This window comes from Callorhinus ursinus, unplaced genomic scaffold (assembly GCF_003265705.2).
Source record: "Callorhinus ursinus isolate GAN/ISIS: 27379988/994484 unplaced genomic scaffold, GSC_fseal_2.0 scaffold77, whole genome shotgun sequence".
Lineage (NCBI taxonomy): Eukaryota > Metazoa > Chordata > Mammalia > Carnivora > Otariidae > Callorhinus > Callorhinus ursinus.
This window is the reverse complement of record NW_027397139.1, coordinates 3,021,018-3,165,196: the sequence shown is the minus strand read 5'-3', so window position 1 is coordinate 3,165,196 and position 144,179 is coordinate 3,021,018. Positions and strand designations below refer to the sequence as shown.

Genomic DNA, 144,179 nt, shown 5'->3' with positions numbered 1-144,179 from the left:
GGGAAAAGAAAGTTCTCATAACCAGAAAAAAATTGTAACTATGTGGGATGGTGAACGTGTTAACTAGTATTACTGTGGTGATCATTTGTGTATCCATAAACATGCATATATGTGTGTGTGTGTGTATCACTATATGTAATATACATATACCACTATACATATTATATATATATTTAGTGATATGTATTATATAATACATGTATGGTGATATATACATATCACTAGTATAAAATTACTACGTTGTACACCTTGTTTTTTAAAAAATTTTATTAGAGAGCATGAGCAGGGGGGACGGGGCACAGGGAAAAGCAGAAGCAGACACCTGCTGAGCAGGGAGCCCAATCTGGGGCTCGATCCGAGGACCCTGAGACCATGACCTGAGCTGAAATTGGACGCTTAACCGACTAAGCCACCCAGGCGCCCCTGTTGTACACCTTAAATTTACACAATGTTATATATCAATTGTATTTCAGTAAGGCTGGGAAGAAGAACACATACTAATAATTTATTAGATGTTAGGGAACTGTTCATTTTTAAAGGTGATCACGATATCAATATTAAAATGGTACTGCCATTTAATGATATCATTTTCAGAGTTACATGCTGAAGCATTAAAGGGTGAGATATTATTAGGTCTATAATTTTTTTAAGAGAGCGTGTGTGTGGTGGGGGGAGGGGCAGAGGGAGAGGAAGAGAGAATCTTGAGCAGGCTCTACACCCAGCGCAGAGCCCAACACAGGGTTTGATCTCATGACCCTGAGATCATGACCGGAGCCAAAATCAAGAGTCGGATGCTTAATTGATGGAGCCACCCAGGCGCCCCTGGTCTATAATCTACTTTAAAATATGCCAAAATACAGGGGTGCCTGTGTGGCTCAGTCATTAAGCATCTGCCTTTGGCTGAGGTCATGATCTCAGGGTCCTGGGATAGAGTCCCTCATCAGGCTCCTTGCTCGGTGGGGAGCCTGCTTCTCCCGCTGCCCTTCACCCTGCTTGTGTTCGCTCCCTCGCTCTCAAATAAAATCTTAAAAAATAAAAAGGATGAGGTTTTTGGTAAATAGGTACAAGAATTTGAAAGAGCAATTTGGTAAGGTGTGTCAAGGGTCCTTAAGATGCAAGTATATGCATATGCAGGTGGGTCAGTATCCATTTCCAGGCATCTGTCCTGCAGAAATACTAGCCCAAGGGTGCAAAAGTACATACACAAGGATATTCATGGTGTCCCTCCCCTTTGCTTGCAGTGGATTTCTAGGTGGTATCCCACCTTCAGTTCTGATACCCTCCTAAGGAGCACCACTAATGAAGTGACTGCTTAAGCATGCAAATCTGATCACGAGACTGTTTAAAACTGATCACATGTGCTCCGGATAAAGTCCAAACTCTTTAGCCTAGCAGGAAATGCACTTCTACCGACTTGAAATTCCACAAATGCTCCAAACTCTCAGCTCCCTGTGCACTTGAGCATATTCTTCCCTACCCTGAGTATCCCTCGCTGGTGGTAAGGGTGTTATGGAAAGTGGATGGTACCCTCAGGCAATGATTACGTATTTTCATGCTACCCACATATCCTGTGCTTTGGAAATGTGATTTTCATTGTCATTTGGCCCATATGGCTTCCACCCAGCTGTGGATATGGTTTGGCATACATTTTTTGCCCATAAGTATGGACCCATTTTCACTTACCAGTTATTTCCCTGATCATAGGTATTGTGACCATCGGGTCTGCAACACAATCATTTTTGTCTGTGTAAAAACACTATCATTATCTTTGTGAGCTATTGACACATCATCTGTTGCTAATTAGACACATGTTTATTGGTAGAACTTCTCATCTTCAGACTGCCCGCTCTGTGCGCAGCCAGGGCTGTGGTCCTGCCTGGGTTTATGAAAAACCCTCAGGAGGGGATGCCTGCCTACTGCCATGATTGCACCCCTTGTCCACACAGGGAGACTTCCAATGAGACAGGTGAGCACCTATAGAAAGTCCAGTGGACCTGCAGTGTCGTGGGCCTTCATCTTATACCGTAATTAGATCACACAATAAGACACCCATCAGATTGGAAGCATTTTAAAAAGTGTGATAAAATCAAGATTGGGATAAAGTATGAGCTAATAAAAGTCTTAATGGAGAGCAATTTGATATTATCTATCAAAGTTTAAGATGTAAATACACACCACCCCAAAATTCCATATCTAGGGATCCGATAGAAGTACGTGCACATTTGGTTAAGTTGTATGTGAAACGTTCATTGTAGCATTATTTATAATAATGGAAAATTTAAGACAACTCAAATGCCCACCAATAAAGAAATCGTTAAATTAGAACAAAATATGTAACTTAAATGTAGGGGGATGTTCATTTAACATGGTCTAGCCCTGTGTATCTGCACATTCATACAGTTTAGTTTAAGAATGCAGTCTATTTAACTAATCTATAGGAAATCATAAAGTTCCCTGCAGGATACTATCTTAATAAAAATTAGAGAAAAATGTATCTGTATGTTTGAGTGTGGTATTTCTGTAGCCGCTGGACAATGAGTAAGGAAGAAGTCTATAATTACATAAATTGAAAGTTTTTTTTCATAAATATGGACCTTGAAATGAGACACAGGAGTCGGCTCGCTGTGATGAGAATGCTCTCCTCAAATGTGTGCATGAAGTATAAATCCCCAGGAGTCCAACCTCGGGAAGCCTCACAGCCCGCTCAGTCACGTCTCCCTGGACAGTCGAGCCTTGACCATGCGGTGCCAGGGATCAAACTGCCTCGTTTCATCTCAAGTCCCAGTCCCAGTGGAAAGATTCCATGGTTAAGAATATCATATCATGGGGCGCCTGGGTGGCTCAGTTGGTGAAGCGTCTGCCTTCGGCTCAGGTCGTGATCCTGGGGTTCTGGGATCGAGTCCCAGCGTCGGGCTCCCTGCTCAGCGGAAGTCTGCTTCTCCCTCTCCCTCTGCTGCTCCCCCTGCTTGTGCTCTCTCTCTCTCTCAAATAAATAAAGAAAATCTTAAAAAAGAATATTGTATCGTTCCACATATTTTCTTTTCTGGTCCAAAGAAACCTGGTCACCAGTGCTGTTGTTAAAGTGGATGTTCTTCCGACGGGGATGAAGCTGAAAGAGAAACATTCAGCAATGGAATATGAGCTTCCCTGGGAAATATCTTAGAACTACCTCGGCCGCTAGACGCAGGGGAGGAAATCCTGTACCTCCTTCAACCTCAAAGTTCATCACAAATTCTGTGTGTGTTGTGTGTTTGGGTATCAACTGAGATAATGTATGAAAACAATACACAGAAAATCACGCACACATGTACATTTTTGTTAACATGTGTAATGCTAGTTGAAAATGCCAGTCATCCCCTGATGCTTGAGGACAGGGATCGAAGACATTCTCTAGGCATTAAATAGATTCAGAAAATCCAGACTACTCCAGGACCTGGGGTCCGGTGTGCTAAGCAGGCCTTTTATTTGTGATGCTTTCACATCTGAGACCTCCCCTGACCCTGGAGGGACGGCCCCTCCCAGGGCTAACTAATTCCTGAGGCTAAGTCTCCTGCAGTGCACCTTTCATATGCAAACCAATCAATTCAGAGTCCCCGTCCCATCCCCTCCTATTTGGGGCTCTCACACTCTGGGTCACTATGCCCCTGCCCTAATCATTCCAGGGCTAGTTGCCGGACAACTAGGGATGCCCCTACCCTCCAGACTCCACTGAGATTATTCATGTCAGCCAATCCTAAACCTACTGTTTCTAATTGCCACACCTGTTTCTTCCCAGGGAAACCACAATAAAGACTCCCACCCATGTTCCCCACACCCCTGCCTCCTGATGGATCCTGGTGCTTCCCAGAGTGCTCCCCACCAGTGGCGTGCCCCCTCTACTAGGGAAGTGTCAGCAATAAACTGTCTTTTCAATGGCCGCTGTCTCCTGATCTGTTGGCCCCTCCGTACCTGAATAACAATAAAACCTACATTTAAAAACTCCTGGATAGGGCGCCTGGGTGGCTCAGTTGTTAAGCGTCTGCCTTCGGCTCAGGTCATGATCCCAGGGTCCTGGGATCGAGTCCCGCATCAGGCTCCTTGCTCAGCAGGAGACCTGCTTCTCCCTCTCCCACTCCCCCTGCTTGTGTTCCTGCTCTCGCTGTGTCTCTCTCTGTCAAATAAATAAATAAAATCTTAAAAAAAATAAAAATAAGAACTCCTGGATAGGTGAGCCTTTAAGAGCCAATGTCTTGGGGCACCTAGGTGGTTCAGTTGGTTGGGCGTCTGTCTTCGGCTCAGGTCACGATACCAGGGTCCTGGGATGGAGCCCCACATCGGGCTCCCTGCTCCGCAGGGAGTCTGCTTCTCCCTCTGCCTGCCACTGCCCCTGCTTGTGCTCTCTCTGTCAAATAAATAAAATCTTAAAAAAAAAAAAGAACCAATGTCTTGGGGTACCTGGCTGGCTAGATCGGTGGAGCATGAATGAGACTCTTGTTTTCGGGGTGGTGAGTTTGAGCCCCATGTTGGGGGTAGAGATTACTTAAAAAAAAAAAAAAGAACCAATGTCTTAATTTGTTAAAAGGAAAGAGCAATAACTAACCCTGTACGTGCTCACAGGGTTAAATAAGAAAGTATATAAACTCTTCTTTAGAGTAGTTGCACAAAGGGGGACTTGGATCATTTCAGACCATCAGTAAAAGACATCATGGCTGGGAAATGCATTCTACTGGCCAAAGTAAATTTGGCTGGTTATAAAGACTCACGTGAAATAAAATCACCAGTTTACTAAGGACAACATCTTCTGGGTATCTACAACAGTTAATTGTCTGTATAAAACGTGAGAAACCAGGGACTTCGTTGCTCTGGGTGTGAAAAGGCGAGTCCCTTGGAAAGCGTCAAACATGGAGTCTTTCCCACTGGTGGTGAAATCCCACTGGGTGACCCACACCTTCTGTGTGGTGATAGTATTCAACCCAGCTACGCGGAGGTTTGTCGGAGAACTGTGTCCCCATAAACAATAGTCATGACTGTCAAATCGATGACTCTGGAAAGTCCATTCTGAGGAAGGATGGAATTGCTCTGTGGTCGGCGTCCTCTTTGTACAGCCTACACAGATAGCTTTCCTGACCATTTCCTCTTTCAGATCCCAGAGGAACCACTTCCCTTTCATATCATCTGAGACAAACAGCCCCACCCAGGTCTGGCCAAAATGCAGCAACAACACCACCATGCCTGGGGCCAGAGCAGCATCCCTGGAGGCCATCTGATACAGAGATGGAAACTGACCTTTGTCACTCAAGGGCAGATCATAAGGCCCATACGTGATCTGAAGGGGAAGAGAAAAGTGGGGTCCATTTTTCACTCAATGGAAGCAACATGAGGGAGAACACTGTGCAGTATACATCATTAACCAATCACACATGTTTTGTATGACTTGAATCCTTTTGGATGTAACAAAAAAAATTTTGGGGGGCTGGGTGGCTCAGTTGGTTAAGCTTCTGACTCTTGATTTCAGCTCAGGTCTTGATCTCAGGGTTGTGAGATCGAGACCCGAGTTGGGATTCTCTCTCTCCCCTTCTCCCTCTGCCCTTCCCCCAACTCTCCCTTTCTTAAAAAAAAAAAAAGTTTATGGCTCAGAATATAATCTATCTTAGCATTTGTTCTGTGTACATTTAGGAAGAATGTGTGTTTGGCTGGTGTTGGGCAGAGTGTCTCATAAATAGCAGTCCAGTCAAGTTTGTTGATAGGGTTGTTTAAATCTACACCTCTGCTAATGCTCTGCCTAATTGTTCTACCAATTATTGAGAGAGAGGTGTGATGATTAATTTTACCTGTCCTCTTGGCTAGGTTATGGTACCCATTGTTTGGTCAAACGTCAGTCTAGATGTTGCTGTGGAGGTAATTTTTATTTAATTTTTATTTATTTTAAAGATTATTTGAGAGAGAGAAAGAGAGAACGAATGAGCAGGGGGAGGGGCAGAGGGAGAGGGTATCTCAAGCAGACTCCCCGCTGAGCGCAGAGCCCCACACGGCACTCGAACACACGACCCTGAGATCATGACCTGAGCCACAATCAAGAGTCGGACACTTAACTGACTGAGTCACCCAGGTGCCCCGCAGTGGAGGTAATTTTAAATTAATATTTAAATCAGTCCACTTTGACTGAATCAGATTATCCTCCATAATGTGGGGGGCCTCATTCAATCTGTTGAAAGCCTTAAGGAAGAAAGACGGAGCTCTAAGGAAGAAGGAATCCTCCCTCTAGACGGCCTTTGGTCTTGAGCTGCAACATTCACTCTTCCTTGGGTCTCCAGCCTTCCCTGAAGATTTTGGACTTGTCAGCCCCCATAATCACATAACACAGTTCCTAAAAATTAATCACCCTCTGTATCTCTGGAAACCCTGACTGCTACAAGGAATACTAAAATCATCTCCAACTATATCTATTTCTCCTTGCAGTTCTACCTGCAAAATCCAAAAAAAGATTTTTGTTTTGTGTATTTTGAAGCTCTGTTAATAGTTGCATAAATATTTTGGATTGTTATGTCCTTTTGACTTATTTGACACGTTTATGATTACAAAATGACCTTTTTTTAATCCATGGTAGTATTCTTTGCTCTGACATCAGCTTTGACAGAAGTACAGCTACTTTTACCTTCTGTTGACTAGTATTAGCATGCTGTGTCTCTCAATTTCCTGTTCTTTCTAACCTATTTGGTCTTTATATTTAAAGTGTATTTCGGGGCACCTGGGTGGCTCAGACGGTTAAGCATCTGCCTTCAGTTCAGGTCATGATCCCAGGGTCCTAGGATCGAGCCCCGCATTGGGCTCCCTGCTCAGCGGGAAGCCTGCTTCTCCCTCTCCCACTCACCCTGCTTGTGTTCCCTCTCTCGCTGTGTCAAATAAATAAATAAATAAATCTTAAAAAAGAAATAAAGTGTATTTCTTGTAGCCAGCATATTTTTGGGCCTTACTTTCTTATCTGACAATCTCTGACTTTTTAATTCAGGTATTAAACCAGTAACAATTAATGTGATTTTTAGTATGGTTAACTTTGAGTCTGTTGCCTTGCTGTTTATATGCTAGTCACTTCAATTTACCCTTACCCTCTTCTTCTGCCTTCCTTTGGCGTAACTGAGTATTTTTTATGATTCTATCCTATTTTCTTGTTGATTTATTAGCTATCACTCTGTTTTGATATTTAGTTTGTTAGCTATGTTAGGGTTTCTTGTATACACCTAACCTGTTACAATTTGCCTTCATGTGATAGGACTTCAGGTGTAAGAACCTTGCAATAGTATACTTCCATTTCTCCTTTTCCAGCCTTTCTACTATTGCCATTCCATTTACTTTTATATTTAATATAAATCACTCAACACGCTGCTGTTATTTTTTTAGTAAGCAAGACTGAAAACTTAGGATGGTCAGCAGCAGCTCAGAGGACTATGAGGAGGAATAGGTCCTCCAGTCCTAAAGGCAGTCTGGGCGGCACATCTTCCATGCCACAAGCTAAGACTGGAAAAACCAGACTGGAAAAGTGGTTTGAAAATTATTTAACACATCGTCTTAGTCTGTAAAGATGGCTTTAACAAATGGCCCTAGACTGGGTGGCTTTCATAACCATTTGCTTCTCACAGTTCTGGAGGCTGGATGTTCAAGATCAGGGTGCCCGCACGAGCAGGTGAGAACCCCCTTCCAGGTTGCAGATAGCTGACTTCTTCCTTCCACGTCCTCACATAGTGGGAGGGATGAGGGAGCTCTTTTGGGTCTCTTTTATAAGGGCACTAACCCCATCCGTGATGGCTCCGCCTAATAATCACCTCTCAAAGGCCCCACCTCCTAATATCATCACATTGGGGATTAGGTATTAACTTGCGAATTTGGGGGGGGACACAAACATTCAATCATAACACACATTATGTTTATTATTGAGTTGGCTTGGGCCACATGTGACACAAGTTTATCCAACCACTGGGACCTTCTTCCTGATGTTTATTCTACTTAAACCAAAGCCACTCGAAGACTAGATTCCCAGTTCAGGCTTGAAACAAATAAGATGCAACTCTGGAGAAAAGATCCTAATCCATTTTGCCGGAGTGCCTGTTGATCAGGAAGTATTGCCAACTTCTCTCCATTTCAGGGGACTCTATTTCTTCTACAAAGAAAAAACACGCAGCACAGGGCTTGGCCATTGCATAGAGAGAAAAAGAGTGAGAAAGAGAAATAAATAGGGGCCCTCTTGTACTGTTGGTGGGAATGCAAACTGGTGAAGCTGCTCTGGAAAACAGTATGGGGGTTCCTCAGAAAGTTAAAAATAGGACTACCCTACCAACCAGCAATTGCACTACTAGGTATGTACCCAAAAAATACAAAAAGACTAATTCAAAGGGGTACCCCAATGTTTATAGCAGCATTATCAACAATAGCCACACTATGGAAAGAAACCAAATGTCCATCAACAGACGAATGGATAAAGATGATGTGAGATATATATACGTGAGAGAGATATATGTGAGATATATATACACACACATGTATATCTCATATATATATATATATATACATCATGGAATATTACTCAGCTATCAAAAAGAATGAAATCTTGCCATTTGCAATGGTGTGGATGGAGCTAAAGTGTATTATGCTAAGCAAAATAAGTCAGTCAGAGAAAGACATATACCGTATGATTTCACTCATATGTGGAATTTAGGAAATTAAACAGATAAACATATGGGAAGGAAAAAAAGAGAGAAGGGGAAAAAACCATAAGAGACTCTTAACCATAGAGAACAAACTGAGCGTTGATGGAGGGAGGTGGGTGGGGGATGGGCTAAGTGGGGGATGGGTATTAAGGAGGGCACTTGTGATGAGCACTGGGTGTTGTATGTAAGTGATGAATCACTGAATTCTACTCCAGAAATGAATATTGCACGATACATCAACTAACCAGAATTTAAATAAACATTTGAAAAAGAAAAACAATAGTATACTGAAAGACATATAATACATATCATGGTTTGGGCCAATAATCATCATCATAATTTTTAAAATGTATAATTGATCACATATTTGTATAACTTATTGATATTATTTTATCATTAGATGGTTACATTTTACTGTATTATACAGAATATCATAGTTGATTATAACAATATATATTATGAACCTATGATACATTACTATATTAATTATGGTAGTTTTATTATTTCAACATATTATTAATAACACAAGTCCATCTATCAGTATTACTGATAAATATCCTTATAACAGTTTTACCAAGTAAAAATTGGATTACATATTTACATAACTTGTTAATAAATAGGCAAATCTTTAGGTCTCAGGCATCGTGCCAAATACATCACTCGCATTTTCTCCCTCATTCAGGGACAGGCCAAGCGCTCGGCGCATCTGCCGCTGGGCAGGAAGCTTCTCCGTCCTGCGGAGACACCTCCCGCCCGCTGATGGCGCTGTGACTAGACTCGTTGCCCCAGAGGCACGGGGGAAACCCAGCGCCAGACCCGCAGCTCCTGGGACTTGTAGTTCGCGGCCACGCGGTGCGCAGGCGCACTGCCGCGTCCGTCCTGGGAGCGCGTGCGGGGGCGGCGGCGGCGGCGGCGCGGCGTGAGTGAACGGGGCGGGGGCGCGGGCCGGAGGGAGGAGGGGTCCGGGGCTGGCGCGGGAGCCGGTGGCGCCCGAGCGGTGCGCTCCCGGTGACACCTGCGCCCGTTTGGGGGCGGCGTGGCCGCAGGCGGTGCTTCGCGCCTTCCTGGCCGGCCGCGCCCGAAGCCCGGTGTGCGGGGTCTGCGCGGGGGTCCGGGCGGGAGCGGGGCCTCGGCGTTCCCGTGGACAGGCGGCACGGGGCGGTCGGAAAGGCCGCCCAGCTCCCAGAACGGCAGAGTCCAAGCCTTCCTTGCGGGGAGCCCCCGTGTGGGACCCCCGGGGGCGCGCGCTGCCAGGAGCGGACGACAGCTCGTCCAGCCCAGACTTGGAAGGGAAACGGAATGAACCTGTTTGCTCTTGAAGGCGGAGAGGGCTTGGAACCCCCGGGCTTCCCTGGGCTAGCCAGAGGTCTCCCCGGGGCGATTCTGCCTGTCCCCGTCCCCCGTGGGCAGGGTCTGGGGACATTGGTGGTTGTCATGCGGGGGGGGGAGTGCCTGGCATCGGGGGGGTGGGGCCAGGAATGCCGCTCAGACCCCACAGCGCCCGGACGGCCCCGCCCCAGAGAACGGTCCAGCCCCAGTGCCCACAGCGCCCCGGGGGAGGGGGGAGGGGGGAGACCCTACATTAATTATCCGGAAAAACACCTGAGTCAGATCCCTGCTCACTAGATAGCAGAATAAATTCCCAAAGGGTCAGACGGTACGAACCAGAGAGACCCAGCCCCAGCAGCTGTGTCTCGTGCTCCCCACTCCCCTCAGGGTGTGTATTTAGTTGTGTGCAGCATCCTAGGGCCTCGGGAGGGCAGATCATCAAGGCACAGGGAGTCTTTTCGGGCGGATGGAATCCCCGAAACCAGCGAGCTCTCGTTTGGGAGTGACTGTCCCTAGGGGACCGTGGGTGATATCTGGGGGTAGACCCTGACTTACCCTGTGGCCCTGTGGTTCTAGTGGTATCGAGGGTCCACTCCGTTTATGCCCAGCGCACCGGCCAGGGGAGGAGGAAGCAGCTGACCATTCTGCCAGTGCCCTAGCACCAAGCCCTCCAGTCTCTCCCCTTCCCTGGGGTGCGTTTCATTGTTCTTGTGAGGAAGCCCCCATCGGGCCTCATCTGGCCTTCCTGTGGAGAAAGGATGAGTTTCTGTGGTTCAGACATTGAGAGGGAAAGTCCTGAGCCACGTGCCACAGGCCTGGGTGAAGGAGGGGGCGTAGGGGGCCACTGACATGCACCGCGATTAGGAGGGTCTTCAAACCTTGAGAGGGTGGCAGAGAATTGGTCTGGAAAAGCTAGGAAGGGGCCGGGGGACCTGCACCCACTGCCGTGAGCTGCAGTGTCGCCAGAGCAAGGACGGAACCGCATGCAGTGTGGGGGCCAGGGTGGTAGACGTGTTCCGTCCCCTGCATGAAGCTCCCGGGCAACAAGGCTAAAGCGAGGACCAGAGCCCTCCCTCTCTGTTTGCCTCTGGTGTTTGTGAGTGTCCTGGGGCCGCCAGAGCAGAGCACCACAGCCTGCGTGGCCAATACAACAGAAACCTCCACTCTCGCATTCTGGAGGCCGGAAGTCCGAAGTCAAGGGTCAGCAGGGCCCTGCTCCCTCCGAAGGCCCGAGGAGAGGATGCTCCCTGCCTCTTACAGCTTCTGAGGGTCCCTCTCAACCCTTGGCATCCCTTGGCTCGAAGCTGTGTCACTCGTCTCTGCGTCCACTGCCACATGGCCTTCTCCCTGTGTGTCCGTGTCCCTTTTAAGGACACCGTCCGTCATTGTGCATCAGGACCCACTCGACTCTAGGATGACTTAGTCATATCTGCAGATTTCCTGTTTGCAAAGAAGGTCACTTTCACGGGTACTGGAAGGTCAGGCCTTGAGCGTATCTTGTAGAGCACCTGACTCAGCACCGGGCAGTGTTTTCACCAGCAGGTGCCTGCTCAGGGTGGAGCACGTGTGTCCTAGAGAGACACCTGATGCCCCGGGGGGCTGGCCAGCGGGCCCTCTGCCCTGCATAGCTGAGACCACGTGCTCCCAGTGAGTCGGAGCCAGCTCTCTGGTGAATTCTGCAGCACGTCCTCTCTGGCTTCCCGCTCAGGTTGTCAAGCTTTTGTTCTAGTTTATCTCAGTTTCACTTCATAAATGGTTTGCAAAAGAAGTTGGCATCACGGATCATGTCTTCCTTGATAAATTTTTTTAGTTAATTTGTTTATTTGACAGACAGAGCGAGAGAGGGAACACGAGCAGGAGGAGCGGCAGAGGGAGAAGCAGGCTTCCCGCGGAGCAGGGAGCAGATGCGGGGCCCGATCCCAGGACCCTGGGATCATGACCTGAGCCGAAGGCAGACGCTTAACGACTGAGCCACCCAGGCGCCCCTTCCTTGATAATTTAAGCAATTACTGGTCCCTCCTGGAGTTAGCCATGATACCATTTGGTGTATATCCTTGCCAGCTTTTGCCGTCTTGCCTTATATTACATGTGTGTGTTATATATACAGTTACGTATATTTAACTGTTGACAAGTTTTTTTTTCAGGTTTGTTAGTTTTATTTTTTCGGTAGTAGTTTTATTTAGATGTACTCCACACACCATACAGTTAGTTCATTTAGGGTATGCAGTTCAGTGCCTTACAGTATATGCACAGAGTTGAGCAGTCACCATGTCTGTCTAATTCTGGATCCTTTGATCATTCTCCCAAGAAACTCTGTCCCCATGAGCCGTTACCTCCCAGCCCTATTCTCTAGGCCGTGGCAAAAACAGATCTACTTCCTGTTCATGGATGAGCCTGTTCTGGAGACGTGTCACCCACGTGGACTCACACCCGTGGGGCCTTCTGTGTCTGGTTCCCTCCCCGAGTGTCGTGGCCTCAGGGTCGGTCCACGTAGTGTGTGTCAGGGCTACACTTCTTTTTAAGGCTGAATAACAATCTGCTGTGTAGACGGAGCACATGTGTTTACCCATTCATCCGTTGACAGACCTTTGGGTTGCTTCCACCTTTGGGTGACTGTGAGTCACACTGCCGTGAACATTTGTGAACACATGTTTGTGTGGACGTATGTTTTTGTTTCTCTTGGGCAGGGAGCGTGGGTCCCATGGTAACTGTGTTTAACCATTCGAGGAACCACCAGACTGTCTTCCATGGCGGAAGCCCCGTTGTCCATGCCCACCAGTGGTGCCCAAGGGGTCCATTTCTCCCCATCTTCCCCAACCCCTGTTCTTGCCTTTCTGACGCTAGTCATCCTGCTGGGGGCGAGATGCTACCTCACTGTGGGTTTGATCTGTGTTTCCCCAATGACTCATGATGTTGAGCATCTTTCCGTGTGCCCCTCGGTCATCTGAGTATCACCTTGGGAGAAGCGTCTTTACTTGAGCGAGCTTTTCATTTTGAAGGGATTTGGGGAAGAGGTGTGCAGATGGCACACGGAGCCCCCCATAGCTCCCCCCTCGTGCACACTCTCAGCCTGGCTTCTTCATTTGCCCTCGCCCCAAGGAACCTTGTGGGGATTCTTGTGTCCCAATTGCCCTTCCCTGTGAAATTCTTTCTGGCAGGAGGCTATTTTTTTAAATGTCTAGTTGCAAATTAATTATAGACTCACAGATGTTGCAGAAGTGGGGCAGAGCCCCCTGTACCCATCACCCAGCTTCCCCCATTGGCATCTCTCACAACAGTGATCAAAGCCAGCACATTGATACTGATCAGCCCCCCCACGAAGATTTAATACCACAGAGGCATCAGTGTGTGGGGGCTGCCACAGAGCCCTGCGGACGGGGAGGCTCACACCACAGAGCTCGGTTCTCTCCCAGACCTGGAACCGGTGGCCTGAGATCGAGGTGTCGACAGGGTTGATTTCGTTCTGAAGCCTCTCTCCTTGGCGGTAGACAGCTGTCTCCTCTCTGCGCCCTCACATGGTCTTCTCTGTGTGTGTCTGTATCCCAATGCTCTCTTCTTTTCTTATTTTTTATTTATTTATTTGAGAGACACAGAGAGAGTGAGAAAGAGCACCAGCAGGAAGGAGGGGGACAAGCAGGCTTCCCGCTGAGCAGGGAGCCCCATGTGGGGCTCAATCCCAGGACCCCGGGATCATGACCTGAGCCGAAGGCAGATGCTTAACTACTGAGCCACCCAGGCCCCCCCCAACCCAGTCCTCTCTTCTTATAAGGACACGGGTTTTATGGGACCAGGGCCCATTCCTAATGACCTCATTTTGACTTAATTACCTCTTTAAGAGCCCTATCTTGAAATACAGTCACCTTCTGAGGTCCTGTGGTTGGGACTTGAAGGTATGAATTTGGAGGGGACACCGTTTAGCCCGTAACAAAAGTTACATGTACACAGACTTACATTGGAGATACTGCAGGTTCGGTTCCAGATCACCGACAGTAAAGCGAGTTGTGTGCATTTCGGGTTTCCCAGGGTTCATAAAAGTTATGTTTACACCGTCCTGGAGTCCATTAGGTGTGCGGTAGCGTGATGTCTAAAAATATCATGTACGTGCCTTAATTTAAAAATACCTTCTTGCTAATAAATGCAAACCGTCATCTGAGCTTTCTGCAAGGCATCATCACTGACCACTGATCTCCATAACAACCACAGTAATAAGCTCGTGAGATTTGCTGTGGCACAGAAACACGAAGTGAGCAAACGCCGTGGGAGGAATGGCCCCGCAGACTTGCTGGATGCGGCATTGTCACAGATCTTCGATACCAAACAGTGCATTATGTATAGGTGTGCGTGTATCCACCTTTGTACTGAACACGCATCTGTGCCTTATACATAAAAAGAGCACTTCTTCTGACCTCCCCTCCCCACCCCAAGAACCGATTTGCAGTACCCCAGGGTTAACACCGCCTTACCCCTTACTGGGAATGCTTCTCCTCATGTCATCGACACCTACTGTGGGGCGTTGATCGCAACGAAGATGCGACCCGGAGCATGGACGGGAGGGGGTGGGCGGTATCAGGTCTCGGTTCAGCAGGATGAGTCAGCGATAGGGCATCATGCACCTAAAATGGGTCATGAGGATAAATCTCATGTTGGGTGTTCTTACCACACACTAAAAAAGAAAAAAAAAAAAGCATCAACCAACCAAGAGATTAACGCTGGTTCTGTTCTATTAAACTACATGGCAGGCTTTTTCAGATTTCCCCAGATTTCCCACTCCATCTCCCTTCTGGCCCAGGAAACCCATCCAGGGTCCTGCGGGACATTTTGTCACCTTGCCTTTCTTCTTGGGCCCCTCCAGTCTGTGACTGTTTCTCACACTTTCCTTGTCTTTCATGACCTTGGTGCTTTTGAAGAGCACTGGCCAGGTGTTTGTAGAAGGTCCCATGGGTTGAGTTTGTCTGATGTTTCCTCACGATTACACTGGGGTTATGGTTTTGGGGGAGGGTACCCCAGTGGTGTCATGTCACATCAGGGGATATCTGCCGTCCAGTCCTCGGCGCCGGTGACTCCAGCCTTGATCACCTGGCTCGGGTGGGGTCTGACAGGTTTCTCCGGGAATAAGGTTGCCGTGTCTCCCTTGATCTGCTGTGTTTATTGGAAGCAAGTCACTGAGTCAACCCACATGGAAAGCAGGGGTCTGGGGAGGCGAAGCTCCACCTCCTGGAGGAGAAACATGGAAGGGTTTACAGATGTGTTAAAACCAGGGTGCTAATTAGCATATTTTGGAGGCATGACCAATGTCCCGCCTCTCCTTGGAGTCTCCCCAGTAACGAATTGTGTGCATCGGTGGGTCTTGTCTGCAAGTATGATTACTGGGGTGTTCCTGTGGTGATTTTCTGTTAATGTGGGGGGGGGCAGTGATTTTTTTGAAGTTTTCATCCAGGAATCCAGATCAAGCCCATCACAAGTGTCCATTCATTCCTCGTGAGTCTGCGTGAGAGTTTAGAGTTTACACATGGATGACAGCACCCAGAGTGGGCAGGTCACTCACCTGTGGTGAGTGGGGACAGAGTGGGGACTGCTTCAGGGTGCCGTCACTGAGGGCCAGAGCCAGATACTCGTTAGCGTGCCACAGTAGCCCTGTGGCAGTGGGGAGAGACCTCCCAGTGGACCGGGGCTCCATCCCTGATGCAGCGTGGACAAGCCGGGGTATGTGGCAATGGAGCAGGAGGGGGTCAGTGGACGGGCACTTGCCAAGAGGGCACATCAGGGGGACTCTGGCTAAACAGAGCTGATGGGGCTGCTGCTGCAGGCAGGCTGGGTGATCCCCACGCCACCTGGCCGGGGGATGGGGGGACCGGCCAGCTCTCTGGGGGATCAGACACAGGGCAGGGGCTCTTGCTAAAACTGGGTAATGCAGAACTAAACTCAGAAGCTCAGAGGTCAAGGCCTGGCTGAAAGGAGGGTTCAGAGTGGCCCAACTAAAGTTGGGTCAGGGAATGAGTCCAGGAAGCCAGCTGGGCTGTGGGAAGGCAGACATGAATCTGAGACATGCCCAGGGTGGGGACGCCTGTGGGCTCTGAACTGAGCCTTCCAGAGTTTGAGCCTGGGTGGTCCCACTAGGTTGAATGGTGTTCCCCACAAAATTCATGTCCACCCGGAACCTTAGAATGTGAGCTTATTTGGAAATAGGATCTTTGCAGATGGTGTTAGTGAAGGCGAGGTCATATTGGAGTAGGCGGGCCTAATCCAATGACTTGGTGTCCTCATAAGAAGAGAGACACAGATTCGGGAGACAGCCATGTGACCATGGAGGCAGAGACTGGAGGGACGTGGCCACGCGCCCAGGGCCAGCTGGAGTGCCCAGAACCTGGAAGAGGCAGGAAGGACCCTCTTCTGAAGCCGCTGGAGGGGGGTGCGGACCTGAGACCTTGATCTGACTTGTGGCCTCCAGAATGTGAGAGAGTAAGTCTCTGTGGTCTTAAGCCTCCCAGCTTGTGGTCGTCTGTTTCAGTGGCCCCAGGACATTCACACAGACTGCTTTGCAACGGAGTGGGTGCGTTCCATAAGCTTCTGAGACCTTCAGTCTCTCCGTCTGAGCCTGGGTTAAGTAGCCGTTAAGGCCCATGGCCTCTGTCCTGGCTTCTGTTGACCACACTGTTGGGGGGACACCTGGATTGGTTGCAGAGGTCTCCGGGTCCAGGATTTGGGGACTGGGGACAGGTCTGGGCCTGGGCTTCACGGTCCCTTCTCCCACAGCTCTGCCTGCCTTGGAAACTGCTCCCAAGAGAAGAGAATGGCTGCTGGCTACCTGCCCCCATGGCCCCAGGTGAGTGGGGACTTCCTCCGGCCCTGAAGATGCCCAGTGTGTCAGGGGAAGTGCTCCTACCAGACTTGCATTCCTTGCTACCTGGGAACCGAGGGAGCACTGCCCATGAGCATCTGGGTCCGAGTACCCCTGCTTCTTGGGTGTCTAAGGAAAGGCGTACAGTGGATTTAGCACACCTTTCCCCACAGGAGAGCTGTGCTTCCTTCCTGGGCTGGGAGCGTGTCCTTGTGGCCTGAAGACCGCACGTTTCCCCCATGGCGGGAAGAGCTATGCCATCCTTATTTAAAAATAATTTTCAAAATTGTGGTCAGATACACACAACATGAAATTCACCATCGTAACCACTTTCAGTACATAGCTCGCAGCATGAAGCACACTCATATGGTCCTGCGACCACCCCCACCCTCCGTCTCCAGAACTTTCCATCTCCCCACACGGAGACTCTGTCCCCATGAAGCACGGACTCCCCACCCCCTGCCCCAGCCCCGGCTCCCACCCTCTCCTCTCTGTCTGTGTGGACGGGACACTCCTCTGGGGACCTCCTGGGAGTGGGGTCCTGCGGGATGTGTCTGTTCTTCTGTATCTGGCTCCTCTCACTGAGCCCGGTGTCCTCGGGGTCCCTCCACATCGTGGCAGGTGTCAGGGTCCCTTCCTTCCGAAGCCTGGGGACAGCTGCATTTGGTGGGAAGCCGCCTTCTGGGGCATGAGCATCAGGAGAGAGGGGGAGCAGAAGCCACCATCAGCTGGGACAGCAGATCTGTGGAGAGTGGTAGGCGGGGTCCCTGTCCCGTAACTCATAGCTTTGGGAACGTGATCAGTGTCTGCATCAGAAATACAGAGGTGACCAACAGCTCGAGTTCAGGTGGTCCCTCAGAGAACAAGCCCTTTCCTGGGGTCATTTCTGAGTGACCAAGATGTCCAGGCAGTATCTATGATGTTGTCCTATTTGGGGCCCCCTGGAGAGAGGTCTTCAATCCGCTCTGGCCCCTGCATCAAAGTCCTGGTCATCGCAGGCACACCTGCTTCAGGCCTGACACAGCCCTTGGGGACACTGTGAGGTTTCAGCTGGGCCCAGGACCTGTGAGGTCAGGGTTCCAAACAAAGCCAGCGGCTTGTCCCTCAGCAGCGGCAAAGCTGAGATGCCACAGGGCTGGGCAGTGGCCCTTCCTTTCTTGTCTGCCTTCATGTGCACATAAATGGAGCCACTCAAATCGAGGCAGTCAGGCTGGAGGGTCCTCATCTCTCCAGGCCACGCGGGATCACGAGCCCCTTAGCGGCTCAGACCTGAGTCTTTAAAACCCCAACATCATTTCTCCATCTGGGGATCGCCTCTCTCTTCATGCTGTTTTCCAATAGGTATAAGTCATACAAATCATGAGTCACGGAGACTTGGTTTTGGTATTTAAAGAGCGTACATTTTAACCTGCTCACCAGGCAGCAAAAAACAAAAAACTTGTGTCCCACTGAGACTTTTTCTCCAGTCTTCCCTGACTGAGATGATCCATTATGGAATTATAAGAATATATTTATATATATATTTACTTATTATAATTTTAAACAATATTTATTTATTATAAATATTAAATATAAATATGTTTTTATATTTAATAAATATGAAGTGAAATTTCACACTCATTTTTAATTGTACATCCATATGTAATAGTCACGAAGTTCAAAGCCATTAAAATTGTTTTCCTTTTTATTTAATTGCATATTTACTCAAAGCCTTGCAGTGAGTTCAGCAGTTGCAGGGTTAACCCTAGAGCTCCCTGGGAAGAAGGCAGCAGGAATGTGAGGGGGCCTGGGGAAGGCTGCAGCAGCGGCTGCTGGCCTGGAAAAAAGCCTGTTTTTTCCTACTTTATCTAAAATTTTTTTAAAAAATATTTTATTTATTTGAGAGAGGGCGAGAGTGTGAGCAGGGGAGGAGCAGAGGGAAAGGGAGACAATCTCCAGCAGACTCCGCACAGAGCAGGGAGCCCAGCACCCTGGGATCATGACCTGAGCCGAAATCGAGAGCCGGACACTTGACCGACTGAGCCACCCAGGCGTTCCCACTTTAAAATTTTGTGGCAGCCCTGGGTGCTAACTTTTTTCTTCTGGGTGGGAGAAACACAGAAACTTTTAATTTTGTGGCGCCTGGGTGGCTCAGTCAATGAAGCATCTGCCTTCGGCTCAGGTCATGATCCCAGGGTCGTGGGATCGAGTCCCGCATCAGGCTCCCTGCTCGTCGGGAAGCCTGCTTCTCCCTCTCCCTCTGTCTGCCGCTCCCCCTGCTTGTGCGCGTTCTCTCTCTGACAGTCAAGCAATCAATCAGTCTTTACAACAACAACAGCAAATGGGCCGCATGTGCCCCTCCGGCCGTCCTGCACTGGCAGTCTGACCTCTGGGCTGCGCACCCGCTCCGCGTGGACCACCTCCCTCTGTGCTCCTCCTGTGACCGCGGATGGGGGGCGGGGGCGTGCCTGAGCAGAACCGATGTGATGTTTCAGGAGTTAGTGACCTTGGAGGATGTGGCCGTGGACTTCTCCCGGGAGGAGTGGGCGATGCTGGATTCTGCGCAGAGGAGGCTCTACAGAGAGGTGATGCTGGACACCTGCGCAAACCTGGCCGCCCTGGGTAAGACCAGCCGCGCGCATCCACCCACTCCTCCGTTCACGCTCACTCAGCGTCCACACTGCGTCCAGAGCTGGGTTAGGAAGTGGGCGTTGTGGGGTGAATACGGCGGCCGTGGTTCCTGCCCCTGTGGGGCGCATGGTTCACTGGGCTCTTCAATGCAGAGAATGGCCTGATTTCTTCGTTGTATGATTGCCCAAGCTGCTGTTGAGACGCACCTCGCACCTTAGTCTGAGATAACGTCCCTGAGTCCTCTTGGCTACAGAGTCACCATTAAAAATTTTTTTTGTTGTAGAATACATGTAACGTAAAATTTGCCTTCTTAATTCATTTTTTAGGCATACAATTCAGAGGCAGTAATTACATTCAAAATGTTGTAGGACCATCAGCGCTGTTTCCAAAACCTTTTCATCACCTCAGAGAGAAACCCTATACTCACTAAGCACGGACTCCTCACCCCCACCCTCCGTCTCCAGAACGTTCCATCTCCCCCCACGGAGACTCTGTCCCCACCCCCTGCCCCAGCCCTGGCTCCCACCCTCTCCTGTCTGTCTCTGTGGATGGGACTCCTCTGGGGACCTCCTGGGAGTAGGGTCCTGTGGGATGTGTCCTTCTGGGTCCGGCTCCTCTCACTGAGCCCGGTGTCCTCGGGGTCCCTCCACATCGTGGCAGGGGTTGGGGAGAGCCTTTACGCACAGCTCAACCCTCGCACGTGCAGTGACTGTGGGAAAGCCTTCAGCAGAATTTCATTACTTTTTATGGCTAAATAATATTCCACTGTTTGGATGGGCCACATTTTATTTATCCACTTGTCCATAGATGGACACTTGGGTTGTTTCGACTTTTCAGTCGCTGTGAATGTGGGTGTGCAAAGAGTACTTCACTTCCCTGCTTTCAGCAACCTTGGGTCCATACCCAGAAGTGGAATTGCTAGGTCCAACAGTAATTCTATGTTTACCTTTTTGAGGAACCACCAAGCTGGTTTTCACAGCACCATCTTAACAGCCATGCACAAGGATTCTGATTTTTCCACATCCTCTCTAAGACTTATTTTCTGCTTTTGCTTTTTAAAAAAAAATCAAACCCATCCTACTAGGTATGAAGTGATGTCTCACTGTGGTTTTGATTTGCATTTCCCTAATGGTTAATGACGTTGAACATCTTTTCGTGTGCTTGGTGGCCATTTGTAGATCTTTCTTGGGGAAATGTAAGATCCACAGGTTTTTAATCAGGAAAATTGGTCAGCTTGGTCAACATGCCACCTCTCCAGTGTACTCTTGTCTCTTTCAGGAGCCTTGAAGAACCAAAGTTCTGATACAGGCATTGACGATGGCACACTTTCCCCAACACAAGCCTCTCCGGCCACCAGTCCTTCCCCATGGGCGGGGTGTCCACTCTTTTTACCAGTGGTGCCTTCCCACTTGGAGCCAGGAGAAGCCATGTGGATGGGGCCACAAGGAACTCCCCAAACCTCCTGTTCAGGTGAGAGCCAGGCAGATACAAGCCATTGAGTGGGGGTGGCATCTTGGGGACTGCAGATCAGAGATCTCTCCACAGAGGCCCGAGCTCTGTAAGGAGAAGGTTGAGGTCTTTGGTTGCTCTTTCTCAGATACCTTCGGTTCATCTCCGGCAACCTTACCCTATGCACTGGCTTCTACCACCCGCTGTGGGTGCAGAGAAAAGATATCCCATTTCTTTCTTGAAGCTGTTCTACCTGTATTTCTTGTTGCTTCTCTTCCCTGTCTGCTTTCTTGATGATTCTTTCTCTCTGCCATTCTCCTTCTCCCTCCTTTGTAGAGCCATTCCTTCTATATTTACATTTTTTTCTCCCATTTTTCATCATTGTCCAGCTTCTTACACTGCTTCCTGTCCTTAGGATCTTTTCCTGTTTTCCCCCGTGTTGAGTGCTGATATTTGAACATGAATTCACATGTGCCTTGTGTATGTTGGAAGTACTTTTGTCCCACTATTATTAAGTTAAATGTTTCTCCCCCCCCCACCCCCTTAATTTATTTCAGATTTGGAGACTAGTCTGAAAAGCCAAGAGTCAATTTATAAGAAGGTGGTTTTGGAGGAAGAACCAGCCAGTGGTATGAATATCATAAAGCTCCCCAGAGAACACTGGGCATGTGGTCAGCTGGAGGAGAACCATGAAGACTCCCACAGGCTTTTGAGGCAAATGGCATATACCCAAGCAGAGGCATTTGCTCCAAAGGAGACCACTGCCTGGCGTGAGTTTGGGGAAACCTGTAGTATGAACTTAGACCTTGCTTTATCACAAGGAGGTTTTGTAGGAAAACATTTCCATGACTGTGATCTTGATATTGAGAGTTTGGTAGCTGATCTGTTCTTAAAACATCATCAGATGGGATACTCAGACCAGAGGCCCTGTGAAGGGAATGAAGGTGGAAAAGACATCAGCCCAAACAGTCCCCTTGTTCAACACAAAAGAACTGGAATCTGTATGTATGCAGAAAGTGGGGAGTCATGTAGTCATGGTACGGCTCTTACAACACACACCACGATTAATACGGTGGGGAAACCCTATGAATGTTACCACTGCGGGAAAATGTTTAATCGGAGGCATTCCCTGAGTGAACATCAGAGAATACATACAGGAGAGAGACCATATGAATGTCAGGAATGTGGGAGAGCCTTTACGCACAGCTCAACCCTCACACGACACTTGAGAACTCATACTGGAGAGAAGCCCTACACGTGCAGTGACTGTGGGAAAGCCTTCAACAGGATTTCATCTCTTACCCAGCACCGGAGGATTCACACAGGGGAAAAGCCCTATAAATGCAAAGACTGTGGAAAATCCTTCTGCCAGAGTTCTTACCTGATCTTGCACAGGAGAACACATACTGGTGAGAAGCCCTACGAATGTAATGAATGTGGAAAGGCCTTCAGTGATCGCTCCTCACTTAACCAACACGAGCGAACTCACACTGGTGAGAACCCCTATGAATGTAATCAGTGTGGAAGAGCCTTCAGCCAGAGGTCTTCCCTCGTTAGGCATGAGAGAACTCACACTGGAGAGAAACCGTATAGCTGTAATGAATGTGGGAAAGCATTCAGCCAGAGCTCATCCCTCATCACCCATCAGAAAACTCACACTAGTCAGAAAACCTATAAAATAATTGATTGTGGGAAAGCTTTCTATCAGAGCAGCTACCTTATTGGATTTTAGATATTATTGCTGCTCTGCAAAGTGACTTTTAGCACTCTACTACTTAAGTGTGGATAGGTTTTGCCCTTCTGATGTACTATTTGAAAAGAAGTAGGTGTATGCCACATTCTTGAAGAAAAACACTGAGGTCCAGATCTGAGAAGGGACCTTTTTAATGGGGAGAATTGCCATTGAGCTATGCCCAATGCCTGTCCTTTTGGAAGAGATTAATAAATGTGAACACTAACATGCAGTGGGATTTTGCTAAGAATTGTCACATTAATTTAGTTGTTGAAACAAAAGGTATTCTGTTTCAACCTTTTGTTTGAAAATTCAGTATTATTGTTTCAATAATCGGTTTCAATATTTTACATAGTCATTCTGCCCCTGTTGGTCACTTAGCTAGGTCCTAACTTGTTTCTTGCCCTGCTATGGCAATGCAGAATGTATGCTAACACAGAAGGAGCTTTGGATGCAAAGTGGAAAATAAAGAGTGCAAAATAGTATGTGTGATTCTATCCAGTGAAGCCAAAATATGTACATAAGTGGACAAAGGCCGGACAGAGAGGTGGAGGAATGAACGGAGTTTATTTGTCAGAGTTTTCTGATTATGTGTGATTGTCTGCCTTTTGCCATTTTGTTTGGTATTGCCAAACAATTTGCTATTTTCTTTGGTATTTGCCATTTTGTATTGGTAATCAGTAGAAATCGGACAATGCCAAGGGATATATCCAGTTTCTTTGGACAGTCAGGGTGGACTGTGGACGCCATGATGGGAAGGATACAATGCAGTAGGTCAGCGAAGCAGCCTTTGATGGCCTGGGAGAAGTCCCATCTGTGAGGTGGACTTGGCAGAGCAGAGACCACGAGCTCTGATGTGCATCATCACCATCAACGTCAACATTTACTGGTTGCTTGCTCTATTTCCAGCATCACTCTGGCTCTTATATGCAGTTCCTCGTTTAATCGGAACAACCCCATGAGATGGTAGCTGTTCGCATCTCTGTATGACAGAAGGGGAAACAGAAATAAGGTAACTTGTCCAAAGTCAGACGACTAGAAAGTGGCAGAGCCAGGATTTGAACTTGAACAACCTGTTCAAGGGGAGCTGTGTTTTCTAAATTCTCCTTGGAAGCCATCTGACTTTCATCTGAATCTTTCCCTCTCTCTGGAGCTGATGAGGATGGTTGCCTGTCAGATCTTTCAACTAAGTGGCACCTGATCACATCGGTGTTGTTGCCTTTCTCCAAAGTAGAGATACCTCATCTGGAGTCCGTGTAGACCTTAGCTGGGCTGATGGATGTTCCTTGAAGGGCTCTGTGAACAATCTTGAGTTGGATGCAGAATATGTGCTGGGGCATGATGTGTTATCTGGGGCAGTGTCTGTAGCTTTCATCCCATTCTGAGGACTAGCTGACATAGGGGTGTCACGGATGCACTGTTTTTCATTTCGCAGGGAGCCTGGTTCATTGTGTAGCCAGACCCATGATGGAGTGAGGGGCTGGGATAGACATTAAACAGCTAACTACATACTTTAATTAAATAATTACAGATTTTGGTAGTGCTCTTGGGGACTTAAACTAAGGATGCTGCTGTGATAGATAATATGAGAGGGACCAACCTCAGGGCCTTTCTGAGAACCTGATATTTGATTTGAGATGTGAGTCACTGGAGCCTCCAAGGTAGGGATTTAACCAGAGGAGACCTTCAGTTTAGCTTTGTTTTCACATATTTAAAAAAATATATATATATTTACAAGGGTGTCTGGCTGGCTTGTCGGTAGAGCGTGTGACTCCTGATCTCAGGGTCGTGAGTTCAAGCCCCACGTTGGGCATGGAGCCTACTTAAAAAAATAACTACAATGTTTGTTTTGATTTCTCTGACTCAAAAGTATTTTGAGAGAGAGTATATATATTTTTTAAACTTTCGGGTGTTTAAATACCCTTCTCCCTCTCTTTAAAAACAAATTATTTTTCTTGTCTGATTGCACTGGCTCAATCCTTCAGTACAGTGCTGAACAGGAGTGTTGAGAACAGACCTCCTTGCTTTGTTCCAGATTGTAGGTCTGTTGAGAACAGACCTCCTTGCTTTGTTCCAGATTGCATTCAGTCTTTCACCATAGAGTATGATGTTTTCTGCAGGCTTTCTGTAGATTCCATCATCTTTAATCAGTTTCTGCTTTCATTTTGCTGTGTTCTGAGAATGTGTCTACTGTCTTGAATCATTGAGACATGTTGAGTTTCCCTGTGTGATGTGTGATCGAGTTTTAGAGGTGTTCTCTAGATATCGAGGAGAAGCTGTATTCTCTGTTTTTATGCTTTGGAATCTGGCTTGTCTGTTAAATCAATCTTACTAATCATTGGCTCTCAAATTTCGTGTCAGGAGATTGAGATTTGACAAGTGAGAGTTGGTGCTCAGTAATGTGCATTTTTAATAAGCACGCCGGGCGATTTCACGGATGCTCCTTCTCTTTCAGTTACACTTTGGGAACCATAGCTGGTCCTTAACTGTACTTAGATCGTTGATTCAAAGATAATTAGCTCAAAAGGATTAAGTTACAGTTTCCTACTGCTCTTTTGCTTACTTCCCCTCTGTATTTTCTGTTGTTTTCACTTCTTTTTCTGTTGTTTTGGTTTTTTATTTTTTTATTTGGTGTAAATAATTCGTGACAGGTCTTCATTGTGAATTATGCCCTTTATCATTTTGAAGTGACTCTCTTTGTCTGCTTTAATTAAGAGTACCACCTCTGCTTTTTCAACAAAACAAATTTGTTTATTTTTGGTATAATTTTTCACCTCCTTTGAAGTTCAGCTTTTTAAGTTCCCTGTGTCTCTCATTTTTAGTACATAGTTGGTTTTTGTTTTAGGATTCAAAGCAGAAAATCTATTTGTTTTTAAAGGACACATTTATGCCAATTATTGCTGTGATAAATGTTGTTGGCTTTAATTCTAATGTACTTTATGTCACTTACTTTTGAAGCTTCTTTTATTTTCTGACTTCTCTATTGATGGTATTGGTGGAATGTGTTTCTTTTCTGGTAATTTGGAAGGTGTATTTCCTGCTTCGGTGTCTTTTAGTATTTTATTTTATTACATTAAACATTACAGTGAAACCTGTATTGTGACTTACCAGTATTAAGCAGCCTTTGTAGGATAAAAAGGTCAAGTTGCAGAGTGTGTATAATATATAATGCACTTTAAAAATTTTTTGAAAGTAGAGAAAATAATGTTATATATAGTGTTTGGATTCAAATGTATGTCATGGCAATAATAAACACCAAATTTGTGACTGTGGTTTCCTCTGGGAGGAGGTGGAAGGGATTTGGGGATCCTGGAGGTGATACACAGGGTATTTCAATTCTATCTGTAATGTTTTCTTTCTTTCAAGAAATCTGATGGAGTATGGTAAACTGATAGGATTTAATACAGCTTAGCAGTAGATACATGAGTGTTCAGAAAGTTACTGCATGTTCTGTACGGTTGAAATGCTGCATAACAGTTTTAAAGTGTGTTGTGATTCTCGTTAATCCATGCTCTTAGGAGGAGTGCAAAAAACCAGCCCTCCTAACGTGGCACAAATGGATGCCTATGGGTAAAATTTCTCATCAGAATATCATCTAAAAAGTGCTACATTTCAGGGACGCCTGGGTGGCTCAGTTCATTAAGCGGCTGCCTTCAGCTCAGATCACGATCCTAGAGTCCTGGGATCGAGCCTCACGTCGGGCTCCCTGCTCACTGGGGAGCCTCCTTCTCCCTCTGCCACTCCCCCTGCTTGTGCGTGCTCTGTCTCTCTGACAAATAAATAAAATCTTGGAAAAAAAAAAAGTGCTACATTTCAAACACAAAGTCGCTGTTCTCTGAAAAACTGTCAGATCACTCCAAGAGGGACGGTTGTAGGAGCAGGATTAGGTTGAAGGAGCACCTGGAAAGTTGAGAATTGTCTCAGGAAAAATGAGATTGGGAAGAGGCCTTCTATGTGCCGCGACCGGAGCCGCTTTCCTCTGCTTCAGACCCACTATGTGAGCTTCCTGTCACTGCTGTAACAAATCAGCGCACATTTAGTGACTTAAAACAACCAATTTCTCACAACAGTTCTGGAGGTCGGAAGTCTAAAACCAAAGGGTTGGCGAAGCTGTGTTCTTTTTGGAGAGCCTAAGAGAGAATCTGTTCCCTTACCTTTTCTGGTTTCTAGAGGCCACCCAAATTCCTTGGCCCCACCCCCCCCTCCATCCTCACCGCCAGCAGCGCAGGGTCTGCCCATCTCTGGGACTCCCACCCTCTGCCTCCCCCTCCTGAGGGCCTCGTGAGGATGCCGGGCCCCCGGGAACCCAGGGTCACCCCCACCTCGGGACCTTAATCACCTCCGCAAAGTCCCTTTTGCCACATGAGATGACATATTCCGGTTCCGGTGATTAGGGCGTGTGCACCGTTAGCATGCTGTTGTGCTGCTGGCCACACCTTTCCTACTTTGCTTTATGACCTGGGGTTGAAGTGGGGTGGAAATGCTGCAAACCACGTCTGCTGTGTAGACTCCCCCAGTGCTAGAAACTGCTACCTGAAGAGGTTGCTGCGAGGATGGAGGCTGCAGGAGGGAGATCCCTGTCACTGCTTGCACGTTTGAGACTGTCTTTGTTACCTCCATATGTGAATCACATCCTAAATACCTTGACTCACACTTCTTTTCCCTCAGGTTACTACAGTTTTACCTTTCTCTGGTTGCCGTGAATGTTTTGCGGAGACTTTACAGACCAGTCTCATTTTTCACCTTGATAAATGAGATGACATGTCCTCTATTATTTTTTTTAAGATTTTATTTATTTATTTGACAGCACAAGCAGGGGGAGTGGCAGGCAAAGGCAGAGGGTCCCGCGGAGCAGGGAGCCCGATGCGGGGCTCTGTCCAAGGACCCTGGGATCATGACCTGAGCTGAAGGCAGATGCTTAACCAACTGAGCCACCCAGGCGCCCCTGACATGTCCTTTACTAGTGATGCTTATAGGATATTTATCTGAACACATGGCAAGCAGACTAAGCCAGGACCCAGTCCTAAGGCAGACTTCTACATCTCACGGTTTATTGAAACTTGGTATTCGCTATTAATCCATATTAGGCAAAAAAAGTATATAATCATACTTTATTTTTAATAGTTTAGGACTCCAGGGGCGCCTGGGTGCCTCAGTTGGTTAAGTGCCTGACCCTTGGTTTTGGCTCAGGTCATGATCTCAGGGTCCTGAGATGGAGCACCGGGGCCAGCTGTGCCCTCAGTGGCAGTCGGCTTGAATATTCTCTCCCTCTGCCCCTCCCCCCTCAAAATAAATAAATTTATTTTATTTTATTTTTTAAGATTTTATTTGACAGAGAGAGAGCACAAGCAGGTGGAGCAGCAGTTAGAGGGAGAGGGAGAAGCAGGCTCCCCGCAGAGCAAGAAGCCGAATGCTGACTCTGGGATCAGGACCCCAGCCGCGTTAAGACGCCCCAGTAAATAAATCTTTTTTTAAAAATTCTGTTTGTAAATCAAACAAGTGATACCGGACTTTGGACGTCCAGTTAGTCTCAACCTAGGGTGCTGTCTGAGGTGAGCAGGCGTATGAGATGCCTTGGCTGTTTAGCCCCATCTATTAAAGGTTTTCAAGTCCATCCCAAGGCGTTACACAAACAATTTTGTTTTCAGTTAACATAGGAATTCCGTTACCTTAGGGACATCACAGCATTTTATATTGAAAAATTCACTGGGGACGCATCAAAACCCTGACTGGAAATAAATTTACTAGCAGCGTAGAACTTGCACCTGCAGATTTTAAGGGCTGCCCGGGACCCAGGGACCCGGTTTGCCGACCTCCAGCGGGGGGGGTGGGGTGGCAAGGGCGGGGCTCCCGGTGTCAAAGGTCACCCGTGAAACCCGAGCTCCCTGGGCCTCCCACGCGGTGACGTCACTGTGGAGTGTCTTTGTTCTTAAACAAAGAGCACAGGTCCACGGTGACCTCGACCCCAGACCTTCCGGCCCAGTCGGCTCCTGTCCCGGCTCCAACAAGGGGCGCTCCGCGGGGGCACTGAGTCAGCCTTCCCGGCCCAGCAGAAGAACGCGGGCGGAACGCCGAGCTGCCGGGCAGCCGCCAGAGCCGCCGCCGCGCCGGGAGGAGGTTCCGCTCGGCGCGCGCGTCCGGAGCGGACGGGTCAGCCACGTGTGTCCGGACGGCCTGTCACTCAGGCGCAGAGGCGTGGCCATGGAGAACCGTCCAATCGGAACGACAGGGGCGATTCTCGGAGAACAATCAGGGACTCCTGGGTGGGGCCCGGAGAGCTAGCCAATCAAGGAGGTGGGTCCCGAGCCCTGCCCAGTCAGGGGCACCAGAGGTGGGTCTCGGAAAAGTATCCAATCGGAGGCCCTGGGAGAGGGAGGTCCCCGAGCGCCGTCCAATCAGGCGCGGGGGCGGGCGCGCTCGCGGCCGCGTGGACGTGGCTCTGGGCCGGCCCGGGCGCTCCAGCACACCTCCCCCGCGCGGCCCCAGGTGTGCGGTGCGCGCTGCTCTCACCTGCCCGGCCCCCGGGCCCGCGGGGAGGACGCCCGGAAGCTCGGAGCCGGGCCGCGAGATGGTGAGTGCGCGCGGCCCGGGTCGAGACCGGGAGGCGCTGGTTCCAACCGGCCGGAACCGGCTTCCTGCGGCCGCGGGCCCGGGGTGGGGGGGTCCCCGCCCCCGGGGGGTCCCGACCCGAGTCTCCGCCCTCGGCCGAGGGCTCCGGGACTCTCAGTCCTGGGTCGGCTCCTCCCCGAGGACAGCCTCGGGGTGGATTGGGTGGGCGGCGGGCGAGGAGTGTGGGGAGACCTGCAGGGGTCCTGGGCTCGGGGGACCCCCTGGCAGGCCCTCGGCCCCAGGCCACCCCGACTCCGGTTATCAGTCCTGGAGCCGGGGTCCGGCTGGACGCTGGTGTTGCGGGAGAGGAGAAGCGGGTCCTGCCGCTAGGCTCTCCACCCAGGGGGCTGGTGGTGTCTCCTGCACGCACCGCGCGGGGGCCCCGGGGCCGGCGCCCTTTGTTCGGGGGACACTTCGGGGGCGCTGGGGGCGGGGGGCCCGCGCTGTCTGCCGACCGCCCGAGACCCTGGAGACACACGCCCGAGGGCGTCCCCTTGAAAAGCTGTATTCACTTAGCGGAGCCTCAGTGTTGGAGCAAATGTCCAATCCATTTAATAGATGGAGCGTGAAGGCGAAGAACTATTTTCAACGGAGTGAATTTCAGAAAAATAAGGAAATGTCTTGCGTTCCGTGTGTAAATCCCTCCCAGCGTGGAGTAAGTTTCTCAGGTCAGCTCCTTTGAGTGGGGACAAACGGAATCCCAGGGCCTACCCGTGAAAGCCCTTCTGGGGAAAAGCATGTCCCCGAAATAGAGAAAAAGTCCCTTCCGATGCGGCTTCGGAGAAACGAATCCCTTTCCCCAAAGTGTGGGAGGTCAGCTGGGAATTACAGAGATTCCTCAGTCTGTTCTTTTCCTTGGCAGCGTGGAGAATTTGTGACGCTGGGCAGTACTGTTTCCTATTATCTGTAATGCACTTTGTTTTAAGCTACAGTACATTGGCTAAAGTTCACTTATAAATAAGCACCTTTCTCATTTAGAAATCAGGTTGTCACTGTCGCGCCCTTCGGGGGCTGTGCGCTGTGATTCAAGTCTCCCCATAGACTTGGACCCATCCATTTCGGCGGTGCCTCTGTGAATCTCACCAGGGCAGGAGTGTCTTTGCTTTCAAATCCTTGCTGTGTGTGGGCAGGCTCCGCCTTGTTCTTTAGAACGTTGTGCCTGGTTTTGGACATTCATTCTTCCTATTAGGTTTGCAAAATTGGTATTTGTCTGGACCCCCCCTCCCCCGCCCCCCAAACCACACTTGGTTTATGGATTTAATGGAATTTTTTGAAGACGCTAGGTCTGTCTTGGGGGGGTGGATATCTTAGTAACAGTGAGTCCCCCCCCCCCCAAGAATGTGTGCCTTCTTTCCATTTGTTTCGTTTTGGGTATTACCCTTAATGTTTTCAAATTTTTCCTTTTGGGTTCTTTCATAGCCTTCATTTTACTTATTTAATACTAATGAAATTTGGTTTTTACCATAGTATGCATTACCTTTTTAAAAATATATCTTCCAACTTGCTGTTGCTATTAATTAGGTAATGAAAGGGCGCCTGGGTGGCTCAGTCGGTTAAGCGTTTGCCTTCCACTCAGGTCATGATCCCCGGGTCCTGGGATCGAGTCCTGCATCGGGCTCCTTGCTCAACGGGGGGTTCGCTTCTCCCTCTCCCTCTGCCGCTCCCCCTGCTTGTGCTCTGTCAAATAAATAAATAAATAAATAATCTTTTTAAAAAATTAGGTAATGAAGTTGGGTTTATACTGAAGTTTTATCCTGGATTCTTATTAAAAATCTTACTCTGTGACTGTCATTTCTGTTCCATAGGTGTCCTGTATATATAGTTTTTAGATTTAGACACAAAGGCAAGTGTTTCTTTTCTAGTATTCTACCTTTGTTTATCTCCTGGTGGTACTGATGGGCTCTCCAGTATAATGTTGACTAACAGTGAGGTGCTGGGCGTACCTGATTTCTACCTAATTGTTTTGGAGAAAACAGTGGGCTTCATACCATTTATATATTCCTTGTTCTGATTTGAACATTTTTTATTGGTTTTCCCTTATCAGGTTAAGCATGTTAGTTACCATTATTTCCCAATGGTAAGATTTTTTTATGTATGACTGTTGAATATTATAAAACGGTTTTTGGCAACTCTTAGGATGATTACAGGTAAATCATATGAATAGATTTCAGAGTTTTCTGTTGTGTAATATAGCATCAGCTCAGGAAAATGCAGATGACCGAGGTACAGCTGACAGATACCTTAAAAAATAATCCTCTGTGAAATGAAATTCAACCCTAAATGTAGAACTTTCACACTGGACACCCCACTTGGAGTGATCCCCAGGGTCAGGTCCCCTCACTCTCAAGACGTAACTAGTATGTGGAAGTATATAAAGATTTATATGTATATTTATGGTTCTGCATATTGTTATATGTGTGTACTTATATGTATTTTTGAGCAATTAGGTATCCATTTGCAGTACAATCTCAAATGGTTACTTTTCTGCTCTCCTTTACTCTGCCCTACAACCAGTCATTCCCATGTGTCAATGTCAATAACTCCGATATAGATAAATGTACATACAAACACACACATAAATATACATGTATCGCTCCTCATCCCCTTGCTGTGGCACATTTTCCATAGTACTTATATTTGGTTTGCTTATTTATTATTTTCCTCCAAGAGAATTTAAATCCACAAGGTTCGGAATTTTTCTTTTGTTCAGTGCCGGTACAAGGACCTGTGTAACTGCAACCTGAATGCATTTTACTCCACAGAAGAGCTAGAAGTCGGACCCTCAAACAGAGCAGTCCTGCATGAGACACAGGGCTTTGCTGGGAGCAGGAGCACAAGGGTGTAAGAGTGGAATGAGCTTCTCCACAGTGCCCTGCAGGCATCAGTGTATCTCCTTACCACCTCGGGAGACACCAGTCACAATAGTGGAACCACTGTGAGCTGTGTGTACAAGTGCGGGTGTTCGAGGAGTCTGTTCTGCATTCCCTCTGCTCTGAACCAGTGTGCCTGTCTACTTTGCAGAGTTCCTAGGAACACATGAGCTAATGTGCACAAAGCTTTTTGCAAAGTCTTTTGCATATTTTGGGTTCTCAATGCACATTTTTTATATAGATTTTATTTATTTATTTATTTGACAGAGAGCACAAGCAGGGGGAGTGGCAGGTAGAGGGGCAGAGGGAGAAGCAGACTCCCTGCTGAGCAGGGAGCCTGACATGGGGCTGGATCCCAGGACCCTGGGATCATGACCTGAGCTGAAGGCAGATGCTTAACCGACTGAGCCACCCAGGCGCCCCCTCAATGCACATTTAAAAAATTAATGCTGTGTTAAAGTATTTGATGGTTTCCAGCTGGGTGTGTTGGGAGTCCCTATCTCCGTCTCTTGGGGCTGCTATAACAAAAATGCCATAGACTGGGTGCTTATAAACAATACACGTTTGTCTCTCTCAGTTCTGGAGGCTGTGAAGTCAAAAGTCAAGGCCCTGGCAGATTTGGTGTCTGGTGAGGCCCTTCTTCCTGGTTCATGGACAGTGGTCTCCTCACTGTGTCCTGTGCAGGGTGGGGCCAGGGCGCTCTCTGGCATCTCTCATAAGAGCACTCGTCCCATTCACGAGGGCTGCACCCTCATGACCTAATCCCCTCCCAGAGCCCCCACCTCCCAGTACCATCACACTGAAGTTAGGGTTTAACATGAATTTTGGGGGCACACAAAAACTTTCAGTCTATAGCGGTCCTCAAGACTACCATTCAGTTCAGAGAGTCATAAGGAGGACTCCCAGGACCCAGCATGTAGTTGTGTTCACAGCTCTGATTTATTATAGCGCAAGAATACAGAGCACAGTCGGCAGAGGGGAAATGTCCTGAGGAGACCAGGTGCAGAGTTCCAAGGGTCCCCTCCACTGACATCACACAGGCTATGCTGAGTTCCCCTGGCAGCCGGGCATGACGGCACATGTGGAATGTTCTACTAGGGAAGCTAATGAGAGACTCAGCAGGTTTTTTAATGGGGGCTGGTCATGGAGACACCGTTTGCCTAGCATGGACCAGGATTCCAGACTCCCAGGAGGAAAGCTGGTCTTCAGCACAAGAAATGGTTGGCAGAAAAAGACAAGGAGCCTCTCCTAGCAGTGTGGTGGGAAGCCTCCCCAAATCCACATTCCCATGAACCAGCCAAGGGCCAACCTTAGAAGCAGGACTTTCTAAGGATAAGGACGCTGAGGCCTGTTCAGTTGGTCAACAGCACATTCCTTTGGCCCTTGGACAAGACCTCCTTAGAGCAACATTATCATCAGTAGTTCCAGCTGGGTGAGACAGGTCTGTAGTATGCCCTGTAGGGGGTCCTGGATTTGCCCAGTTCAAGTAAATCCCATTAACCAGAAAGGTAAAGGTCTTAGAATGTTAGGGGGCTTCATCGTCAAAATTTCCATATTTTTTTTCTGTATTCTTTCCCACCTGGCCTCAGGTGTCCGTTCCTGTAGGTTGCTGCTGACCTGAGTGTCTCCCGGTGATAAGATGGTGTCCTGATGGGACGTGCATGAGGCAGCCCAGTCAGCAGGCCCCCAGCAGGCTGATTTTAAGTAATTCGGTCTGGTCCTTGTTCGGAGGGACTGCCTGCCCACATCACTAGCTTGTCCACCTCGCCAGTGTGGATGGTGTCTGGGGGTGATCTGCGTGGAAAGAAACAGACGTGAAGGGCTTGATTTCAGATGGTCTTATCGGAGAACGAGGCCTTCCTCACTGGCAACTGTAAGTGACCCAGACGGACCACCCCAAGGTTTTCATAGCTTAGGACCTTGGGGAAGTGTCCTAAACCTTCAGTATTCCCAGAGTCAGAGCTTTGTGGAGCTGATACCTGCTTCTGGATCAGTATGGTGTGTGCTAAGGCTGAAGCCTCCTGTTGTGGACACAGTGGAATGTGAGCTTGTGGTCAAGTTCAGGCAGTTCAGAATTCAGCATTCCCCAAATCACTAGGGGCCTTTCTTAGCAGCAGCAAAGCCGAGAAACTGCAGGGTCAGAAAGTTGTGTTCCAAGGTGCAGGGATGACCTTCCCCAGCCCCCGCTGTCTTGCGTCTGAATCCACAAGAGCCACTGCTGGGCAGTCGTCAGTCTGACGGTCATCAGAAATAGGGTTTCGTAAGAGCCCTCCGACGAGCTGACGACTTGCACTTAAAATTCCCAAAGTGTATCTCCGGGTAGAGATTGCCTGTCTCTTCACTGTTTCCCTCTTGTTTTGAACCTCCAGTAGGTAAAAACTCAGTAAAAAATCATGTGTTACAGAGACCTAAACTCGTTTCTAGGACTTAGAGTGTAACTTCCACTCCCTGCACCAGTGGCAACAAACAAGGGGGTCGTGTCCTGTCAGCACTTTTTTCTCTGCACTGATGGGGACGGCCCCTCTGGTGTTGAATGAGATGACACGCGCATCCGCCTGCGTCAGCTTTTATCTTAGGTGCAGGTGCAGTAACGAAGCAGAACCATTTTAAGTAAAAGATCCCCTTCCCCTTTTTTCCTCATCACAATTTTTAAGAAGATTTCATTTGTTTATTTAAGAGAGAGTGAGACAGCACAAGCAGGGGGGAGGGGCAGAGGGAGAGGGAGAAGCAGGCTTCCCGCTGAGCAGGGAGCCCGACGCGGGGCTCGATCCCAGGACCCTGGATCATGACCTGAGCCAAAGGCAGATGCCTAACCAACTGAGCCACCCAGGCGCCCCTCATCACAAATTCATTCAAAGCCTGTGTTACTTTGGTAGGGTTCCCATAACAAATTGCCGTAAGCTGGGCAGCTTAAAAACGTATTCTGTTAGCGTTCAGGAGGCGAGAAGTCCAGAAGCAAGGTGGCGGGAGGTTTGTGCGTCTGCGCCTTGTGTCTCGCAGCTTCTGGTGGCCCCCGGCGTTCTGCTTATGATGGTGGAATTCCATCTCTGCATCCCATCTTTATGTGGCCACCTTCCCCACGTGTCTCCGGCTTCACATGGCATTTTCCTCTTAGAAGGCCACCAGTCGGCTTGGATTGGGGCCTTTCCTAAAGGCCTCGTCTTAACTTGGTTACACTTGCAAAGATCCTGTTTCCAAGTAAGGTCACATTCGTAGGTCTGGAGGGTTAGGATTTCCACATACCTTTTTGGGAGACACAGTTTGAGCCACAGGGAGCCCTAGTAGTAAATCAGCGTTTACAGGGGTAACATTACAGCTGCCAGGGAAGGTGCTGGGTCGAAGGCGCGTGTGGGTCAGGAGGCTGTGGCAGCCCAGTAGCAACGAGGTAAGAAGAAAGGATAGAGGGGCGCCTGGGTGGCTCAGTTGGTTAAGCGACTGCCTTCGGCTCAGGTCATGATCCTGGAGTCCCGGGATCCAGTCCCGCATCGGGCTCCCTGCTCGGTGGGGAGCCTGCTTCTCCCTCTGACCCTCCTCCCTCTCGTGCTCTCTCTCTCTCTCTCTCATTCTCTCTCCCTTAAATAAATAAATAAAATCTTAAAAAAAAAAAAAGGGTAGAGGATCCCTGCCCACTAGGCCCTTGGTTTATTGAAAGTTTTGCTCCAGCTCTAGACGCTGATTTAACTATTTTTTTCTCCCAGTGCAATGCAAACTTTTCAAATTTTTCTTGCCCATCCATAGTTTACCTTGGTAACTTGGGGGCTCTTTCTCCTCGTGCCTGGAGGAGTGAACAAAAATCAAAGACCTCACCGAAGCTGTGCTTTGTTTTTCTTTTCTCCCTCAGAGAGCGTGGCCAGAAGCAGCCAGTCTGTCTGGCACACCAGGCCTCCTGGAGCTGGACCCGCCATTTTTACCTCTTTTTTTTAAGATTTTTTTAAATTTATTCTTTTGAGACACAGAGGGAGGGGGAGAAGCAGGCCCCCCGCGGAGCAGGGAGTCCAATGCGGGGCTTGATCCCAGGACCCCGGGATCATGACCTGAGCTGAAGGCAGATGCTTAACCATCTGAGCCACCCAGGTGCCCCCCCCCCCATTTTCACCTCTTGTCAGCTCTTGCTTCACAGCTCAGCTGCTCGTCCACATCACAGACACACGACTGAGCCCCCTGGACTCCAGAGCTTTGCCGTCTCCCCGGTCCCCCTCCTCTTCCCAAACAGTGCTTTTGCTATATTTCAGTGAGTCAGGGGTGTTCTAGCAAATTCCACCTCTGATGCCAACTGTGACTGGTATCTCCCAAGACCACTCTTGTGTCCTGCTAGTCAGACCCCCACAACTTAGCTTATAGTTTTACTCATGACTGTGATCTGTCACAACAAAAGGACACCTAGCAAAATTAGCAGAGGGAACAGGCATATGGGGAGAAGTCTGAGGGAAACCAAGTGCAGGTTTTTAAGAGTTCTTTCCTGGCAGAGCCACCCAGCGTGCATCCAGCAACAAGTCATGGCAACACATGGAATATTGTCTACCAGGGAGACTCAGCAGAGACTCAGTGCCCGGGGTTTCTGCTCCAGACTCCCAGAAAGAAGGCGGGTTCAGTATTAACAATGTCATGGGCACAGTGGTTTAGCCACAGTGGGTAATATCAGTCAGGGTGGTGGGAAGCCTGAAACCCAGTCTCCCAGACACCAGCCTTGCTGGGAGGTGTGTCTAAGGATAAGGCTGAAAGTGACGCTTTCTGCACACTAGGTGTGGGGGTTCACTGGAAGAAGCACTACAGATAACGAAGAACACTTCAGCTGACTTGGGAACCTCCCGTTGGTCCCCATTCCAGTAATAGGGGTTTTCCTGTTACTCTGCTACCCTGTTGAATAGGTAAATTCTGGCATCAGAATCGTTGAATGAGTATTTTCTCGTGCTCATGGATGTCTGGGTTGAGGAACTTTTAAAAAAAATCCAGGTTTAAGGGAAGCATGCAGCTCAGTGGTTCCTGTGCTCTGGGGGAGGGGGGCTGACATGCTCATGTGCCCAACAGGGACACGTAGGGCCATGGAAAGAGAAATTGAGAGTACGACCTGAAGGATGATGTTGGGGAACCGCTTCTACCTGGAACTTGATATGAGGGAGGGTTTCCTTTGTAGGAGGGCACTGCCTAATCCTTTATGTATTTTATAATCTTGGGCAAACTCACTGTCAGATATTTTTGACTTCAGTTAACTCCTTTGCAGGGTGGGACTTTTAACCTTATCCTCAAGGTCAGCAAGAATACTCTACCGTGGTTCTGGTGGAAAGAGCTGTTTTGTCGTCATATTACATTTGCCCCGTGTGTGTGTGTGTGTGTGTATGGGTTTGTGTAGGGCAGGTGCACTGAGACTCAGGAGTGCAAGGAACGCACCGAGTTCTCACGTCGGTGTCCTCTTTCCTGAGCTCTGACTTCTCGATAACTTTCTGTCACATTCCTGTATTACACAAACATATTAACAAGACTTCTCCAAAGGACTTTTATCATTTAGCCAGCAGAAACAGTCTACTTATGGCCTGGAGTTCTTTAAGATGATATGGTTAGCTGGCCCCTGCTGCAGGTGGATTCCAGTAAGCCTCTTGGGTCTGGTGAGGGGAATGGAAGGAAAAGTTCCCAGTCCTTCAGTATGTGCTTATTTCATAAAACCTCACCCGGGTTTGACCAGATTCTTGATGTGGTGTTTAGTGATGTGGCGCATAATAGGGAAGGAGCCAAAGTAGTTTGTGTCACAAGGGATCGGTGGGTCTTAAAATGCAAATATTTGTTTTGTTTGTAGAGCATTTCTGTGAATTCTCCAATGCGGTCTGAACCCTTTGGTAAAAGAAAATTGAGACTTGATTTGGTTGCAGTAAACGTGTAAAGATCGGTTCAGTGTGTGGTGGAGCTATTAAATTTGTGAGGATGTAAGTGTGGACAGAGTAAGAGTCATAGAGTAGAGGTTAGGTGACCACAGAGTCTTGTCTGAATTTCCTGTGAATCGAATCCAGTTACTCAGTGAGTCTCAACTTTCCTTCTGCACATCCGTTGGGTGTTGTAGGACTCAGTGGTCTTTGAGGATGTGGCCGTGGACTTCACCTTGGAGGAGTGGGCTTTGCTGGATTCTGCTCAGAGGGAACTGTACAGAGAAGTGATGCTGGAAAACTTGAAAAACCTGGCCTCAGTGGGTAAGAATGACCTCATTCCTTCACTTAGTCTTTTAGAGAACAAGCATTTCTTGCACATCAAGACTGTTCCCAGATTTGGATTGTGGAAAGGGAATACATTATTAGTAAGACCGACAGGGTCACAACCACCATAGAGCTAGAATCGAATAGTTTCTGCATGAGAAGGAGAATCTCTGCATTAAACTTATTGTTACTTTTTTAATCTCTACTGCTCCCTGTGTGTCATCAGTGAATATAGATTTCATGGGTCATTAAGGAGCCCAGTGACGTTTATGTAATCTTGTGAGAATTCTGTGTTTACTAAATTGCTTACCACCTTGACCCCTTGTACTTGTTATTGGTGAAGTCTTGACCCAGCTAAACTCCTCAGTGTCATTTTGACCAACACGTACCTTCTTTCTTTAAAACTTGTTCCCTTTTTGCTTTCAGATGATGAGACTCAATTTAAGGCCAGTGGGTCAATTTCTCAGCAGGATGTTTATGGGAATAAAATATCCAAGGAACATAAAATAGCAAAGTTCACCAGAAATGATTCCTGGGCCTCTGTTTTAGGGGAAATTTGGGAAGAATTTAGCACTGAAGATCAGCACACAAAGCAGGGGAGACATCTGAGGTGAGTTGTACTCACAAGAGAAAGCAGTGTTCCAGGGGAGAATCTTAGTATGTCATGAAATTGAAAAAGCAAAGCAAAGCAAACACCCATAGGAGCCTAGATCACTTTTGTTTATTCCCTGAGAATTTTTACAGAAAGATTTCCTTAAATATGTTGAGTGTTAAAAACATAATTCAGTTGAAAACAATTAGGAGGAAAAGCCACATTTAAGAAACACCATTTTCATTATTCCTGTGGTTGAATTCCCTTCCATGATACTCAGTTTATTCTGCTTTGTCAGATAGGGTAGAAAGCCTACACAGTCACTGAAATTGACGAAAATGTAATCCTAATACTTACTAGTAAAATAGTGAGAAATCATCAATCAAACCATTGATGATAACATGCTTCTCATTCTTCACAGAAATCATGTGGTGGAGAAACTCTCTGAAAGTAATGATCAGTGTGGGGAAGGCTCCAGTCAGATTTCAAATCGTAGTCTGTACCAGAAAACTCATACTGGAGTAAAAGAGTATGGATGTAGTGCATATGGAAAGGTCTTTGTGCCTCATTCCTCGCTCAAGAGTCACCTTGCCGCACACACTGGGTACAAACCGTATCAGTGTCAGGAGTGTGGGCGGGCCTATAGTTGTCGGTCACAACTGCGAATGCATGTGAGGACCCACAACGGAGAGAGAACCTATGCGTGTAAACTATGTGGAAAAACCTTTCCTCGTACTTCATCCCTCAACCGGCATATAAGGATCCATACTGCCGAGAAGACTTACGAATGTCAGCAGTGTGGGAAAGCCTTCATTGATTTTTCAAGTCTTACTAGTCATGTGAGAACTCACACTGGAGAGAAGCCCTATAAATGTAAAGAATGTGGGAAAGCCTTCAGTTATTCCTCAACTTTTCGAAGACACATGATAACACACACTGGAGAGAAGCCCTATAAGTGTCAGGAATGTGGGGAAGCCTTCAGCTATTCCTCAACGTTTCGAAGACACATGATCTCACACACTGGGGAGACACCACATAAATGTAAGGAATGTGGAGAAGCCTTTAGTTATTCCTCAGCTTTTCGAAGGCACATGATAACACACACTGGAGAGAAGCCCTATGAATGTAAACAGTGTGGGAAAACCTTCATTTACTTGCAGTCCTTCCGGAGACATGAAAGGATTCACACTGGAGAGAAACCCTATGAATGCAAACAATGTGGGAAAACCTTCATTTACCCACAGTCCTTCCGAAGACATGAGAGGACTCATGGTGGAGAGAAACCCTACGAATGTAGCCAGTGTGGGAAAACATTCAGCCATCCCTCATCCTTTCGAGGACACATGAGAGTGCACACTGGAGAGAAACCTTACGAATGCAATCAGTGTGGAAAAACTTTCAACTGGCCCATATCCTTGAGAAGACATATGAGGACACACATGAGAGAGAAACCATATGAATGCAAACAGTGTGGGAAAGCCTTCAATTTGTCTGCTTGCTTTCGGGAACACGTGAGAATGCATCCTGGAGAGAAATCGTATCAATGCAAGCTATGTGGGAAAGCGTTCTATTGCCACATATCCTTACAAAAACATATGAGAAGGCACACCGCAGAGAAACTCTACGAATGCAAGCAATGCGGCAAGGCTTTCAGTTGGCCTGAACTTTTACAACAGCATGTGAGGACACACACTGCAGAGAAACCCTATGAGTGTAAGGAATGTGGGAAAGTCTTCAAGTGGCCATCGTCTTTGCCGATACATATGCGAGTGCACACTGGAGAGAAACCTTATGACTGTAAGGAGTGTGGGAGGGCCTTCAGTTGTTCCTCGTCCTTAAGAAGACATGTACGAATACACACCACAGACAGACACTGCCTAGGGGATGCGGGAAATTCTCCTGCAAAGGAATTCATGCCTCATGTGTCAGGAAATCCACACCAGGAGAGAAATCTTATCAAAGCTGTAAATATGGTACTGCCTTTGTGAGTACCTCATCAAAGTGGACCTTTGGGGTGTGTATCTCCAGTTCTGTTACAGATAGCTCTCCAAGTACTCTTTCAGCTGTCATTCAAGTTTTGCAGGTGGTGTTTTTTCCCTACATTTCCATAAATAAACCTGCTGTCTTTATGGTTTGTTGGACTCATGGTGATTTGAAGTGTATTTTTAATATGTAGGTAAGTTTTAATTTCTTTGAATTCTTGAAGGGGTTTTTGGAACAATAGCATTTTGGTATTTGTTGGGATTTTCTTACTAGCTTCGTGTGGCAGATACTGGATATTACCCATTATATGTTTTCTGCCTTACTGAGAATCTATTTATTTTGGCCAGAGGAACCTTACTGCATTTTCTTTACAAATAGTTTGCAGACATTTGTAATTGTGCAGAGTTCTTGAAAAGCATAGTCTCGTGTGAATTGTCATTTTCAACCCTTTCCCTTTGCTCTTTGTCCTTGCTTGTGACTGGAAATTGGACAGTAGGCTTTTACTGAAAAGCTACTTTGTGACCATGAGCTATAGGATACGGAGTTTGAGGTGGTTCCTCTACATTGTGTTGTCAATGTGGGTAATGTTGGGAACTACATTTCCCTTCCCTTTATGATTATGTGGTCAAATTTACCAGTAGCCTAACTTGGCATGAGATTTGGAAGGCAGAAATGAAGAAGCCATTTCTGTGTTTGGAGCCATGTTAAAGTATGAGAGATGCAAAGGGGCTTTTGGACATCAGCCCGTTTTCCTGATCTTGGCCCTGCCAATCAAGGGTATCATGAAAAAAAATGCCACGTGCTTGATTCCCATTTTCCTCAGAGTTTTGTAGGCTTCCATGAATATCTCCATGAGCTATGTATCAAGGATCCACTTGTGTGGTCTTGCACTCACAATTTGGATATTCCTACCAATTCTGATGTGTTCTCTAGACCACTCATGCAGACTCACATTCAGTGATCTTCTCTGATGCTGTGATTCCCCTCTTCTCTAGATTTTCACATATGTGTATAAGGTCTAATTTGTCTAGTGAACACCTTATTTTCAATACTTCTAGTGACTCTGTGATCCGGATTCTGCCACAAAAGCTACAGTGCTACTTACTACAAAGCAAAACAACACATGGGACTTTGTTGACCTATTGCATTTTAAAGTGTGCTCAATTCAGTCCTGTGTAACAGAAAGCACCTTCATGTATTAGATTTTGGGAGAGCTCAGTGTTGTTACTTGATATGGGCTTCACTGTTATGTTTATGTGTCATTAAAAACAGTATGTATTTTATCTTCAAGGACAGTCTTTTATAGATATTTCTTAGAAATACACTATTCACTGTGTTTTCACATCACTTGTATATTTACTGTATTTCCTAAGGATTGCTGTAACAAAGGACCACAACTGAGTGGCTTAAGGCAACAGAAATTTTGGCCTGACAATTCTGAAGGTAGAAGTCCAAAATCAAAGTATTGGCCAGCCCCTGCTTCCTCTGAAGATGCGAGGGAAGGATCTGTTCCAGCCCTCTCCTAGCTTCTGGTAGTTCATTGGCTTGAGGCAATGTAACTAATCTTCCCACTGCATTCTGCATGCATGCGTGTTTATCTCTTTGTGTGGCATTCTTTTTATAAGGACCACACATAACAAGTTAGGGCTCACCCTATCCCAGTATCTCCGCCTCTAATTATATCTGTGACAACACTATTTCTAAATAAGGTCACGTTCTAAGGTACTGGGGCTAGGACTTCAACATTCAAATTTTGGTGGACAATACAACCCATAACACTACCAAATGTTACTCTCTTTGTCATGTACTGAGAGAATAGATTAAAATATTTCGTTGCAATTATGGATTCCAAATCAACTGTGATTTTGTTAAGCATTATACATTCCGAGTCAGTATTTTCAGGTGTATACAACTTAAGGTATTTTGTCATGTAAATTTCATTTTTTATTGTTACATACACATTTGTTATTTTTTTTAAAGATTTTATTGAGAGAGAGAATGAGAGAGAGCATGAGATGGGGGAGGGTCAAAGGGAGAAGCAGACTCCCCACCACGCAGGGAGCCCGATGCGGGACTCAATCCCGGGACTCCAGCATCATGACCCAAGCCGAAGGCAGTCACCCAACCAACTGAGCCACCCAAGTGCTGTACATACACATTTGTTATTAAACTGATTTCTTAATCCTTGTTAATAAAATCGCAAATAATTGTTTTGCCAAATCTCTCTAACCCACACCACTGGGAACGCACTTGTCAATGAAAATTGGGTGCCATGAATTCAAGCAATTTGAGGGAACACATGAAGGACAGTGGGATATAGCAGGCAGAGGGTGTTTGGAAGGATATATTTTTAGATTTGGGTTTGTGTTTGGTGATTGTAGAAGGCAGAAATAATTGAATTTAGCTAACTAAAACAAATGGGTAAAGCAGCAGTCATTGAGAAGACGGGGTTTTTAAAAAGATTTTATTTATTTGAGAGAGAGTACAAGTTGGCATAGGGGGAGAGGGACAAGCAGACTCCATGCTGAGTGCAGAGCCCAGTGCAGGGCTTGATCCCACAACCCCCAAGATGATGACCTGCGCCAAAACCAAGAGTTGGACATTCAACTGACTGAGCCACCCAGGCAGCCTGGGAAGAGGGGCATTTAAAAAAAATTTTTTAAATTTAAATTCAATTTAGTTAACATATAGTGTATTATTAGTTTCAGGGGTAGAATTTAGTGATTCATCAGTTGGATATAACACCCGGTACTCATTACATCAAGCGCCCTCCTTAATGCCCATCACCCAATACCCCATCCCTCCTGAGGAGGGGAATTATTTGGAAAGTTTTTATTTTAATTCTGGTAGTTTACATACAGTGTTATGTTAGTTTCAGGTGTACAGTGTGGTGATTCAGCACTTCATACATTACCCTGTGCTCATCACAAGTGCACTTCTTTATCCCCATCACCTATTTAACTCATTCCCCCCCATCCCTTCCCCTCTGGTAACCAGCAGTTTTCCATAATTAAGAGTGTGTTTCTTGATTTCTCTCTCTTTTTCCCCTTTTGCTGGTTTTGTTTCCTAAATTCCACCTATGAGTGAAACCCTATGGTATTTATCTTTCTCTAACTTATTTCACTTAGCATAATACTCTCTAGCTCCAATCTTGTTGCAAATGGCAAGATTTCATTCTTTTTTTATGGCTGAATAACCCATTGTGTGTGTGTGTGTATGTGTGTGTACACACCATATCTTCTTTTTTCCATTCATCAATCAGTAGATACTTAGGCTGCTTCCATATCTTGGCTATTGTAAATAATGCTGCTATAAACATAGGGGTACATGTATCCATTTGAATTAGTATTTTTGTATTCTTCGGGTAAATATCCAGTAATGTGATTGCTGGTCCATAAGGTAATTCTGTTTTTAACTTTTTGAGGAATCTCCATACTCTTTTCCACAGTGGCTGCACCAGTTTGCATTCCCACCACCAGTGCAGGAGTGTTCCTTTTTCTTCACATCCTCACCAACACTTGTTCTTTGTGTTTTTGATTTTAGCCATTCTGACAGGTGTGAGGTGGTATCTCATTGTAGTTTTTGATTTGCATTCCCCTAGTGATAAGTGATGAACATATTTTCATATCTGTTGCCCATCTGTCTTCTTTGGAGAAATGTCTGTTCATGTTTTCTGCCCATTTTTAAATTGGATTATTTTTGACTGTTGAGTTTTATATGTTCTTTATATATTTCAGATACTAATCCTTTATTGGCTATGTCATTTACAAATATCTTCTGTCATTCCATAGGTTGTCTTTTAGTTTTGTTGATTGTTTTCTTCACTGTGCAGAAGCTTTTAATTTTGATGTAGCCCCAATAGTTTATTTTTGTTTTTGTTTCCCTTGCCTCCGGAGACATATCTAGAAAAATGTTGCTAGGGCCAATGTCAAAGAGATTACTGCCTATGTTCTTCTAGGGTTTTTATGGTTTCAGGTCTCACATTTAGGTCTTTAATCCATTTTGAATTTATTTGTACGGTGTAAGAAAGTGGTCCAGGTTCTTTCTTTTGCATGTTGCTGTCCAGTTTTCCCAATACCATTTGTTGAAGAGACCATCTTTTTCTCATTGGATATTCTTTCCTGCTTTGTCAAAGATTAGTTGGCCATATAGCTGTGAATCCATTTTTGGGCTATTTTGTTCCATTGATCTATGTGTCTATTTTTGTGCCAGTACCGTACTGTTTTGATTACTACAGCTTTGTAATATAACTTGAAGTCTGGAATTGTGATGCCTCCAGCTTTGCTTCTCTTTTTCAAGATTGCTTTGGCTATTCAGGGTCTTTTGCAGTTCCATTCAAATTTTAGGATTGTTTGTCCTAGTTCTGTGTAAAATGTTGGTGGCATTTTGATAAGGATTGCATTAAATGTGTAGATTACTTTGGGCAGTATAGACATTTAACAATTATTCCAGTCCATGAGCATGGTCTTTCCATTTCTTTGTCATCTTCAATTTCTTTCATCAGCATTTTATAGTTTTCAGAGTACAGGTCTTTCACCTCTTTGATTAGGTTTATTCCTAAGTAACTTGTTATTTTTTGGTGCAATTGTAAATGGGATTGTATTCTTATTTCTCTTTCTGCTGCTTCATTAATGTGTATGGAAATGCAACAGATTTCTGTACATTGATTTTAAGTCCTTTAACTTTACTGAATTTTTTTTTATCAGTTCTAGCAGTTTTTTGGTGGAGCCTTTTGGGTTTTCTATGTATAGTATCATGTCATCTGCAAATAGTGAAAATCTTACTTTGAGAAGAGTGGAATGTTTAATGTGATTTGATAATCATTTGTATCTCATTTTACCCTCCCACCCCATTAGTCCCTCCTCTCACACAGATGAAGACAGTTAAACACAGGGAGCACAGAGTTGCCCAAACTCATGTAGGTCTTAAAAATGGAAAGCCAGGTTTAAAGGTTATCTGTGCTTAGTCTTTGCTGGGAATTGTCACAAGTATAGAACACTGGAAGGCAGGTGTAATTGCTGAGTTTTAGAAATATGGCATCAAATTTTACAAAAAAGACTCCTAAAGCTATACAGGCATTCCTTTTATAAGACATGAAAAAGACAGCTATAGGGATCTAAGATCACTGGCTAGGAATGGGGGATTTGAGAACAAGTGGGTACCTATGTTTTGTTTTTGTTTTGAGAGTGATGGTGTATTCTTTATTTTGACTGTTAGTATTACTGCGTTTATGAGAACTCAGAACTACACTTATGGGGCCCCTGGGTGGCTCAAGTCATTAAGCATCTGCCTTCAGCTCGGGTCGTGATCCCAGGGTCCTGGGATTGAGCCCCGCATTGGGCTCCCCGCTCTGCGGGAAGCCTGCTTCTCCCTCTCCCACTCCCCCTGCTTGTGTTTCTTCTCTCGCCGTGTCTCTCTGTCAAATAAATAAATAAAATCTTAAAAAAAAAGAACTACACTTAAAATAGTTTTACTGCATGTATATTAAGAATAATTTTAAAAAACAACAAAAACTTTATTTGCTAAGAGGAAATTAAAACCACTGAGCCTTGATCTGCACACTTCCTTCTCCCCAAACTATTTTGGAATCATTCTTAAGAAGTTAAGGACTGGGTAAGGACTTGGGCTAAGATACCTTTTTTTTGGGAACTCAGACTGAAGTTAGGAAGCACCCACAATGGTCACATCTGCCCTGATTTTACACTCAGAACTGGAGAGAAGTGCAAGTGCTCCTGGAATCTGTGTTTATACCAGATTCCTCCAGTCAGATTTTTGAGAATGCTGTGGTCTGCAACATAAAGATGTCTCCCCAAGGAAATCCTGCCTGGAGACATCCTAGCCCTTGGCTTCATCATCTTCATGTCTTTTGAGGGCCCGTCTGCAGGCCATCCAGCCCTAGGGTTCATCAAGCCCCATCCTGTGTCTTCTTGCAGGTGGATGTCATTGGGCCTCCGCACTTCTGTTGGGACGTCATGGCAGCCCCACCAGGCTGAGAGACCAGCAGAACCCATATCACAAGGACAAGTGCCCCACAGCCACAGCAGTCCCCACTCCCGCAGGAGCATCTGCTCAGCGCTCCCCGAGTCAGCTGCGTTTACTTTGAGTAAACGGAGTCACAAACAGACGTTTTGTCAGGGCCCCCAGGTATGCGCATGCTCACTCACACCTGCTGTCCCTCACTCACCCGCCCAGTGTTCTGGAATCTTCTGGCTTGAGGATTTAGGCTGCAAGGGCACTGACAGCGGTGCAACTCCTCACCTCAGTTCCCGCCTCCCCACCACCCATCTGGGACCCCAGCGCCACCTTTCCAAAGCACATGCGCATTTCTACCAATGCCTGCTCCTGCGCTCTGCATGGTCTCAGTCCCGGTTGCTTGTGGGGAATGGAGATCTCGGGAAGAGACTCCACAGATGCCCAGAGCCCCACCCTTCAGACTCCTCCCAACATGCCCCGAGCCACATTGAGACTTGCGCCTCAGAGACCCCTGGGATTGCAGCCTATGTGGAAGTACAGAAGTACGCAGGCGCATGTGGGTGGGGTGGACATGGGAAAACGCTGCACATGAGAAGGGGAAAGTGGAGTCCTCACCGCTCAGACTTTGGAGTGTGGTAGCCCCTCGGTTCTGCGGGGGTGGTGCCTCTAGGGCTGGGAGACGTGTGGGACGAGCGCCTGAGCTCCCGAGACCCCAAGGCACCCACTGTCAGAGTCTTTGGGAGGTTGTTGGGGCCACCCAATGTGGATGGAGCAGGGTGTGGGGACACATGAAACCAGCATAGGGAAGGGCTGCTGGGAGGACTGCAGTGCGGGACAGGGTGGCTGCCAGTCTACAAGATCGACACCATTGCTGCCTTCACTGAGTTTCCATTTGGAAAGCAGTGACAAAAGGCCAACGGAATGATGAATGTGTTTCTCAAGAATCCTAAAGCAACGGGAGGGGAGGGTGGGTGGGAATGGGGGAGGTGGGGGGCTGGAACATCATAACCCCAGCCATATCAGGTCACTGACACTTCTTTTTCAGGTTCCTGTTTGTGTGTGTGTGTGTTTTTTAAGATTTTATTTATTTATTGGAGAGAGCGAGCACATGCATGGGGAGGGGCAAAGGGAGAAGGAGAAGCAGGCTCCCTGCTGAGCAGGGAGCCCAATGCCCAGGGCTCAATCCCAGGATCCTGGGATCATGACCTGAGCCAAAAGCAGATGCTTACTGACTGAGCCACCCAGGCACCCTGAAGACTTTCTTGATCCTTTGTCAAGTTGAGTTGTATAAATTCTTTTCCTTCTCTGACCTTCCAGAGTACATCATTTCCATTTAATAAATGGCATATGTTGTCCAACATCTTGTTAGTTGTGCAAATTTTGTAATTCATTGTAACTGTAAATAACTAGTCAGATTTTGCTTATTACATACTGCAATAAGCACTTATTTTCATGTTCATAGGTCTGGCTTGGGTGGGTTGTGACAAGTGGTGGGTTTTCAGGAAGCTGACGTGGCTCTGATCCAAGTGTCCATTCTGGGGCTGAAACTAAATGGATAGCAACCAGCTCAGGGAAGGTTCTTCATGATGAGTTACTAGAGAAATAGAGGAAAGCCAAATGCACAGACGTATTTCAGGGTTTCTCCCATAACATTTGTTGATCATAACATTGACTTAAGCAAATGACATGGTTCAAATGAAGGAGGAAAAATTACAGTTTTGCTACCATGAGGACATGGCTAGATTGTTTCACAGGGTGTTGAAAAATCTACCACACCATCTGAATATCTTTTTAGGAAAGAGATTGCATTAGACAGCATAATTATAGAGACAATACCAAAACTTCCTTTTGTAAGTAGTTTTTCATCATTTATTTATTTTTAAAAGATTTATTAAGAAAGAGCATGAGCGGGAGGATCAGAGGGAGAGAAACTCTCAAGCAGACTCTGTTGAGTGTGGAGCCCAATGCAGGCTTGATCTTACCACACTGAGACCATGACTTGAGCTAAAACCAAGAGTCAGGCACTTAACCAATTGTGCCATCGAGGTGCCTCCATCATTTATTTTTAATATTTTATTTTGTTAAATCCAAACTCTGTAAAAGTAGAGAGAATAGTTTAACAAAATCTGATATACCTGTTACCTGCCTTCAATAATTTTCCATCAGTTTTCTTTACAACACCCAGTTTCCTCTGGATAATTTTGAGGCAGTTCTCAGTATATCATTTCATCCTTAAATATTTTTGAATGAAAATTATCCCTTAATATATTCAAATAAATAAGCAGTGGTCAATTTCCCTAACTGTCTACATAATTTTAAAACTTTTGGGGAGCCTGGGTGGCTCAGTCAGTTAAGTGTCTGCCTTCAGCTCAGGTCATGATCCCAGGGTCCTGGGCTCAAGCCCAACATTAGGATCCTTGCTCAGCAGGGAGCCTTCTTCTCCCTCTCCCTCTACCTGCTACTCTGCCTGCTTGTGCTCTCTCTCTCTGTCAAATAGATTTTAAAAAATCTTTTAAAAAACCCCCAAAACTTCTGCTTTTGAAAAGATTGTTTGCATTGGGATCCAATAAGACCCATACATTTCAATTTACTATCTCCTTTATATCTAATCTACAGTTCCCTTAGCATATATTTTTCTTTGTAATGTAATTTTTGAATATAATAAATCATGTAGAAATGTTCATACAATGGGTCTTCTAATTGCATCTCCATGCTGATCTTCAACATCTTCTGTTCCTTATATTTGCAGATAATTGCAAGTTCAATCTACAGGTGTGACCATATTCAGGTCTGATATTTTGAGGAGAATAATTTAGATATTGAGTATTTCCAACAGGAGGTACATAGAATCTGGCGGTGTTGTATACATGAGACAAAAATGATTGCTGTATATTGGCCCTATGTGGTTTATTTCTTCATTGTGAACCAGTAGCTCAAGAGCCCACCAGTGCCCAACTCAAATTTTTACATATCCAATTGTTTTAAACATAGCTCAAATAAGCAGGTTTTTAGCTATTTAGAGCCTGCTTACTTTTCATACCCCACGAAACTGTGCCCAACAGCTGCTGGCCATAAATAGGGTAATCCCTGTAGTTATAAAAGATCCAGGCTGCTGCTGCCCTTTGGATCTCTCTGATCCAAAGACTTCCATCTGGGCTACAGAGCAACATCACCCAAACATAAAATAAGTTTCTTGATTCCCCTCTTCCCTGGGAGTTTTCTTGCCTGCCTCCCCTTCTGAGTAGTAGGTCCTTTGCCATTGCCTCTGGATGGCCTCATGCTATGAGGGACTTTCCCTAGAGGCAAACCTTACAGAGTATTGCCCAAGTAAAGCTCATGTGTGCTACTGCTCTCTTGCTCATGCCCTTTGCCTGGATCAGCCTTAAAATCTCAAAAAAGAAAAGAGATTTTATTCTTTTATGATATAAGTCAGGCTTGATGACCATTACATGGAGCATTTAAAACTCTTGTGAAGGGTTACTTGAAAAAGAAGGCATGTATTTCCAGAATGTAGGGCAGACCATCGAACTAGGTGGCTTAAATTTATTCTTACAGTTTTGGAGGCTAGGTGCCTGAAATCATTGTGTCAGCAGGGCCATGCTTCTCAGACCATCGAACTAGGTGGCTTAAATTTATTCTTACAGTTTTGGAGGCTAGGTGCCTGAAATCATTGTGTCAGCAGGGCCATGCTTCTTCTGAGACTCTGTGTAGAACTGTTTTTTGTCCCTTCCTAGCCTCTGGTAGAAACTCTCAATCTTAGACATTTCCTGCCTTGAGCTGCATCACTCCCACCTCTGCCTCTGTCATCATATGGCATTCTCCCTGGGTGTCTTTCTCTACATATGATATTATCCTCACTGTATAAGGACACAATTCTTGTTGAGTGAGGACCCACTCTAATGACTTCTTAACTTGTAAAGACCCAATTTCTAAATAAGTTCATACTTTTTATTGGGCAGTTTCTCATTGCTTTGCCAAAATTCTTCATGTATTCTGGACAAAAGTGTTTTATCAGCTATATGATTTGAGAATATTTTCTTGTCTGTGGCTTGTCTTTTTATTATTCTTAATGGGGTCTTTGGGAGAATAATTTTAATTTGAATAAATTCCAACTTACTTTGTTCAATCTTGCTTTTGGTGTCATCTGTTAAAAAATTTTTGTCTAAATGAGGTCACAGAGAAATTCTTCCTTTTGTTTCACTTAGAAGTTTTATTGTTTCTATCTTGCATTTAAGTCTATTATAAATTTTGAGTTAATTTTTCTGAACAGTGAGGCAAGGGAATAAGAGTTTTTTTGTTTTTTAACACCATTGATTGATAACACTACACTTTCTGGGGCACCTGGGTGGCTCAGTCGGTTAAGCGACTGCCTTTGGCTCAGGTCGTGATCCTGGAGTCCCAGGATTGAGTCCCACATCGGGGTCCCTGCTCAGCAGGGGGTCTGCTTCTCCCTCTGACCCTCCCCCCTCTCATCCTCTCTCTCTCAAATAAATACAATTTTTTTAAAAGAAAACACTACACTTTCTTTATTGAATTAGTTTGACACTTTCGTAAAAAATTAGTTGGCTTTAAATAAGTGTGTTTATTTCCAGACCCTGTATTTTTTCATTGATTTACCTGATTTATGAAGGTATAGAAGTACAATTAATTTTTGCCTTTTGATCTTGTATCCTGAAACCTTGCTGAAGTTGTTTATCAGTTCTAATTATTTTAGTGTACAAGATATTCTATGCACAAGATCATGCTATCTGCAAACAGACATAGTTTTAATTCTTCCTTTCTAATTTGGATGCCTTTTATTTTCTTGCCTGTCTTCTGTGGCTAGAACTTACTTCATTACAATGATGAATACAAGTGGCAAGAGCAGACATATTTGTCTTGTTTCTGATGCTGGGGGAAAATCATTTAGTCTTTCAGTATTAGATCTGATGTTAGTTTGGGGTATCAGGTTGAGGAAGTTCCCTTCTAGTCTTAGATTACTGAGTTTATTAGTTTAGTGAGTGCTTTTATCATAAAGGGGTATTAGATTTCATCAAAGGTGCTTTTCCATGTCTGTTGAGACTATCATGTGTTTTTTTTTAACCTTTATGATGTTGATATGGTATATTATATTAATTTTCAATGTTAAGCCAATCCTGCATTCCTGGGGTAAATCCCACTTGGTAATGGTATATAATCTTTTTAAGGTGGTGCTGGATATAGTTTGCTAACACTTTTGTTTAAGATTTTTGTAATTTTGTCAAATTAAGCATTATAAATTTTTAGTCAATATTACTAGTGCATAAATGTTTAGGCACTCTTCCTTCAGACAAATTTTATCTTTATATATTTCAACTTTTTGTCTTTAACTTCTTATTAATAACAGTGAAAAATTAATGGTTTTGTCATTGCCCTCTAGAGAAAGACCACCAGGATCACACCTATAGTAAAAGATGTTGGGTGTACTGAGTTCTAGGAATGCACCATTAATGACTATGGGTTAAAACAGTGCTGAAAAAGACTTTTTTAACTTCTGCTTGTATTACTTGATTTGGGTTATGTTCAAGGAAGTTGAGATTTGCTCTCTATTGGATGCTATCAGCAGCTGAATGTAATTTTATCATTGGGAATCTTAATAGTTGTTATCTAGAAGAAGAAGAATGAATGGTGATAACACTAATTGTTAAAGAAGCAGCAGTCAGTTGTATTAGCAAGAAGAGGGGAGTTTTTGGACTTTTTTTTTTCTTGAATTTTTACAGACTTGTTTAGAGTGCATTTTTTTTTTCTTGATCCATCCTGGTCACCAAAACGCCTTGTCTAATGATGGTGTTGTGTGAAATTGTTTATTTTCAACAACAGAAGACTAGGCCTAGCAATGAGCACCAGGCCAACTCTGGGTTGTCTGGGATGCTTATGTATGCACGGAAATATGCACCAGACACTGTTTTTAGTATTTTTCATTAGAGTAACTCATTTTACATATAGAAATTCAGTTAATCCTCAGCAAACTCTATAGGTTAGGGTATTTATTATGTCCTTTTATGAGTTAACTGAGAAATATGTTTTCATAAATTACCAGAGATCTCAAGAAACAAAGGCATAATCAGGTTTCAAGCTCTTATTGCTCAGAGACCAAACATTTACTTGATGCTAATGTTGAGCATCCATATATGCCATGCACTCTACACTCAGCATTTAAACAACTACGGTCAAAGTAATCAATGTAGTCTGTGTTGTTTCATGTTGAATGAAGAGGCATGAAACACAGAGTGGTTGTTGCAGTCCTGGTACTTATGTTTCTGTGGGGGGAAAGTAATGGTTAACAAATGGTAAAACTTAGGCTTGTAAGAGGTTTGTGAGGTGAGGTAACAGTGACAAGAGAGATAATAGAGAACACAGGGAGGCTAGTGTGTAGTTTTTAATGTATAGGTAAGAAATTCATTGAGGGGCGCCTGGGTGGCTCAGTTGGTTAAGCGTCTGCCTTCAGCTCAGGTCATGATCCCAGGGTCCTGAGACCGAGTCATTCCAAGGTCCACAATTTTGAATACCATAATGTCTCATACTCTCTCCTCTGTACTTTCCACCAATTTTGCCTCTCTGGGCTTCAATCTTGACATTTTCTTCTATGTTATCTTACTTTCCACTAAGTCTCTCTTCAGGTGTATGTAAATTGCTGGTTCTTCATCCTTGGAGTTCTTAATTTTGCTGATCTATTCAGTCGTTTTCCATTTGTTCCTTTTAACTTTTTATATAAATGCAACAGGCATACAGAAAAATGAACATATTATAAAACAGCTCACTGAACTGTTATAAAGTTAATGCACCCACATAATCAGCACCAGATCAAGAAACAGAAAATTGCCAGCACCTGAAGTTCCATTTGTGCTCCCTTCTGGTCACTATCTTCAAAAGATAAGAACATGAGTGAATTTCACCTAGTTTGTATTTTCTTTTTAAAAGTTTTTTGTTAATTTTTTAAATTTAAATTCAATGAATTAACATATAAAGTAGTATTTGTTTCAGGAGTACAGGTCTGTGATTCATCAGTCTTATATAATACCCAGTGCTCATTACAACACATATCCTCTCCAATGTCCATCACCCAGTTACCCCATCCCCCCCCCCCCCCCCCCCTCAGCAACCCTCAGTTTGTTTCCTAAGATTAAGAGTCTTCTTATGGTTTGTCTCCCTCTCTGGTTTCATCTTGTTCCGTTTTTTTCTTCTCTTCTCCTATGATCCTCTGCCTTGTTTCTTAAATTCCATGTATCAGTGAGATCATATAATTGTCTTTCTCTGATCGATTTATTTCACTTAGCGTAATACCCTCTAGTTCCATCCACATCATTGCAAATGGCAAGATTTCATATTTCTTTGATGGCCACGTAACTTTCCATTGTATATATATATACCACATCTTTTTTTTAAAAGATTTTATTTATTTGAGAGAGAGCACGAGCAGGAGGAGGAGGAGGGGCAGAGGGAGAGGGAGAAGCAGACTCCCTGCTGAGCAGGGAGCCCGACGTGAGGCTCAATCCCAGGACCCTGGGATCCTGACGTGAGCTGAAGGCAGACACTCAACTGACTGAGCCAACCAGGCACCCCTACATCTTCTTTATCCATTCATCTGTTGATGGACATCTCGGCTCTTTCCACAGTTTGGCTATTGTGGACATTGCTGCTATAAACATTGGGGTGCAGGTGGCCCTTCGGATCCCTACATTTGTATCTTTGGGGTAAATATCCAGTAGTGCGATTGCTGGGTCATAGGGTAGCTCTATTTTCAACTTTTTGAGGAACCTCCATACTGTTTTCCAGAATGGCTGCACCAGTTTGCATTCCCACCAACAGTGTAAGAGGGTTCCCCTTTCTCTGCATCCTTGCCAACATCTGTTTTTCCCAGAGTTGTTAATTTTAGCCATTCTAAGGTGTAAGGTGTTAACTCATTGTGGTTTCAATTTGTATTTCTCTAATGCCAAGTGATGTTGAGCATTTTTTCATGTGTCTGTTGGCCATCTGTATGTCTTCTTTGGAGAAATGTCTGTTCATGTCTTCTGCCCATTCCTTGACTGGATTATTTATTTTTTTGGTGGTGAGTTTAATAAGTTCTTTATAGATTTTGGATACTAGCCCTTTATCTGATAAGATATTTGCAAATATCTTCTCCCATTCCATAGGTTGCCTTTTAGTTTTGTTGACTGTTTCTTTTGCTGTGCAAAGCTTTTTATCTTGATGAAGTCCCAATAGTTCATTTTTGCTTTTGTTTCTCTTGCCTTTGGAGATATGCCCCATTCTACTTTCCTGGGTGTAATTTCCATATGGATATATTTCTAGCACATTAGGGAAGAGAAAAAATGCAACAGTATTTTGCTTAATTAAAGAACAAATAAAGTCTAATCTGTCCATTCCTGCATGTTAATTTATGGTTTCATAGTGCTGCATAAAATAATGTGATTTGATAATCATTAGTATCTCATTTGACTCCTCATCACCCCACATCATCTCTGTCATCATACAAATGAAGAAAGTTAAGCAAGGGAACACAGTGTCTTTTCTGATTTCACATGGCTCCTAATAATAATGAAATCTGTCACTTTGAATGTCTAATATAGGCCACCACCATTCTGGGTATTGTTCAAAAACAAAACTCAGAATACTCTGTAAAGTAAGTATGCATGATTTTACAAATATGACATCAAAACTTACACATAGGACTGGAAAGGCAACGTGGTGTTCCATTTATATGACATTCTTTGGAAAAAGGCAAAGGTATAGAGATTTGGAATAGATTAGGGATTAAGGGTGGGAGTGCTGACCACGCACGGGCACCATGAATTTTTTTGAGGGGTGATTAAGTGTTCTGTATCTTGACTGTTGTAGCACAATTGTGGAAAACTGATAGAACTACACTTAATGAATTTTGATGTACATATATTGAAACTGAATTACTAAAAAATGAACCACCACCAAAAACCTCCTGCTTTCATATGCTAAGAGGAAATTTAAAATTCTCCTCGACCTTGATATAGACACAGGCAACAAGACTTGTTTCCATCACGCTGGGATCACTCTTCCGAAGAGTTACAGAACTTGGGAAGGATATATGCCTTATCAGGCCCTTTTTAGGAGCTAGTTAGGAAACCACCCCTGGGGCCTCACCTCACACACATACCGGGAGAGAAGTTAAGACCTCCTCTGCGACCTTTTATTTCATACCGGGTTCTTTGGGTCAGACTTTGCTAGCAACGGGCCTCTCAGTTGTTGCCCAAGAAGGACCCTGCTTGGGGAATCCTAACCCTTGGGCACCGGCATCATGACTTTCCAGCTCTGAACTGGTCATCAAGCCAGTCGCATGCCTTCTCGCTGGGAAACACCATTACTGATCGGACATCCCCTGGGAACACTGTGGCAGCCCCGTGCGGCCGTGAGGTGAGAAATGAGAAGCAGAACACACATCGTGAGATCACACGGCCCCCAGCCGCCGCCAACTCCTGCTGCCACATACACATCTGCTCATGACCCGCAAGCACAAACACAACTCTCAGGCTCTCAAAACCGCTAGTCACGTCACAAAGACGCCTATGGGACTCACACCCATTGTCCTGGTCACTGACGCGACTTGTCTCCTAGCTCAGGTCTGACATTTTGAGCCCCCAAGATACCAACCGCCCACCTTGGCGCCCTCCTTGTCCGCAGCCTTCAGGGCGAGTCTTCGTGGCCGCCAGCCGCGGCGCACGCGCACTTCTTCCTGAGTGGGGTTTCCCCACTGCGCAGAACCCATCCCGTTGGCCTATGGGAAATGTAGTTCCAAAAAGAGCCCCCCCCCCCCCCATGTAGGGAGTCCCGCCACTCAGACTTTTCCCAGCATGCAGCACGGGCCTGCGTATAAAGCAGCTGTGTCCTGGAGACCCCTGGGAATTCGTCTTCGCTGAAGTGCGCAGGCGCACCCCTCAGAGGTGGAGACCGCCAAAGGCGTTCGAGGCGGGAGCGGAGACGGAAGTGGTGGGGGGCCCTCCCCTTCTTCCTCAGCTCCAACTTTTGGCACGCTGAGTGGCCGGATGTCGGGAGTTGGTGGCGGTTCGCCTGGTGGCCCTAGCTCCCGAGGCTTCCGTGCTCCCCTCTCCTCCTGTGCTCGGGCAGCGTTGACTGACGGGGAAGGCCCCTGAGGGTCCCACGGAGCCTCCACGACGGGGGGATGAGGAGGCTGCCGCGGAGGCGATGGCTCCGGAGGCGACCACAGTGGAGGACATGGTGGCTGAACGAGGGTCAGACACCAGTGATGCCCCGACTGAGCTGTCTGCGTCCGGAACCAAGGGCCTGTTTCTGGAAGACTCGCGGCGTCTGTGAGGGGCCTGACGTCGCTGCAGTCGTGTCTGACCCCTGGGGCCTCACCGGGGGCTCGGAGTCGCCATTCTTTAGTTCTTAGGTGGCCAGTGGTGGCTCAGGAACACCCCTCTGCACCAGGATGGCCTACGGACCTGCGTTTGGGTTTGGGGGCTTCCGCCACGTGGGGTGGCGTGAAAACAGCTCATTTACCCCGGTTCTGGTGGATGAAGCGCTCCATGACGGTTGTGCACAAACCACCGCATTCGTGTGTCTGTTGAGCCTGGACATTCCATGAGTCTTTCTTTCTTTCTTCCTTTCTTTTTTTTTTTTTAAAGATTTTATTTATTTATTTGAGAGAGAGAATGAGAGATAGAAAGCACGAGAAGGAAGAGGGTCAGAGGGAGAAGCAGACTCCCTGCTGAGCAGGGAGCCCGATGCGGGACTCGATCCGGGGACTCCAGGATCATGACCTGAGCCAAAGGCAGTCGCTTAACCAACTGAGCCACCCAGGCGCCCTCGATGAGTCTTTCTTGATTGTTTCTGTGTAACATCATATTCTAAGTTCCGTAGTGACCAGAACAGACAAAATATCACAATTCCCTTGAAGCTGACATTCTAGGACACACAACATAGAAAGGAGGTAAGTAGAACACGCACTGTGTGGATGCCGGTGACTCCTGAGAAGACAAGACAAAGCTGGGGGCAGGGGTGTGCTGAGGACCTGAGCTCTGTGTGCCAGGGGGAGAGTCGGTTACTTCCTCTGGGACCGTTATCTCTGAGGATGTGCCTGTGGTGTGTGCTTGGGTGTGTCCATCTGTATTTCCCAGTGACGATTCTGCCTGTCTGGCGAGCCACATTTGTGTGTCTGAGAGGTTCCATGGGTCCTAATGATGATGGTTCCTGTTTCCAGGCAGGAGTGTCGGAGGTTCACTGCATGGCCGTACCGTTTTTGTGTCTATGTAAGTGCTTCCCAGTCTGCCCAGTCTGTGTGTAATGAAATATAATGGCCTGTCAGGTTCAGATTTACAAGTGCGTTCTATCTAACCTCTAAGAGCTACATAATTATTTTATTACTAAACTCTTATACGTGGAAAAACTAGAAAGCTTCCCAATTATTTTTATTAAGTTTGTGTGATTTTGATACTACATGAAATAGAAAGGTTGGGATCAAGCTAACTTTTTAAGTTTATTGAGTAATACCTGAAATACAATAAAATTCAGATATAAGTTTTGATACGTATATGTGTCCATGAAACCATGACTGTGATCATAATAATGAACTAGAAAACTCAGTTTTGGGGCACCTGGGTGACTCAGTTGGTTGAACGACTGCTTTCAGCTCAGGTCATGATCCTGGAGTGCCGGGATCGAGTCCCACATCGGGCTCCCTGCTCCGGGGGAGTCCGCTTCTCCCTCTGACCCTCCCCCTTCTCTTTCTCTCTTTCTCTCTCTCAAATAAATAAATAAAATCTTAAAAAAAGAAAACTCAGTTTTGAATGAGGAATAAGTCATAAATGGAATATTGGACAGTATAATTCCCAACTTATTAGATACCTATCAAGGACTGGAGCTCATTTCAGGGATAAAAATGAGCGCCTGGATGGCTCAGTCGTTAAGCGTCTGTGTTGGGCTCAGGGTCCTGGGATCGAGCCCTGCATCAGGCTCCCTGCTGAGCAGGGAGCCTGCTTCTCCCTCTCCCACTCCCCCTACTTGTGTTCCCTCTCTTGCTGTGTCTCTCTCGGTCAAATAAATAAATAAAATCTTTTTAAAAAATGTTTGCATGTTATAAAATACAAATATGATCATATTTTACCAAGAAGATGCAGCAGGCATTGCTGCACAGTGGTAGAAATTATGGGTACGTTAACACATGGACAGTAACCAGTGGTTGTCTACAAGGGAATAATGAATCTTCTGTCAACTCCATGTATGATAATTAACTTATTGAAGATTTACATGTGAAGGAAGAAGCTAGAACACTCTTACAAGTTACAGCAAGATTTGATGACTTCAGAATATGGAGAGTTTTTTTTTTATATAGGAGAAAAGAGTAAGCTACAAAGGAAGAGAATGAGAAATTAAACTCAAACCTACAGACCACTCAAATGTAGAATAAAGAGAGCACAAAGAAAAAAAACAAAGAAAAAAAAAAAAAAGAGAGCACAAAGATAAACACAGTCTGGAAGACAATATTTGCAATACATACAAATGAAAAAGATTCATGTCTAGAGTATATAAAGATATCAGAAGAAACCAACAAACATACAAAGTAATTTTAATAAATTAAAAGAAAATGACTGATAAATATTTCATAGATGAAAGACAAAAAGTGCTCAATATCATTGGTAATCAGTAAAAAGCAAGATGTAATCAGGGTGCCTGGGTGGCTCAGTCAGTGAAGCGTCTGCCTTCATCTCAGGTCATGGTCCCAGGGTCCTGGGATCGAGCCCCGCATCGGGCTCCCTGCTTCTCCCTCTCCCACTCCCCCTGCTTGTGTTCCTGCTCTCAATACCTCTCTCTCTCTCAAATAAATAAATAAAATCTTAAAAAAAGATGTAATCACAAGGCAATCCTGTTTCGCATGTACTATAGAGGCAAATATTCGGCAATTGCAGTGTTGTCAATTGTGTAATAAATAAACATGCAAGAATAGTGGGAGAGTCAATTCACACATTTTTTTTTAGAATTTTTTTTAAAGATTTTTTATTTTTTTATTAGAGTACAAGCAGGGGGAGCAGCAGGTAGAGGGAGAGGGGGAAGCAGGTTCCCTGATGTGGGACTCGATCCCAGGATCCTGGAATCACAACCTGGGCCGAAGGCAGCCGCTTAACCGGCTGTGCCACCCAGGCGCCCCTCAATTCACACATTTCATTGGCATTTCCTATAAATTTGAAATTATCCATAATCTCCAGCTCAGTAATTTTTCTCCAATGTATAGAGAATTTGTTATGCATGGCCATTTGAAAATTGAAACAGGAATGATAGGAGCAGCGTTTTTCACAAGAGGAAAACAATCATGAAACAGCCCCAAAACTATAAACACTGGAATGGATAAGTAAATTGGGTGACCCCCAGCTTCAGATGCCTGCACATGTGAAAAAAGACCGAGGCAAAGAAACCAGTGATGACCATGTTCCTGGTAATTCTATTATTACCCTTTCATGAAAAGCTCAAAAAACCCCACAAAAAATGGCAAAGTTAAACAAACACTACTTAGTAATGAATAATAGATGACAAAGCTATGAAGAATAACTATGAAATTCCCCATAGTGGTCCCATTAGGGAGTAGGAGGGAAATGAAGAAAGGTGGACATATTGGGAGTCTAATATCTGTCCAAAGTCTGGTGAGGATTATGTCCAACCTACAGGGTGCATGCAGTATTAATATTTAAGCTCAATGTAAGACATTTATGCAATGTTTTTGAAGTATGAGATACCACAGTATAAAAATTTAAAGAATTATTTACATGTGAAAAAAGTACAATTTTAAAAATATTTGTTTTATCCTGTTATCTAACCACGTATCTAGTTTTGGTTTCAGTTACTTTGGAAGTATTCACAAGTCTTTTAACTGGGTCCATTTAACTTGCCTTTGTACTCATTTGAATAGCAAAAGATTGGGTGTGGGGCCAGTTTCTAAAAAGAACTGGTTACACAAAATTATCCATCGTATGCACCTTGCTATGAAAAAAGCTGCAGGAATTTATTTCCAATTGAATAGAATCGAAGCATATATCAGTGTGTAAACCATGTTACATTAGTATGTCTAAGGGAAGAAAAAATGTGGTTGAAATTGCTTCTCTTTATATAAAGAAACTGTACAAAAACTAGTAAAATTGAAATTTGGAGGGGCAAAGGGACATGAATGCTAGAGGGTGTGCTAGGAGAGAGTTTTAAGGGAGATTTCTAAATCTCAGGCTGATTCTTTAAAACCTGGTGTTCATTTAGGAGCACCTGGGTGGTGCAGTGTGGGATTCTTGGTTTCAGCTTAGGTCATGATCTCAGGGTCCTGAGATTAAGCCCCTCCCCAGACTCGTGTGGAGTCCGCTTGAGATTCTCTCTCCTTCTCCCTCTGCCCCTCCCCACCTTGAGCTCTCTCTTTCTCAAATAAATAAATAAATAAATAAATAAATAAATCTTTTAAAAACTTGGTGTTCATTTATAACAATAAACAAAAGTAAATTAATCATACTTTTAATACTTTATAAATCAAATGAGTAATATATGTATTTTTAAAATTTTATTTATTTATCTGAGAGAGCACAAGCAGGGGAAGCAACAGGCAGAGGGAGAGGGAGAAGCAGACTCCCCACTGAGCAGGGAGCCCGATGCGGGCCTCGATCCCAAGACCCTGAGATCATAACCTGAGCCAAAGGCAGACGCTTAACTGACTGAGCTACCCAGGCGCCCCGAGTTTTATATATATATATATACACATATAATACATATATACATATATTTTTTAAAGATTTTTGTTTATTTATTTGATACAGAGAGACAGCGAGAGAGGGAACACAAGCAGGGGGAGTAGGAGAGGAAGAAGCAGGCTTCCCGCGGAGCAGAGAGCCGGACGCAGGGCTCAAGCCCAGGACCCCGGGACCAAGACCTGAGCCGAAGGCAGACGCTTAATGACTGAGCCACTCAGGGGCCTCCTGAGTAGTATATTTTTAATGAGAACCTGTTTTCTACATGCTACGTCTCTGAGCACTAATTTTTATGAGAATGGACAATACTTTTTAAAAACCATAAAACATGATTTCTTTCAACTTTGTAAATAAAATAAGCAATAGATTTTCCTTCCACTGGCTCTTAAGCTGGGAAGTATTTTCTGCACAGGGAAGCATATTAAATGCACTAGGAATTTTGACTCAATCTGTTAAGCATATTAAATTTCTGGGTCCATTCCAAATTTATTTAAGCTTTTGCTGTTTTCTTCTGTCAGGGGCCTGAGGGATATCGTAGCCGTTCACATTTCAAAGTCTCTAGGTATATAGTAAAACATGGATCTGCAATTAATTTCCCCTTAGTGTAAAACGTGAACCTGAGAATTTTAATAAACACCTCTGGTAACTTGTGGTTGTTCTGAGAAAATTTCCTGTGCCCAGGTTCAAGCTGCAGGGTTCAAATTTCCGGCTAGCACCGGCACTAGTTGGCTGGACTTGCCTGATCTAAAGCAGCAGGTGAGTGGGGTGGGGCAGCATAGATGAGGCTTCAACACTGACAACCGCCAAACATCTGGGCTGTCCAATTAGGAGGGCTGGGGCGGGGTTCGGAGCACTATCCAATCAGGATCCGGGGGCTCGGAGCACCGTCCAATCAGGGCCGGGGGCGGACGCGCTCCTAGCCTAGGGGCCTAGACTCTCAGACGGCCTGAGGCACCAGTGTGCACCTGCCCCTTGCGGAGCGGCTGTCTTGGATCCGCATCGCTCTCACCTGCACGGGCCGCGGAGTCACCGCGAGGACGCCAGGAGAGCCAGGAGCGGGGCTGAGAGATGGTGAGTGCGCGGGGTCGGGCGGACACCGGGAGGGGCTGGTTCGAACAGGCCGGTACAGGCTGGAGGTGCCCGCGGCCCGGGTTCCTCCCCCGCAACCCCTGTCCAGGTTCTGACCCGCGTTTCCGCTCTTGGCTGCGGGGTGGGGTTTCGGCGTCCTGTCCCGTCCGCGCGTGGGTCTGGGTTCTCAGAACTTCCTGGGGTGACCAGGTGAGCGCGACTGCTGTCCACCCGGGGCTGGGGGAATCTCAGTCCCGGGTCGGCTCCTCCCGGAGGACAGCCTTGGGGGGCGGGCGAGGAGTCCCGGGGGACCTGCTTAGGGCCCTGGGCTCGGAGAGATTCCCTGGTAGGTCCTTGATCCCTAAGTGACCCCAGTTCTCGTTTCCTGGAGGACTTTGGTCGTCAGCCGGCAGATGCTGCTATTGAGGGAAGAGAAATGGTTCCTGCCCTCTGGGTTCTCACAGTGAAGGAAGCAAAACGGAAGAACAGAGAAAACCCACCCAGTGAGCTAGTGCGGCAACCTGCAAAGCAAAATGCGCTGGAGACCTACGGTGGGACAGGAGCCTGTGCACTTTGGGAGGGTGTTCCGGGAGTGCTTCAGAGAACAGGTGGTGGGGGGTGGATGTCCCACGTGGTAGGATGGCCGTGCTTGACCCCTGAGTCATCTGTGTCAGTGTTCCAGTTCTGCACTGCCCCTCCCTGGGTTTGTCACCTTGAAAAGATTTATTTGGCTATTGGAGCCTCAGATTTTTCAGTAAATGTAAATACATTTAACTAACAGACTTTGAAAGATTGGATAAAATATTTGCCAAGAAAGAAGGGAGGGGTCAATTCAGGGGGAAAAAGAGGATCTAGTCTTGCATTTGTTAAAAATTCTTTTGTGTCTTTTTTCTCTCCTGGAGCATGTGTGGTTAAGTTTCTCACATCTGTTGTTTTCTTTTTGGTGATGACAAATGGAATTCCAGAGCTTAGCCTGGAGGATGCTACTGGGGAAAAGAATCTAAGGGAAATAGAGAAACCCTCTGTCCCATTATGAATGCATACAAATGAATGCATTTCCACACACAAAACGTTTGGCATATTAGTTGGTGGATTACAAAGACTCACCAAAAATGTCAGTTATTCTTTTACAGGGTGGGGAATTTATGACTGCAGATAATTCTATTCTGTCTGGTATTATTGGACTTCAGAGATTCATGCTAAATCCTGACTACCTGAAGTGGGGATAGGGGCCCTGCCCAGTGACTCCAAGCTAAGTAAGGCCAGCCAAGTGACAGCAGAGCGAGGGAATGAAATGGTTTCTTTCTGGAGAGTGTCTTCTGGGCCTGTGTCCTGGGCTGCCCACACCATCTGGAGAAGGCATGTGTGTGCCTAGAAAAGCTGCAGGGCACTCAAAAATGTGTGTGGCTGGTGGTGATGCCCTTTCTGAGCTTATGCTTGCCACTGCCTTGGGGATGTTTCTAAATAATACATTTGGGGTGGGCACGCACAGAGGTGGTGCACCCAGAGCGTAGTTTGTGCACACTGAGAAAGTCTATCAAGGTCAGACTTAGGGAAAGACTCTTTTGGTGTCTGTCTCCTAGAGAAAGAGTTATGAATGTGGGAGTTCATTTGGGGTAGAGCCTTAAACTGACTCCAGCCAAGAATTTCCTGGCTACTGAGAATTGAAGCCTGGAGAGGGAGCATTCCCACACTGCAAGGTCGGGAGAGGTGGGTGTGTGGGGCTCCAGAGTTCATCCCTGTGTCTGCTCAGGTCTCCCTGCCCTCCATCACTGGAGACTGACCAGCAGAAGGCTGGCATTTCTGCAGTGAGGTTCTGGACTCCAAGCCTGTGAATGTGTCACCTTCTGAACGTGGTGGGTTTTCTTTGCAAACAGTGGATAAGTGAGTGGCTTTATCTGAGCCAATGGAAATATTTGGTTTTCTTCCCTTCTGATTTCTATATCTAATGTCGCTGCTGTATAACTCCAGTCTCCCTAAAGGTTTGGCCTTTTCATTTCCCCATTTGAGTGTGTAAGACTTTTATTTTCTTGGGTGAGTAGAAATGGATTGAGAGATAAAATATAAGAGAAGAGATTTCTGGAAGCATACAACATTTTTCTTCCTTTTTTGACAAGAGAACGTCCAGATAGGAGATGGGTGTATTTAAACTCTCAAGTTAATGTTTCACTTTTTCAATAATTTTTTATATCCGTGATTGTCTCTATAGAGTTATGAAATTTAAAATGTGCTATTCCTAAAACAATTCTTATTTTAACTGATATGAGAAAAATTACCTTTGGATATGCATATCCTTGAAAATCATAGTGCATTGAATGGGTTAGGTCCAAACCCCTAACGTGTGAAGTATTCTACTCATTTTTTGAAAATATTCCCCAGTTTGAAGGGCTCTTGGGGGTACAGTCGGTGAAGTGTCTGACTCTTGGTGGCAGCTCAGGTCATGATCTCAGGGTTGTGAGACTGAGCCCCACATCCAGCTCTAAGTCAGGCTCTGAGCTCAGCATGGAATCTGCTTGAGATTTTCTCAATCCCCCTCTGCCGCTCCTCCCATTCACTCTCTCTCAAATAAATAAATCTTAAAAAAAAAAAAAACCTCCCCAGTTTGAGTGGAAACGATGACGTCACCTGTCATTTTAGTTGTAAAGAGGTTTGAGATATTTTATTTTTCATGGTTTACACTTTCATAAACTTTAGTTTTCAGGGAATTGTGAACCTTAAAAATTAATGTCGGTTACTTTACCGGCAAAAATGGAGTTATTCGGGAATAGCAGGGAATTGGAGTTTGGGACATGCAAGCTACAGCAAAACCATAGACATATCCAACAAAGAAAGGAGAGGAACATTAATTTTTGGAGAAGGAGGAAGTTGGGAGGGCTTGTTTTGGACAAAAGTCCATTGGACAAAGGGAAGAGTTCAGGGGGATGAGAATTTCTCTGAGTTTTGATGACAGTTTTTCTTGCTGAATTATAGGTATAGTCAATTTCTTCTCTCTCCTTTTTTTTTTTTTAAGAATTCTCCATTCTTATTTTTTATTTTATTTTTAAAATTTTTGTAAGTAGGCTCTATGTCCAATACAGGGCTTGAACTCACAACTCTGAGATCAAGAGTCTTATACTGTACTGACCGAGCTAGCCAGATGCCCTAGGGATAGTCAATTTCTTATAAGAGATGCTGTGGACATCTCTTCCTGCCAGGGCCTGTAATTGACGGTTCTTTCCTGTAGAGATTCTTCTGTTGGAGTTTGTAATGGGCAGTTCTTGTAATCAAGGTGGAATGCTCCCCCTTCTGGCCTCCCAACTCCATCTGATTTTTTTTTTCCTTTGGGGTTTTTCTTTCCTTTTTTCTTTTTTCATTTATTATTATTATTTTTTCTTCCAACTCCATTTTAGTGAGGCTTACCTTTATTAATTTTCACAGGATTAAATCTTAAAATGATTTCCTGTGTGGAAAAGTGGTTTCTAAATAAAAATAAAGACTATTAAAAAGCAAAATATAGGGGTGCCTGGGTGGCTCAGTTAAACATCAGACTCTTGGTTTCGGCTCAGGTCATGATCTCAGGGTTGTGGGATTGAGCCCTGTGTTGGGCTCTGTGCTCAGTGTGAAGTCAGTTTGAGATTCTCTCTCTCCCTCTCCCTCTCCACCCCTCTTGAGTGCTCTCCCCCTCTCTCTAAAATAAATAAATAAATCTTTTTAAAAAAGCAAAACATAACTTATATAGATTTCTCTTTATGTAAAGTAAATAATGTATGCAAAGTTTTAAAAATCCTGCAAAACATCGAAAATCTAACATAAAACAACTCCCTGCCAGCATATTCTGGTCCATGCCAGTCCTACCCCAGCCACCCTCAGACAACCAATTTTAATAATTTCTTGTGCATTTTTATCAGTGTTTCTGTCTGTAAAAAGAAACAAAAGGCTAAAGTTTTTCTTTTGTTACAGGAAAGGTAACATGATATACACAGGGCAACATACTTTTCTTATTTGTTCTAATGATAGTCCTGCGGACCTTTTCATATAATGTCAATTTGATTTTCAAGTTTATGCAACCAGTTCTCTTTAATTAGGCACTTGATCTGCATCTAATATTTTTCTATCAAGGTTTGTTAATCAAAACTGACTTTTTCAGGGCGCCTGGGTGGCTCAGTTGGTTAAGCGACTGCCTTCGGCTCAGGTCATGATCCTGGAGTCCCGGGATCGAGTCCCACATCGGGCTCCCTGCTCAGCAGGGAGTCTGCTTCTCCCTCTGACCCTCCCCCATCTCATGTGCTCTCTCTCTCTCATTCTCGCTCTCTCAAATAAATAAATAAAATCTTTAAAAAAAAAAACTGACTTTTTCATATTACACGGTAAACAAACATAAGAAAAGTGTTATTTTCCAACCTTGATTAATGCTTTAACTTTTCTGGTGAAATCTATCATATTTAGAATGCATGCAAAGTTTTATTGGACATCTAAAAACTAATCATGATATAAACATCTGTGAATTCACCACCTAGATTCATAAATGGGCCTTGGGTAGCTGTAAGAGTCTCCTGACTTGATCCTCCCTGAACTCACCACTGTCTTGTCTCATTGATGACCACTGTTTCCTTCTTTGCTTAATCTTCATACCTTTACCTTTTATGGGTTTTTTTTTGTTTGTTTTTTGTTTTTTGTTTTTTGTTTTTTTTTTACTAAGCAGTGTTCTGCTTTGTTTTACTTCTTTGGGACGTTCAATAAATAAATATTAATGGAATTACACTGAAAAGGCTTTCCTATGGTTCTTTGCTGTAGTGTGTTTCGGATATGCTACTATCTGAAAGCTGCAGTCATTAAATTCTTCCATTTCAGTGCTTATGGGGTTTGGGTTTTTCAAGTTTGTTTTTTTGCTTTTGCGAAACGTGCCACTCCTATGAGTCTTGTTTCAGTGTCCAAGGTCAGATGTGTAGTACATTTGCCCACATATTGGAGGAAAATCTTTAGATTATAGATCATGGCCAAGTTCAAATTTATGAGACAATTCCAATGAAGTGTACCAATTGATTCTCCAAACATCTGTGCATAACTGCTTATGTGTTCCATGTGACCATCAACACCTGAGATTATCTAATTTAGTAATTTTTGACCTTGTTGGTCTGAAATAGGATCTGTTTGAGATTTTATTTTTCTATTTGTTCATTACCAATGAGCCTGACTCTTTTTTCATATGTGGCCTTAATCTTTTGTGATACATGTTTTAGTCATTTTCCTATTTTTTATTCATTTGTTTGACCGTTCATTTTTACTCTGCACACATATTTTTATATTTGTATGTGTTGCAAATATCTTTATCTCAAATTGTTGTTTACCTTTTTGGTTTCTTAATTTTATTTTTTTTAAGATTGACTTATTTATTTGAGGGGTGCCTGGGTGGCTGAGTCAGTTAAGCACTTGGTTTTGGCTGGGGTCATGATTTCGGGGTCCTGGGATTGAGCCCAATGTCAGACTCCCTGCCCAGTGGGAGTCTGCTTCTCCTTCTGCCTCTCCCCCTGCTTGTGCTTTCTCTCAAATAAATGAGTGAAATATTTATTTATTTATTTGAGAGAGAGAGAGTGAAGGTAGGGTCAGAGGGAGAGGGAGAGAGAGAGAATCTCAAGCAGACTCCCCGCTCACCACAGAGCCCGACCCTGGCTCCATCTCACAACCCTGAGATTATGACCTGTGCTGAAACCAAGAGTTGGGCGCTTAACCAACTGCACCACCCAGGCGCTCCTGTCTTTCACATTTAAATATAGAATAAAATGGTTATTGTTTGTGGATTAGATGGGAATATAGTGCATTTTTCCCAGTTGGATACCAATTTCTCCCTGCCCCATACATTACAGTGTACATCATTTCTGCCACTGCTCTGTGATGCTTGTTCTGTCATTTATCAATTTTCCATATACATGGGGGTCTCTTCAGGAGTCTTTTCCTTTCCATGAATCTATTTGTTTTATCCCTATATTAATAACATATTGCTCAGATTGCTGTGGTTTCAAATTCCTTGATGTATTTGAAGAGCCCCCTTACTTTGTTCTTAAAAATTTTTGTCTTTTTTGGACATTTGTTCTTTCTGTTAGGTTTGGAGAAGTTGTTTTTGTGAAGGCCTGGAAAATCAGGTCTGAGGATTTACTGGAATTTTATAAAGACTACAAGTTTCTTTTTGGGGAGCTGACATCTTGGTGACATTGAGTTCTTTCTAAGAACATGTCCCAACTTTCTATTTATTTAATTCTACTTTGATATTATCCAATGAAGTTGAGGTTTTGGTCCATTAGAATCTTTTTATACCCTTCATTAGAATTCTTCATTATGTGTTAGCTTTTTTTAAAAAAAAAGCTTTATTGAGATATAATTTACATACTGTACAATTCACCAGTTTAAAGTGCACAATTCAGTGCTTTCTGTTTAACAGATATATGCAACCATCACCAGAATCAACTTTAGTTCATTTTCATCACCTGGAAAGAAACCCCATACCCTTTATCTATCACCCTCCATATCCTTCTTCCAGCCATAAATAACCACTAATGTACTTTTTGCCTCTTGAGAATTTCTTATTCTGGACATTTCATGAGAATGGAGTAACATACTTTGTAATTCTTTCTCCTACAAGTTCGAATCTATGGTTGAGTCCCTCTAGGGAATTTTTTCAGTTATTGTGCTTTTTGACTCCAGAATTTTCACTTGGTTCATTAGAATAACTTCTCTTTATTGACATTATTTGGTGTATCATTGTCATCATATATTACTTTACATCTTTAATCATGATTTCCTTTAGTTCTTTGAACATATTTATAATAGTTACTTTGAAGCCTTCTTCTGTTAAATCCAATATCTATTTGCTCTCAGTTTCTGTTGCCTGCTTATTTTTCTGCTGTAAGGATCACAATGTCCTTTTTTTTCATGCCTTGTAATTTTTTGTTGGAAACTGGATACTATAGGTAATATATTTTAGCAACTTTGGGTACTAGTCCCTATCCTCTGGGGCCTGTGACTGTTGTTTATGTCTGCTTGGTGACTGGCTGGATTATGTTAGTCAAATCTATTTCATTCTCCTCCCAACCCCTTCAGTGCTCTTAAGCTCCACTAATTGTCAGCCGACTGCTTTATTGTTTTGAACCTGCTGTGGTGCATACATTGCTCTATAGACTAATCCAGTCAAATTTGGACTCCTTTGAAGGAATAGTTTCACAGGTCAATGTTTGTTAGTTGTTCAGACCCTTGGAGGTTTCCTCCCACCCTCCTCTTTCCCTGCTTCTCCCCTGCAAACAAGGTGGACTACAATTTTGCCTGTGTCCTGAATCTCTTCCTTGTTGCCTTTCACTACAACTTGCACTGTTTTTGAGAGCACCCTTGGGCTTAGGATTCTGCATCTTCTGTTGTAAATGAAGTCAGTTCTTTGGCAAAAGGCCAGGAGCTATCTCTTTTACAGCCTGCTTTTCCTCCTTGTCAAAATCTCTGAGCCAGGGAACTGCAGTGAGATGGGGACAATGGTATACTTCTTTCTGAGTGACACCCCACTTTAAGAGCTGAGCATTAAGTGGAGGAAGGGCAGGTGCCTGATGTCTTCTCAGCTTGCCTCTCTTGGATGTGGAACCTCTGCCTTATGAGGCATAACAAGAGCAGTCAGGTCCCCAGTATTCTCATCAACCCTATACCTGCTGTAGATCCCACATTCCACAAGTGGGGGCTGGTGTAAGTAGAGAGCCCTCACCTGTCAATTGCTCTTGCTTAGAGCTTAAACTCAGTAACAACTAACTGGGGCAGGATGAGAAATGCTGACATCCTCCTTGTCTGGCTAGGAGCCATGCGGACGGGGAGCCCGTGCTTTTGGCTACAGTCTGAAAAAGAAGTCTAGGGAGAGAGAGTAGTCTTGGTTCAAATACCAGACTGTCAACTTTTCTTAATGAATTCTCATAGAGTTTCTTGAATAACTGGTTCCTCAGCTGTATGCCCTCAGGACTATTTCCAGAGGCTTGAAATGATGGTTTTAAAAGTAATTTCACCAGTTTCACTGGGGAGCAGGTCCACAGGGTACCTCATATTGCCATACAGTCATGTTCAGTTTTTAATGTGAGTTTTCCAACTTAATGTTGTTATTAAATGGAAAGGTAATGAGTTTTATTTTCATCTTGTGTTTTTATTTTAGAATCTTACTAAATCTTTTTGGTTCTTTTTGTTCTGTTTTGGTCCTATGCATATGCTTGTTAGTGCTAAGGATAACAATGATCTTTCTATTCTTTTGTAATTCTGCATATTTGTTTATTTTCGGGTGGCACTGGATTAGGTCTCTAATATAGTGTTGACTAGGAGTGAGGCAATGGGAAGCTAGTTTTGTACTTTTTTTGATAGAAAATAATGAACTTCTCTCCATTTGTATGTTCTTTTTTAACTGTACCCTTCATTGGGCTATGCATCTTACCATTGATTCCCCTACAGTATGAGTTTTTTTCATGTGTTTTCTATATCACTTTCCATAATTCTTAAGATGATTTCAGGTAAATTGTATTAGTTGATTATAGAGTTTCATTGTAAAGTATAACATACATGCAGAAAAGTACGTAAGACATATTGGACAGTTCATGGAAATCATAAAAAATAAACACCTATGAAATAAATCCAGCCCTAGATCTAGAACAGTTCTTGACCTCAGACACTCCACTGGAAGTGATTCCCTCCTCTCCAGATGTAGCCAATATCTTGAATCCTGTGATGGTCCTATCCATGCTTTTACTGCCTGTGTATGCATCATTAAATAAAGACACCCTAACTTTGGATGTTTTATAATGCATGTAAATGGAACCACAGTGTATATGCTATTTTATGTTGGACTTCTTTTGTTTAAAGTTATTTCATGGTCTTCTATGGAGTAATAATAATTAATTAAACTTTACTGCTCTCTTGTATTCACTTGTAAGGATATACAATTATTATTTATTAACTCTATTACTAGTGGTGATTTGGGTGTTGTCAAATTTTTGCCATTATGACCAGTGCTCCTGAAAACATTATTTTTTTAAGTTTTTATTTATTTGACAGAGACACAGCGAGAGAGGGAACACAAGCACGGGGAGTGGGAGAGGGAGAAGCAGGCTTCCCGCGGAGCAGGGAGCCTGATGCAGGGCTCGATCCCAGGACCCTGGGATCATGACCTGAGCTGAAGGCGGACACTTAACGACTGAGCCACCCAGGCGCCCTCCTAAAAACATTATTATACATGTATTTACTTGGATGTCTTATTCTTATTCCCATTTTGGTATACTCTATGGTGAATTTCTCTTTCTCTCCCCAAGAACTTAATCCACATATGGGCTCCTACATCTCAGTTGATGGAAACTCCATTATTCCAGTTTCTATGGTGAGAAATGATCAGTCATTAAATGTCCTCATTCTGTCTTGCCCTGACTTCAGTCCATCAGGAATCTGTAGCTCTTATCTGTTTTCCCTGCACATTCCACCGTGAGCACCCAGGTTGACCCACCTTCTTCTCACCTGGTTATGGCTTTATTTTCCTTTTTTTTTTTTAAAAGATTTTATTTATTTATTTGACAGAGAGAGACACAGCGAGAGAGGGAACACCAGCAGGGGGAGTGGGAGAGGGAGAAGCAGTCTTCCCATGGAGCAGGAGCCCGATGCGGGGCTCAATCCCAGGACCCTGAGCTCATGACCTGAGCCGAAGGCAGATGCTTAAGACTGAGCCACCCAGGCACCCCGATGGCTTTATTTTCCTATCAGGTATTCCATCCATCCCCTGCAGTCTAGTCTCAACACAAGTGATGGGTCATTAAAGCTATCAGAGGACATCACTCCTCTGTGCAAAAGCCTGAAGTAGTTCTGCATTTCTCACAGGGTCAAATCTGACTAGTTCCCCACAAGATGACATGCTCCACCTCCCATCACTCTCCACCATCCTTGACTGTTATTCCCCATCTGAATTTGCTCCAGCCTCTGGCAATGTGTCTTAGCCCATTCAGGCTGCTATAATAAAATACCAAAGAGTGGCCTATAAACAACAGAAATTTATTTCTCACAGATACGGAGGCTGGGAAGTCCAAGATCAAGGCAACAGCATGCCTTGGATGGAATGAGCTGTTTTGGCATCTTATAACCTCAGTGTGTATGTGGGTGAACTCAAAATTAATGCACACCAACACCAAGGTTTATGAATGTGGATATTATGGAAAGGTCTAAGTTCTAATGTCTTCTTCCCGCCTTCTGAATTCTCATGTCTTCCTCTTTCTCAATACCACTTCTGTCTCAAATTAAGGGGACATAAAGTAAGAAAGAGTAGCAACTGATTCTGTGATAAATAATATATGTAAATAATACACATATAAGTTAAAATTAGCATTTCTCCAGAAAAATGTCTTCCGGCACCCAGTTGGATTTGTGTATTTCGAATGGAGTACATCAACACAAAGGGTCAGTTGGCCCACATTGTGAGTTGGGTTTCTACCTTGGGCCTCTCAGTGTTGGTGAGAGGAAATGAAGGAAAAGCTCCTTCAGTGTGTTTTTGTTTATCAGAATCTCATCAAGATTTGAACTTGTAATTGTTCATTTCAGAGCTGGCAGGGCAGCTCCATCTGTGCTAGAACCCGCATCTGTAATACCTCCTGTAGCAAGGACACCCAATGCAGATGCCAAGTCTGAAAATTGGCCGAGAAAAACTTAGCACTCCGGGGTGGAGGCTGGAAGGGGTTAAGAGCTAGTGGATGGGCAAAACCCACTGGCTTCTCACCTCACTCTCTCAGCTGTGGATAAGTAGGCCACAAAGCCACAGGTTCTGGTGAAGATGGGAGGCCCAGAAGCAAAGCCACAGTGCCCAGTTTGGGGAGGTACTCCACCCACTTTTGGAAGTGAAGTCCAAAAGAAGCCCAAGAAGCAGGTGTCTCATTGTTTCCCCATTAACAAGGGGTCACCCTGCTACAGCTTCCCCAGTCTCCAAGCTGTCCCAAAGCTGGGACAAAAAAATGCAGGGAAACCAGGGCCGAGGGGACAAAAGAAAAATACAGCCAAGACATTGTCCATTTCTTTATTTTCCGTCAGATTCTAAAACTTCCTCGTGACACAAGCATAGCCATTGATTCCAGCCTCTGTTTATTGGAACTTCTATTCCGGTTTGGTGGTCAACCTTTTACATTTATTATCAATGATTTAGCGTCACAATAAATACAAGTGACAACCTCCCCACCCACCCATCCCCCAAGCCCCCCCCTTCCAAATACCCTGAACTAGTGTAACTGTCTATTACACTTTCATTGTTAAGGATTATAAAACGTTAGCTGTCCTTTTTTTTTAAAAAAAAGCTCAGTCCAAATTCTTCAGGCAACCATATGTGCAGCATAACTCAGCATCAAATAAAAACTATGGTGCAGCAGCAACACTGGCCTTTTCCATGATTTACACCCCTGGGGGAAAAAAAAGATTTGAACTTGTGGTTTATGCAGTGCTGAGAGATGTGGCGGGCAATAAGGAAAGAGATGAAATCATTTTTGTCATAAGGAATTGATAGTCATAAAACAGCAGTATTTGTTTCATTTATATAGCATTTCTCTAATTTCTCCAAGTGTTTTGGACTATTCTAGACTCTGTGAAAAGGCAGGGATTATACAGGAAGGGCCACAGTAAAAATGGAGAGAGAGATAATTTCAATGTGTTAATGTGTTAAGACTGTGATACAGAGGGCACCTGGGTGGTTCAGGTTGTTTAAGTGTCTGCTTTTGGCTCAGGTCATGATCTCAGGGTCCTGGGATCAAGCCCCACATCAGGCTCCTTGCTCAGTAGGGAGTCTGCTTCTCCCTCCCCCTGCTCGTGCTTTCTCTCGTGCACACACTCTCTCAAATGATAAATAAAATCTTTAAAAAAGACAATGATACAGAAAATGAGTGTGGACATAGTTTAGATGTGAAGAGACCAAAGAATGTTGTTTGAACTTCCTGTGAATTTGAGTCCACTTTCCCTGTGTTGTCAGTGTCGCCCACTCTCCTACAATGATGTTTGTTTTAGGACTCAGTGGTCTTCGAGGATGTGGTTGTGGACTTCACCCAAGAGGAGTGGGCCCTGCTGAATCCTGCTCAGAGGAAGCTCTACAAAGATGTGATGCTGGAAACCTTCAGGAACCTGGTCTCAGTAGGTAAGGAGGCAGCAATCCTTCACTTAGTTATTTAGAGAATAAGTGTTTCTTATTCATTAAGCCTATTTCAAGATTTGGAATAAGAAGGAAAACACACTGATAAATAAAACAGGCATGATCACAGCTGTCATGGATCTAGAATCTAACAGTTTCTGTGACAGTAAAAGTCTATATATCAACCTGTGTTTTTCTTTCTGTCTTCTTTAAAATACTTAGGGTCCTTCAGTGTCATCAGTCTGGGTATATATCCATGGGTCACTTTGTGGGCATGGAGAAGTTTGTTGTTTGAAATCTTGTGGTTTTTCTGTGCATATTAAATCACATCTGGGCAGCTCAGTTGGTTGTGTCTGCCTTTGGCTCAGGTCATGATATGGTCCTGGGATCAGGTCCCTGCACTGGGCTCCCTGATCCACAAGGGGCCTGCTTCTCCCTCTCCCTCTGCCTGCTGCTCCCTCTGTTTGTGCACGTGTGCACTCTCTCTCTGTCAAATAAATAAATAAAATCTTAAAAAAAATCGCCTCCATTTTGACCTCTTGTGCCTCTTAATAAAGAAGTTTTAAAACAGCTGAACTAATGTATTTCTTTGCTCACAGGTGCTTTCCTTATAAGATTTATTCACTGTTTTGTTTTAGATGATGAGACTCAACTTAAAACCAATGAGTCCATTTCTCAGCAGGATATTTTTGGAGAAAAATTATCCACTGAACAGAAAATAGCAAGGTTCACAAAAAATGATTTCTGGACCTCCCTTTTTGGAGAAAATTGGGAAGACCAGTGCATTGAAGATAAGCACAACAATGAGTGGAGACATTTGAGGTGAGTTGCACTTAGGAGAAAACACAGTATCCCAGTAGAGAATCTTACTACTTCATGAAATTAAAAAACAAAAAACTGATAAACCTTGTTCCAGATTTGTTTATTCTGTTTCCCCTTTTTTTCCTTCATGTGACTCAGACATTGAGCATTTGAAAGATTGTTCAGTGGGAAACAATGATCAGGGAACTCTATATGAGAAACACTGTTGTAGTAATGAGCTATGCTTTAAGCCCATTCCCAAAGCAGCTAGTTTATTACACTTTGAAATAATTCAAACAGGACAGAAAACCTACATTTATGGGGCACCTGGGTGGCTCAGTTGGTTAAGCATCTGCCTTTGGCTCAGATCATAATCCCGGGGTCCTGGCATCGAGCCTCACATCAGGCTCCCTGCTCAGCAGGGAGTCTGCTTCTCTTTCTCTCTCTGCCCCTCCCCACTATGGTTCTCTCTCTCTCTCAAATAAATCAATAAAATCTTCAGAAAAAGAAAGCCTACATTTATACAGAAAATGGTAGAAATATAATCCTAGCACTCATTAACAAATATTAATAAATTATGAATACACAAACCATTAATATTGTGCTCCCCCCCCCTTTTTTTGCAGAAGTCATATAGTGGAGAGACTCTGTGAAAGTAGCAAAGGTAATACATGTGGAGAAACTGTCAGCCGTATTCCAAATATTAAGCTGTACAAGAAAACTCCTAGTGGAGTAAAACTGTATGAATGCAGTCAGTGTGGAAAAGTCTTCAGGCATCGTTCATCCCTTAAGAGGCACAAAAGGAGTCACACTGGTCGCAAACTATATCAGTGTGAGGAATGTGGGAAAGCCTTCAGTTGTTCTTCATACCTAAGGAATCATGTGAAAACTCACAGTGGAGAGAAACCCTATGCATGTAAACTTTGTGGGAAAACATTTATTCGTTCCCATTCCCTCACTGGACATATAAGGAGTCACACTGGAGAGAAACCCTATGAGTGTAAGCAATGTGGGAAAGCCTTCAGTTGTCCTAAATCCTTTCGAGTACATGTGATGATGCATAATGGTGGGAAACCCTATGAATGTAAGCAGTGTGGAAAAGGCTTTAGCTGTCCCAAATCCTTTCGAGTACATATGATAATGCACACTGGAGAGAAACCTTATGAATGTAAGCAGTGTGGGAAAGCCTACTGTTGGCTCACATCCTTTCAGAGACATGTGAGAATTCACAATGGAGAGAAACCCTATAAATGTGAAAAATGTGGGAAAGCATTTGGTTGGCCCTCATCCTTACATAAACATGTCAGAATGCACACTGAAGAGAAACCCATAAATGTAAGCAATGTGGGAAAACTTTCAGTTGGCCCTCATCCTTCCAAAAATGTAAGAATGCAGACTGGAGAGAAACCCTATAAGTGTGAAAAGTGTGGGAAAACATTTGGTTGGTCTTCATCCTTACACAAACATAACAGAAAGCACACTGGAGAGAAACCCATAAATGCAAGCAATGTGGGAAAACTTTCAGTTGGCCCTCATCCTTCCAAAAATGTAAGAATGCAGACTAGAGAAAAATCTTATAAGTGTGAAAAATGTGGGAAAGCATTCGGTTGGTCCTCATCCTTACACAAACATGTCAAAAAACACAGTGGAGAGAAGCCTGTAATTGTAAGCAATGCGGGAAAGCCTTCAAATGGCGCTCATCCTTACAAAACAATAAGGATGCAGACTAGAGAGAAACCTCATACATGTGAAAAATGTGGGAAAACTTTCAGTTGTCCCAAATCCTTACATAGTCATGTGAGAACTCATAGTCAAAAGAAAACTTATAAATATAAGTAATGTGAGAAAACCTGATGCAAATTAACTCATCTAAAACAGTTTGGAAAATCCACACCAGAAGAGAAATCTTACATAAGTTACAAAGATGGTATTGCTCAGTATCTCATCCTTAATGGGACTTCTAGCCAGTGAATTTCCATATCTTTTTCAACTAAACATCGACATGAAAATTCTCAAGTATTCTAAGTACATATATATAGTACATGAATTTTGATATGGGTTTTTTTCCCTTATGAATTCAGGTAATATTTCTGTTTCCATTTTGAAGTGTGATACAGCCATGGGTGATTTGATGTGTGTTTTGAATATGCATCAGGTTTAATTTTATATAGTTTTTTATAAGTATGGGGACTTTAGACTAATGTAACATTGGTATTAGTTTAGATTTTCTTACTGGCCCAGTGTGTTCCAAACTGAGTATCACTTTCCCATTACACATAGTCCATCTTGTTAGCTTCCTGAGAGAACCTACGACTTTTAGAGTTGGCACTTCTTTGCTTACATAAGGTATGTATTCTTAACATCTTTTTTTTGGCCAGAGTTTCATTATTCCATTTTGCTCACTTGCAGTTTTGTAAGTATGTAAGTTGGCAGAAATTTGTAGGTATGCAATGGTCTTGAAAGAGTATAGTTTCATATGAACTATCATTTCCATTTGTTGCTCTAGGCTCTTTGTCCTGGCTTCTGGTTAGGAAGTGGACATTTGAATTAAAAAGAGAGAATGAAATCTAGAGGTGGAGATGGTTCTGTTGGATTGTGTTCTACCAACATAGGTAAGGCTAAGAACTACATTTCCCAGGATGCCTTCTCTATATGGTTCCATGATAGAATTCTGTAAGAGCCCAGCTTGCGAGAGATCTAGAAGAAGCAATTTTCAGTTTATTGAGCCACCCATCTATATAAGGAGATAGATGCATAGGGACTTTGTGGGCACCATCTCCAGCTTATTTTCCTGATTGCTAGTCTTGCCGATCAAAAGTATCCTCAAAACAAATACCAGCTGCATGACTTCCATTTTCTCAGAGGGGTGGGCTTTCACAGACATCCTACCAGCTTTCCCATCATGGATGTACCTCCATGGTTACATGTCCACAGCTTACATTTTCCTGAAAGCCCTCTACCGTCCACCAGGCCACTGATTAGGATGTCATGGCTGTTGATATTATCTAGTGCTCCGACCCCTTTTCTCTAGATCTTAACATACTCAAATAACATCTGATTTGTATGGTGAACACCTCATTCTCTTATTATTTCTCATGCTTCTGTGTTTCTAATTCCACTAGAACAGAGGCAATGGTGCATCCATAACATATGGGACTGTTTCCCTGCAGCATCATTGAGCACCTGCTGTCAGTATTTCTGTGAAATAAATAAGCATTACCGACATATTGGGCAGACTGTGTGGGTATTCTGTTATTCAGCACTGAATACAATCCCTCAGGATATGTTGTTATTAAGATTGAGTATGTGAGTGTATATATTTTTGGTTGAACAAGTGCTGTGTTTCTGAGAAATATTCCATTAACTGTTTTCATATGAGTTATGTACTTTATAAATGTATAAAATGTTTCTGAGAAATATCCTATTAACTGTGTTTTCAAATGTATACTAATAAATGTCAATCTATTTAATTTACTAAAAAGATATTATAATATTGCAACTTTGAGCTGTCAAATCAACTTTGTAACTGTGAATTTAAGAATTATACATTCTGAGGCAATATTACCAGGTGCATACAAATTGAGGCATTTTTAATGCTAGTAAACTTTATTTTGTATATTGTTACAATTTTGTCAATATAACTTCTTATTCATAATAGTAAAAACAATAGTTTTAGCAATTTAATTAAGTAGTAAATAAGTCCCTCAAATGATATAAAAAGATTCTGATGAGAAAATATTTTAAACTTCGTTGGATAATATAAAAGTGAGTGAAGTAAAATATAAACTATGACAAGAGAGATAAAAGGGGATGAAGAATGAAAAAGGCCTCAGTGAATGAGGATATCATCCATTCACGGATGCCTTAGATACTTTCTGGAACCGTTCAAAAGTGTTAGTGAATAGTGGGTGGTGATACAGAAACATTCCTCCACTCATGGAATTAACAGTATTATTTCCCATAAAAGTGAAGATATAGTTCAGCCACATTTTTGCAATGGTTAAAATTTTAGGGCATGTCATATATGTTTATGAGACTGGACATGGATATTTGGGATCAGACCATTCATATGAATTTGGAGCACATTGTTTAGGTGTTTGTATTTAACATCCTCGTGAAATAATTTGAAATGTCCCCATGTATTTGGCATTATCATTTTGGGGCTCCTACCCATTGACCAAGATTTGTTCTGCAGAAAGCCAGAGTTCCTCATAGTTTAAGGAAACTTTATGGTGGTGTTTCTTTTCTTTCTTTTCCTTTCTTTCCTTCCTTCCTCCCTCTCTCCCTCCCTTCCTTCCTCTTTTTTCTCTTTCTCTCTCTCTCTTTTTTGAACCTTTAATTAGGCTGGGATGCACCTACTACTACTTCTACTTCCTAGAAGTACTGCAATACCAGGTCGATACGTGGAGTGGAAGGAGCAAGCTCCTATTCCATCTCCCTGTTCCAAAAATCCAACTTAATATATTGTCCTCAGAGCACATATCAGATATTAAGCTGATAAGAACAGATACTACACTTGATCTTAGCCAAAAGGCCAAGAAGTGATAGAAAGCTTTATGGTTATCCACACATATATTTTTTAAGATTTTTATTTATTTATTTGACAGAGAGAGTCACAGCAAGAGAGGGAACACAAGCAGGGGGAGTGGGAGAGGGAAAAGCAGGCTTCCTGCCAAGTAGGGAGTCCGATGCAGGCTTGGATCCCAGAACCCTGGGATCATGACCTGAGCCAAAGGCAGACAATGACTGAGCCACCCAGGCACCCCGATTATTCACACAGTTCTAACCCCTCGATGAGCAGAACAATATCTATGCAAGTCGACTATGATTTCCTAATAAAAGCAAAGAGAGGTATGGGTGGTAAAAGGGAGAACTACCCAAGGAATAAGTGAAGTAAGTGCAGACTATGGACATTCTTTTGTGTGACATCCCAATTTATTAGACAACCTCACATAGGGAAATTTTTTAAAGATTTTATTTATTTATTTGAGAGGGGGAGAGAGAGCCCATAGGCCAAGAGCAGGGGGAGGAGGAAGTAGACTCCCCGCTGAGCAGGGAGCCTGATGAAGGGCTCCATCCCAGGTTGCTGAGCTCATGATCTGAGCCGAAGGCAGACGCTTAACTGACTGAGCCACCCAGGTGCCCCTAGGGAAAATTTTAATAACTATTTATAGCAGGAGAATGTGTAAGCTTTTGTTTTAATAATCCACAAAGCCCAAAATGTCCATTTGGCTTGTTACAGGTATTCTTTCCACATGCTTAGACTTCCAATACATATTAGGAAAGAAAAACAGTATTGTGTTTAATTAAAAAGCAAATGAAGTCTGGTCTTCATCGGTTTCTCCATGTTTACTCTTGTTTTCACAGCACAGCAGAGATTAGTGTTATTTCATGATCCTTATTACTTCATTTGATCACTTCTCTCAACCTCCTTCCAATTGTACAAGTGACAGAAGTTAGGCATGGAAGCAGGGTCCTGTGTAAGCTTATGCACCCAATAATAGTGCATAAGATAATGGAGCCTCTCTATTTTGAGGGCCTAATGTGTGCCATCACCTGTACTGGGCACTGTTGGAAATTTGAAATCTCACAACAATTTTGGAGGACAAGTATAATTACACAATTTTCAAGATGTAACATTAAATTTTAAACACAGTATTCAAGGGGCACCTAGGTAACTCAGTTGGTTAAGCATCTGGCTTGTCTCAGGTCATGATCCCAGAGTCCTGGGATCAAGCCCCACCTTGGGCTCCCTGCTCGGGGAGGAGTCTGTTTCTCCCTCTCCCTCTGTCCCTCCCCCTGCTCCTCTCTCCCTCTCAAAATAAATAAAATCTTTTAAAAAATAAAGACAGTATTCAAGAGACTACGTTTTTATGACATTCTGGGAAAAGTAAAGGTATAAGGAACTAGAATAGATTAAGCGTGGGGGGAGTTTGTCTACAAATGGCCACTAAGAGGTTGTTTTCTTGGGAGGATGGAGTGTTCTGTATTTTGACTATGGTAGTACAAGTATGAATTTGACAACTCACAGAAGTATACTTACAATGGCCAGTTTCACTCTTAAAAATAAATTATTAGAAAACAAAGAAACAAAAATACCTTATGAACTAAAGGGAAATTAAACTCATCCACACCTTGATTTTTAGGTGAGTAACAATAGTGCTTTCCACCTCCTAGAGACTTGTGACCCATCAGGCCTTTCTTGGAACTCATGTGAAGTTAGCAAACACTGCAGGGTCACAGCTGTCCACACCTCAGTCACATTACCTGAGGGAAGTGAGAGGGAACCAGCAATGTGTCTCTAGGTTTACACCATGTTCCTGGGGCCAGAACTCTGGGAATGCTGTGGCTTAAGATTTAAAAGTAATTCCAGAGCATTCTCAAGGGGATCCTCGGGGTGGGGGCGGGGTGGGCATACACGTTCAGTCCTGTCCTGAGGCCATCTGCAACTCAGTTCAGGCTACCTGACAACTCGGGGTCAAACCCAACTCTGATCCGCACTGCGGCAAATCTTCGCTACTGATGGACACTGGACGTGCTCCACCATTCACCGCCCCGCAGAAATTCCACATGGCTGCAATGAGAGTCCGGGGAAAGTGTGACACGGTGACTCACATTCATTGTCCAGAGCAACGGCTCCCCAGTGAACTCAGCACACTACTACCAGCCAGGCAACCTCGACTTCGAATCGATCACAGCCTCGACACCCACCACGTGTGCGATGTACTCGGGAGAGCGCGGCGCCCACAGCCATGCGCATGCGCACCCACTCACACCCACTGTTCCCACGTACTAGGCGGGCAGCGTCGTGCATGCGCTGTCAACGCCGCGGGCTTCCTCGGTTCCAAACACCTCAACGGCTCCGGTCGAATCTGCAGAACCCTTCTCGCTGCACACCGGAGTCACTTCCCGACCGCGAGCCACCGCGGATCCCACGTCCTTGGCGGAAATGTAGTTTAGAGTAAGAGCCTCCTCAGAGTTCCCAACATGCAGCGTGGAAGGCCTCGCAGAAATCTACAGCACAGCGAGGCCCTGGAGGTTGTCGGCTCTTGAGTGTCGGGGTCGCAGGCTCTTGGGTACCAGAGGCTGACGACACCACCCCCCGCCACAGGTCGTGGAGACCAGCTAGGGTGGGTGCAGGCGGGCTTTGTGCACTGTGAGGGTTCTGCAGTGTGATCGCCTTTTTCCAGCAGGTCAGCCGAAGGATCCTTTGGGAATTCCCTTGGGGACCAGCGGAACCCTGTTCTATTTGGCATGGGGAACATAACCCTTCACTCCGGGCAGATCCAGTGGATGTGAGCCCCTGCGTGTTGGGATAAATTGTAAAAGCCCCCCGGGGAAAGTGTGTGTGTCTGCGTGAACCTGACCTTTCAGTAAGCATTTAGGCTTTGAACTGAGTGCTGTTGATTTCAAAGTGATTGAGACAGAGGGATTATCTCTTCCCACTTGGAGCTGAAATTCTAAGGACACCTACGTGAAATACCAGGTGTATGGAACGGTGGTAAGTTCTAAAGGGAAAAAGAAAGTAGGGGAAGGGTGCAGAGGGTCTGGGCTGTGTGGTGTCTCTTGGAGGTCAGTTAGGGTTCGTTATTTCTGGGCGTATGTACGTTTATCCCAGGTTTCAAAATCTAGGTGATTGTGTCTGTCTCGGGGGCCACATGGGATATGGGTGGGATTGTCTGTGTAGCGGAGTTGTGTTCAGGCAAGAGTGTCTGTGAGTCTCTTGCAGTACTTTGATGAAGACAGTTCTTCGTCTCTGTGCATGTTTCGCATTCTGCGTGTAATAACCTAATGTTGGCCATTTAGATTTCTTCTTTGGAAAAAGTATTCAATTCTTCTCCCCATTTTTTAAATTAGATTGTTTGTTTGTTTCTTATGCTATTGAGTTGTATGAGTTCTTTATCAGATACACGAGTTGCAATTATTTTCTCCCATTCTGTTGGTTCCCTTTTCATTTTGTTGATGGAGAAAAGTTTACAGTAATTAAAAATACAACTGTCTCAACCACCTAACACCCATTAGGAGGCTACTTTAAAAAAAAAACAAAATAACAAGTGAAGATGTGGAGAAATTGGAAGTCTTGTGCACTGTGTGTAGGAAGGTGATGTGCAGTTGCTAAGGAAAGTAGTATGGCTGTCCTCAAAATATTAAAAATAGAATTACCATAAGATGCAGCAATTGTATTTCTGAGTATATACCCAAAAGAACTGAAAGCAGGGACTAAGAGAGATATTTGTACATCCATGTTTAGAGCAGCATTATTCATAATAGCTAAAGGATGGAAGCAACCCAGGTGTCCCTCAATGGATGGATGGATAAATGAAATGTGGTGTATATATACTATGGAATATTATTCAGCCTTAAGGAAGGAAATTCTAATACATGCCACAAAATGGATACGTCTTGAAAACATTATGCTAAGTGAAATAAGCCAGTCATAAAAAGACTGTGTGCATAGTGGGTGCCAGTGATGGGGTGGTGATGGGGGGACAATGGGGAGTTCCTGCTAAATGGGTATAGAGTCTCAGTTTTGCAAGATGAAAACAGTTCTGGAGGTGGATGGTGCTGATAGTTGCACAACAATGTGAATGTACTTGGTGACCCTGAACTGCACCCTTAAAAATGGTTAAGATAGTAAATTTTATGTTGTGTATTTTACCCCAATTTTAAAAATACATAAGTATCTGAACTTAAGAACCGAATTCATGCTTCATACAATAATAGACTCCTCTGGAATGGAGGAAAGGGCATGTCATCTTATGCTAGAGTATTTGTTATCTGCTGCTGCATAATATTACTTTAAAACCTACAGGTTAAAAAACATTTATTTTGCTAACAAATCTGCTATTTGACCAGGACTGGGTATTGACCTGCTCCATTTCACCACCACACTAGAAGTATACTTTTGGCCAACTAGTTTTTACAGTTCCTACCATCTCTATCCTGGAGATCATAGGGAACTTTACAGCAAATAGCAGTGTTGACACATAAAACATTACAGTATCAACTTTTATCCCTTTTAGCAAAAGTGCCCTTTTTAGTTCACCATTGGTAAATCTGGTCTTTATTCTGAAAGAAAATCAAAACCAAGTCATAAAAGACAAGGTTATTATCATTGGTTGGACTCTGAAAATCACCATTCGTTGTCTTTTCCTATCTTATAAAACAGTGTTTCTTTAGTTTCATTTTCTGGGGTTTGAGGATATGTGTTATCAGTACTCCTAGATGGCAGAGAGCATCAGTCAGATTTCAGTAGAGGATGAAGCCAGTTCAGGTATCTCCAGGCAGCATATGTTTTTGGAGGCTTTAGGATGCTGCTTAGGCCAAGGCCGCTGCTGAGAAACACCTCCCCTTTGCACACATAAGGGACTTGTGTGCCCCTACAAAAGCCTCTACCTATTACCCTTGGGTTCTACCAAATGGCTGCTAGTTTGCCTAATGCTCTTTTGGACAACAGGCTACTATTTTGTGCCATCTGGCTTTGGGATCACAGCAGTTTTACCACTTTTACATTCCTGTCTGTATGTGGACCTGAGCCAAGTCAACTTGGTGATGTCATTCCCTTTTTCTGAGAGCATTCCTAGCCATAAACCTGGGTCTGCTAGGTCGTGTGTTTATCTCTGTCCCTTAGGAATTTTATGTGGAAGTGAAATATATCTAAATTGCCATATAATGTCCTACATATAACTTCTTTCCAAACAAATGAAAGATAAATGTGAAAACTTAAACAATTGAAGAAGAAACCATAAGAGATCATCTTCATGAATTTGGAATAGGCAAAAATTTCTTAAACAGAACACAAAAATAATCGTGGAGAATATACTGTGCTAAGGTAAGAAGTATATATATATATATAAAAGACAACATTAGTAGAATAAAAGAGCAGCCCATATAATGGAAAGAGGAATTTTCAATTTATATATCTGGCAAAGGACTTGTACATGGAATATATTACATACCCCTACAAGTTAATAGGAAAAGTACAGGCAATGCAAAAGAAAATGAACCATTCACAAAGGAAGATATTCAAATAGCTAATATAGATTTAACTAACCTATAATTAATGATAATAATAATATAGATGTGTAACTAGAATAAGGATGTTCAATTTGGTTAGTCATCAGGAAAATGCAAATTAAAAGCACAGTGAGATACTAGTACATCCCAACCAGAGTTGATAACATGAATATATATAAAATACAGGTAGGGGAATGCCAGTGAAGATGTAAAGCAACTTACACTTGTGGAGTGTAAGTTGATATAACCACTTTGGAAGAGTGTTTCCACTATCTACTAATACTGAGAATATGCATTCCCTATGTCCCATGTGTATATATAGGTATATATCTCAAATAGAAATGCATATATACTTTTACCAAAAAGGTGCTTGCTAGAATGGCCAATGCATTACTATTTATAATAGCCCTAAATTGGGAACTACTCAGATATCCATCAACAATAGAATGGATATTGTGGGGTAATAACAGAAGGAGAATCAAAACAAACAAACAAACAAACAAAAACAACCAGAGACTGACTTACAGTGTTGCTTGGAAACCCAGATACACAGAAATACATGTTGTGCAATTCTAATTAAAGAAAATACAAACTAGCCACATGCAGAAGAATGAAACTGGACCATTTCCTTACACCATACACAAAAGTATACTCAAAATGGATGAAAGACCTAAATGTGAGACAGGAATCCATCAAAATCCTTGAGGAGAACACAAGCAGCAACCTCTTCGACCTTGGTCACAGCAGCTTCTTGCTAGACACGTCTCCAAAGGCAAGGGAAACAAAGGCAAAAATGAACTATTGGGACTTCATCAAGATAAAAAGCTCTTGAACAGCAAAGGAAGTAGTCAACAAAACCAAAAGACAACCGACAGAATGGGAGAAGAAGATATTTGTAAATGATGTATCAGATAAAGGGTTAGTGTCCAAAATCTATAAAGAACTTATTAAACTCAACATCCAAAGAACAAATAATCCAATCAAGAAATGGGCAGAAGACATGAACAGACATTTCTGCAGAGAAGACACACAAATGGCCAACAGACATATGATAAAGTGCTCCACATCACTCGGCATCAGGGAAATACCAATCAAAACCACAATGAGATACCACCTCACACCAGTCAGAATGGCTAAAATTAACAAGTCAGGAAATGACAGATGTTGGCATTTATGATCTCACTGATATGTGGAATTTAAGAAACAAGGCAGAGGATCATAGGGGAAGAGAGGAAAAAATGAAACAAGATGAAATCAGAGAGGGAGACAAACCATAAGAGACTCTTAATTTTAGGAAACTTAGGGTTGCTGGAGGGGAGAGGGGTGGGATGTGGGGTAACTGGGTGATGGACATTGGAGAGGGTATGTGTTGTAATGAGCAGTGGGTATTATATAAGACTGATGAATCACAGACCTCCTGAAACAAATAATACTTTATATGTTAATTCATTGAATTTAAATTTAAAAAATTAATAAATAATAAAAATTTTAAAAAAAGAAAATACAAACTAGGTGAAACTCATTCATGCTTTTATCTTTTGAGGATAGTGACCAGAGGGAGCACAAATGGAACTTCAGGTGCTGGCAATTTTCTGTTTCTTGATCTGGTGCTGATTATGTGGGTGCATTAACTTTATAACAGTTCAGTGAGCTGTTTTATAATATGTTCATTTTTCTGTATGCTTGTTGCATTTATATAAAAAGTTAAAAGGAACAAATGGAAAACATGACTGAATATATCAGCAAAATTAAGAACTCCAAGGATGAAGTACCAGCAATTTACATACACCTGAAGAGAGACTTAGTGGAAAGTAAGATAGGGGCACCTGGGTGGCTCAGTCGTTAAGCGTCTGCCTTCGGCTCAGGTCATGATCCCAGGGTCCTTGGATCGAGCCCCGCATCGGGCTCCCTGCTCAGTGGGGAGTCTGCTTCTCCCTCTCCCACTCCCCCTGCTTGTGTTCCCTCTCTCGCTGTTTCTCTCTCTGTCAAATAAATAAATAAATAATAAATAAATGAATGAATGAATGTAAGATAGCATAGAAGAAAATGTCAAGGTTGAAGCCCACAGAGGCAAAATTGTGGACCTTGGAATGTGGCAAAAGGGAATAAAATTATACTTAATGGCAAAACTCTGTTCCAGTACCTATGTAAAATATCATTTAAATGTTAAAATGGTATCCAACTCCAGTAAACCCAACAGCTCACTCTGTCCTCCCCCCTGGAATACAAAATCTTGCCTATGAAGAGCCTGGAGTACAAACTGTCCTATTTTCAGTAAACAAGTCAGTCCAGCAGGAAAATTCTTATCGTTCAGAATATCCTACTGTTCCATATACGTTTTTCTTCTAAGGAGCCAGGTGAACAGTGCTGTTATTAAAATAGTTCTTCCTCAGAGGAAGTGGAGCTAAAAAGAAATGCATAATTTGTAGAGGAAAATGAACTGAGGAAAGCAAAACATTTAAGATTGAGACATAGCTTTGTAATATTTTATTTGATACACCAATTCATGTTCACTTACTTCCAGCAAACTGAAGTGTAAAAATATCTAGTATCCATAATATCTACAATTTCCATTACAATTTTGTGAAAGTCAAATGAGACAACATAATAAATGCATGGTAAACTAAAATGGTACATATCAACACATGAAAATGAGACATTAAATTTATATCTATGTGTTAACTGAAATGCCATGTACTCTAATGCTCCAGGACCATGTGTAATCTATGAATGTAGAGTGGCTTCATTAAAAACCTGTATTTGAAACCCAGGCAAACCTGTGACTTGGGCCTATGGTCCTGAGTTAGTTGAATTACTTCTTTTAGTTTCAATTTCATCATCTATAACTGGAGAAGGCCATAACTATCACTGATGGTATAGTGAGGTAAAGTATGGAAATTGGTCCACAGAGTTGTTTCCACAGAAGAGTTCAAAGGACTCAATTTTTTTGTAGAGTCATTTAAAGACATCATAGTAGGATTGGGAAATTAATGACATTGGGAAAAGAAGTTTTGGCTACACTGGGCAGCGACTCCTCCATTACAAAAATTGCTCCAACCAGTGATACCTTCTGTTTGATGAAAATTCCAACATAAATGAAATTAAGTTAAAGCTACTCATGTTCTTGGGAACTTTTTACATTGTAAAACATGTGTGGATACAACTGTAACACTGGAGAGAGGACATCAACCTATTTTTACCTGAGCTCTTTGAACTTTTCAGGACTTCACAGTGAGGATCATGTACCCCATAAATTACAGACTTGGGGCTACAGAAAATAATAGGAATCATTACCTATCAGGGAACAAACTGTAAACTCTCAGCATTCTCCACATAGTGTACTTCTGTTTCAATGAGGAGCATCTAATGAAGGACATTGTAGACCATGTAACTGGCATCCACAATGGTCCTGTGTAAAGGGTACAAAGGCATAATCCTCAAGGAAGCAGCCAGTGAACATCGCTCTAAAGCTTCACGGTCAAAACCAGAAAAAAAATAGCACTGGAAACAGAAAGGCCGTGATTCCGCCAAGGAAAAAAATCTGTGTATTTAGAAGGATCAGCTGTCTATAGAAATGTTTAAACCAGGAGTGTCATGGTTCAGACATGAAAAAGAGTCCCTTTGAAAATGGCATGAACTCTTTCTTGCTGGTAGGGAAATCCCACAATGCAGTCATAATCTACACCTCTCATATTGTTATAGTGTTCAGTGCAGCTGTATGGAGCCTATTAGTGTACTGATGTCCCCATAAACAACCAACATTGGTTGGTGAATCTATGACTCTGGAAGTGAAGTTCATTATAACAATAATTGGAATCACTCAGTAATTCAGGCATACCTGGTAAAGCTGTACAGATATTGCTCCTAACCATCTCCTCCCTTAAATCAAGAGAACCTGCTCATCTTTCATAACATCTGAGGCAAACGGCCCAGCCAGGTACAGCTAAACTGCAGTGATAATGCCATCATGCCCAGGGCCAAAGAAACATCCGTGAAAGCCATCAAAAACAGAGATGAAAACTGACCTTTGGCAATCAGAAAGTGACAAAAATCACAGGTGATCTGAATGAAAAGGGAAAAGCAGGGTCCATTTTTCAACTACTGTTAATAATGCAGTGGGGAACATTGTAGGTAGTAACATCACCAGACAATCACCTATAAGAACTCCAGGAAAAATGTATAGAATTTCAGGAAGGTGATTAGCAAAAAGAATTAAGGGAGAAAATGTTCCTATTTCATTATCTGTTTTTCTTCTAAGAGTTACCTAAAAAACTCAGGTAACTCCAGGTAACTCCAGGAAAGCAGTTTTCCTGGAAGTCATTGATACTTATTTAAATCAGTAATGCTTGGTTTTTCTGTTTTATCCCCTAACATCTCATCTCTAGCTTACATAAAGGGCTCCCCACATCAAGAATACAGTGTTTTCTAGTTGTTCCCTGGGAAAAGTTGCATAGGTCTAGTTCCTACATACACTGTTAAGCTGCAAGAGCATAGTACTGAGGAAACACTTCATCCCTTCCTCTCTCCAACCTACCTTCAAGTGAACCTGTGGGGATTTGTACAATTCCAATAGTGTCTTTCCTCCACCTACCCCAAATCTGTGCAAAAATGGCTTATGCTGTTCCTAAAGTGATGGCCATGAACCTATTCTGTTTCTCATAGATAAAATTGGGTACAGTCTTTCCCCTTCCTGTAAGCCACATCAGGGTGCTCTCCAAATTGCTTTGATTACCGTGGTAGGCATTGTAGTCATGATATCCTAAAATTGTGTGGTTTAACCAAAGGGGATTCCTATTGATCTCCTCAATGGCAGACACGAAGGCCAGAACATTGTTGTTGAATCCCCCTGCATTGAGGGAAGTGCATTAGGAATCAGAGCCCATCCAGGGCTTTGTCAAAAAGAGAAACAACTTTATTCTTACCCATTCACTATAGTAAAGTCCCAACTGGGGAACAGATTGTGCTTTACCCTTGGATGAAATCTTAAGCAGGTGCCACCAATTGGTTTCCTTTTTAAAAGTCATTTTCAGATCTTAAAAGTCCTTTGGCCACTTTGAGACATAGTGACTGCTGGGCCAGCTTAAGTACTCAAACCAGGGCCTGAGAGACTTCCCATTGAAAGGAAGAACCAAACCAAATCAATGGAAAACCAACTATTTTTATTTTTACCCCAAATATTTATCAATACATTAATCCATGATGTGATGTCAGAAAACACAACAATCAATATAATTGGGAGGAAGAAGCAAATATTGTTACTAGAGATGATAGCAATTTTTAAAAAATGTATATATAGTATCTTACAACATTTGTCCTTTTGTGACTGGCTTATTTTTTTTTTTAAAGATTGGTTGATTTGAGAGAGAGAGAAAGAGAAAGCACAAGCACAAGTGGGGGGCAGAGGCAGAGGGAGAGGAAGAATCAAGACTCTCCACTGAGCAGGGAGCTCAATGTGGGGCTTGATTCCAGGACCCTGAGATCATGACCTGATCTGAAGGCAGACGCTTAACCAACTGAGCCACCAGGCACCCCGCAACTGGCTTATTTTATTTATCACAATATCCTTAAGGTTCATCCTTGTTATAGCATGTGCCAGCATTGCCTTTCTTTTAAAGGCTGAATGATATTCTATTTTATTCCGTTATTTGCAACCTTGAGCATTCCCCAGGTGAAATTTAAAACTGGGCCCCATATAGAGGGCAAGGAGAGACCAAAGAAAGAGGCAGATCGCTCTAGATTGGTTGTCAGGTTAAATAAACAAGGGAACTTACATGTGAGGCTTGTCTTGGGTGGCCACAAAATAAGTAGGTCTCCACATCCATCCTTAAAAGTCTTTATAGAGGCCTTAACTGGGCTCAGTTACATACTCAGTCCAGAGGGTCTCAACAACATCTTATTCTCTCAAGGCTGTGTCCTTTACATTGCCAGTTGTCAAGTTGCCCAGGTCCAGCTTGAGGATCAACCAGTGGTCACATTCTCTTGATGACCTCCTCCAACAATACCATGTTTTTGGAGTTGATTTTTATATAAACTGTGAAATACCAAAGTTATACACACATGTAGGTTTGATTTGGGGCTTATTATTCTAGTCCACTAGCCAATGCCTATTTGATATAACTATCCTTGCACCCATACTGTATCCATGCGCATTGTCTTAATGATTATGATTTTGTATAATTGCTGATATTTGATAGGAGAAGTCCCTTGTCTGTAGAATTTTTGTGTTTTCAATCTAAATCATGATATCACCTGCAATAAATTTCATTTCTTCTTTTAAAGAGCTTATGTCTGTAATTTCTTTCTCTTATATTACACTGTCTAGAACTTTCAATACCCATTCAATAGAAGTAATTATAGTGAACATCGTGGTATTATTCTTTATTTTATTGAAATATAATTGACATGTAACATTGTATTTGTTTAGGTGTACAACAATGATTTTATATATGTATATAAAATCACTAAAATATGTCTAATTAACATCCATCTCCACACATAGATTGGAATTAAACATTTTTTCTTGTGATGAGAACTTTTAAGATCTACTCTCAGCAACTTTTAAATTTACAGCACAGTATTATTAACTATAGTCATCATGGTGTACAGTACATCCCTGTGACTTAGGGGTGTGTGTGTGTGTGTGTGTGTGTGTGTGTGTGTGTGTGTGTTCATTGATGCATCTCCAGCCCATAGCCCAGGATCTGGCACACAGGTGATCGAGAAATGCTTGTTAGATGATCAGGTTTGGGGTACTTACACATTCACACACAATGGGGTTTTTGTTCAAACCTCATAAAAGATGCATATCTACTTGCACTTTAAAAGTGGACAGTTCTCAGGGCGCCTGGGTGGCTCAGTTGGTTAAGCGACTGCCTTCGGCTCAGGTCATGATCCTGGAGTCCCGGGATCGAGTCCCGCATCGGGCTCCCTGCTCGGCAGGGAGTCTGCTTCTCCCTCTGCCCCTCTCCCCTCTCATGTGCTCTCTCTCAAATAAATAAAATCTTTTTAAAAAATTAAAAAAAAATACAAGTGGACAGTTCTCACCCCCTTCCCATGTAGCTACGTGGTGCGCCCCCTCCCCCGGCACCCGAGGCAAATCACGAGTGTCTCGTAGCTGACCTGGGGGGAAGGGACCGCACACCACTGAGTTCCCACTGTGCATGAAATTTGACTGACCCTGGCCCATCCCTAAGAAACTGTCAAGGGGCATCACCACTACATGACAGGAGCCCGAGGTCCGAGAGCCGGGGGCCAGCATCCTTTGTGAGGAACGCTCCAGCCGGTCACTCTGTGTTAAGTTTCTTCCACCGAGGCGCCGCTCACTATCTGACAGTTTTGGACGTGCCTTTTGTTTTTAGCAGCAACCGCCGGCAGGCTGCGGAGTCTGTCGCCTCTTCGGCCATCATGCCCTCCTCTAGGTCCGAGTCCAGCACTCGGCTGCCGTTCCCTTCGCGCCCGGCGGGCTTTGCCCTCTTCAGCGGCCTCCCCCAGGTAGCCAGTCAGAGAAGGGGAGAAGGCTGAAGCTGAGACACGGCCCGGACCGGAAGCGGCGGCGCCGACCGGAAGCGGCGGCGAGTTCCCCGGGGCGGGGCTTTCTGCCACTTCCTGCCCCCCGGCTCTTCCGGGAGACCCGCGGGAGCCGCTTCCACAGCGGAAAGGAGATCCCCCCGCGCGGAAACACTCGGCCAGGGTCTGAGCCGCAGCTGCCTCCGGGAACGGCTGGTCTGGAGCGGGCGCCGTGTGCGCCGGGAGCAACCCGAGGGGCACATCCTGGCCTCGGAGGCCCGTCCTTCTTTGAACCGCTTTTCCTAAGGGGCTTGGGATCCCGGGGGTGTGTCTCAGGAAGTGAGAGACCAGGGGCACCAAGGAGTGCGCTCTGCGGACCTGGCCGGGAGTCTGGACACGACTAGGGAACCAGATGACAGTGCTGTGGTTCCGGACGTGGATTGCACGTGCGCGGCCCTGAGTCTCCTGCGGGCTGCGGCCCAGGGCTGCGACTGCGCATGTGCGCATCTGCGCGGAGGGGTGAGGCGGCGTGAGACCGTCAAGTGGGTGCGGCAACTGGGCGTCGTGCTGCGGAGCTGGGGAGCTGCTGGTGCTGGAGAGCCGGTTTCTCCCACCAAGGGGTGTGGAGAAAGGGGTCAGCTTTCACTGACCCTTTTCTACTCCCTCTAACCTCATTGCTATGTGGTGCTGCTCCAGGGAAGTGTTTCCTAGGTGGGGAGAGAGAGGGATCTCTTAGTGAACTCTTACAGTAAAAAGCACAGAACTGGGTTTGGGATGGGGATGCCAGAGCTGCAGTGGCCTCAAGGCAGGCCCTGGATTATGACGTAGATGGCCAAAGATTGGAGTCCTGCCCAGGAGAGCCCTCCTTGAGAATACTAGGTCGGCCTTTGTCTCAGACCCACGGTTCCCCCAGAGCTCAGAGTCCCAGGACTCCGTAGGACAAATGCCAGGCCCTTTATGATGTGGGGCCATGGAGTGGACAGTCAAGAAAGAATTCTTGACAATTTGCATGAATTTTCAGTGCATAAAGGAGTTTTTTTATTAAGCACGGGGACAGTACCTGTGGGCAGAAAGCTGCACTGGGATTGTGAGGAGTGACTGACTATGTACTTTTTAGTTAGTGGGGTTTAAGGATAGCATAAGTCTCTAAGGAATTTGGAAGCAAGGCTTCCAGGACCTCGAGGGGCTAGCTGCTGTTACGATAAGGTTATTTACTACTGTATAATAAAACATGAGTCATGAGACATTTCAGATGTATTTTAATGGGTCATATATTTGAAGAATGACTGCTAACATATCTTCCGGGTGTCAGGGGGTGCGGTTTACAGGTATCAGTGTGAAGTTACAATAACCAGAGCAAAGCTATAGTGGTAAAACATTGAAGGAAGTCCTTGAGGGAGGTGTAGGGAGTGTTACGGTCTTTATGCCTAAAGAATCCTGCTTGGAGACTCTGAGACACAGCAAAGTCTGGCCTTTGCACCTTTTTCTGCCATCACCTCCCTCTGGCTAAGTACCTGAGGTGAGGGCAAGCATGGCCCAGGGGGGTGTAACTATTTTCCAGCTGGATTCCAAGAAAGGCCTGATGGCTCAAGATTCCTTCTTTCCTTTATCTGCCATTCTTTGTAACATTGTCCAGGAGGTGGACAGAATCGTTTTGCTTACCCAGAAATTAAGATTCTGGTGTTTGTTTTCTTTTTTTCTTTTTTTAAGATCTTATTTATTTATTTATTTAGGAGAGAGTGAGAGCGAGCAGGGGTGGGGGGAAGATAGTACTCAAAAGGACATACTGTATTTGCTGCTCACCTTCATTTTTCCTAGGAAAAATCACCTCGCCAGCTACAGTTCTTTTCCTTGCATCTAATGGATCACCAAAAGCTTGCATAGATATCATTCTGCTTATAGGAAAGGACATATGCTGGGGTAAAACTATGCAGATGATCCTATCCCTTTTTCAAACTAGGGACAACCCTTATGATTTCCAGGATACAAGTTCTGTTATTTGGACTGTAATAGCATCAAAATGATAATGCCAAACATATAATGCAATTTACAATTCTTTTTTTTTTTTTTAGATTTTACTTATTTGACAGAGAAAGAGAGAAAGTACAAGCAGGGAAGAGCGGCAGGCAGAGGGAGAGGGAGAAGCAGACTCCCCACTGAGCAGGGAGCGCGACATGGGGCTCAGTCCCAGGACCCTGCGATCATGACCTGCGCTGAAGGCAGACACTTAACTGACTGAGCCACCCAGGCGCCCCTATAATTCTTTGAAAAGGATTATAAACGGCCACATTCTCTAGCCCAAATACGTGTGGACTCTGCGGACTGTTGAAATTCTCAATCATACAATTACATTCACTTCTTGTATCATAAGTCTCCAAGAGCCTTGTCAGGCTTCATGATTCTCTCGAAGGACCAACAGGATTCAGAAGAGCCATTATACCATAATTATGGTAAAAGGATAGATTAAAATAAGCAAAGGGAAATAGCACATAGGGTGAATGAAGCCTAGGAGAAATCAGGTGCAAACTTTAAGTTGTCCTCTCTCAGCAGTGACATAGCACCCTCAGCAATGATGTATGACTACACATGTGAAGTGTCGACAATCAGAGCTCACCTGACCTTGGTCTCCAGGGCTTTTATTGGGGGTCAGTCATGTAGCCATGTAACATCCACATAGCTGAGCTTAGCTACTTAACCTCCAGCTCCCATCCTCAGAAGTCAAACTGGTACAGCATCATCTATAGCCTTTTGCCTACAAAAGCAGGCATTCACTATAAGTCACATTGTTAGCATAAACTACACAAACTGATACAGTGTGATCCAAGAATGTAGACATACAAAACACCCTTATTAGGCAGAATATTCCAAGGACTCAGAATTTGCTGGTCAAGGGCTAGTGTTTTCTTTGTAAAGTACAGAATTTGAATAACCAAAGCCTGCTGAATTAACATTCTACTGTACACTTCCTGACAATGTCCAACCCAGTGCAAAGCCTGCTTCTGTGATGCCCTCCCCCAAATCAACTGAAATAAATCCACTTCCTCTAAGTTCTTTCTACTATGCAATTTCTGAGATGTTCTATTGTTCCTCATGCTAAGTGGTCACCCAACTGCAGGAATTTTGTTCAACTGCACGTTTCTCATGAATTCTGGCTGGTGGGCACTGACCTAGCCAATATATAAGTTTTATTCTTACAAATGGATTAAGTAGTTTTAAAGGGGAAATTGCTTAAAATTGTAAGAATATGAAAATTCACATAAAAAAACTAAAATATGGGGACGCCTGCGTGGCTCAGTTGGTTTAGCATCTGCCTTTGGTTCAGGTCATGATCCCAGAGTCCTGGAATCAAGTCTGCATTGGGCTCCTTGCTCAGCGGGAAGCCTGCTTCTCCCTCGCCCTCTTCCTGCCCCTCCCCCTGCTTGTTCTCTCTCCCTGGCAAATAAATAATCTTTTTTAAAAAAACCAAAAAACTAAAATGTGTCTTATGGCCTCAGAATGTATGTTTAAAAAGACAAATTTACAGTATTGTTTTGACAATCCATAATTGTATTGGAATATGGTAACATACCCTTTCAGTACATGAAAGATAATGTTTTAAATATACAGAAAATATAAAATCAGTTTCACTAGGTTTCTTCCAAGAATTAAGTACCAAAATATTGTTTGACCAAAAAGCACAAATTATTTTGCAAACATAAAAATTGTAATTGAACACACAGTATAATTTAGAGATCGCATTCAGCTGTTAACAAAAAATTCCCACAGTCTGCTTCGTGTATTTACAAGGTACCTATTTCTCATATAGAATTGTCCAGAAACAAAAAGTACAGGGTAAATGCAACCACTTGACAATGCAATCAGGAAACAAAGTCCTTTGTGTTTTCTGACACAATTATAAATTTCAGAAGTTCCTGTGGAGTCAGGTACACAGGGCCACTGGACATATTATAGGAAGATATTTACAACACAAATTCAACCTAACACAAATATGGTAAAACTGGAGAAATGAGGGAGTGTCAGGAAAGGTCACCAACCAAAAAACAAATCAGTGGCCTGGGTGGATGTATTGGAGCTTGCAGGAAAGATCTAAATTATGGATATGTGAGAATGGAAGTGGATCCATGACAGGAGAGCTATGGAAGATGCCTGTGGATGACACCAACTCTGATGAAGTCAAATAACTGATATTTGGTTTGCAGACACTCCTGATTAATGGGCCCAGAAGGCAGGAAAATCTGCTGGAAATTGGTGCTCACGAGGCTCTGATGCATATATTTTACTGTACAATAGTTCACAAAACTAAGTATGACATATTGTTCATTTCTGCCTTCCTGATCTCACGCAAAGTTTGCCTCTTTACCGTCTCTAATCTGGGACAATATGGGGAAAAGATTCTGGGAAATGTTCCCAGGCTTACCCATATTGATACATCACAGTCTATCACAAAATAGCTACTCTAGCTTTTATCATATTCAAGTAACAAGGTCTCTCTTTTTAATTCAAAGCTCTGTATCCAATTCCCACCAAGAGCTAGGGTGAGCAAAAATAAGCAAAAGAGGAAAGTAAGTCAGATGATGGTTGTCTTCATTCAACAGCTTTACACTGAGGAATCTCTGCCAGAAAATAAAATATTGTGTCCACTAACTAGAAGAAATGCCAAACATACATTTTTTTTAAATACAAAAGACTGAGAACCTCAAAAATACTGTTTTTCTTAGAAAGGAGGAAAGAGAGAATAGATGTCTGGTATATAAGTCCCAGTATGTGCAAGAAACAAAATTCCAATGACACCAAAGTATCATTATCATAATAACCACATGCTTGAAACCCAATGAAAATTAGATATAAAATGGATCTAAAATCCCAAAGATTACATATTTAAAAATACACTTCAAAAGATCTGGTCCAAAAGACTTATAGGATAAATAATTTCTATGTAAACAATTCATAATTAAAACACTATATATCAAAAGGTATGTAACTTGGCTGAGAGGGTATATAGTGGGTAAAATGGTTGCCCCCCAAAAGATATGTCCACTCTGAATCCATGAATGTGACTTTACTTGAAGAGTCCTTACAGAGGTAATAAGGATCTCAAGATGAGATCATCCTGGATTAGGGTGGGCACTGAATTCTATGACACATGTCCTTACAAGAAAAAGGGATAAAGCAGGTAGAAATGGTGATGTCAAGGCAGGGCAGAAATTGGAATGTCCATAAGCCAAGGAATACTAAGTGTTGCGGTAGCCACCAGAAGCTTGTAAAGTGGCCATGGATCAAGTTCCTCCTCAGAACCCTCAGAAGGATATATATATATATTATTTATTTATTTATTTCACAGAGACAGTGAGAGAGGGAACACAAGCAGGGGGAGTGGGAGAGGGAGAAGCAGGCTTCCTGCTGAGCAGGGAGCCCGATTGGGGCTTGATCTCAGGACCCTGGAACCATGACCTGAGACAAAGGCAGATGTTTAATGACTGAGCCACCCAAGTACCCCTATATATATTTTTTAATAGAGAGGGAGAGCATGAGCGGGAGGAGGGGTAGGGAAACAGAGGGAGAGGGAGAGAATCTTAAGGAATCTTAAGCAGGCTCCACACCTAGCATGGAGCTCCACATGGGGCTCAATCTCACAACTCTTGAGATCATGACCTGAGCCAAAATCAAGAGTCATACGCTTAACCAACTCAGCCACCCAGGAGCCCCAGAAGGAACCAATCTTAATGACACCTTGATTTCCAACTTCTAGCCTCCAGATCTGGAAGAGAATAAATTTCTGTTTATCAACTTTGTGGCAATTTGTTGGGGCTGCCTTGGCAAAGTAATACTTAAAGGAATATTTATCTCCTAAATGTATTTCTCAGAAAAATTGTAAATAATGTGGGGCACCTGGGTGGCTCAGTTGGTTAAGTGTCTGCCTTCAGCTCAGATCATGATCCCAGGGTGCTGGGATCAAGTCCCGCATCAGGCTCTCTGCTCAGTGGGGAGCCTGCTTCTCCCTCTCCTGCTCCCCCTTCTTGTGCTGTCAAATAAATAAAATCTTAAAAAAAAAATTGTAAATAATGTGATAGGAGCCTACTTCAAGAATAAGGCACTAATAAAGCCAACGATATAAGATGCTTATAAAAATTTTCTAATAGTATGCAATTTTTTGTACACAATAAGTGATGTTAATTTACATGGTTTTGCCATATTTACTGACATAGGGTTTCCCTCCTGTGGGAGTTCCTGTCTTTTTTTTAAGGATAGGGGACTACAGAAGTCTTTCCGACACTGCTTACATTTAGAGTTTCTCCCCACTGTGATTTCTCATATGTCTTTGTAGGGATGAGAGTCTACTGAAGACTTTACCACATTCCTTACACTTACAGGGTTTCTCTCTACTATGAGTTCTCAAATGTCCTCGAAATGATGACGACCAACTGAAAGCCTTCCCACATTGCTTACAAATATAGGGTTTCTCTCCAGTGTGGATTCTCACATGTGTTCTGAAGTATGAGAGACTACTGAAGGCTTTCCCACATTCATTACATGCATACGGTTTTTCTCCTGTGTGAGTTCGCAAATGTCCCTTAAAGGATGAGGGGGAACTGAAGGATTTCTGGCACTGTTTACATTCATAAGGCTTTTCTCCAGAGTGTGTTCTCATGTGAATCCTAAGGTCAGAGGGCCAACTGTAGGCCTTCCCACATTCCACACATTTATAGGCTTTCTCTCCAGTGTGCATTCTTGCATGTATGATCAAGTAAAAAGAATGAAGAAAGGCTTTCCCACATTCCTTACATTCATAGGCTTTCTCTGCACTGTGAACCTTCGCATGTTTTCTAAGAGACGAGGGAGAAGAGAAGGATTTCTCACATTCTCTACAGGCATAGAGTTTCTCAACAGTATGAGTCTCCCTATGTGTCCAGAGGTTTGAGGGAGATCTGAAGGTTTTCCCACACTTTTCACATTCATAAGGCTTCTCTCCAGTGTGGATTCTTATATGGACCCTAAGTTTGGAGAAGTATATAAAGGCTTTTCCACATTCTTTACATGTATAGGGTTTCTCTTCAGTGTGAGCTCTTATGTGTGCCCTAAATGATGAGTAACAAATAAAAGTTCTCCCACATTCCTTACATTGATGGGGTTTCTGTCCATGTTGAGATGATGTTATGGGACTCTTTAGGGATGTAGTATCCATGATGGCTTTTTCAAACTTAATGTATTCACAGGATTTTACTCCAGTAGAAAGTCTCTTATGCACAATAAAATTTGAAATCTGATTGGTTTCTCCACATTGATTACTTCCATTATTTTCTGAGGGCATCTCCACCGCATGACACCTGTTAAAAATAGGCATCATGTTACCAATGATTAGCTAACAATTCACTGATGGCTTTTAATGATTAATAGGATTACATTTTTACCATTTTCAGTGAATGTGTACATTTTCTGCCCTGTCAGAACTGTTCTAAAGTGGTATATAAGCTGAATGCTCTGACTGAGGGCTCAATCCCTTGTACCATTTCAGTGTTTTTTACATACTGAATTTTGTTTCCTGATAGCTGTTTACAGGGGAACTGTCTCAAATAATCAACATGTGCACCACTTTTATAAAATTGGTAAAAATTCTCTGAATACCTAACATCTGATGTATACTTACATATGTACACACACACACACACACATTACTATCATGGCATACTCAGACTCTCTCCTGAGACCTGCTTTCTCTCAAGTCTATGCCACTCACCTCATATATGTCCCCTTGTTCTTGTGCTGATGTTCAATGCCAGGGCATTTCCAGTTTTCACCTACAATGAAGAACCAGGAATATTTCTTCTGAATCTTACTATATTCCATTCATGTCATATTTCTTCCTTAAACATGCTATAGAGGATTCGACCTACTGATTTTCAGTGTCATAATATGAAAAATAGCAACAAAATTTACTTACTTTCTTTGGAAAGAACTGGTGAGATGAAGTCGAAAAAATAAATTGGAAACATTCATTTCTTTTCAAATAGTGATCCAAAAATTAAACAAATATTATAAGGAAGAATGTACTTTTGAACAAAAAAACACAACAAAATTTGAAGAGTTTTGGCTATTTCAGGACATTGACAACAATAAGGACAAGAGACCAAAATGGTGGGCAATTTACTGGAAATACTTCCATGAAGATTGAGACTTATGGTGACATAAATGCCCTATTGTCAGGAAAGCAACATGGGAAGGAACTGGACAAAACGCACATGCTCAACACTAACTTTAAAAGAGAAAGTATGGGAGGTTTTTCAGTGTGAACAAGGACCTTTGTGAGGATGGATGAAAAGTAAAAAAAAAAAAAAAAAAAGATGCTAGGGTATCTGACAAAATCCAACTTCCTCAGGAAGAAGAGTAATATATTTTTTAATTAATATTTCCAACTGTAATGCTTGTTCCTCTTCAGGCACAGAGTTATAATCCTTACAGAGGCTAAAAACATTTAAGAAAGAAAGTAGCAGGTTCAAATATGTACATTAGAAAGTTATTAGACTATATGCTCTCGTACTGTGACTACGTCTGTCTGTCTTCCTTAGCAATTAATTCCCATTGTTCAGCTCAAGCTTTGGAACGAGCTCAGGTACTTATACTCTAGAGAGCAAGTGAAGGGGTGGAGCCATGCTTACCCAGTGAGGCCAGGTTCCTGCAGGTCTCCAGCATCACATCTCTGTAGAGCCTCCTCTGACCACGATCCAGCAAAGCCCACTCCTCCGGGGTGAAGTCCACAGCCACATCCTCAAAAACCACTGAGTCCTGAAACATCCCACAAATTCTGGTTCAACAAGTACCATTCTCCACCAGTGTGTGCAGGAGGAAGGAGGAGGCTAACTGGGGAAGCACAGCTTGATTCACAGCAAGCTGACACATGGTTCTGTGGCCCCCCATCCACTCTCGGGCTTTGCCATCCTATCTCCTCCCCTGTATTAAACACTCACATCCTCAGGGATGCCAGCTGGCCTTACAGATTTTACAGCATCTCTAATGATCTCATCCTGCCACAGTTTGTGACTATTTTCACTCTTCCCCTCCATCCGAAGGGTCCAGAACAGTCCACAATATATTGGAGATATGAAAGAAATACTATACAAATAAAACAAGGATTTCCTCTTTAAAAACATCAGTTCCTGTGATGAAAAGCATTTCTTCTCTTTCTTCACTGTCCACTACAGGCCTCAGCACATGAAGCCAACGTTGGACCTAGATGAGGTTTTAATGAATGAAAATATGTTGAGGGCCTGGGAGCATTTCCTGCTTTTCTGCTCACCAACAATTTGATTCTTAAGGGGCCTGGTTATGCCCAACCTTCAACCCAGGCCCTGAGATAGATATACTTCCTTAAACTCCAATGCACTATAAACTGGCAGGTCCACCTCGTGGAATAATATTCTTTATGAGAGGCATTAATATTTACTTATCTGTCTCCTGTTTTTCTATGAAACATCAATGCTTCCCTTTCTACATTCTCTCTAGGAGACAGGCAGTGTATTGACAAACGAGCTAGGCAGTTCAGACCTCACCACAGGGCCTGCATTCATGGTGTGGGTGCTGACAACCACCAGTTCTGGGTGATGGCTCTTCCTCAACACACAGACTGACATCCCAAGATGCCAGAACACCCTTGTCTGTCCCAGAAAAGTGTGCCCTGGTTCTTTCTGCCTGTGAAGAGGCAGTTATGAGTTCCATGTAGAAGTGAATTAAGTGAAGTCCAGAAGGGTTTGCCTGTGAATTTGTTGAGGTCATAAAATTCATAAAGGATCAGGCAGCACCTTCCTCCAGAACATTTGTTCCCACTGTCTGAAAATCCAGAGGCACTGCTTTATACAACAGCCTCTTGGGTCTCTACACACAATAAGCATTCCACACCCTTTGGCATGCAGACAAGCATAACTGCCCAGCCCGTGAACATGGATTCCATTGGCCTGCAGGATCCCCAGGAAGCCTGGCCTTTGAGAAAGTGCATCATTTCACTGGCTTCCGCATGCACAGCTGTGAATACAGGCTACCTCACTGCCATACAGGTGCTACAATTTGCCTGAATAATAAACAGCAGCACAACTAGAAGGCTCCAGAATGGGAACACACTTCTTGTGAGGTCAGTAAGTAAAGCTGCACTGGGTCTCCTAGTTACTCAGTACACTAGTGTCTAATGTTGTCTCACAACAAATTTTTATCCACAGACAAATTCAATCAACTCTTCCACTGCTGTGTGTCAGGTGATATTTTAAAGCCATCAAAGCCCACAACAGCCTCAAGTCAATCTTAACAATACAGTGTACTAGTGAGCATCCCTGATGTGTGAAATACTTTACACAGAGATTTCCAACCATTAGCTTATTTGTTTCTCATAAAAATCTGCCAAGGGCGCCTGGGTGGCTCAGCTGGTTAAGCGACTGCCTTTGGCTCAGGTCATGATCCTGGAGTCCCGGGATCGAGTCCCGGGATCGAGTCCCTCATCAGGCTCCCTGCTCAGCAGGAGTCTGCTTCTCCCTCTGACCCTCCCCGCTCTCATGTTCTCTCTCTCTCATTCTCTCTCTCAAATAAATAAATAAAATCTTAAAAATAAAAATAAAAATCTGCCAAGTAGGTATTATAATCAGTATATAACAGGGGAAAGCTAAAAGGACAGTCAAGAACACACTCAATGTGGAGGTGCCTGGGTGGCTCAGTCGTTAAGCGTCTTCCTTCGGCTCAGGTCATGATCCCAGGGTCCTGGGATCGAGCCCCGCATCGGGCTCCCTGCTCAGCAGAGAGCCTGCTTCTCCCTCTGCTGCTCTCCCTGCTGTTCTCTCTCTCTCAAATAAATAAATAAATAAAATGTTAAAAAAAAAAAAAGAACACACTCAATGTTACCCAATTTGAATGTTGTAAGTCGGCTTGCCTTCAAAGCCTAAAGTCCTAGTAGCTGCATTTCTGGACATACATACACCTTACGATATGATTATGTCTGTTATTCAACATGTGTAACGACCTACAACAGAGGTCAGCAAGCTGTATACAAAGGTCAGATAGTACATCATTTAGGCTTTTCCAGCCATGTGGTTTCTGTTCCAACATGCTCAGCTATGCCTTTGTTTAGGTGGTAATTCCTACTACATGCAGCTATAAAGGTACAGTGCTTTTAAAAAAGAGGAAAATTCTGAACCACTTGTGTCTTAAATTCTCATGGGGGAGGAAAATAAGGAAATCTGCTATAATCTAGGTGAAGGGTAACTGCTGTAAATAAAATACAGACAGTGAAGGCATATGGAATGAGAAGGTAAGTGAGTCAAACTAGGGCAGGGTAAAATCAAAACAGTAAAAGTAACAACAGATCCATAAACCCAGAAAACAAACTCATGGCTGCCAGAGGGGAAGGGGGTAGGAAGATGGGTGAAGAGGAGTGGGAGGTACAGGCTTCTAGAATACTCATGGGGTTAGAAGATACAGCATGGAAATATCGTCACTGGTATTGTAATAGCTTCATACAGTGACAGATGGTGGCTACACTGGTGAACATAACATAATGCGCAGCATAACATATAGACTTGTGGCATCACTATGTGGTAAACCTCAAACAAACAAAACAAAAAACCGATGGGGTGCCAGGCAGTTAAATGTCTGCCTTCAGCTCAGGTCGCGATCTCCGGATCCTTGGATTGAGCCCCACATCAGGCTCTCTGCTTAGGAGGGAGTCTGCTTTTCTCTCTCCCTCTGCCCCTCCCCACCGCTCAGTCTCTCAAATAAATAAATAAATAAATAAATAAATAAATAAATAAATAAATAGAACTTTTAAAAAACAACAACGGGTACCTGGGTGGCTCAGTCAGTGAAGTGTCTGCCTTCAGCTCAGGTCGTGATCCTGGGGTCCTGGGATCGGGCCCCACACTGGACTCCCTGCTCAGAGGGGAGTCTGTTTCCTCTGCCCCCCCCCTTGTGCTCTCTCTGTTCACTAACTCTCTCTCTCAAATAAGTAAAAACCTTTAAAAACAACAACAACACAAAACAAAAAACCCAAAACAATAAAATAACCATCTAAGTAACACTAAAAATTGAGACCTTGACTTGACTGTTGTTTTTTGGCTTGATTTGTTTTTAAATACCACTAAATTTTTCAACTCTAAGAATTAGAAACTGAATGTCACAATTTCACAAAGTCTCAGGAAAGCAAGTGCTGGTCAACTTCACCATGTCCCAACGGAGAGACATTGGAATCAAATAAGTCTGGTCCAGGGGGCACTGGAATCAAAGTGCCCTGAGCCAAGAGCAGAAAGATCATCCGTATCAATGGGCTACAAATGAGCTGAAGGGTTTGAAAAAAGAGCAACTGCATAAAAGAAGAAAGAGTAGAAAGAAATGTCAAGGGCAAAATTAAAGATATAAAAAGGAGGCTAAAAATGTATCTCCTGAGGTGCCAGGGCCGCTGTGTGGGTGGGTTTCGGTGGAAAGCTCCTTTGGCGCGTGGCTTGCACTCACTAGGGCAGCACCTCAGGGACGATGGTGGAAGGAGATAATCGCAACACCATCCAGCAGGCTGCAGAGACTGCAAGTCTGGACGAGCAGCTGCAGGGGTGGGGAGAAGCGATGCTGACGGCTGATAAAGTCCTCAGATGGGAAAGAGCCTGGTTTCCACCTGCCATCGTGGGTGTGGTTTCTTTGGTGTTTCTCTAGTATCTAGATCCGTCTGTTCTGTCCAGTGTTTCCTGTTTTGTTATGTTTTTGTGCTTGGCTGACTACCTTGTTCCCATTCTGGCTCCTAGAATTTTTGGCTCCAATAAATGAATCCTGAGCAACAGCAAAGATTCCATGAAATTTGTAGCAATCTGGTAAAACTCCACGCAGAGCTGTGGGCTGGTGGAAACACCTCTTTACACTACAGGAAGAAAAGCCTAAAATGTACTTCATGACCATGATTGTTTCTCTTGCTGCAGTTGCTTGGGTGGGACTGCAGGTCCACAGCCTGCTGCTCACCTATCTGATAGTGACTTTCTTACTGTTGGCTTCCTGGGTTAAACCATCATGGAATCATTTTGAAGGGGAAAAATAAAAAAAGCTGGAATTCAAAATATATATATATACACACATTACTACCCTAATTAGAGTAATGAATAATGTGCATAATAAATAAAATCAAGCTGCAAACTCATTTTATTTCAGGAACGCAAGAATGTCTAAAAATTGATCCATCAATTAGTACATTTTACTTTAAAAAAAAAAAAGAGGGGAATGATCTAACATTTTAAAATTCTGAGTACTGCAAGGGGCACCTTGGGTGGCTCAGTCGGTTAAGTGTCCAAATCTTGATTTTGGCTCAGGTCATGATCTCAGGGTTGTGGGATCCAGCCCCATGTCGGGCTCCACGCTCAGCGCAGAGTCTGCTTGTCCCTCTCTCTGTGCTCCTTTTTTTTTTTTTTTTAAGATTTTATTTATTTATTTGAAAGAGGGAGAGAATGAGAGATAGAGAGCACGAGAGGGAAGAGGGTCAGAGGGAGAAGCAGACTCCCCGCCGAGCAGGGAGCCCCATGTGGGACTCGATCCCGGGACTCCAGGATCATGACCTGAGCCGAAGGCAGTCGCTTAACCAACTGAGCCACCCAGGTGCCCTCTCTCTGCTCCTCTTCCTGCTCGCAGGCTCTCTCTCTCTTTCAAATAAATATGTGAATAAATGAGTAAAATCTCTAAAAATAAATAAACAAAATTCTGAGTACTTCTGTGATATTCAGATGTTGAAAGTTTAAAGTAGCTTAAAGAAAATAAGAGTGTTTTATTTTTTATTTTATTTTTTTAAAGATTTTATTTATTTATTTGACAGAGACAGCGAGAGAGGGAACACAAACAAGGGGAGCTGGAGAGGGAGAAGCAGGCTCCCCGCTGAGCAGGGACCCTGATGTGGGGCTCAATCCCAGGACACTGGGATCATGACCTGAGCCAAAGGCAGATGCCTAATGACTCAGCCACCTGGCGCCCCTAAAAGAGTGTATTAAAATATTCACAGAAAGAAAACAAAAATCCCAAATTGTTTTACAGGCCAGTTGTACTAAATACTAAAGGGATTAATAATTCTACCTCTAGAAAATAATTCATTTTTCAGAGATATGCCAAGAGCAGAGCAATATAACTGGGGGAGGGGAGGTAAATATTAACATTAACAAATATAAGGGCAAAAGTCTATAAAAAACAACAACAAACCACACATTACTACCCTAAATAGAGTAATGAATAACGTGCATAATAAATCAAAACCAAGCTGCAAACTCATTTTATTTCAGGAATGCAAGAATGTCTAAAAATTGACCCCTCAATTTAGTGCATTTTACTCCATTAATAGAAAATATAGAAAAATCAAAATTCATGTCCTTACATCTTAAGCAATGAGCGATGTATTACTGTTATTAATGTATAGCAGCATTTAATACCCTGGAACTAGAAGGAACATGGCTAATTGTGAAAGCTGGTGCATCAAAACCCCTACTGCAATGTTGAGTGGAAATTCTGAAGTAGTAAAAACAGTTCCCTTGTCAAGAAGGCAAGACACACGGCGCTCCTTATTGTACACCGAACTGGATGGAAGCCCTGGTGAATCAGTAAAGAACAAGAAATGAAAGGCAAAATGATAGAAGAAAAAGACTGAACTATCACTATGTGCAGATAAGATCCTGCATATAAAGATTCAAATAATTTACAGGCGGTTAATACGTAAAATCTCCACCTGCAGTTCACAGGGACACTGGTTAAACGAATATTGCTCAAACATGAATTCACTTCTATATACCAGTAACAGTATTTTAAAAGATAGCATTTAAATCAGCACCAATACTGGATGCATGGTAATAAACCCAACAGAGGTTGTGCTTTTCGATCCAAAGAGACATACCAAGTCCGCGGGCCGGAAAGCGCTCAGTCCCACCTCGAATTCACCCACGGAGTCGATGCGATCCCGACTCACTCTCTGTCCTTGACCTTCAAGCGCTGCCCCTAATCCTCGCTTTCCCCACGGGAGAAACTCAGTCCGTGGGCACCAGCATCCCTCCCTCTCACCGGACGCCTCCTAGGTACGGAGTGTGCCAGACCCTCTCTCCGTGTAAGGGACCTCACAGGACGCCGGGACCCCACCCCCCGGCCGGGGGCGGACTCGGGCCGCCTCCAACCGGTTCGCGCCAGCCCCTCCGGATCTCGGCCGGGCCCCACACACTCACCATCTCGCGGCCCCGACCCAGGCTCCCAGGAGCCCCGGCCGCGCCTCGGCGGCTCGGACGAGGGACAACAGCGGGCCGCGCGGGGCGGCTGCGCAGGAGCCCGCGGCGCGCGGGGAGCGACGTCCCGCGCGGGCGCGATTGGACAGTGCTGATTGGACAGTGCTCCGGGCACGCCCTCTCCCGCGGCTCCGGATTCGACATTGCCCCTGGCCGCGGCGCCTCTGGTTGGTCGATTTTCCTGTCTGCACCGCCCCGCAGTCTGAGTGGCGGGCGGGGTGGAGGTCACGTGGCCGAGCTGGACGGAACCCCTATTCTGCCCCTCGGCCCTCTCCCTGCCTGGACTCCTTGCCTCGGTCCGCGCTCCGAGCCGAGCCCGCTCGCCCCGCTTTGCGCCGGGCGTCTGTCCGCAGCGCGGCGCCCCGCCCACGTCGTCCTCCTGGGCCGGGAGGTCCTGAGCGCCCGCTGCCCGGAGCGGGACGGGACTGGAGGGCTCGGGGTCTCCGGAGTCAGGGGTCGGCCCCGCGGCCTTGGGGGACACCACTGCTAGTATATCGGCGCCTACCCTGAAAACTTGTTTCAGGGCCGAATTTTCAGGGGAAACACAGTTGTGCTAGTTTGATCTCGAAATCTGTTGGGTTTTTTTTATTTATTTATTTTTAAAAGATTTATTTTTTTGCCAGAGAGAGAGAGAGAGCACAGCAGGGGGAGCGGCAGAGGGAGAAGCAGACTCCCCGCGGAGCAGGGAGCCCGATGCGGGACTCGATCCCAGAACCCTAGGATCATGACCTGAGCCGAAGGCAGTCGCTTAACGGACTGAGCCACCCAGGCGCCCCAAAACCTGTTGGTTTTTAAACATTTGTATTAACTACACTTAAAACATCTGAATCTGATTTGCTGCTTTAAGATTTCATTTCTGCCATTTTAATACGTGATCAGGGTTTTTCCTGCCAACGTCCCATTTATATTCTTTGTCCCCTCGGTGGCTTTGTGGACAGTCTGTGTAGCGGCGCCTCAGTTCCCAAGCCTCCGCATCCATAGGGAGGATCAATATAAACAACAGGACCGAAGCAGGTGTGGAGGTTAGAGGGGCTAGCTTTGCTTTCTTGAGGAAACTAAAGACGTTTTCAAACAGCTATAAAACTGTTAGAACTGATGAAAGAGTCAATTTAGTAGGGATGTCTGGGTGGCTCAGCTGGTGAAGCATCTGCCTTCCACTAGGGTCATGATCCAGGGATCCTGGGATTGAGTCCCATATTGGGCTCCTTGCTCAATCCAGAGCCTGCTTCTCCCCCTGCCCCTCCCCCTGCTCGTGGTCTCTCTCTCACTCTCTCTCTCAAATAAGTAAAATTTTATTTTTTTTAAAGATTTTATTTATTTATTCATGAGAGAGAGAGAGAGAGAGAGAGGCAGAGGGAGAAGCAGGCTCCCAAGGAGCAGGGAGCCCGATGCGGGACTCGATCCCAGGACCCTGGGATCATGACCTGAGCCGAAAGCAGACGCTTAACCATCTGAGCCACCCAGGCGCCCTCAAATAAGTAAAATTTTAAAAAGTCAATTTAGTAGATAACATTATTTACAATAGATGATGTGTTATTGGACTAAAATTGCATTTTCATGATATATACACACATATGTATGTATAAAATATTGAGGAACAGGCTTAACACCACATGCAGGATCTGTGTAAGAACAGTTACAAGTGTTTCCTGATGAAGTGACAGAGGTGTCGTTTTCATGATACAGAAGCAACTTTGTGGGATTGAAGACTTCTCAATGCAAAGACGCACATCTCTCTAAACACAGCCATAAAATTTAGAGAAATTTCCAATGAAATTTTCATCAGGGACTTCTCTGTGCTTCATAATAAAATAATTCTAAAAGAATCTCTGAAAAGTATGGGAAATTAGGTGGCTCAGTCGGTTAAGCCTCTGCCTTTGGCGTAGGTCATGATCCTGGGGTCCTGGGGTCAAGTCCTTCATCGGGCTCCCTGCTCAGCGGGGAGCCTGCTTCTCCCTCTCCTTCTGCCCCTCCCCCTGGCTCATTCTCTCTCTCTCTCAAATAAATAAATAAATAAAATCTTAAAAAAAATAATCTCTGAAAAGTAGTGCAAGGAGTAGCTAGGCAAATATTGTAAATGAAGAATGAAGAATTTTCTGATCAGATGTACCAATTAAAATAATAAGTACAAATAATTGAAATGGTCTGTTGCCATTATAAGAGACCAATAGTTCCCAAGCAGGGCTGATTTTGCCCCTGAGGGACATATGGAAATATCTGGAGGCATTTTTGGGTCACTGCTGGGGATGTGGAAGAGGGAGAGATAAAAGTATCTAGTAAGTAGACACCAGGGATGCTGTAAACATCTTAAAATACACAGGATCGGCCCCCCCCCTGAAGAATTATTTGACCCAAAATGTGAATAATGCCAATGTTGAGAAATTCTGCAACAGAGAAGTCCTTGGAACTGTATAAAAAGACTCAAGAATATAATAAAATATGGGGCACCTGGGTGGTTCAGTCAGTTTAGCCTCTGCCTTCGGCTCAGGTCATGATCCTAGGATCCTGGGATCGAGCTCTACATCAGTCTCCCTGCTCAGTGAGGAATCTGCTTCTCCCTCTCCCTTGGCAACTGCCCTGCTTGTGTGCGTGCTCTCTCTCTTTCAACTGAATGAATAAAATCTTTAAAAAATATATAATAAAATATATAACTTATGGCAAGAAATGATTCAATTTATAGCCCTCTCTTCTAGTAAGAGGGCCAAATAAGTTTCAGATGGATTAAAAATTTAGACATAAGAAAACAAAAATCCTAAAAGAAAACACCAGGGGTGCCTGGGTGGCTCAGTCATTAAGCGACTGCCTTCGGCTCAGGTCATGGTCCCAGGGTCCTGGGATGGAGCCCCACATCGGGTTCCTTGCTCAGTGGGAAGCCTGCTTCTCCCTCTCCCACTCCCCCTGCTTGTGTTCCCTCTCTTGCTGTGTCCCTCTCTGTCAAATAAATAAAATCTTTAAAAATAAATAAAGAAAAGAAAAACCAGTATTTCTCTATACTTAGGAAGTGAAATTCATGACATCCAAAGAAAAAATATAAATAAAATTATGATTATTTGAAAAATAAAAAGTTAAGAGGTGCCTGGGTGGCTCAGTTGGTTAAGCGACTGCCTTCGGCTCAGGTCATGATCCCGGAATCCTGGGATCGAATCCCACATCAGGCTCCCGGCTCAGCGGGGAGTCCGCTTCTCCCTCTGACCCTCTCCCCTCTCATGCTGTTTCTCTCTCTCTCTCTCTCAAATAAATAAATAAAATATTTTTTTAAAAAGTTAAAATGTCTAATAGTGGAAGATGAAAGAAATACCAACTGGGAAATGTTTTTAATTATATTTTAGTAACAAAGGACACTATCATTAATATTTTTAAGAGCTCTTCTAAATCAAGTGCAAAATGTAGAAATCTGATAAAATGTGCAAAGGTTATGCACAGAAAGTTGGAAAAATTATAAATTACACATGCCTAATAAAAATGTGAGAATAGGTTAGTTCTTTGGGCCCAGAATGGATAATGGGAATAGATGTACATATTAACTAGAAAATAGCAGTTTTGATTTCCTAACTCATTCCTTGAGGTTTATTACTAGGGGAAGGTCAAAGGGATACTTCTACAATTGCTCCTTGAGATTGTAAAGCTGAAGTAGCACCTCATGGAGGGTTTCAGATATTAGTACCGCCATCCAGATACTCAGAGATGCAGGTTGGTTTATTTATCACAGCTGTGTCTCAAATGTGGCATCCTTGCTGGTGCAGATGATCCAGGCTCCTGGCATCTGACAGACAGCTTTTGGGTTCGCAAATGCTTTCTGCTCATCCCGCTAGTGGATACAGTCAGGATCAATTTCCCTGTATTTGGCAGGCACTTCAGTGTACTTGTCTGTGTTGTCTTCATGCTAGATCAATAGTCCTGATCTCTGTCTGGATAGAGTACAGACATGTGCGTGTCTGACCGTGGGAACACAGGGGAAATGCAGGGAAAGCTTGTAACCCTATTATGTTATTGAATTGTCCCATATATCCCATATCCAGTTTGTCCTATGATTAATATTTTATCTTATTTTGGCACATTTGTTAGAATCAATGAACAGTGTTGACCCATAATTATTAATTAAAGTCCATGCTTTTTCATACTTCCATAGTTTCCACCTGATGTCCTTTTTCTGTCCCAGAACCCCATCTAAGACCCCATATGACATTTGGTCGTCATGTCTCCCTAGGTTCCTCTGGGCTGTGACTTTCCTTTTCTTGTCTTTGATGGCCTTGTTTTGAGGAGGACTGGGCAAGATACCTTTCTTGTAGAGTGTCCCTCTATTGAATATGCCTGATATTTTTCTTCATGATTAGAGTGGGGTTATGGGGTTTGGGGAGGAAGACCACAGAGGTAAAGTTTTAGCCATTTTCATCCGAGCCTATCAAGAGTACATGCTACCAACATGACTTGTCAAGGTCATTGACCTTGGTCACCTGGCTGAGGTATGTTTGTCAGGTGTCTCCACTGTAAACTTTAAGCCCTTCCATCCTGTACTCTTTGGAAGCAAGTCACTTGGGCTTCACTTAGGAGTGGGGAGTTGTGGCTGAGGGCTTGAGTATCTAAATAAGTTTGCTTGAATTCTTCAGCATAGGAGTTTTGCCTATTTACCCCTTTATATATTTATGCAATTAGTCATATCGATATGAACTCATGGATATTTTATACTTTGGGTTATAATCCAAAGCTTCATTATGTATTTTGTTGCTCAAGTTTTTCCAGCTTTGATTATGGGGTGTGGGAAACAGAACACCACAACAACCACTGGCGCGTGTTCGCTCAGACTCCGAGATCTCTGAGAAAACTCGAGATTGCAGGGTTAAAAATAACCTGAAAGGATCAGAGTAAAATGCCCTTGGAACGTGTGTGGTCAGTTCTAAAGTACGCAGCAGAAGATGTTTAGTAGATAGGAAGCCAGCTGTAAACAGCACACTGGGCATTTCCCCTCTTTGTTCCTTTATTCTGTTTTAAAGATTCTTACATGCTTGACTAATCCTGGGTACGTGGAGGAATGTGCCTTACTATGCCCCTGCTGTAAACCATTATAGATCTATATCGCTGTAGAAGGTATATGAGAGTATGGAAAATAAACCTCGGCGCCTTGGGCTGATTGCTCGGGGCCCCTGTGCCTCGCTATACTGTTGTCTCTTTGTCTCCGTTCCTTCACCGTCCCAGGTCCCCAGGTCTCAGAGGTCGACAAGTGGCGCCCGAACAGGGACCTGAAGCCCCCGTCGAGGAGTGATCGGCCAGCGCTAGGAACCCTACAGAAGGTGGTAAGTAGGAAAGTTTATTACAGGGCTATGGGGTAATCAAATTAAAAACCATCAGGTTTTGCTGCATTGATACGTCATTTTCTTAAAGAACATGGAGCTGAAGTTACTAAGCAGCTCATAGAAAAGTGTTTGGAAACAGTAGTTGAATATAATCCTTGGTTTCCGGAAGAAGGCTCCTTAGATGAGGAGACTTGGGTCCTAGTAAAAACTAACGTCTTGAGGGCTACGAGACAGGGTGAAACAATTCCTCTTGATTTCTGGCCCATTTGGGCTTTAGTACGACTGGTGATCAATACTGTGGAAACCGGGGATAAGTTATCCCCGGCTGAGGTCGCTGAGGAAACCACCAACTCTTTACATACATATGAACTAAACGATGAGACTTTAGAAAAGGCTAAGACTGAAAGAAAAAAAATTTGTGGCTTCACAGTCCCGGCCATCACCCACGCACGGCCCCTTCGCTTTTAATGGAGGACCCCGCCGAAGATGATCAACCTCCCTCCACAGTAGATTTATTTCCTCTTAAACGATCCTGTCTAGCTCTCTCACCTCTTGAAAAGGAACTCCAATGGCAAGGGGCTAATGATTTGTTTATGGCTTTCCCCATAGACCGAACACAGGCTGTTGGTCCCGTCTATGAGGGATTAGATTTAAATACCTTAAGGGAACTAAAGAAGGCTTGCCACTTGTATGGACCCACAGCCCCTTATACTATAGAGATTTTGAAAGCTTGGGCACATTCTGGGGAATAGATCCGTCATGATTGGCATAGGGTTGCACGGGCTTGCCTTAAGCCACAGGATTTATTACAATGGAAAATGTGTTTATCGGATGCCGGCTATATGAAAGCCCAGGTGAATCGGGTTAACCCAGCCATGCATCATATTTCTTTTGAAATGCTCACTGGCTCTGGCCCCTTTTCAGATGTTTGAGAGCAGCTGGTTAACACTCCGCCTGCAGCCACAGCGCAGGTCTCTGAAATGGTCCTCGCAGCCTGAGAAAAGCTAACCCCCTCAGGGGAAGTGGGGCAAAGTTATATAAAAATTACTCAAGGGCCTACAGAAGCATATACTGTTTTTATTTCTCGGATTGAAATGGCTATTGACTGCCGAGTCGATAGTAAACCTGCCAAAGACCACTTTGCTAAGACAGCTTGCTTTTGAAAATGCTAATGAGGACTGCCAAGCAGCCATCTGGCCACATAGAGAAACAGGAAACATTCTCGATTATCTTTGTCTCTGTAGAAATATTGGCACATTTACACATCAAGCCTGAATAGCCTCCCTTCAACTCATGGCCCTACAAAAACAAAAGGATATAAAATGTTATAACTGTGGGAAAATAGGACATGTCAAGAAGGAATGCCATAGGGCGCCTGGGTGGCTCAGCTGGTTAAGCGACTGCCTTCGGCTCAGGTCATGATCCTGGAGTCCCAGGATCGAGTCCCACATCGGGCTCCCTCCTCGGCAGGGAGTCTGCTTCTCCCTCTGACCCTCTTCCCTCTCATGCTCTCTATCTCTCATTCTCTCTCTCTCTCAAATAAATAAATAAAATCTTAAAAAAATAAAAAAATAAAAAAAAGAAGGAATGCCATAAAGCCCCCCAACCTAGAGCCAACCCTTTTTTCTAGGGGCCATTGAGGAAAAGAGGCCTGCCCCTATTAAAATAATGTGGAAAACTTACTCAGTTTGGACTCCTCAATGGCCCCTTCCCATAGAAAAATTGCAGGCCTTAGAGCAAATTGTTCAAGAGCAATTGCAGGCAGGACATACAGAGCCTTCACAATCTCCTTGGAACTCTCCCGTTTTTGTTAGCAGAAAAAAATCAGGTAAGTGGAGGCTCTTACTGGACCTTCAGAATGTTAATGCCATCATGGAGCCTTTGGGTGCCTTGCAGCCTGGGTTACCTACTCCTACAGCCATTCCCAAACAATGACCATTGATAATAATAGATCTTAAGGATTGTTTCTATACCATAGCCATTCACTCTGAGGATAGGGAGGAATTTGCCTTTTCTGTTCCAAGCACTAACAACAAGGAACCAATGAAACGATATCACTGGACAGTTTTGCCACAGGGTATGACTAATTCTCCTACCATATGTCAGTATTATGTTGGCCAGGTCCTCCAACCTGTTAGAAAGCATTATTCTTGGTCCTACATTATTCATTATATGGATGATATTTTGCTGGCGTCACAAACTGAAACCGAATTACAAAATGTGTATCAGGCCACTTCCCAACATTTGACTTCTGGTGGTCTCATAATAGCCCTGGAGAAAATCCAAACAACTACTCTGGCTTCTTATCTAGGCCCTGTGGTAGATAGAACCACAGTGAAATCTCAAACAATGCAAATTCGTAGGGATACCCTCCTTAAGTCTTAACAGTTTCCAAAAAATCCTAGGAGACATTAACTGGATTCGCCCTCTCCTGGGGATTCCAACTTATAAATTACAAAATTTATTTAACACTTTACAAGGTGACTCTGCTTTAGATAGTCCTCGTGCTTTATCCTCAGAGGCAGAGGCCGAACTGCAGTTTGTTGAGGAGCGATAAACTGCCTTTGCTTACAGGTATGATGATTCTCTCCCCCTGCTTCTTATTTTCCCTGCTCCTCATTCTCCGACTGGTGTCATAGCACAAGAAGACAAACCTCTCGAATGGCCGGAGTCTGGGGCCCTGCTATTCAGCGCTCCATAAAAACCCCTTACACTTCTGCTCAACAGTCGAACTTGCCCCTTTATTGTTCTTGTTACAAAATGTTCATCATCCTATAAATACCGTATCTGATTCCGCCTACGTAGTTAGCATTGTTGCGCCTTTGGAAACAGCTCTCATTTCCACAACTCATTCTATCATTAACCCTTTGCTTCAGTTCAATCTCAAACTCACCTTTTGGTGAGTTTCTCATTCTAACCTCCCTGGACCTCTTACAAAAGGGAATCAATCTGCTGATTTACTGGCTACTCCTATCTTTGAAACTCCAGGGAGAACATGCCCATCTTCATACCAACGCCAACTGCCTTCATTCACACTATAAAATACCCTTGCGCTCTGCCAGGCAGATTGTCTCTTCCTGTCCCGTTTGTCAACCTCCACATTTAACTGAGCATCCGGTGGGCGTCAACAATCCCAGAGGCACAGCTCCTGATTGTATTTGCCAAACGGACGTTACTCATTTCCCACCTTTCGGACGTCTCTCGTATATTCATGTTACAATAGACACCTTTCCAGGATTTCTTCATGCTACTCCATTGGGAGAAAAGGCTGGGCATGTTATTTCTCATTTGCTTGAATGTTTCGCTATTATGGGGTTACCTACTTGTATCAAGACAGATAATGGCCCAGCATATACTAGCAAAAAAAGTATGAGAATTCCTTACAGAATGGCAAACACAGCATATCACAGGTATTCCTTATAATCCTCAGGGACAAGCTGTAGTGGAAAGGGCGCATGCCACCATTAAGAAACAACTGCCTAAAACTATTTCTAAAACGAAAGGGGGAATCACCCCTGAGACGTCATGGCACAACCTTTTAAACTTACCCTAAGGAGAACCGTATACTAGAGCTGACAAACATTTCTCGCCAGCCTCAATCTCAACTCAGGATGCACCTGTGTGGATAAAAAATGAGGAAAATAATTGGTTGCCCAGGAAATTAATTACCCGAGGCCCTGGTTATGCTTGTGTCATTTCAGATGGATCCAGTCAAGCAATTTGGATACCTCTTCGGAAAGTCTGGCCCAGGACCAGCGATGAAGACGACCCTCAAAAAACAAATGAGTGCCCCAAATCTCCATCAGAGTGCTTAAGACAGCGGCTAACTTGAAAAAAGAAAGGTGGAGCTGTGGGAAACAGAACACCACAACAACCACTGGTGCGTGTTCGCTCAGACTCCGAGATCTCTGAGAAAACTCGAGATTGCAGTGTTAAAAATAACCTGAAAGGATCAGGGCGCCTGGGTGGCTCAGTTGGTTAAGCGACTGCCTTCGGCTCAGGTCATGATCCTGGAGTCCCTGGATCGAGTCCCACATCGGGCTCTCTGCTCAGCAGGGAGTCTGCTTCTCCCTCTGACCCTCCCCCCATCTCATGTGCTTTCTCTCTCATTCTCTCTGTCTCTCAAATAAATAAATAAAATCTTTAAAAAAAAAAATAACCTGAAAGGATCAGAGTGAAATGCCCTTGGAACGTGGTGTGTGGTCAGTTCTAAAGTACGCAGCGGAAGGTGTTTAGTAGATAGGAAGCCAGCTGTAAACAGCACACTGGGCACTCCCCCTCTTTGTTCCTTTATTCTGTTTTAAAGATTCTTACGTGCTTGACTAATCCTGGGTACGTGGAGGAATGTGCCTTACTATGCCCCTGCTGTAAATCATTATAGATCTATATCGCTGTAGAAGGTATATAAGAGTATGGAAAATAAACCTCGGCGCCTTGGGCTGATTGCTCGGGGTCCCCTGTGCCTCGCTATACTGTTGTCTCTTTGTCTCCATTCCTTCACCACCCCAGGTCCCTGACTCTCAGAGGTCGACAGTGGGGACCCCTTTTGTTTGGCTTCCCATATCTTTTTGACATGTCTCCAACTTTGTGGTTTGTTGTTTGTTTTTTGGCACTTCTATAATTACTGGCTGTGCATGCTGCTCCAGGTTCTCCACATCTTATGTATTTCTTGCCCCAGTCCTAGAATCAGTAATTTCTCCAGGGAGCCGTGATTCTTTCTGTTGGAGAATGGTTTGAGAAACCGAGATCTGGGCACTGGGTGTGCTTATGGCTATTGGAGTGCCATTGGTTCTAGGCTATTATAACTTCTTATAATTACATATATTTTGTATCATTTGCTATGTGTCTTCCTCTACCAGAAAGCTATACTTTGCTCTCTTATTAATACTCCCTTTTTGCTATTTAACAATGTTTGTAATTTTTGTTCTGGCTGTTGTCTTTGTACTTAATACATTTTTAAAGCACTTCATTCTGTATTTTTTCTTTATCTTTTTACTATCTGATTTATCAGGGTTACTTTTGTATGCTTTAGTGTCTTCCCATTGCCTGTGCATCAGTGAGTTCTGTTACTTCCTTTTCTCATCTCCTTTCTCACATTTTAGTTGCATTCTTTCTTCTTTGTCATGATCCATCACATTTGCACCTAGTCTTCTACCCCCTTTCCACCTTTGCTCTATTATTAGAGGTATATTTATGTATTTTTAAAATACTCACCATCAGTGCCTTGGCTGAATTTTCTCAGATATCACTTGCTTATATGAAGTTCATGCTCTAGTGGGTCACAAGAGGGGCCAAAGGGGGCAGATTTCCCTAAGTTCTTGTAGGTTGAAATGCTTTTCTGTAGCCTTGGTATTTGAAGGACTGCGTGGCTGGATATAGAATCCTTGGCTCACACTTACTTTCATTAAGTTGTTCTTTTAAAAATGGTGTCTCATTGTTGCCTTTTTTATATGTTAGTTTGAAACTCCTGATTTCAGTCTCTTTTGCTTTTTGTAAGTAAGCTATTTGATCTTTCTTCTTCTCCTTCTCCTTCTCCTCCTCCTCCTCCTTCTGCCTAGAGTCTTAGGGATTTAAATTTATCCTTGAAATCTAATGTTTTTTCTTGGCTGTGTGTTGGAATTGATCACTCTAGGTTAATTTACCCAATGGCCTTTGCAATTTGCAGATTCATGTCTTTTTCTATTTCTGGGAAAGTCTTTTTGCATTCTATCAGCTCTGTTCCATTGTTTATTTTTCTTCCTCAGGAATTTTGATAATGTGCATATTTTTTCTTGTCTTTCATTTCCACTACCTTCTCTTTGATCATTTTTATTTCTATTTTTTACATATCATTTTCATCTTTGTTTCTCAGCCTGTCTTTGTTGAGACTATGAAAATCCTATTTCCTCAAACTTTTTCTTTTAAGATTTTATTTTTAAGTTCTCTCTACATCCAATATGGAGCTTCAACTTACAACCCTGAGATCAAGAGTCCCATGTTCCATCGATTGAGCCAGCCAGGCTCCTCTCTTCAAACTATTTTCTTTTTTTTCTTTTAAGATTTTATTTATTTATTCATGAGAGAGAGAGAGAGAAAGAGAGAGAGAGAGAGAGAGGCAGAGGGAGAAGCAGGCTCCCAAGGAGCAGGGAGCCCGATGCGGGACTCAATCCCAGGACCCTGGGATCATGACCTGAGCCAAAGGCAGACACTTAACCATCTGAGCCACCCAGGCGCCCCTTCAAACTATTTTCAGTATTTGTTGATGGCACTTGCCTGAATCCATTATGAGTATGACATGTATGAAGGGATTTTTCTAACACCATTATTTTTTTTTTCCATTCTTTAGTTTGCTGTCTGGTGTGTAGAAGACCTTCCTTTTCCTCTTTATTTATTCCTATTGGTTTTTGGCTCCTGGTTTCTTATATTATTCAACAGGCTGTTGCTTCCATTGTTGATTTTGATACTCAAAATTTTTCAAATCTTCCCAGTGGGAGCCCTTTCAAAATAGTTTTTATTTTTGGGGCACATGGCTGGTTCAGTCCGTAGAGCATGTGACTCCTGATTTCAGGTTGTGAATTCAAGCCCCACATTGGGCATAGACTTTACCAAAAAAAAAAAGAAAAAGTTTTTAATGCCTTATTACTAGCAGAAGTAGTTAGGAAATAACTATTCAGACATATCTCAAAGCTATTGCACGTTCAGTTCCAGACCACCACAATAAAGCAAATATTGCAATACGGTGAGTTAAATTAATTTTTTGGTTTCCCAGTACATATTACAACTTATGTTTACACTACACTGTACTCTGTTAAGTGTGCAGTAGCATTATGTCTAAAACAGTATACATACCTTAATTAAAAATACCTTATTGCTAAAAATGCTAACCATAATCTGAACTTTCAACAAGTTGTCATCTTTTTGCTGCCAGAGAGTCTTTTCTGGATGTTGATGGCTGCTGACTGATCAGAGTGGTGACTGCTGGAAGTAGGTGTGGGTGTGGCAATTGACCATAATAAAACAATGAAGTTTGCCACATCAATTGACTCTTCCTCTCATGAATGATTTCTCTGTAGCATGCAATGCTGTTTGATAGCATTTTACGCACAGTAGGACTTTCAAGATTGGAGTGGATCTTCTCAAATCCTGGTACTGCTTTAGCAACTAAGTTTATGTAATATTCTAAATCCTTTGTTGTTACTTCAACAATCTTCACAGCATCTTCCCACCAGGAGCAGCTTCCATCTCAAGAAACCACCTTCTTTGCTCATCCATAAGAAGTAACTCCTCATCCATTCAAATTTTATCATGAGATTGCAGCAATTCAAATGTGAGAGTAATGAAAAAGTTTAAAATACTGTGAAAATTACCAAAAGGTGGCATAGAGACATGAAGTGACCAAATGCTGTTAGAAAAATGGCACCAACAGACTTGCTGAACACAGGGTTGCCGCAGAACTTCAATCTGTAAAAACATAGTGTCTGCAAAGTGCAATAAAGCAAAGCAATATAAAATGAGGTATGCCTATATATAATTAAATGCTTAACATACTCTTAGTTTGTTCGGGCTTCTTCCATAACAAAATAACAGTCATAGGTGGCACAAAAACAGAAATTTATTTCTTCACAGTCCTAGAGGCTGGAAGTCCAAGGTCAAGGTACCCAAGGGCTGGCTTCTTCTGAGGCCCCTCCTTGGCCTGCAGACGGCTATTCTGTATCTTTACATGGTCGTCTCTGTGTGTGTGTATGTCCTTATCGCCTCTTTTTATAACTACACAAGTCACATTGGATTAGGGCCCACCCTAATGGCCTCATTTTAAAGTAGTCCCCTCATTCAAGGCCCTATCTGCAAATATAGTCACATTCTAAGGGTCTGGGGGTCAGAGCTTCAAATTTGGGGGGCAAACACAAGTCCATAACATATTCTAATGAGGCATATAAAAAACCATAATGGGATAATAAAAACTTTCATTGATGTAGTAAATACGTTAGGGTTCGAAGCCGACAGCCAAGAAAGAATTCCTGAGACATCTTTGGTGCAAAAAGGTGGTTTTGTTAAAGCACAGGGACAGGACCCTGGGGCAGAAAGAGCTGCTCTGGGGCCATGAGGAGGGGCCCATGATATATTTTCAAGTTGGAAGGGGGTTAGGGAATAGCATAAGTCTCTAGGGAATTTTGGAAGTGAGGTTTCCAGGACCTTGAGGGGGCTAGCTATTGTTGGGAAAGGGCATTTATTGTCTAATAAAACCTGAGTTGTGAGACCCTTCAGATGTGTTTTGGTGGGTCATATGCTTGGGGGATGATTGCCAACATGTATCTTGGGGGGGTTTAGAGATAAAGGAAGTTTCCAAAGGAATTTTTAAGATTTTTTATTTATTTGACAGAGAGACAGTGAGAGAAGGAACACAAGCAGGGGGAGTGGGAGAGGGGGAAGCAGGCTTCTTGCTGAGCAGGGAGCCCAATGTGGGCTTCGATCCCAGGACCCTGGGACCATGACCTGAGCCGAAGGCAGACGCCTAACGACTGAGCCACCCAGGAGCCCCCCCAAAGGAATTTTTATATGTTAAAGTAGACTTAAGGATCCTGGAGATTGGGCTAAGATTGCTTTTTGCCCTTAGCAGAGTATTAACATTGCGGCAGCTGAGTCCCTAGAGGAATGTCACTCTGCCTGTTTCAAGGACTTGTCAATGGGCTATAAGTAGTAAGGAAATTTAATAATTTCTCTTCTGCCTTTGTTTCCTACATCATTCCTCCCTGAACAATTTTGACCCTTAAATCTTTAAGGTTGCTAAGGGTGGAAGGTCTCACCTCCTGTAATGTCATCCTGCTGAATACGGGCATAGAGATGTCTCTACCTATAGGTCAACATTGGTCAGTTGGGGCTTATATAGATATAGGAGTTACAAAAGGCAAAGGCAGTTGAATCCAAGCAAGATTGCATGTGTGGATCATCCCGAGTGGAAAGGATCATCTGTTGGCTTGAAGTATGGCAGTGAGGGAGTCTCGGTACCAAGTGGAGAGACAAGGCAGAAAACAACAAAACATGACTAGTGTAACAAAAAAAAGAAGCCCAAATAAGAGTCCTTTGATAGTTGAAGGAAATCTTCCAGTCCAGGAGTTTAACCAATCATTAAAGGAAAGAGAGGGATTATTTAAAGTGCCAATTTGAGTATTCATGTCAGAAACCCAGAAATATTTTGTGGTAACCTGGAATGTATACACAGCATTCTGCTTTTATGCTAGCACGAGTTCCACCTTGTGTAGCAGTTAAAACATCTAATGCCATTCTATTTTGTAGAGTATCACTTAGGGCGTTGACCGTGTACTTATTAAGACCTTCCAGGGGTGCCAGGGCAGCTTAGTCAGTTAGGCATCTGCCTTTGGCTCAGGTCATGATCCCAGGGTCCTGGGATCGAGCCCCACATTGGGCTCCCTGCTCGATGGGGAGTCTGCGTCTCTCTCTCCCCCTCTCCCTCTGCCCCTCCCCACTGCTCATTCTCTCTCTCTCAAATAAAAATCTTCAAAAAAAAAAAAAAAAGACGTTCCATGTGCCAAACAACATCATCCAGTCCCAAAGAGGGAACAAAAATAGATGTTAGGTGGTCATACCACTGAGACACAGAACATATCCATCATCGTTTTGGTCGTCTCACACTGAAATAAAGTTCTCAGACACCAATCTGAGCGGCTGTGCAGGGCTGCCTCTGCAAGGGAGAGTAGCAGCAGCTGAATTCTGCACATAGCTTTTATTTTATTTTTTATCAGAAAAGCAAGGATAGGGGTACCTGGGTGGCTCAGTCGTTAAGCATCTGCCTTCAACTCGAGTCATGATCCCAGGGTCTTGGGATGGAGCCCCACATTGGGCTTCCTGCTCTGCAGGAAGCCTGCTTCTCCCTCTCCCACTCCCCCTGCTTGTGTTCCCTCTCTCGCTACCTCTCTCTCTCTGTCTCTCTCTCTGATAAATAAATAAATAAATAAATAAATAAATAAATAAATAAATAAATAAAACAAAAACAAGAAGAAGCTCTTTTTGTTGAAGGTCCAGCCTTAACAGTATCCTAATTATAAGAAATCACTGGCAAGTGGGAGAAGACTTGTCTCAAGAGATGACAGCCTCCCCAAGTACATCATCCAGTTCAGTTATAAGGAAAGTGGGGTCATCCATTATCTCCACAAGTCCTTAGTTAACCCTATGGAGTGGGGTATGCTCTGGCTTTTAAGGAGCGATTTTGTCATCCCAGCCACACAGAATTGGTCATGGTGATAGCTGAGTTATACAGTTGTTGGGGGAATCAACCCATTTTTCAGTTGTTTAAATAAACATGTGCCCATGGGTTCCTGTTATTATCCCCACAGAATAAAAAGCATGAAGATTGTCTATATAAGCTATTGTGGCAAGTTCTCTGACGTTTCCTTCAAGTTGTCTAGCTTTAGGGAAACGACAAACATTTAGACAATCAGAACTAGGATTTAACATCCACAAAGATCGTTACTGAAACATCATTTTTCTCTCTAAAATAACCCTTGTTTCCAGAGATAGCAAGAATCTGCTTTGCTGGAACTTTTTATAAGGCACCTAGATTGAACTTTTAGTAGCCTCTCCAGGCCAGAAGCCAAGCCAAGCACTTGCCATCAGACATGCCTGCAATACCCATAGATGTGGGCGAATTCCTCTTCTCGAGGTTCCCAAAGTAGCCTGAGGTCCCTGCACCTGCCAGGAAGTGACACTCTCTACTCACCTGGGGAGGCTCCTGGGAATTCAGTAAGCAAGGTATCAGGGCAACATTTCCAAGGGGCTTTATGGCTCCACGGTTTATAAAGTAAACCTTAGGGGCGCCTGGGTGGCTCAGTTGGTTAAGCGACTGCCTTCGGCTCGGGTCATGATCCCGGAGTCCCGGGATCGAGTCCCACATCGGGCTCCCGGCTCGGCGGGGAGCCTGCCTCTCCCTCTGACCCTTTCCCCTCTCATGCTGTTTCTCTCTCTCTCTCAAATAAATAAATAAAATCTTTAAAAAAAAAAAATAAAGTAAACCTTAGTTCCTTAAAGCTGTTTGGTCATATCTGAGTCTACGCATGTCTCTCAAATGTGACATTCCAGTCAAGGCTTTGGTAAAATAACCAATGTTTCCAATGGTGTCCTGTTACAAGGAGAACAGATTCTTATTGAACTTATGCAAATGACTATGATGGCCACGGAAGAAAGAATACTTACTAAGACCTTTTGAATTTCAGAGGGTTCAGGAAGAGAGAAAAGTTAAATGCTTCAATTTGTTCACAAATGATTACTTTATCACATTTCTGTGAGTGATAGATACCTTAAGAGAAAGTTTCCTTAATCTGGAAGGGCAAACAGCAGAGAAACAGGAATGTTTCAAACAAGAGTCACAAAACTATAATCATCTTTTTAGTTCATTTAGTCCCATGTTACTTATTCTTGTTTAATTTGAATGCAGCTTTTTTTTTAGTAGTTCTGGAAATTCTTACCCATTTCAGTTTTATGATTTTAAAGATACTGAATACCTGTATTTGTCCTAAAAGTCCTTTATATGAACCTCCTTGAAGATGAAGCTCATTTTGCAAGACAATAAGAACAATGACAAAAACTCAGAAATGGACATGGTTAATGATCCGATATGAGAGTTCATTATAATGCAATTGACAAGGAAATTCAGTTATTTCTGTGACACATAACACTTCAATAATCAGAGCATCAGGTGATGATTGATGTAGGAAAGAACGTTAGGGTTCAAAGCCTATGGCCAAGAAAGAATTCTTGAGACGTCTTTGGTGCAAAAAGGTGATTCTATTTAAAGCACAGGGACAAGACCTATGGGCAGAAGGAGCTGTCCTGGGTCATGAGGACTGGCCCATTATGTATTTTTTATTAAGGATAGTTGGATGGCAGGCAGGCAGGGACAAGCGCCCCCTCCCCCCAAGAGGAAACCACCCTTAAAAGGATTTTACACCACCCTGGAAGGAGCCCTCCACCCTTTCCCATATGATAGATAGGTGACAAAAACCTGATTGGATGACGGCACAGGGAGGGTTAATCAGATTAATACAGTCTGTCAACAAGCCCATAAAAACCCTAGACTTAGACCCTCTGGTGGCAACCCTTTCGGGTCCCCTCCCTCCTCTGGAGCTTTGTCCTATTACTTTGCTATCAATTAATAAACCTTGCTTGGTGTCTGGGTGGCTCAACTGGTTGCTTCCACTCAGGTCATGATCTCAGCAGGGGAGCCTGCTTTTCCCTCTCCCTTTGCCTGCTGCTCTGCCTGCTTGTGCTGTCTGCCAAATAAATAAAATCTTTAAAAACAAACAAACAAACCTTGCTTTGCTTCCCACCATTCTATCTGGTCTACCTCTTCATTCTTCGAAGCAGCGTGACCAAGAACCTTGGGTACCGATGGAGAAAAAAATCCTGTAACATTTTTAAGTTCAGAGGGGGTTAGGGATAGTGTAAAGTAGTAAGGAAATTTAATAATTTTTCTTCTGCCTTTGTTTCCCACATCAGTGATGACCTTATACCAGAAGGTAACATACCAAACAAACAAGCCTAATTAGTCAACGAAACTTCATTTAAAAATTTAAATCTTGGGGAAGTTTGTTAAAACCTTAGAAAGTTTTAAAGCACATGTCTAAATAGGATTACAGATCAACAAGGACCTAATAAAAGCAAAACATAGAAACTGTTTTTTCTGGGTAGACAGAGAGAAAACAACTGTTTACATTTTCTTATCAAGAGCAGACCAACAATTCAAGGAAACTTTGTCTTTTTAACTGAGAGAAAGACTTTCAATCTTATACCAGTGAACTTTAAAATCCATTCATTTCAATCTTAGTCTGTCCTGACCATACATAAAAATCCTTTCCAAAGATTTCCCACCACAAACCTTCTGCAAGTCTCCTTTGCTTTCAGATTTTGTTCCAAACCATTCCTCCAAACAACCAGTCTTATTTAGGACAAAAATCACCTTCTTTTGGGGCACCTAGGTGGCTCAGTCGTTAAGCGTCAGGCTTCAGCTCAGGTCTTGATCCCAGGGTCCTGGGATCGAGTCCCACATCGGGCTCCCTGCTCAGTGGGGACCTGCTTCTCCCTCTCCTGCTCCCCCGGCTTGCCCTCTCTAGCTCTCTCTCTCTATGACAAATAAATAAATAAAATCTTTTTTAAAATTACCTTCTTTTGCTTTCAACAAAGATGCATTCCCATTCCTTTTATCTTTCTTACACATATAGAGTTGTTTTTCTTATTTCCATCAATCTTAATTATATTTAGCAGAATTTTTTACTCTTTGAAACACCTTAGTCTCCAGTGAAAACTAAGTAGTAATCAATTGTGAACTGTTACACCAGAATTCTTTAGATGGCAATTTTATGAACCAATGAAGCACAAAGCATGTTTACCAACAGACCCAAATATCCTTAGTTTCTTTGCAATAAGAAGTCAAAAGCACAGGGGCACCTGGGTGGCTCAGTTGTTAAGCATCTGCCTTCGGCTCAGGTCGTGATCCCAGGGTCCCGAGATCAAGCCCTGCATTGGGCTCCCTGCGCAGCTGGGAGCTTGCTTCTCCCTCTCCCTCTCCCTCTCCCTTTCCCTCTCCCTCTCCCTCTGCTTGTGTTCGCTGTCTCACTGTGTCTCTCTCAAATAAATAAATAAAATCTTTAAAAAAAATCAAAAGCACAAACCTACACCGAGTAATCAATGCTTAGGCACTATATCCTATTTGGAAAAGACTTACATTATCCAACAAATTCAATCCCATTTATCATCCAAGCAAAACGTTAAGGTTTCAAGTTACCAAAGACTTTGAAAGCTCGCTTAACAATTACCCATGAAAACTTTGATAAGACAGACAATTAACCATCATTTTAGTCATCTTTTTGCTAACAAATTTCAACAGAGATAATATGAGCTTATTTGACCCTCAGCAAACCTTGATAGAATAAAAGTTTCACATTTACAGCTGTTAGCTTTAAAGACATGTCTATCTTAAATTAAACCAACGAACTTAGTTTAAATACTGAATTATGTTTCACCTGGATCCTCCCCATTGTCAATTTTTACCTGAGATACTAGTGGGGAAATCTGGAGTGGGTGGTGGTGTTAGGTCCAGGGAGTGCTCTTCTTGCTCCTTGACAGTGAGGGGAGAAGGAGCCATGGTGCCTGAGGCACCAAGGATGGTACCAAAGCAAGTTATGCAGGCCGCTCCCAAGGTGGTGCAGAAACAGGAGGAGGCCAAGTGCTGCCAGAAGGCAGAGAAAGGATCCCCAGTTCTAGAACTCATCAACTCCAACAGAAGAGCAGACGCCATGTTTTCCCACCAACAAGGGGGAATAGGCAGTCCATGTCAGGCCAGAGAAGACAGGGAATTTCCCTGAAACAAACGGAGTTTCAGGGAATATTCCTTAAGGTCCCCACCCCGAGGTAGACTAACCACAGTTGGCTCCAATTATACCCATTAACCCAGGAAATGAGTGAGGGAGAAGCCCCCACATCCTTTAGGAAAAGGAACAGTGAGAGAGTGAGTCAGCGTCTCCTTTGCTAGGGAGGGCCTGTGTTTCCTCCGGCAACCTGGGTTTATTTGGAGGAGGTCTATTTAGATAATTATCACCCAGTATGTCAGGAGGGAGTTTACTAGACAGACACATTCGGGCAAACACATTCTGCCCTGTTTCCTGCAGAAGAGATCTAGCTGACAGATCCTACTGAGGCCATGCAGTGTTACAGATCAGTCCTTTCTTAAATTTTGCAATCCAAATTGTTTCCAGTGTTAAAAAGTTATCCCAAGGGATGGTCCTTGGGGACTGAAGAAGAAGCCCACTGAGGCCATGCTCCTGGAAAAGTAGAGAAAGTCCTTTACCAAAAATTCCCCCCGACTCCTGGGTGGCATCCCACACAGGATATGTCAGAGGTTCCGTGGGTCAAAAATGATCAGAGGCATCCCGCAAACAAAAATTCACTATTGAGGGGCGCCTGGGTGGCTCAGATGGTGAAGTGTCTGTCTTCGGCTCAGGTCATGATCCCAGGGTCCCGGATAGAGCCCCGCATCGGGGGTCCCTGCTCAGCGGGACCACTCCCCTTGCTTGTGTTCCTTTCTCACTGTGTCTCTCTCTGTCAAATAAATAAATAAAATCTTTTTTTTTAAAAATTCACTATTGATCACCATCTTGCCTTACCACGAAGGCATTCCTGTCATAAAAGACCCTGTAGGAGGGATGCTGGTGTACCTCCCCTTCCCCACCGCATCCTAGGCTACAGATGGTTGCCTGGTATATGGGCTGAAATACCATATCGTGCTGTCCCATACTCTGAAAGTCATGTTTTGCCTTGCCATTTTTAACCCATGGAGAACACTAAAAAAGTTTTACAAGCGGAGGGGCGCCTGGGTGGCTCAGTTGGTTAAGCGACTGCCTTCGGCTCAGGTCATGATCCTGGAGTCCCGGGATCGAGTCCCACATCGGACTCCCTGCTCGGCGGGGAGTCTGCTTCTCCCTCTGACCCTCTTCCCTCTCATGCTCTCTATCTCTCATTCTCTCTCTCTCTCAAATAAATAAATAAAATCTTTAAAAAAAAAGTTTTACAAGCGGAAATTACCCAGTTTTAATTTAAGTTTTAACTTAAGTAGTTAGCAGAGGACACTGATGGACAGTAGTAAAGATAGAAATCCATCATGGTCTAAGCGACATTCCAACACATGTAGTCTTTACAGCCAACTTCCCTGGGAAATGGCCCATGGTTGGGTTTTAATTCAGTCAGGTACTGGTTTTGGCCAGCTCTGAGTGGAGGTCCCATGGCCAGACTTGGCTAGACCAGGGATGTGAAGGGGATCACATTAGACCAATGAGGAGGAAAACTCACACGGGAGTCTTAAGATTGGCAGCCACCCTGGTGACTTAGGTGGCTGCCCCTGCCCAAGACAGACAATTTTGTATAAGGACAGGAATAAGGAGTATGTTAAAGTAGCCTTACAGGATCCTGGAGATTGGGCTAAGATTGCCTTTTGCCCTTAGCAAAGTATTAACATTGAGGCAGCTGAGTCCCTAGAGGAATGTCACTCTGCCTATTTCAAGGACTTATCAGTGGGCTGTAAATAGTAAGGAAATTTAATAATTTCTCTTCTGCCTTTGTTTCCCACATCATCATGCGTGACAGTAAAGCCAACTGAAAAAAAAAAAGAGAGAAACATGAATAATGCTCTTAAAAAAGAGAACTCAATGCTGCCATGATATCAGTTCCAAACAAATAGATCTATAGTTTTCATTAAATTTCATCAAAACCCCAGCAGGGATTTGTAGTACTTTACAAAAACTCTCTAAAATTTTTTTTTAAAGATTTTATTTATTTATTTGAGAGAGAGAGAATGAGAGATAGAGAGCACAAGAGGGAAGAGGGTCAGAGGGAGAAGCAGACTCCCTGCTGAGCAGGGAGCCCGATGTGGGACTCGATCCCGGGACTCCAGGATCATGACCTGAGCCGAAGGCAGTCGCTTAACCAACTGAGCCACCCAGGCGCCCAACTCTCTAAAATTTATATGGCAGAATAAGTACCCAGGAATACCAAGAAGTTTCTAAAGAACAAGGTAGTAGACTTTCCTTAACACACATCAATTCTTTTTAAAATGCTGTAATTAGGACAGGATGGTATCGTCAGACGGATGGACAAAATAGGCTAGTGGAATAGAAGAGAAAGCCCCGAATTTTTTGGAAGGCCCACCTATTTTTGGAAGGTGAATCTATGCCAGAGCGGACATTGCCAGGCAGTGGTAGAAATGACATTTTACATGGAGGCAGTGAGGACTGGTTATTTACCGGGGAATAAGGGATCTTCCTCTCATCAGTGTCCTGTATGATAATCATTTCATTGCAGATTTAACTGTGATAGACAAAAGTGGAATAGTTTCAGCAGAAGTTATAAGAAACACTTTTATAACTTGAGTTGGGAGTTCCTTCTTAGAAGAAGAAAAAGTGTAAGCTACAAAGAGATTGGTCAACTCAATGCTATTAAAGTTAAGACCAGTCCATCAGCATGTAGAATAAAAGGAATGAAAAGATAAGCCACAGTTTCAGAGGAGCTATTTGCAGAATCAACGAATGAAGAAGGATCCACTTCCAGAGAATGTAAGCACAGTATGAAGGTGGAAAGATGACTGAAAACTTTCACAGATGATGAAAGACAACCAAGGAAAAATGTTTGATCTTTTTAGTAAATAGTTAAAAATAATGCAAAATCACAGAGATCCTTTTTCACACGCTCCATGGGCAAAAATTCACAAATTAGGTAACTCTGCAAGTGGATGATCCTAGGAAGTTAATGAAGACATATACATAATGGTAGGGGGTCAAATCACAGATTCCATTGGTATTTCTTTTTTGTTGTTGTTGTTTTTAAGATTTTATTTATTTATTTGACAGAGACACAGAGAGAGAGGGAATACAAGCAGGCGGAGTGCGAGAGGGAAGATGCCGGGCTCGATCCCAGGACCCTGGGATCGTGACCTGAGCCAAAGGCAGACGCTTAACGACTGAGTCACCCAGGCTCCCCTCCATTGGTATTTCTTAGTAAATGTGAACATTATTGATATGGCTTGGAGTGTTGTTGGGGTCCAGAGCTGACGGCCAAGAAGAGACACCTTTGGGGTAAACAGGTAATTTTATTAAGCATGGACAGGACCTGAGGGCAGGAAGAGCAGCATTATAAATGTGAGGGGTGACTGATTACATACTTGGAAGTTGGGGTGGTAAGGAGAAAGGGAGTTTTCCGAAAGGACTTTGATGTGCCAAAGAAGACTCACAGGATACTGGAGTCCTGGCTATTGTCATGCTAAGGTTGTTTTTCCTTCTAGTGAGACAGTAACGTTAAGTTGGCAGCTTCCTGGAGGAATGTTGTAATCTGCCTATCTCAAGTATTTGTCAATGGGCTGTAGGTTATAAAGAAATTTGATTTTATTTACATTCCCTTCTGCTTTTGTTTCCCACATCGCTAGGGAGGGGAAGGTGATGCTAGGGCTCCAGGAAATCGAGTTTATGGGTCTCTGAAAGTTAGGCTATTGGTAAGAATGTTTTTTCCTTGTAAGTCACGTAAGACATTAGTAAACTGATGGAGACTCATGTCTTGCAGGAATGTGATCTTTGTCCATTAACCTTGGTTTTTTCCCCCTTCCCTTAGTTTTTTTTTTTTTTAAGATTTTATTTTTATTTACTTGACAGAGAGAGACAACAGCGAGAGAGGGAACACAGGCAGGGGGAGTGGGAGAGGGAGAAGCAGTTTCTCCGCCAAGCAGAGAGCCCGATGCGGGGCTCAATCCCAGGACCCCGGGATCATGACCTGAGCTAAAGGCAGACGCTTAACGACTGAGCCACCCGGGCGCTCCTCCCCTTCCCTTAGTTTTAAGACAGGCAGGAATGCCTGAGGAATGTCACACTTATCCCACCCGGGAGGGAGTCAGGAGTTGGGGTGTGGGGTGGGGGAGGGTTGTTGTGGGGTGTCAGCTTGTGCTTTGCCCTTAGTTTGCCTTCTGCTCCCTCATCGATTATCAATACCTACAGCACAGGGCGCCTGGGTGGCTCAGTTGGTTAAGCGACTGCCTTCGGCTCAGGTCATGATCCTGGAGTCCCGGGATCGAGTCCCACATCGGGCTCCCTGCTCGGCGGGGAGTCTGCTTCTCCCTCTGACCCTCCTCCCTCTTCCCTCTTGTGCTCTCTATCTCTCATTCTCTCTCTCTCAAATAAATAAATAAAAACTTAAAAAAAAATACCTACAGCACAGCAGTTTTTCTCCAGGATGTGGAAAATTTTTAAATTGTTCACACCTGGAGACAAAACCAAGAATGATTGTCACAGCAAGAGTCCCCAAGAAGTGAAAATAGGTTTTGAAAGAGCACATGCTCCAAAGAGCTGGGATGGAGGAGTTTGGTGGGTGACCAGGGCCTCAGACACTAGCAAGACAGACTAGGCTGAGGGGCCACAGAACAGCCTTCCTTGTGTAATTCAGCTCTTTTCCTGAGAGTTCAAGAGTCAAAATTAAACCAAACTCCACTTCCTGATAATCAATAGGTGCTGAAGATATAACAAATAGGAACCACGTGCAAGGGAGTGCTCCCCTGTAGGGGCAGGAGGGAGATGGGCTCAGGGTGGGAAACACCTGTGAGGTGGAGCCACAAGTGGATGGTCAAGAAAGAATTCTTGAGACATTTTCTGTGCAAAAAAGGTGCTTTTGTTACAGCACATGGACAGGACCTGTGGGCAGGAAGAGCTGTGCTTTTGCTGTATGAGGCTGGTGGTTATTTTTATTTATTTATTTATTTTGACAGAGAGAGAGAGAATGAGAGCAGGAACACAAGCAGGGCTGAGTGGGAGAGGGAGAAGCAGGCTTCCCGCGGAGCGGGGAGCCCGATGCGGGGCTCGATCCCAGGACCCTGGGATCATGACCTGAGCTGAAGGCAGACGCTTAATGACTGAGCCACCCAGGCGCCCCTAGACCAGTGTACTTTTAATATCCATTCATTTCAACCTTAGTCCTGACCACACATAAAATTCTTTTCCAAAGCTTTCCCTTCACAGACCTCTACAACTTTCTTTTTCAATCAGATTTTGTCCTATGCCTTTTCTCTCCAGACAACCAGTCTCATTTTAGGACAAAATTACTTTCTTTTTCCCTCAACAAAATGTATTCCAGTTTCTCATACCTTTCCTACACATCTACTTTCCTACATACAGAGCTGTTTTCCTCATCATTTCCATCAGGCTTAATTACATTTATTAGAACTTTAACTCTTGGAAACCTTAGTCTCTGGTGAAACCTAACCAATTGTGAGCAGTCGGTTACACCAGAATTCTTTAGATGGCAAATTTATAAATACATTTCATAATTTCTAAAAACATGCGTTTTCCCATAGTACAATCTTTCAGTCAAGCACAAAGCATATTTACTAACAGACCCAAGTGTACTCAGGTTCTCTACAATAAGAAGCCAAATGCACAAATCTATGTTCAATAATCAGTACTTTAGTATTTTATGTTATTTGGAAAAGGCAGATATCCAGTCAAGTTAACCCAATTTGACATCTAATGTAGCAAAACTTCAAGGTTCCAGGTTACCAAAGACTTTGAAATCTCTCCTAACAATCACCCATGAGAACTTTATGAGACAGACAACCATTATTTCAAATCATCTTTTTGTTGACCAATTGCAACAGAGATAACATGAGCTTATTTGACCTTCAGTAAACCTTGGTAGAGTAAGTTTTATGTTTAATGCTGATAACTCTACCGACAGGTCTACCTCAAACTAAGAAACTTAAATCAGCTTAAATCAGTCTGCTCCCCATTGTCAATTTTTTACCTGGGGCATCAGTGGGGAAATCTGAATTGGGGAATGTAAGTCCAGGGAGGGGTGCTCTAGGCTCCTTGACATGGAGGGAAGGAGCAAGATCCAATGGTGCAAGGAGCACTGAGCATGGTACCAGAGCCAGGCCACACCCAGGGTAGTGCAGAAACGGAGGAGAATGGGGGGCAGAAGAGGTGAGCTGCCTAAAAGCCCAGAGGGCAGAGAAAGAGAATTCCCTGTCCCAAAGCTCCTCAGCTCAGACAGATGAGCAGACGCCATGTTTTTCCCCCAAAGTGAAAATAGGCAGTCCACGTCAGGCCAGAGAAGACAGGTAACTTCCCTGAAACAAAAGGAGTTTTGGCAGCTGCTTGGGAATATTCCTTAAAGCCCCCATCCTGAGATAGACCAACCAGATACAGTTGGCTATAAAGGCTATTGCCATCTAAAGAATTCTGGTGTAACCGACTGCTCACAATTGGTTAGGTTTCACCAGAGACTAAGGTTTCCAAGAGTTAAAATTCTAATAAATGTAATTAAGCCTGATGGAAATGATGAAGACAACAACTCTGTATGTAGGAAAGGTATAAGAAACTGGAATACATTTTGTTGAGGGAAAAAGAAAGTAATTTTGTCCTAAAATGAGACTGGTTGTCTGGAGAGAAAAGGCATAGGACAAAATCTGATTGAAAAAGAAAGTTGTGGAGGTCTGTGAAGGGAAAGCTTTGGAAAAGAATTTTATGTGTGGTCAGGACTAAGGTTGAATATCAGAGCCATTAACCCAGGACACGAATGAGGGAGAAGCCCCATATACAAGAGTAACCTGGGTCTGTTAGGAGGAGGAACAGTGAGAGAGTCAATGTCCCCTTCATTAGGGATGGCCTGTGTTTTTTACAGCAACCTGGATTTATTAGGAGGAGGAGGTCTGTTTAGATAATCATCAAATAAATCAGGAGGGGGTCTACTAGCCTCGTTAGTGCACAAACACATTCTGCAAGAGGCTCAAAGTCTGGGGTCCTGATTTAGGGCCATGCTGGGCTGAACATGAGGTACCTCCATCCATTTGCCCTGTTTCCTGCAGAAGTGATCTAACTGATAGGTCGTATTGAAGTTTAACATCCCATTAATGGGCCATTTTTCCTCGTCTCCTAAGGATTAGTGAGGCCATGCAGTGTTACAGAAAATCAGTCATTTCTTTCAAACTGAGTTGTTTCCAGTGGGTTAAAAGGCATTCCAAGGGAGATCTGTGGGAACTGAGAGAAGGTCCATTATCAAGAAGATCCCCCCTGAATCCCAGGTGGCAACCCATGCAAGATATGTCAGAGGTTCCTGGTGTCAAAGTGACCAGAGCCGTCCCTCTAAGAAGCCTCTGTGAACACTGCCTTGCCCTGTAGGAGGGATGCTGGTGTCCCTCTGCTTCTCCATTGCATTCTAGACTACTGAATGGGTGCCGGTGAACAGAGCGAAAGACCCTGCCATGAAGAACCTGCAGTTTTTAACCCATGGAAAACACCAGAAAAGTTTTACAAGGGGAAATTACCCAATGTTGTAATTTAAGTAGTCAAAAGGGGGCACCGATGAAAAATAGTAAAGATAGAAATCTGTCATGGTCTAAACAACGTTCCAACACAGGTAGTGTTTACAGCCAACTTCCCTAGGAAACCATCCCCAGTGGGGTTTTAGTTCAGTCGGGTACTCGTTTCGGCTGCCTCTAAGTGGAGGTCTCCCAGCCAGACGCGGCTAGACCAGAGACGTGGAGGGGATCACATTAGCCCAATGAGGAGGAAACCTCAGATTGGAGTCTTAAGATTGGCAGCCGTGCTAGTGACGTAGGTGGCTGTCCCGTGCCCAAGACAGACACCTTTGTATAAGGACGTGAATAAAGAGAGGGCGTCAAGTTTCTGGGTCTTATTACCATTCCAGCCTGGGTACTAACTTCCAGCCAAAAGGTAGGCTTTCTCCTCCCCATGGAACAGCGCCAGGCTAGAGGATCACAGGCTGAGCAATCGTCATGAGCGCGTTCCAATAAGACTGTACTCTTTGAAGAGCCCCTGGAGTGAAAGTAAAAGAAGAGAAGAAGGAGTAACTCACCAATTTTTCACCAAGATTCAAAGTCCGATGAGAAGACAGGCCCCACGTTGGGTGTCAAAATGATGGGGGGCCATGAGCCAACGGTCAAGAAAGAATTCTTCAGACGTGTTTGGTGCAAAAAGGTGCTTTTATTTTAGCACAGGGACAGGGCCCGTGGGCAGAAAGAGCTGAGCTTTGGCTATATAAGGCTGTAGCCAAAGCTCAAGGGGGAGCGCACATGCACGGAGTCTTGGATCACGAATGCCTTCTTCGAGTTTCTACTCCTAAAACTACTTTCGCAAGATTTCTCTGGTGCTTATCATTCAGTTAGATATTAGCTGTGGTGCTTATCATTCAGTTTGAGATGTATAGGTAATCATGAGACCCTTTAAGGATCTAGCAACCGGCACATACTTGATCCTTATCAGAATGATGCAGGCTATATATAGGTCAGCCTTCTGGGCTATAGGGGAACATTTTTCTACTTCTGTCCCTCACTCTACCAGGACACTAACAACTGCCTGAGTCTGTTCACAAATGTGGGGGTCCCAGTCTAAAGAACGTTACCCACTTTTATTAAACTAAGCACAAAATACCTAATACATTCTTTTCTGAGAGTGACATACGTCACAATAACCTTTAGCAAATTACATGAGCGTGTACCAATATACAATTTTTATCATATGACCCAGCAATTCCACGTCTAAGTCTATACCCAAAAGAACTGAAAACAGGGTTTTGAAGAGAGGTACTTATACACCCGGGTTCAGAGAGGCATTATTCAGCTGTGCACAGGAATTTCAGACTCAGTTTCCCTATGGAGTAACCCCTTGTCCAGAGCAGAGGGGCACCCAGGCCAGTCCAGGCTGAGACAGGAGGGCCTGGTGTCCAGGGGGTCAGGGATTGGCCTAGGAGGGAGGCCACCAGTGGATCTGTGCTCTTTTATTGGGAGCACACACTCCTGGGTGTAATCTGAAACCACCCCCTGTAAGCAGAGGGCAGAGAGAGAGACCCAAGAAAGGGGCAGGCCACTTAGCTTGGTAGGTGGCTGTTTTCCTAAGCAAAGGGAGCTTACATACAAGGCTTATGTTGGGCGGTAGCAAGGTGAATGGGTCCCCTCACCCACCCACCAAATCTTAGAAGTTTATAGAATGGCCTGAACTGCGCTCAGTCATGATGCCCCATCACCATCTCAAGTCTGTGCCCTTGGAGCAGCCTCTGGGAGCAGGGCAGGCAAGCAGAACCCACATTCCAAGGACAGAGGAAGGGATGCCTGAGTGCCTGCGACCGGTTCATGGACCATTGGGAGGTCATGTCTTTTTTTTTTTTTTAAGATTGTACTTATTTATTTGAGAGAGAGAGAGTGCACAAGTGGGGAGGGGCAGAGGGAGAGGGAGAAGCACTCCCCACTGAGCAGGGAGCCCTGCATCCCAGGACCCCAAGCCAAAGGCAGACGCTTAACCACAAAACCACCCAGGCGCCCCTGGAGGTCACATCTTTTGGATGATTTCCCCCAACATCTTTGTTTAAGACCAACACATTAACAGTGATGTCACCACCTGCAGTGAAGGCGCTGAAAGGAAATCTATTTAAACTCCCCTCCCCCCATCCCCAGCCGCGCTGACAGGCAAAACTCTGAGGTGTCTGCACTTGGCGCTAACTCTGTGTTTTTCTAGGTCACGGTCCCCAACATTCTCAGGAAGTAGACCCCAACTACAAAACATACTCTGCTCTAGCCTGAGCACACCTGCTTCCCAGAGGAGCCCTGTTCAGAGCCCCTGGGAAACCTGCCCCCTCCTGCTCCCCCTGCCAAGAACTGACGCCCCCCACCATGCCAGCCCCTCCCTCCCATGGACACAGCTGCCATCCTGGCACACCCTTAAAAGGCCTGGCCCAGCCCCACAGGAACTCGGCCGACATTTCTCCAGATGTCTGACCTCTCCCTCCCCTCCCTTGCGGAGTGAATCAACTCTTCCATGTTTCTCTCCTCTCTCTGTACAATTCTTTGCCACCCGTTTCACCAGCCCACCTAACGGGGATAGTATACCTTTTACACTTAAAAGTCCTTTAGGGACACACTCAAAAAGTGATCTAAAATAAATTTCTTTCCAGTGTAAAATGTCCTACTTGAACACTTTAAGTACATCTCATGACTGTGGTTGTCGGAAGAGTTCCTGCTCCAGGGCCTGGGTGCTGTTAAAAATAAGACAAGACCTGATGTAATATATGGTGATTAACATAACAATAAAAAAATTAAAAAAAAAATAAGACAAGACCAAAATGGAGTCCCTCATACTCAGCTCCTTGTCACCAAACCAAGAGCTAACTTCATTGCAGTTTCGGCCTCTCCCAGCAGTGGAATCTTAAACCCGTCCATCAGGAATGAGCTGGTCAGCAGTAGTGAGGTCGTCTGGCTGCCAGACCCCTGCTGGCCCGGAAAGGAAGGTGACCTGCCACGACCCATCATCCACCTTTTTTTTTTTTTTAAGATTTTATTTTTTTGTCAGAGAGAGAGAGAGCACAAGCAGGGGGACCGTCAAGCAGAGGGAGAAGTGGTCTCTCTCCCGCTGCGGGACTCGATTCCAAGACCCCGGGATCATGACCTGAGCCAAAGGCAGACACTTAACCGACTGAGCCCCCCCAGGTGTTCCCCCGCTTTTTTAAGATCCCATCCACTTTTTGTCTAATATAACTTCCTGCTCCCACTCCTTGTGCCTGTAAAAGTTTTTCATTTCGTGCAGCTCCTTTGAGCTCCTTTCTATCGGCGAGACGGCCCGCTGCCCCATTTGTGAATCATTGAATGAAGCCAACAAGAGGGGCATCCTGGGATTGAGTGCTGCAGTGGGCCCCCTGTTCAGCGGGGAGCCTGCTTCTCCCTCTGCCTGCTGCTCCCCCTGCTTGTGCTCTCACTCTATCAAATAAATAAGTAAAATCTTAAAAAAAAAAAAAAAAAGCCCATTTAAGATCTTTAAAATGTATCCAGTTAGGGGCGCCCGGGCGGCTCAGTCAGTGAAGCGTCCGACTCTTGATTTCAGCTCGGGTCGTGATCTCACGGTGGTGACATCAAGCCCCACGCTGGGCTGAGCAGTGGACGTGGAGCCTCCTTAGGATTCTCTCACTTTCTCTCTCTCTTTTTGCCCCTTCTCCTCCCACTCTCTCAAACTCTCTAAAAAAAAAAAGTATTCCGTTGAATTTTGCTTTTTTTTTTTTAAGTAGATTCCACGCCTAGCATGGAGCCCAATGTGTGGCTTGTACTCACAACCCAGAGATCAACCCTGAGCTGAGATCATGAGGCAGACGCTGAACTGACTGAGCCATCCAGGCGCCCAGTTGAATTTTGCTTTTTAAATAGTTCCAGCTTCCCATGAGCACCAAGCTCTCCAGAAGCAGTGGGTTCCTGATTTAAAATGCCTGTCTGTCCAATAACAAACAGAACTGCATTTGGTATAAGGAGAAACTTAACTCAAATAACAACAAATTGATCCAAGAGGTACAAGGATCTCAAATCAGACAGGAACGGGCTTTTCTTTTCCACATAAGAAGGGGAAGTTAGCCTGATAGGGGCGCCCAGCGGACTGCAGGGCCATTGTGGCTGGACATGATAGGGCCTCCTATGGTCAACCTGTTCTCATTCTGGGGAGAAATGGACTGATATGGGAAACAAAGACAGAAGAAAAATTATTCAATTTCCTTATTTCTTACAGCCTGTTGACAAGTCCTTCAAACAGGCAGAGTGACATTCCTCTAGGGACTCAGCTGCTTTGATGTTGATACTTCGCTAAGGGCAAAAGACAATCTTAGCCCGACCCCCAGGGCCCTGTAAGCCTACTCTAACATATAAAAATTCCTTTGGAAACTTCCTTTATCTCTTAGCCCTCCCCCCACCCTCCAAGATACATGTTGGCAATCATTCCCCAAGCATATGACCCACCGATATATATCTGAAGGGTCTCATGACTGAGGGTTTACTCAACAGTAATAAATGACCTTCCCCAACAATAGGTAGCCCCCTCAAGGTCCTGGAAACCTTGCTTCCAAAATTTGTTAGAGACTTACACTACCCCAACCCCCTCCCAACTTGAAAGTATGTAATGGGCCACTCCTCACGACCCAGAGCAGCTCTTTCTTTCCATGGGTCTTGTCCCTGTGTTTTAATAAAACCACCTTTTTGCACCAAAGACGTCTCAAGAATTCCTTCTTGGCTGTTGGCAGGGGTGCCTGGGTGGCTCAGTCGGTGAAGCGTCTGCCTTCAGCTCAGGTCATGATCCCGGGGTCCTGGGATCGAGCCCCATGTCGGGCTCCCTGCTCGGTGGAGCGCCTGCTTCTCCCTCTCCCTTTGCCTGCCTCTCTGCCTACTTGTGCTCTCTATCTCTCTGTCAAATAAATAAATAAAATCTTAAAAAAAAAAAAAAAGAAATTCTTTCTTGGCTGTTGGCTTCAAACCCTAACATCTTTCCTACATCACAGACCAGGAGCTGGGTCTCAGTCCCAGTGTTTCTGCAGTCCCGGAGGGAACCCAAACTCTAGGTCTCCTGAGTGGAGAGAGCCTGCCGGAGGGGAGGGAGAGGCTTCAGGGTATCCAAGGTCACAAGTCAAAACAGCTGGGCCCTGCCTTGCCTGCGGCGACCTCGCTGCTGAGTGTCTTCGTTCTTAGAGGAAGGGCACAGAGCCACGAGGACCTCATCCCCAGACCGACTCCCAACACCAGCAGTCACCAGGCCCTCCTGTACTATTCAGGCCTGTCCCCTCTTGTCCCAGCTCCACACAAGGGGTGTTCCACGGGGAAACTGAGTCAGGATATCCCAGTCCGGGAGGAGGACCACGCAGGTGGGGTGGGGCAGGGGGGGCTCTGAGCTGTGGGCAGCCGAGTCCGTGTCCTTGTCGGCAGCAGCATCCTATCGCAGCAAGGAGGCCTGGCGGGGGAGGCTGAGACGAGAACCTTCGCACTTGTGGGCTCAGCCACGTCCCCCGCCTCTGCCTGTCACTCAGGACCCACGGAGCACTATCCAATCAAGTCCGCCAGAGGCAGGGAGCCAGGAGCTCGGACCAAACCCAGCATGGCCCCATCGGGAGATGTGGGGCCGAGCTCCAAAGCTCTATCGGAAAACAGGTTCTAGCAGGGGAGCTCAGATTGATCAGGGTGCGGGGGTCCAGGACACCATCCAAGGGGGAGCGCTCCCAGCCTCCTCTGAGTGGCTTTGGGTGGGTCTCGCCTTCATATGCCCCTGCCCTTGGGGCCCTCACGGGGGATGAGATGGTGAGTGCGCGGGCAGGGGAGGCTGGGGGGGGGGGCTGGTTCCCACCCAAATGGGTGGGTTGTGGCCGCAGCCTGGGTCTCCTGATACCCTTAGGGGTCCCCACCCCAATCTCCACCCTTGGCTGTGGGCTGGGGTCCCCACTTTCCCCAGGGGTCCGCGCTCTAGTCCTTGGCCAGATGGCATCTGAGGGAGCAGAGGGCCACCAGCACTGCAGCCAGGGCTGGGGTGGGGGTGGGGGGCTTGGAAGGACCTGCTGTAACTGAGCCGGAGGTAACGGAGGGAGACTCAAAAGACAAGTTGACCCATGTAAAGCCATTTTGGTTTTAAGCTAACTCTTAACATAAAAGTCATCAGGTCATAAAAAGAGTCACAAGATCTGACTCAAGGAAAACCACAAGACCCCACTCCCTACAGCAGTGAAATCCACAAAGCCTGAACATGCTCAAAATTGCTCCCTGTGGGTATCTCCACAACCCTAAGACAAAGGAAAAACCTCAATGTGAATGAGGAACCCACAGTTAAAAAGGAAACCCCTCCCTGTAGGGTTAGCTAATTAAAAAAAACAAAAGGGGGGCACATGGGTGGCTTAGGTTGTGATCTCAGGGTCTTGGGATTGAGCCCCATGTGGGACTCCACACTCAGCAGGGAGTCTGCTTGAGAGTCTCTCTCCCTCTCCCTCTGCCCCTCCCCCAATAAATAAATAAATCTTAAAAAAACACTTATAAAGCCTTTGGTTAGATGCAAAGGGAGGTCCTCTTTCCCATCTGGAAGGAGAGACCACCTCCTTTCTTACTTCTATACTTAGTAAATCTTTGTTCCTTTCTCTAAATGGCTTGCCCTTGAATTTCTTTTTTTTTAAAGATTTTATTTATTTATTTATTTATTTATTTATTTAACAGCGAGATACACAACAAGAGAGGGAACACAAGCAGTGGGAGTGGGAGAGGGAGAAGCAGGCTTCCCACTGAGCAGGAAGCCCGATGCGGGGCTCCATCCCAGGACCCTGGGATCATGACCTGAGCCGAAGGCAGGCGCTTAACGACTGAGCCACCCAGGCGCCCCTGCCCTTGAATTTCTTGCACAAAGACAAGAACCCTCTTGGTGAGAGACCTGAGGCCCTCCCTCTCAGGGCCTTGCCCCTCTGGCATCGTAACTGAACCCACATCCTTTTCCCCTTTGGCAGCAAGGCCAATTACTGAGTCTTTGAGCATGCAGCTAGTACATGGGTTATTAGAGGTAGCCAAGCTACCAGAGCGGAAGCAGACTAAAGTCTGTCTCCTACAAGCGACAGTAGAATAAATATTTTGTCCATCAGAGGACCTTACCAGGGGAGCGATAAGACACCCACGAAATGGGAGAACATATTTGTTAATCACACATATGATAAGATTTTGTTAACCAGAATACAAACACAACCCTTACATCTGAATAGCAAAACCTGTAAAAGCCTGGCCAAAAGTGAGCAAAACCTTCACTAGACATTTCTTTTAAGATGACACACAAATGTCTAATAAACACATGAAAGGATCCTCACCATCAAGGGGAATGCAAGTCAAAACCACAATGAGATACCACTTCGCACTCCCTAGGATGGCTAGAATCCAGAATTCAGAAAACAAGGGTCAGGGAGGATGTGGGGATCTTGGACCCGTCGTGCATAGCTGGTGGGACTGTAAACTCAAGCAGCTGATGTGGGCAAAACTCTGGTGGTTCCTCAAAAAGTTAAAACAGAATTACAGTGGGACCCAAGTATCCCAGTCCTACCTAAATTGAAACAGACACATGTACATGAATGCGAGGTGCAAAACTATTCAAAAACCACAAAAGGAAACGTCCTATTGGGCACCAATGCATGAATGGATGAACAGAGTGCAGCATATACATGGGATGGAGGATTATTCAGCCACAAAAGGGAATGAAGCAGGGACACATGCTGCACTATGAATGCATCTTGAAAATATGCTACCTGAGGGCACCTGGGTGGCTCAGTCGTTAAGCGTCTGCCTTCGGCTCGGGTCATGGTCCCAGGGTCCTGGGATCGAGCCCTGCATCGGGCTTTCTGCTCTGTGGGAAGTCTGCTCCTCCCTCTCCTACTGCCCCTGCTTGTGTTCCTGCTCTCCCTATGTCTCTCTCTGTCAAATAAATAAACAAAATCTTAAAAAAAAAAATGCTACGTGAAAGACACCAGACACACAAGACCACAGAGCATGAGGGAACTTATATAAAATATGTACAATAGGCAAATCCATAGAGACATAAAGTATTTCATTGGTGGCCAGGAGGCATGTTTTCCTAGCTATTTGGCCATTAAATTCGCGTTGACAAACGTGGATATAATTCACATACCATAGCGCTCACACTTTTTAAAAAAGATTTTATTTGTTTGTTTGAGATTGGTAGTGAGAGAGAGCACATGAGCAGGAAGCAGAGGGAGAAGCAGGTTCCCTGCCAGCAAGGAGCCTGGTAGGGCTGGTCCCAGGACTCTGAGATCATGACCTGAGCCGAAGGCAGACGTCTAACCGAAGTCACCCCAGCACTCACACTTTTAAGGGTAAAACTCAGTGTTCTGTTTTTTTTTTTTTTTGTCTGTTCACCGCTCTGCCACATCCGGACATCATCTGAAGAAGGAAATCGAGCCCTTTACATTTCACATTCACAGGGACTGACTACAAACTTGATGTGCCGTGACTTTCCTTGCAGAATATAATGCACACCCGACTATTCTAACGTGTCCCACCTGTGGCCGTGCCCGGCTGGGGCCGCGGGGTCCCACGTCCCACGGGGGCGAAGGACCCGGGCACGTGCTGACCTGAGGCCAGAGAAGTGGAGCGGGGGACGGAGGGCGGGGCCTCGCGGTGTCAAAGGATCAGGTCAAAACCCAGGGAGACCTCGCCTTCCCTGCGATGACG

At 44.2% G+C, this 144,179-nt stretch overlaps 3 protein-coding genes, 1 non-coding gene and 1 pseudogene across 4 annotated transcripts; 3 read left to right on the top strand and 2 right to left on the bottom strand.

Moving 5' to 3' along the window:
• Positions 1 to 9,730: 9,730 nt before the first annotated feature.
• LOC112815311 (uncharacterized) lies at positions 9,731 to 40,880 on the top strand. The gene is made up of 9 exons (XM_025861204.2): positions 9,731 to 16,469; positions 16,764 to 16,833; positions 19,323 to 19,449; positions 20,737 to 20,928; positions 21,465 to 22,628; positions 28,693 to 29,210; positions 38,171 to 38,297; positions 38,727 to 38,910; positions 39,314 to 40,880. Exons 2-9 carry the CDS (start codon positions 16,801 to 16,803, stop codon positions 40,878 to 40,880), a joined length of 3,912 nt encoding a protein of 1,303 aa, XP_025716989.2. The 5' UTR covers positions 9,731 to 16,469; positions 16,764 to 16,800.
• A 21,636-nt stretch (positions 40,881 to 62,516) lies between these two features.
• Positions 62,517 to 79,094, top strand: ZNF556 (zinc finger protein 556). Its single transcript, XM_073887351.1, has 4 exons — positions 62,517 to 62,645; positions 74,652 to 74,778; positions 75,411 to 75,594; positions 76,200 to 79,094. Exons 1-4 carry the CDS (start codon positions 62,643 to 62,645, stop codon positions 77,410 to 77,412), a joined length of 1,527 nt encoding a protein of 508 aa, XP_073743452.1. The 5' UTR covers positions 62,517 to 62,642; the 3' UTR covers positions 77,413 to 79,094.
• Positions 79,095 to 79,933: 839 nt separating this feature from the next.
• On the bottom strand, positions 79,934 to 80,119 carry LOC112815483 (U2 spliceosomal RNA). Its single transcript, XR_003205995.1, has one exon. It is a non-coding gene; the product is annotated as a U2 spliceosomal RNA (small nuclear RNA).
• Positions 80,120 to 99,235: 19,116 nt separating this feature from the next.
• LOC112815355 (uncharacterized) lies at positions 99,236 to 127,778 on the bottom strand. Its single transcript, XM_025861280.2, has 7 exons — positions 127,685 to 127,778; positions 113,539 to 113,632; positions 108,665 to 108,859; positions 108,297 to 108,555; positions 101,751 to 101,877; positions 100,832 to 100,892; positions 99,236 to 100,421 (listed from the first exon to the last, which is right to left on the bottom strand). Exons 1-7 carry the CDS (start codon positions 127,776 to 127,778, stop codon positions 99,380 to 99,382), a joined length of 1,872 nt encoding a protein of 623 aa, XP_025717065.2. The 3' UTR covers positions 99,236 to 99,379.
• On the top strand, positions 105,595 to 106,196 carry LOC112815435 (ADP-ribosylation factor-like protein 6-interacting protein 1 pseudogene; annotated as a pseudogene).
• Positions 127,779 to 144,179: the final 16,401 nt, after the last annotated feature.

Coding starts and splice junctions, on each gene's coding strand:
- ZNF556 (XM_073887351.1), top strand. Junction 74,779..75,410: donor CAGGAACCTGGTCTCAGTAG/GTAAGGAGGCAG, acceptor GTTTTGTTTTAG/ATGATGAGACTCAACTTAAA. Junction 75,595..76,199: donor AATGAGTGGAGACATTTGAG/GTGAGTTGCACT, acceptor CTTTTTTTGCAG/AAGTCATATAGTGGAGAGAC.
- LOC112815311 (XM_025861204.2), top strand. CDS start 16,801: ATGGCTGCTGGCTACCTGCCCCCATGGCCCCAG. Junction 19,450..20,736: donor CGCAAACCTGGCCGCCCTGG/GTAAGACCAGCC, acceptor TGTCTCTTTCAG/GAGCCTTGAAGAACCAAAGT. Junction 20,929..21,464: donor TCCCCAAACCTCCTGTTCAG/GTGAGAGCCAGG, acceptor AATTTATTTCAG/ATTTGGAGACTAGTCTGAAA.
- LOC112815355 (XM_025861280.2), bottom strand. CDS start 127,778: ATGGCTCCTTCTCCCCTCACTGTCAAGGAGCAAGAAGAGCACTCCCTG. Junction 113,633..127,684: donor TTTCCCCACTAGTATCTCAG/GTAAAAATTGAC, acceptor CACCTTCTGTAG/GGTTCCTAGCGCTGGCCGAT. Junction 101,878..108,296: donor TGGGTCGGGGCCGCGAGATG/GTGAGTGTGTGG, acceptor GGGATGTTTCAG/GACTCAGTGGTTTTTGAGGA.